The 141096-nt window shown below is 47.8% G+C and overlaps 1 protein-coding gene across 1 annotated transcript; it reads left to right on the forward strand.

The window, feature by feature from the left end:
- Positions 1-60820: 60820 nt before the first annotated feature.
- SRP9 (signal recognition particle 9) lies at positions 60821-113514 on the forward strand. The gene is made up of 3 exons (XM_086926162.1): positions 60821-61048; positions 94114-94182; positions 112992-113514. The coding sequence occupies exons 1-3, from the start codon at positions 60974-60976 to the stop codon at positions 113109-113111; spliced, it is 264 nt and encodes an 87-aa protein (XP_086782288.1). The 5' UTR covers positions 60821-60973; the 3' UTR covers positions 113112-113514.
- The last annotated feature ends 27582 nt before the right edge of the window (positions 113515-141096 follow it).

Below are 141096 nucleotides of genomic sequence, written 5' to 3' on the forward strand. Positions count from 1 at the left end.
CATGCCTTCCCTGGACCGGAAACAATCTTCCGAGGACCGGTTTCTGGCATTCCAGCCGTCTTCAGCCCAGCTTGCTTGAATCCAGTGGCAAAGTGAGCAAGGGACTCATGTCTGAGCATACCCTGCCACACTTATGGCGGCCAAAAGCTGTACAAAAGGGGGTGGTGATGGACGGAGCATCTGAACCAATCAAACACTCACACCCAGTCAAAAGATCTGGGTTTGATCCATCACCGTTCTTTAGCCCACTCTGCCACCCCAGTTCAGACATGGCGTCTTCAGCCCGGCTTGCTTGAATCCAGTGGCAAAGTGAGCAAGGGACTCACGTCTGAGCATACCCTGCCACACTTATCGCGGCCAAAAGCGGTACAAAAGGGGGTGGTGATGGACGGAGCATCTGAACCAATGAAACACTCACACCCAGTCAAAAGATCTGGGTTTGATCCATCACCGTTCTTTAGCCCACTCTGCCACCCCAGTTCAGACATGGCTATATGCAAATCAGTCTGATCCTGTGCCTCATGGGAACAGTCCAGCCCGAACTGCCAAGCCATGCCTTCCCTGGACCGGAAACAAGCTTCCGAGGATCGGTTTCTGGCATTCCAGCCGTCTTCAGCCCGGCTTGCTTGAATCCAGTGGCAAAGTGAGCAAGCGACTCACGTCTGAGCATACCCTGCCACACTTATGGCGGCCAAAAGCGGGACAAAAGGGGGTGGTGATGGACGGAGCATCTGAACCAATCAAACACTCACACCCAGTCAAAAGATCTGGGTTTGATCCATCACCGTTCTTTAGCCCACTCTGCCACCCCAGTTCAGACATGGCTATATGCAAATCAGTCTGACCCTGTGCCTCAAGGGAACAGTCCAGCCCGAACTGCCAAACCATGCCTTCCCTGGACCGGAAACAAGCTTCCAAGGACCGGTTTCTGGCATTCCAGCCATCTTCAGCCCGGCTTGCTTGAATCCAGTGGCAAAGTGAGTGTCGCGATTGTCAGCAAGAAGGGAAAACGCTGTGCATTGGTGTCATTCACGTACGTGAGAAAAGGCTGGAAGAACTACGTGTCCCAGAAGGCCATGGGGCGCATGAGTGCAGGGAAAATGGCGTCTCATATTTAAGCGCCTTCCCTGCCTGGGGAAGGTGCTTGACATTCCGGATATCGACGCAAGCCTTAGTCGGATGGTATCTTTCTCGTTGGATCTAGGGAGAAGCCTCTACGCCGATCAAGAGCCTGCTTGGTCAGAGGGATCAATCTTCAAGGATCTACGCCGATCAAGACCCTGCGTGGTCAGAGTGTTCAATCTGAACTCGGCATCGTGGATGTTTCCCGTGTATTCCCTGCTCTGCGGTTTCACCTTTCCTCCTATAGACTACCGGAGTACTGCAAGTATTAAGTAGGAGTGCGGGCTCGCCTCCATTCTGTATGACATCTGCAAGAAACGCACTATTTCAGTTGTGTGAACCCGTAACTTCAGACCATAGTCTCCAATGCAGTAATTGGTAGACGTGTTCTAAAAAACGTCTCCGTACGTTTTGGTGTGTTGCTATACACTTGACTTGGAACTGATTCTCGATTTTGTGTGCCTATTGTTTACCACTTATTCACGACTTCTTGAGTTACGGATTTAATTATAATTTCCATTGGCATTCCCAGAAACTGCTCAATATTTAGAGGCCTTAGTGGTAGAAAGCATCGGCCTTCGCGGTTGGGAGTTCTGGTGAGTTGGGGGTGTGGAGCTGGGCAGGAGGTTTTCCTTTGCGGTGAGTGGTATTAATGGTCGTGTCCTTGTCTCCCTGTTCTGCAGTATTCCAAGTCCCACAACGACCTTGCTGTACACCCGACCAGACCTTGCTAGAAGTACAGAACGTTCCGCTCCCTTCTTTCCTTGTCCTCTCCCTTTTTCCCCTGGGCACAGGTTCAAGCAGTGAATTCCTTCATTGCAGGGATTTGTGTCAAAGGGAGTTGGGGGAATATCAGCTGCCATCGTCTCCGCTGGTCATCTGTTTCAGGTTAGTGGCGTTTGTTTGTTCTTGCGCCGCTTACAATCACGACAGATTGTCAAGCCCAAGAATAACGCCCGGCCCAGACGATGGATACGGATGGGGTATTAACCTCACTGTTAGATGGCTTTTCAGCTCTACAGCATGAGGTCCATACATCGCGCTTGGAGAATCAAGCATTACACAGAGAAATGGTCACCTTACGGAAGGAGGTGGCCGACCTCACACAAAAAAATCCTAAAGGGAAGCAGTACATTAAACCAGCCACATTGCCTCCTCCCTTATCCCAGACCGCTCCTTCTTCTACACAGGAGGGTGGGTTTTTTGTAGCACCACCTGCCACTTCCTCCTCCCTGGATACCATACCCACTGTCCAGATTATTCAAAACACAGGCATACCTTTGGCCCCCCTTGAAAGGTTTTACGGAGACCCCAAAAAATTCGAGACATTTTTAAATCAATGCTGTCTCCATTTTTTGTGTAAACCCGCGGTTTTCCAAGATGAAGCTGCAAAAACGGCCTTTATGATGTCCTATATGGGCTGGAACGCAGCCAGCTGGACCATCCCTTTTTTGGAGAGGAATGACCCTGTGTTGCACCATTTTCCCAACTTCTGCTTGGAATTGAGAAAATGGTTTGACAGAAAAGCCCACATGATGTCACTTGATCGTGAATTACTAACCTTGAGACAAGGGTTACAAGACCTGTTGTCTTACATCACCAATTTCAATCGCTTGATAGTGGAGACAGATTGGCCTGCCGCAAAAAGAATCTCCTTATTCTATCAGGGACTACGTGGGGAGCTGAAAGATGTGCTCGCTCAAGTGGTCCAACTACCTTCTACCTGTGAATAGCTTATAGACTTAACGGTTCAGCTGGACCATCGATTGCTAGAAAGGAGAGGGTATCGAAACAAAGGGGTTCTTCTATCCTAGAGTGCAAACAGGAATGGAAGCGCCTCCTAAAACACCAGAAGGGCCTGACCCGATGCAGATTGGAGGCATACGGGGGCCTCTTACCATGGAGGAGGACAAAAGGCGAAGGCTTAAGCTCTGTTTGTATTGCGGTAAAGGGGGTCATTTCATTAAAGAATGCAGAGCCCGAAATAACGTTCCAGGGAAATCCTCCTTCCCTCGCTTACAAGCCACCATGACAACCGAAGAACCGTCGGAAAACTCGCGGTTCCGAATCAGAAGGAGATCTCTGATTTGGAACACCCCTGTAAATTGGTCTCCCTTGTTCTCGCTAACACACTTCATCCTGCAGTCGCTCACATGAACATTGGTGTGTCTCTCTGGGTCACGTCACGGGATAACATACAGGTCGACGCCCTCTTGGACTCAGGAGCCACAGGGAATTACATCGACCAGGAATTTGCCAGGCGAATGGGTATTCCTTGTGATAAGAAGGAGAAGCCTGAAACCGTAAAGGCAGTGGATGGGTCAGTCCTTTCCTCAGGACCTGTAGTGTACCACACACGTTCATTGTTGATGGAGTATGGTAAGGAACATCATGAATACATTCAATTCGACCTCATCGATGCGCCCCAGTTCCGTCTCATCTTGGGGATGCCGTGGCTTACCTTGCATGATCCCTTGGTAAGTTGGACTTCCCACACTGTTAAAATGAACTCGGAATATTGCAGAGAACATTGTCACAACAAAATGGCCTTGTCAGCGACAATGGAACCTTCGCCCGCTACGTACCTAGCGAATGCGTGCGCTTCCGACCATTACTGCTGCGCCACAGTCTTACCCACAGAGTACCATGAATATCAGGCACTGTTCAGCAAACAAAAGGCCACCCAGCTACCACCCCATAGGGTATATGACTGCTGCATCGACCTGATACCAGGAGCAGATATCCCTTGTAGTAGGGTATATGCATTGACTGAGACGCAATCCATGAAGACCTATATCGAAGACAATTTAGCCTCAGGATTCATCCGACACTCTACTTCCCCGGCATCCTCTCCCCTCTTCTTCATCCCGAAGAAGGACTGCGACGAATTGAGGACATGCATTGACTACAGAGCCATAAACAAAGCAACCATAAAAAATCGCTACCCTCTTCCTTTGATTCCCGTATTGCTGGACCAACTAAAAGGTGCTCGTTACTTCACGAAACTCGATCTACGTGGAGCCTACCATCTTGTGCGAGTACAGAAAGGCAACGAATGGAAGACGGCATTCAGGACCAAATTCGGCCTCTTTGAATATTGGGTGATGCCATTTGGTCTCTGCAACGCCCCCGCCGCTTTCCAGTTCTTCATGGACGAGGTGTTGAGAGTTTGTTTGGAGACATTTTGTGTTGTCTATATCGCCGACATCTTGATATATTCAACAACACTTCCAGAACATATCACCCATGTAAAGACTGTGCTGGGAAAGCTACAACAACACTCTTTGTATGCCAAGTTGGATAAGTGTCTCTTCCATGTCCAGGAAGTTGCCTTTTTGGGTTACGTTATCAACGCCCAGGGCTTTCGAATGGACATGAGCAAGGTGAATGCAATCATCACATGGAAGACCCCGCAGAATGTCAAGTCAGTGCAAAGCTTCCTTGGCTTTGCCAACTATTATCGTCGGTTTATCCAAGACTTTTCGAAAATCATCCTTCCCATCACTGTTCTCTTACGGAAAAACACTCCTTTCCAGTGGGAAGAAGAAGCCAAGATGTCTTTTCAACTCCTGAAGAAGAGGTTTACTCAGGCTCCCATTCTGAGACACCCGAACCCTCAATTACCTTTCATCCTTGAAACCGATGCCTCTCAGTATGCTCTTGGTGGGATATTATCACAACGCCATCCCACCACCGGGCAGCTACATCCTGTAGCCTACTATTCCAGGAAGCTCACGCCTGTGAGGTTAATTATACTATAAATGACAAAGAGCTCCTGGCCATAAAGAGAGCATGTGAGGAGTGGCGACACTGTGTTCTAGGGGCCTTGCACACAGTGGAGATCTATACGGACCACAGGAACTTACTGTTCCTGAAAAAGGCTAAGGCCTTGACTCCGCTGCAATTGAGGTGGGCCCTCTTCTTTTCCGATTTTGACTTTGTGATCAAATATCGACCTGGATCACGCATTGGAAAAGCTGATGACCTCTCCAGGCTGGGAGAAGAAGAATACAGAATCCTACAACCTGAATCACCTCTCATTCTAGCAGAGACGGAGCACCCGGGAAAGTCTGTAGCATTGATCACCTCGCAAGACTTTCTGGAAGATGTGAAAATCGCCTTATCCGACATGGATGTTCAATTCTGGATCCAGGAAGAACCAGAACATCGCTGCGAGAATGACGATCTGGCCTATCATTTCCATGCATTGTACATACCGCAGAAGGACCTACAGCAGCAAGTACTTAGATGGGCTCATGATTCAGTGATGAGTGGGCATATGGGCATCTACAAGACCACTGCTAACGTGGAACGTTCCTTTTGGTGGCCAGGACTACGTGCTGACGTAAAGGAGTATGTGAAGTCCTGTGCGATTTGTGCTCAAGGTAAAACAGTCCATACCAAACCATCAGGTTTACTTCGCATATTGCCCATTCCTCCTCGGCCATGGCATACCTTGTCTATGGATTTCATAGTGGAGATGCCTCCTTGTGCAAATCAGACTGTCATATTGGTGGTGGTCGATCTCCTTACAAAAATGGGACATTTCATATCTTTACCTGGCCTGCCTTCATCCTCCGAGTTGGCTAAGACATTCCTGCAGCATATTGTGAGAGCCCATGGTTCACCGAGCGTTTTGATAACGGATAGAGGAACGCAGTTTACATCACGTTTTTGGAAGGCTCTTTGCACAATCCTGCAAATTGATGCACGACTCTCATCTAGATTTCATCCACAAACGGATGGCAAGACTGAACGCCTAAATCAAACACTCGAACAATACCTCCGTTGTTTCACCTTGCAGAATACCACTGAATGGACTACTCTTTTGTGGTTGGCGGAATTCGCCTACAATAATGCTGTTCATACTACCCTGGGGTGTTCACCTTTTTTTTGCCTCTATGGGTTTCATCCGAATATGCTTCCTTTTGAGTGGCCTGCTGAACCCCTGGTTCCTAGCATACACGAACACCATGCACATCTCAGAGCTATCATGATTGATGCACAGAGTAGCTTAGCTTCTGCACAAGCTTCCCAGAAGCACTTTGCTGATAGGAAAGATCCCCAGAACCTGAGTATAGGGCAGGGGACAAGGTGTGGCTCTCCACTCGTAACCTACATCTGAGAGGGGTTGGCAAACTTATGCCTAAGTATGTGGGTCCTTATGGTATCAGTGAGGTTCTCAACCCTGTCGCAATGAGGCTGTCCCTACCCGTGTCATGGAAGATTCATCCAGTGTTCCATGTATCCCTGCTTCGGCCCTGTCCGCCGGGCATGAGGTTACAGGATAGGCCTCAAGCTATTGAGGAGGACGGGCAGGACGAATTTGAGGTTCAGGCAATATTGAACTCCCGCATGGTGCGAGGCAGAATACAGTACTTGGTGGACTTGAAAGGGTTTCGTCCGGAAGAACGAACTTGGGAACCCGTGGACCATCTCCATTGCCCTGAATTGGTTGCCCGTTTTCATGAGGAGCATCCCCGTAGACCGCGTCGCCCGCCGGGTCGGCGGTCCTCGAGAGGGGGTACTGTCGCGATCGTCGGCAAGAAGGGAAAACGCCGTGCATTGGTGTCATTCACTTACGTGAGAAAAGGCTGGAATAACTACGTGTCCCAGAAGGCCATGGGGCGCATGAGTGCAGGGAAAATGGCGTCTCATATTTAAGCGCCTTCCCTGCCTGGGGAAGGTGCTTGACACTCCGGATATCGACGCAAGCCTTAGTTTGATGGTATCTTTCTCGTTGGATCGAGGGAGAAGCCTCTACGCCGATCAAGAGCCTTCGTGGTCAGAGTATTCAATCTGAATCCGGCTTCGCGGACGTTTCCCGTGTATTCCCTGCTGTGCGGTTTTGCCTTTCCTCCTATAGACTACCGGAGTATTGCAAGTATTAAGTAGGAGTGCGGGCTCGCCTCCATTCTATATGACATCTATTATTTTGTTTTGCTTATTATTTGTATCGCGGAACACTGGGAAGGCATACCTTTGTTTGCAAGAAACGCACTATTTCAGTTGTGTGAACCCGTAACTTCAGACCATAGTCTCCAATGCAGTAATTGGTAGACGTGTTCTAAAAAACGTCTCCGTACGTTTTGGTGTGTTGCTATACACTTGACTTGGAACTGATTCTCGATTTTGTGTGCCTATTGTTTGCCACTTATTCACGACTTCTTGAGTTACAGATTTCATTATAATTTCCATTGGCATTCCCAGAAACTGCTCAATATTTAGAGGCCTTAGTGGTAGAAAGCATCGGCCTTCGCGGTTGGGAGTTCTGGTGAGTTGGGGGTGGGGAGCTGGGCAGTAGGTTTTCCTTTGCGGTGAGTGGTATTAATGGGTGTGTCCTTGTCTCCCTGTTCTGCAGTATTCCAAGTCCCACAACGACCTTGCTGTACACCCGACCAGACCTTGCTGGAAGTACAGAACGTTCCGCTCCCTTCTTTCCTTGTCCTCTCCCTTTTTCCCCTGGGCACAGGTTCAAGCAGTGAATTCCTTCATTGCAGGGATTTGTGTCAAAGGGATTTGGGGGGAATATCAGCTGCCATCGTCTCCGCTGGTCATCTGTTTCAGGTTAGTGGCGTTTGTTTGTTCTTGCGCCGCTTACAATCACGACAGTGAGCAAGGGACTCACGTCTGAGCATACCATGCCACACTTATGGCGGCCAAAAGCGGTACAAAAGGGGGTGGTGATGGACGGAGCATGTGAACAAATGAAACACTCACACCCAGTCAAAAGATCTGGGTTTGATCCATCACTGTTCTTTAGCCCACTCTGCCACCCCAGTTCAGACATGGCTATATGCAAATCAGTCTGACAAGCTTCAGAGGACCGGTTTCTGGTATTCCAGCCGTCTTCAGCCCTGCTTGCTTGAATCCAGTGGCAATGTGAGCAAGGGACTCACGTCTGAGCATACCCTGCCACACTTATGGCGGCCAAAAGCGGTACAAGACCAGTATAGTTAAGGTGCAGCGCCTGCAGGGGAAGGCGGTTCAATAAGTGCAAAGATAAATGTGGCACCTAAACCAGAACATGGTCAACATTGACAGGGGCATCAGCTCTATGGCGGAGGGCATCAAGGAGATGGCAGAGGGCATGCGGGACATGTCCCAGTCTGTCATGGTGCTGTGTGACAGACTGGATGAGGATAGGGCACAAAGGCGCAGGGAGAAGCACAAAATGGAGCAGGACACCAGGGCAGTGAACCGACTGGCAACTGCCACCTCCCCGCTCTGCAGGCGCTCTTTGGCATTGCAGGAGGGGCTTGTGCACTGCTGCACTGATGTCTCCAGGGGGATGGGGAAGGTGACATCCGGACTGGAATTGCTGCTGACCACCCAGTCAGCCAACGCTGGTGCTCTAGGTGTGGGGGAGAGTGATGACACCCCCAGCAGGAGCAGCATTACCCCCCCTGTACCAGACACCCGGAGGAGCAGCAGGCGGCATGCTGCAGGCCCTGGCTCAACAGCCACTGAGGATAGCCAGCTGCAGGCATCCAGCACTGTTGTGAGTGGGCACAGACATTAATGCTGCCCACACCTTATAGGACATATATAGGGTGAAGTAACCCATTACTACCTTTTAAGGTTGTTGCCAATTGGACAGGCATGGTGCGCCATTTGTTAAATGTCGTAGTGCCCAGTTATTAAACTACGTCATGGACATGCAGCGCCTGGCTGTGTCTCCTTACTTACTTAAAAATAGTTGCCTGTGATCTCTGCCCGTCTTAGTCTCCCATCTGCTGCTGCCGCTACTCCTGCTGCGTAGGGCTCTGGCTGTTCAAGTCCATCATCAATGTCCTCATGATAAGTTATTTCAACTTCTGTACCTTTGTTTGTGGCAAGGTAGTGCAGCATAGCAGAGGTTGCAATGATTTTACAGCAGATGATGGGTGTGTACTGACGTGCACCTCCACTTTTATGGAGGCAGCGGAACTTGCTTTTCAAAAGTCCAAAGGTGCGCTCCACAACGTTGTGTGTTGATTTGTGTGCCACATTAAAACGTCTCTCACTCAGGGTTCAGTTAGGGAGTGAGGACAAAGTACCGCACAGCATAAGTGCTATCACCTAGGTGGGAAAGAGAGTGCCATTAGTTACATACAACAAAACACATTCAGCTGCAGTTTCTATCAGAGTGTGTCACAGTGATTTACCTAGAAGGTATCCTTTCTCAAATTCACCAGCAGCAGGTGTGTGTAGATCCCACTGTTCTGAAAGATGTACTAGTCGTGGGTGCTCCCAGGAAATTTGGCAACAATGTCAGTGATTATGTTGCCAGCGTCGCAGATTACCTGCACATTTATTGAGTGGGTGGACTTTCTGTTCCTGTAGATATACTCAGTGGCTGCAGGAGGGCAGATTGGAATGTGTGTCCCATCGATACAGCCTATGACATGCGGGAACTAAGCCATCTGGTAAAAGTCTGTCTTGGTTTTCTGCAGTTCCATCTGTGTGTTTGGGAAGCTGATGTAGTGGTGTATTCTCTGCATCAGGGCATCCAGGAACTTTCTGAAGAAACGGGACAGGCAAATCTGAGACACCCCGCCTACCGCAGCTATCACCCCCTGGTAACTGCCAGATGCAAGGAGATGTAGGGTACAGAGCACCTGCACATGTGGTGGTATGGCGTGGGCCCTTGGGGTTGGGTGCTCCAAGAGTGGGTGCAGGTCCCTTATCAAGTCCAGGATGGTGTGGGGGTGTAGCCTGTACCTCTCATGGATCTCTGCCTCAGTAAGTTGGAAGAGTATGATCCCCTCTCTGTAGACTTGCTCCTCCCGTCTCCAGATCCTCTCTCCTGCTGCCTGTAGCCGTAGCCGCCTTGCAGTCACGTAGAAAGCCGCCATAGTGATCACACAGTTGCATTTTGGGATTGCGTACATAGCATGTGGCTGATTACCACCTGCTTCCAGTTAGTGTTATTTACCGACTCTTAAATACCGAATTTCATGAAATTCGGTATTTCCGATTTTACCTACATATCTTTTCCCATTTTTACCGTTTCTTATTTACCGAATCGGTAAATAAGTATTCGGTAAATACCGATTTAGGATTTTAGAATTCGGTAATGATGAATTGGTATTTACCGATTCATAATCACCGAATCCTCATATTTTGGCCTCCTACATCTCAAAGGGCTAAATACCGGTCGGTAACGGCTAATTTACCGAATTTCGTCCGTTACCGACCGGTATTTAGCTACCTACATATGGCCCTTAGTTTCCTTCCTACTCACGTACTTTAATCCTCATTGTATAACTATGGTAGTAACTTTTATCTTTTTCTATCACAGCCTTGGGTTCTTCTTGGTTCTGACCCCCTTCTCTCGTCCAGAGGCAGTTTCTCAATTGGGGTGGAGGAACGTCGCCCACCCCCGCTGAAAGCGTAGCAAACGTGAAAAAAAAAGTTATTAAAAAAATGATTACCATTTTCATTTTTTTGCTGCCCAGCCCGAACCAAGTGTGAAGGTGCTGCAGGGTCGTTGTTGCTGATTGGCAATCGAAGGGAGTAATGGCACTGATGGCCACTCCAAACATGCATTCAGTTTGGCTGCTGTCTTGCAAGGACCAACCCAAAATGCGCACTTTAAACCTCTCCAAAATGATCTGTTTTAGACAGCCGGGTGGAGAACAGATAAAGGCACACAGTGTGTTAAGGAGTGCTGAGACAGACTGCTCCAATCAATCATGGTGTTTCTCTCACACTGGTTACTATTATTAGGGGTTCAAGTGCTGCGTCTGGATTGGTAGAAGTGAATTGGCTCTGGGACTCGAGCTCGGAGCCACCACAGTCGGGAAAAGAAGAGAACAACACTGAGGATGCGAGAACAAGTAAACATTTTTCCTTCCTTCTTGCAGTATTTCACCATTTTGATCCACTGACAGGCACTGTGAGAAACTTGCTGTCAGGTGCCAAGGTTCTCCACAGGAGCCAAATCGACGTAAGCTCCCAATGCCCTCCTCCAGGTACCACCCGTCTAAAGGGTCAGGACAGGCTATACAAGTAGGGGGGAATGGGTAATTGGATTGAGAAGAGACAACTTCTGATCTGCTCTGGTGTTTTCTCGACTGGTCTATCTGCTACTCTCACTCGTTCTTCCTATCAGTGTTCTAAAAGTAGCAACTTCAAATTGGAGAGAATACCTTATGTGCACATATAGAGACAACATGCACTGTAATGGAATAAACTCTATACAATTACTACTACCGGCAATTGTGTTCTACTTTACTAAATGTAATGCAACACATACCCAACTTTAAGGAGAATTTAGCCTTTGCTACTGATATTTTGTGTAGTAAATACCACCGAGAAAATCCCATGAAAACTCCAGCCTACTTATGTTTAAAAATTCCTGCAACCAGATCCATGATTCGGGAGGCTCCCGGGAGAGCCAGAATCGTGCCAAAACCAGCTCAGCCAGCGCAAAAGAAATGGGGCCTGGCTCATAAGGTCCAGGCAGGGGTCATCAGTACAACTCAAATCTTCTTCCTTAAGACTTAAGATAATAAGTTGCATCTTCAAATATCTATAGAAAAGTGTGTACAGAAGAGGAACCTGTTGCTGTATGTTTCCAAATCTAGAAAAGATATCAGCATCGACTAGTTGGCCTAAAATCATGAGGTTAACCCTTCATCAGGTCGCCATGAAACATACATGAATACAATGAGGACCATTGAGATTGTAACCCAATTAGGTAAGTTGTTTAAACAGGGTGATGCCAGAAATATTCTCTTAAAGGAACACTAGATATGGTGGAAAACTTTTAGCATCTTAAAACGGGTTTACTTAAAGTACACTGTGTCGATGATACCCACACCAGGGACTATCGATTCGTCCAGTAGAAGAAACTCTGTAAACATACAATCCAGTGGCCCACACATCCCCAATCCAATACCAACTGGAGTCGTGAGAATAAAACCTGGGAATCGGGAGTGAGACCCCACAGTCTTTCTTAGGCTGTTGTAAAAACTGGAAGTTACAGTGAGGCTTCCCGATGGCACCAGATTAACTTCTGCCATTATGCCTCATCTTTAGTGAAAAAAGCCACAGGAAAAAAAAGTAGGATAGAACAAAAAAGATAAAGATACAGAGGTAGGATAATCATTTTAAGATTGCAGCGACCAATAAGATCCAAGTGAAAATGGCTCCATTTAAGAAAAACTTGTGCTGAATGTTGATACAACTTTCCATAGGTATTCTCCAGCATCTCAGAGATAATCATAGTTAAGGTGACCCCCAAGATTCACCAAGGCCTGTACCCACCTCTCGTCATGGCCTGGAGGAGCCAGATTGGATAAGATCTGGGTCTTATCCGAATTTGGCTTAAAACTGGCAACTTCTCTGAATGATTGGGTTGCTACAACGACTGCGCATAGATATCTGATCGGAGCAGGGGTCAGGATGGCAATGCCATCGTGTATGTCAAGCTATTTACTTCATTTTTTTTCTATTTATGTATATGTATATTTGTATCCGTCTGCAACGCAACTGGTGCTCATGTAAATCGCTCCGATACCTTCGGGTCAAGTTCGCTCTATATAAAACTTCTATTAAATAAAAAATAGTGGTGTAGTCTCAAAGATTGTATCTCTTCCATCATTTTAAGAGATTGAATAAACGGTTCAATATATAACACAAATAAATGACGGGGAAAAGGGCATCCCTGCCTGGTACCGCAGAGAATAGAAATGGAATCCGATAATAAACCCAAGCTGCGAATCCTTGTGTTAAGGCACCAGTAGAGACAAATGACTATAGGGACAAAGAGTGAGCCTAGGCCAGCAGACTCCATGACCCACCTCAGAGGAAGGGCCGGGTGACCTGATCAAAGGCCCTCTCACTTCCCAAACAGATCATACCGATCTGGACCCCAGCCAGCAGAGGCCACCTTCAAGGCTGTAATTGCTATGTTAACATGTGATATTGTGACCCGGCCAGGGATGAAACCATGCTGATTTGGGTCCCACAATTCCAAGATGTGTAGACAGCCAATTAGCGAGATTGGCATATAAATCTGAGAATCAATTATATGAGAATCAAAATAATGAAGCAATGCTATCCCAAAATACGCGGCATCACATAACATCACTTACATTTTCTTCTCACACATTTTAGTCAAGCCTGTCGCGTAATTTGGTCCTCGCCTGCCTCATAATTCTAGTAGCCCTGCCTACAGGTTTAGAAATTTTTGTCTGGAGGGGGTCTTATGCCTCAAAATGTTGACAGGGGGGTCTCGGCATCCAAAAGTTTGAAGACCTCTGCTCTAAATTGATACCATGTACTTTTAGTACAGACCAGATTGGTTACTGGGTCCCTCTTGTGAGCCCCTGTATAGTGTACCCTAGGTACCCAGGGCATAGGTGCACCCTAGGCCTACCAGGGGCTGCAGCATGTATTGTGCCACCCCTGGTTTGCCATCCAAACTGACACCACAGGTCTGTTCACACAGCCTGGGTAAGGTGGTGTAATCACCCCTTACTTAGATATAGTGTACCTAGATCTATATACCTATATAGACACACTAGCAGCCCGTCCCGACGTTGTCCGGGTATGAATTGCTGCCGGCCAGCACTATATTGTTTTGTAGGATTTCGTTTTGATAGCAAGATCTCAGGCTTGCATGATACTGACCTATGATACTCATCCTCCTATTGTGTTTGCAGTATCCCGTTATTTATTTAGTATGTGGCGTAGAAGACAAACTTTTTTAACCTAACTGTAGCAAATATGACACTGTCTATTTTCCCACTCTTGATAACTTATAGTTTAATTCTCTTCTTAACAATTTGATGATTATTTATTGTTTTAATATTTTGTGCTTGTATGTATTTTATGTGCACTTTTATGGTCTTTGACCGAAATAAAGTTATCAATTGAATTGAATTGATAGCATTTCTTATCTGTGACAGGCCTGTGAAACGCTCTGATTCATAGTGCACTGCTGATGCACTTAAGAGTATGCGTTCAGTAGTGTGTGAACTCGAGTTTCCCTACTTTATTTGTCCTTGCAATATTATATAGCGCCAACTCGACAACATGGCATGAGCACAATTTACATTACAGAAGAACACATTCATTTGTGGTAGGCACGGGGAGACAAAGCGATTTGCCTGGAATCACAGGATGTTGAGCTGATGCCGAGATTCGAACGTAGCTCCCCAGCTCTAAAGTTCACAATTCTAGAACTTGTGGCAGGAGGTGTGTCTAAAAGTGTATGTCGGTGCTGGTCATCAATGAGAGAGACCTGTGCATTTTTCAAATGGGTGGTGAAGAAATATGAGTATGTTGCTGGAGATGTGGGCCGCCGTGCCACTAATGTACTAACCGGGGAAGGGTAAAAAGCCATTATTCCGCAACTTTCTTTCCGCATACCATCACTCCGCATACTTTCATTACGAAAGTATCATGACTCCGCAATGCCATTATAACGCTTGGCATTACATTTTATATGCTTTTACCACGCATACATTTACAACGAAATTCGTTGTAAATGCATGAATGGTAAAAGCATGTTTTTTTTATGTTTGGATAAGGTAAGTATGGGTATAGGGGTATATGTTTTGGGGTACTGAGGTATATGTTTTGGGGTGTTCGCGTATTTTAAGGGTTCAGATATAGTTTGGGGTTATGGGTTACAGGGGTAGTTTTAGGGTTTAGGGATAGGTATGGGTTTTGGGGTACAGGGGTATTTTTAGGGTTCAGGGCTAGGTTTGGGTTTGGGGGCATAGGGGTATTTTTAGGGTTCAGGGCCAGGTTTGGGTTTTGGGGTACAGGGGTATTTTTAGGCTTCAGGGGTAGGTTTGGGTTTTGAGGTACAGGGGTAATTATAGGGTTCGGGCTAGGTCTGGGTTTTGGGGTACAGGGGTATGTTTAGGGTTTAGGGATAGGTTTGTGTTTTGGGGTACAGGGTATATTTATAGGGTTAAGATGGGTTAGTGTTTAAGGGTGTTAGGGTATTTTAAGGAGTAAGGATGGGTTATGATTATGGGGTGCAGGGGTATTTAAAGGTAGCAGGGTGGGATTAGCACACAATATGAGACATGGCATGAAGGGCGGAACGTACCACACGCCCCCAGCGTTTGTCACGCCCCCAGCACACGCCCACAGCACAAGGCAGACACGCCCACAAGGGACTACTTTGCAGGCACGGTTCTTTTACCTTTTAAATGTATACGGTGGGCGTCTGCATAGCCTATGTCCTTCTGCTGCAACTGCACTTTCCAACGCTGAACTGGGTGTTGTGATTGGTGCTGTGGTTCCTGAGATTACCCGCCTCAAAGGTTTGGGCTCCCCCTTTATTATATTAGTATAGAAGATAGTATAGAAGATATAGATATACACCTATAAGCCACTTCTAAGGCAAACCTCGACAATCATGGAGGTAGAGTGCTTGGTTTTATGTGAAAGGGTGCCCTAGCATGAGCTGAGCCCCTCTGCAGCTTTCTGAACCATCTCCTTATAGCTGTTCTGTGATATAGCCATACCATATACTCTTAAGTGCATTATAATCCTACAGGTTAATGCTAGCTTTGGTTTGGCTTTATCAAAAAATGTTGTGTAAGGTGTCAAACACTTGGGAATACTACCCCCCCCCCCCCCCCCCCCCCAGTCCTGGCGGCGGGGGTAGCATTCCACCCTTCTAGAGGGAGAAGACATGTAGTTACTGGTAAACCCGGTTAAAGTTAAACAGAGCCTCAGCATCACAAAATAGATACTGCTGCCACAGACACAAGTCTGCCCTCCTGCTGCTGGATGAAACTCCGGCAGGGGAGGCCTGGACAATAGGTTTCCTGGCCAGGAAGGTGCTGGCACCTCCTCAGATAGGGTTTTGTGTATTGGGGCAGGGAGGGCTGCATTCAGTGAATGCTTTCCAGACACTGCCTGGGGCACACTAGGTGCTCCATGCATTTCCCAGTTCAAACCGCTTGATGGGGCTCTCTGCCCCAGCTCTGGCGCGAAACTGGACCAAGGGAAAGGGGTGTAACAACCCCCTTCTCAGGTCCACCCATAGGAGGGACCTTAAAGGTAGTCCAGCCCCTAAACTTGGTATAGGTATAGGATCCCAGTCCCTAGGACTTTAGATTACCCTGGATGAAACTCTGAAACAGAAATCCTGGACCTTCGACATTCCATTTCGACTGGAAGATGAAAGACATCTCCCTTGTGGTCAAGGAGTGACCACCCTGTTCAAACAGGCACCAACAGCAACTTTGCCAGTCTTCATTTTGGAGGCTCCCGTCGGATCCCGAAGAATCTGCGACACAGGACATGGACTTCCAGACATCAATGACCCCGACTTTCGCTCACAGCAAAGCTGAGACCCGTGGCGGACATGAGAGACGTGGGACCGGAACTCCTGGGCATCCTGCATTTTGCAAGCTGCACTCACTTCACGAGGTAACTCGAAGTTTTGCATTGGGGTGCTTGAATCCCCAGATCCGAGCACCATTTGCACTGAAGCTCAGAGGCGCACACTCCACGAGTGTCCCGTGGGCCCCGCTTTTGCATTTCAGCTCGACGCGTCTTCCCGGTTCCTAGTCCGTTGGCTAGTGAGCCCCCGGAAGGCACCATTTTAAATCTACCTTGCTTTCCTGTTTGCTCCAGGTTTGCTCCAGCTTTCCTGCAAAGGAGAGGAGCCACATACCTTGCTGGTCTGCAACAAAGCCAATCTCAACATCCTGCGTGGGTTGCGTTTGCCAAGGCTTGTTGGGTCCAATCCGGACACCGACACCACAGTCAACTAGATCCTTAGTGGGACAGCTCGAATCCAGCTCCTGGTTGCTGTCAACGCCTCCTGGACCTCGTGGCTGAAGAGACAAACTTCACCTTTTCACCTGAAATCACCCGACATTGGCTGGCAGCTTTCCATTGCCATCCTGGTCACTGGCAAGTGACCCAGACTCTGTCCCTTCTGCTTTCAGGTTCTTCTGATCTTCGATCCACCCTTGGATCTGCCTGGACACTTTTCCTCTGGACGCCTGCAGCACTTCTTTGCAGCTCTCCATTGAAATCGACAACGAAACCCGACATCAAAAGACACCTATGCACCCGGCTTCCGTGGGTGCGGTAACACGAGTACTCTGGTAGTATTGAGGATATTGACCCTCCTAGTGTCTAAGTCTAGTTTGATCGTAGTCCATCCGGAAGTATCCTTAAACTGTAAAATGTTAACTTGTTTGTTTTCCATAGAAAGTCAATGGTAACCCGGGGCTGTGTTTAGACACTGCACACGTCTCCCGTGGGCCTCCTACTTCCTAACCTTTGGTTGTTTAGAGTAGCTCCAGCGATTCACCAGGCCCCTGGCCTGCTTTCTAATTCTCACTTGGTTCTTATCCCACTATTTTAGTATATGGTTTGTGAGGCCCCTAGGGCAAAACATGTCCTGTGCAACTTATTGTATGCTAATTAAGATTCTTGTAATGTACTTTTACCTCTGATCTCATAAAGAGTGCAGAGGGGTTGTGTTTAGAATAAATACATATATATATGATATATACCTTGTGTGGTGTCCTTTCATTTGGTACTCAAGGGATTATAATTGGTAAAACAACTTGCCTGATACGCTCTCTGAAGTCTTAGCCTGATGACTGCTGGTCCATGCTATCACTAGGATATCTTTCTATAAGGTTGACTTTACAACCACCATCAATAGGGGTCGATTAGACTGGTGCAAGGTGCCCACTAGAACTAATGGACATCATATGCCAGGCTAACTTCTCACATTGGTGTGCAGAGGATGGGATAAGAACTTGCATTTTTTTAACAAATAATCTTGAGAATATCATTTAAAAGATCACAGCAAGGTACCTGTAGGTACATATAAGTCAAATCTTATAATATATAAGTTCTACTGAACCTAGCAGTTATAGGTGTTAAGGGCTTAGCACACCCTGACTACAACTTCTAGAGAGGTTCTAGTAGGAAACCAAATAGTGTAGGTAGGTGCACACACCACACTAGCCATGTCTTTAAGAGCAGGATGTAGTGCCTCTCTGCCAGATGTCAGCCATGGGCAGACAACTAAGTATGACACTTTCACTTTTCAAGATTTGAGAAGCTTGTGTGTTGTCAGAAAACTAAGACAAGAACAGAGTCTAACCACCCAGCACCTAGTAAATCTTTTAGTGGCAGATGACTTAGAAAAAGCATCAGACCCAGAGGCACATGGTAGCAGGGAGGGGGGCCATCCTTCATCAGAAGAGGATCCTAGTGGGGGAGCCCCACTGGTCTCTGAAGATGATTAGGATGTAGACCAGGAGGAGGTTGATGAACCTAACCCGGGAAACACAGGATTACCTGAGGATAGAGATGGGCTAGGAAGGCCTGTCTCTATCCCTCCACGTAGGCCTAACAGCGAGCACAGACGACACAGATCTCTTTCAGATGAATCTGGGCATTCTGACTCATCAGTAGGGTCCTCTGCCTCTGCTCAAAGGAGAATGACTTCCCCTCAGAGAAGAGAGCACAAAGCTAGAATGAAAGAAGTCAAGTTTAGGATCAAGAGGTAAGAAATTGCCCTTGCCAAAGAGACCCTGGCTCTTGAGAGAGAGATGGAATTGGGTGGGCTAGAGCCCACTGGTGGCAGCAATATCCCTAGTGGTAGGGATAGGTCTCATGACCATAGAAACCTGAACAAAATTGTCCTTCCCTATCAGATTGGGGATGACATCCACAAGTGGATAATTGCTTTGGAGACGGTCTGCAAAGTACAGCAGGTACCCCAAAGTCAGTGGGCAGCAATTGTGTGGCTCTCCTTTGCAGACAAAGGCAGAGACAAGCTCCTCACTGTTAGAGAAGAGGATGCTGACAACTACAATGTCCTGAAGAGTGCTCTGACAGATGGGTTTGGCTTAACCACTGAGCAGTACAGGTTGCTGTTCAGAGACACCCAGAAGGCACAGACTCAGGACTGGACAGATGTTGTAGATTGTGCTACTAAGGCTCTGGAAGGCTAGTTACTGGGCAGTAAAGTAAGTGACTATACTGGATTGTATAACCTTATAATGAGAGAACAGATTCTTAATAATTGTCAGAACCAGTTATTGCATCAACACCTAGTTGACTCTGATTTGACCTCTCCACAATAATTGGGTAAGAGGCAGACAAATGGGTCAAAACCAGGGTGAAGCAGAAGGTACAGAACCAAGGTGGTGACCAGAAGAAGCAAGACCAAAAGGGTGGGGAGAAAGCAAAAGACCAGAAGTCTTCTCAAGGTCCCCAAAAAGCTTCTAATTGTGGGGGTCACCAGCAATCTAAAACGAAAGAAGGTCCAAGAAAACCATGGTGCAAAGTTTGTAAAGTAAATTCTCACTGGACCAGTGATTGCACCAAGAAGGAGACAGCTCCAGCCACCATTGCCCCTAAGGCAACTGTTCACCCTAGTTCAGCTCCAAGTGGTGGTTCTCAACAGAAGGGTGTAGTAGGGTTAACCCTGGGAACTGAGATGGATTGTGGCCTAGTCAGAATACCAACTCAAGCTGTCTTGATCTGTGATGGGGACATAGACATGTCCCCTACTGTGAGTCCCAATAACTTGGGCAAGTACAGACAAACTCCTTTAATCAATGGTAAAGTGGCTCAGGCCTATGGGGACACATGTGCTAGTGTCACAATGGTGACACCCAGCTTTGTGGACCCTGGACAGATCATACTAGGTGAAAATTACCTAGTGACCAATGCTAGCAATGTCACTACCACACAGTATGACAGTTGTTAATTTCTCCTGGGGAGGGGTAACTGGCAACAAGAAGGTTGTTGTTAGCTCAGACCTCCCTGTAGAATGTTTGCTTGGCAATGACATAGAGACTTCAGCCTGGTCTGAAGTGGAGTTTAGGACACATGCAGAAATGCTAGGCATCTCAGCACATGTGCTTGCTGTGACTAGGTCACAGGTCAAAAATTGCAACACTGAACAGGCACTGGATTCTGGAATAATGGACCAGTTGCCTACCAGGAGGAGAAACAGTAGGGTTAAGGCAGTGCCTTCCCCCCTGCCTCAGGAAGAGGATCAGCCTTCTGATGAAGCTGATTGTGAGCCTGAAGAAGGAACTGTCCTAGAAGAGCTTGAGCCTGATCAGGTTGAGTTTCTTGGGACAGGGGACCTTCCAGGGCAGATCTGAGGCAGGCGCAGTTGGACTGCCCTTCTCTTGAACCCCTCAGACAGCAAGCTGCTGCTGAGGCTGCAGGGAATGCTGGTGGAACCCATAAGGTTTACTGGGATGAAGGGCTCCTACATTCAGAGGCTAGAGACCCCTAGCCTGGAGCTTCCAGGAGGTTGGTCAAACCTTTGGCATTCAGGGGCTTCCTTTTGACACTAGCACATGATATTCCCCTTGCTGGACATCTTGGCCAGAACAAGACTTGGGACAGGATTTTTCCTCACTTTCACTGGCCTCACATGTCAGAAGACACCAAGGAGTTTTGTCGCTCCTGTCTCACCTGCCAAGCCAGTGGCAAAGCAGGTGGCACCACAAAGGCCCCCCTTATACCACTACCTGTGGTGGGGGTTCCCTTTGAACGTGTAGGGATTGACATTGTTGGACCAATGGATCCCCAAACAGCCTCTGGGCACGGGTTTATTCTGGTGGTAGTAGATCATGCCACCAGATACCGAGAAGCTATTCCACTTAGGACCACCACAGCACCTGTTGTGAAAGAGCTCTTTTGGGAGTTTTCTCAAGAGTGGGCTTCCCTAAGGAGGTTGTTTCAGACAGAGGTGCAAACTTCATGTCTAGTTACCTGACTGCAATGTGGAAGGAGTGTGAAGTGAACTATAAGTTCACCAAACCCTATCACCCACAATGCAATGGTCTAGTTGAGAGATTCAGAAAGACCTCAAAGGGCATGATTATGGGTATCCCTGAAAAGCTCAGGCAGAGATGGGACATCCTACTGCCCTGCCTTTTATTTGCCTACAGAGAGGTCCCACAAAAGGGGGTTGGTACAGCCCTTTTGAACTTTTGTTTGGGCATCCTGTAAGAGGACCCCTTTGTCTGGTGAAGGAAGGATGGGAGTTACCTCTCAAACTTCCCAAGCAAGACATTGTGGACTATGTACTTGGTCTCTGCTGCCAGATGTCTGAGAACATGAAAAAGGTATCCAAAAACCTTGAGGCTAGTCAGGTATTGCAAAAAGCCTGGCATGACCAAAAGGCTGTACTGACTGTTTACCAGCCAGGACAGAAAGTGTGGGTGTTGGAGCCTGTAGCTCCAAGAGAGGTGGAGTGGACCCCACACTATTGTTGAACAGAAGGGAGAAGTCACCTATTTGGTTGACCTTGGAACTCCCAGGAGCCCCCAATCAATCAATCAATCAATCAAAGCATTTATAGAGCACACCACTCACCTGTGAGGGTCTCAAGGTGCTGGGGGGGTCGTGCTGCTACTGCTCGAAGAGCCAGGTCTTTAGGTGCTTCCTGAAGCTGAGATGGTTCTGGGTCAGTCGTAGGAGAGTGGGGAGGGAGTTCCAGGTCTACGCTACCAGGTAGGAGAATGATCTTCCTCCGGAGGTGGTTCTGCGAATTCGTGGGACAATGGCAAGGGCCAGGCTGGTGGAGCGAAGCTGGCAGGTGGGGGTGTAGAACGAGAGTCGGCTTTGAGGAAGTCGGGCCCATGTTGTGGAGCGCTTTGTGTGCGTGTGTGAGCAGTCTGAACGTGATCCTTTTGTTGACGGGGAGCCAGTGGAGGTTTCTCAGGTGGGTGGTTATGTGGCTTTGGCGAGGAATGTCGAGGATGAGTCGTGCGGTGGTGTTTTGTATGTGCTGGAGCCTAGTCTGGAGTTTGGTGGTGGTTCCTGCGTATAGGGTGTTTCCGTAGTCCAGTCGGCTGATGACGAGGGCCTGGGTGACTGTTCTTCTGGTTTCTGTGGGGATCCACCGGAAGATCTTTCGAAGCATTCTCAGGGTGTTGAAGCATGAGGATGAGACGGCGTTGTCTTGTTTGGTCATCGTGAGGGAGGAGTCCAGGATGAAACCCAGGTTGCGTGTGTGGTCCGTGGGTGTCGGTGCGGTTCCCAGCGCCGAGGGCCACCAAGAGTTATCCCAGGCAGACGGGGATTGTCCCAGGATGAGGACTTCCGTCTTGTCTGAGTTAAGCTTGAGACGGCGGTGCTTCATCGAGTCTGCTACTTCTTTCATCCCTTCCTGGAGGTTGGTTCTGGCGGTGGCTGGGTCATTGGTGAGGGATAGTGTCGTGTCCCACCCACATATACACGTGGACACTGACTTGTACTTAGGAGCTCTTTATTATTACCTCTTGCTTGGTCCCCGTCCCTACTCTAACTGTCCCCTTGGTTCCTATCCCCGGCTCCTCCTGTTCCTGCTCCTCCCCCTGACTCCACCCTGCAACCACTAGACTGCATCCCACAATACTACATCTCCCCCTTTCTTAACAAAATGAGCTTAATATCCCCAGTGTTCGCAGTTCTTCAATCCGCCACACAGGTTGGCGGACAGCCTGCTCTTCGAGCCTCAGTAGCGTCGAATCCGCGGTGGGCTTGACTTTGGTCGATCTTTCCGTTGTCTTGATCAGGGCATTCTTGATCACGTTGCGTGTGAGCTGTCTGCTCTCACATTCCGCAGTCAGCATGTCTCTTTCCCGTGGTGTAACTACTGTTGATTTAGGTGCTCGATCTCTTTCATGGGTGGATAGTGTTCTGGTCCTCTCCCGAGCACCCTCATCCGCTTTTGCTTCCGTTTGTCTTGTCCGGTTGAAGGCAACACTGTCCTCCAGTTCAGGGTCATGTATGCCAGACGGTATGGTGCTGTCTGATGAGACTGTCTTGGCTTGGTTCAGTAATCCATTCACCGCCTTTATCTTTACTGCCTTTTGCCTCGTCAGGTCAGGAACAACACTGTCTTCCTGTTTCGAGTCTGGGGTGCCGGCCGGTGAGGTATGAACGGTGGAGGTCAGCTTGGTATGACTTGGAGATTGATTTGCTGTCTCGGGTTGTGTCTCCCACGCCTGCTCACGCCTGGAACAGGCAGACTCTGGGGTCGGCTGAATGTTAGTGTGTCTTGTGCTCCTCCGATGATGACTTAGTTCTCCTGACACGTCTGACTTCCTTTGCGGATTGACTGGTTGGTCCGTTTTTATTTGGGTGCTTTTGGCAACGATGCCGGATTCCGTTTTATAGGACCAGGACCAGGGCCTTCGAGTCAACCTTGCTGCCCCTACCCGGGGTGACGGTGTGGTATTAGTGTCACGATGCACATGTGCTCGATGCGACGGGTTATCTGGTGGAGTGATCGAGTGTGCATTGATATTGGTGTGGGACACGTCGCTCTCGACGTGAAGAGTGTCCCTTGGTTCGCTGGTGTGTTCAGGTGCTTGGCGCCATGGCCGGTGTCGGGACCACGACTCTGTCGACCCAAAGGATCGGACCGACATGCTGTCTGAATCAGAGGAGTTCTCCCTCACTTCCCTCTGAGAATGTTTCTTTAAGAATGTTGCACGTGGTCGTTGTCGGGACCATGACTCTGCCGACTCAAAAGATCGGACCGACGTGTTGTCTGAATCGGAGGAAATCTCCCTCACTTCCCTCTGAGAATGTTTCTTTAAAAATGTTGCACGCGGTCGTTGTCGGGACCATGACTCTGCTGAATCAAGAGACCGGACCGACGTGCTTTCTGAATCAGAGGGGTGCTCCGTCAGTTCCCTCTGTGGGTGTTCATTTGGGAATGTCCTACTAGGTGGTCTTCGGAGCCGGGTAGTCCGTGACGAGTTGCTTTCCCCTTCGGAATTGTTTTCGAAAAGCTTCTCCATGTGTCTTTGTTGGAATGTCTTCAGCACTGTCTCATTTGGGAGATTGTTTGAAGATTCCGTGCTTGATCCTTGTGCTTGATCCCAAGCTTTTGCCTCTTCGTCCTTCTCGTCTGATGTTACCCGCCTACGCTCTGTTTCTTCGTTGTCGCGGGGCCCATGGATGCTTCGGGGCCCATGAAGGCATGAATCATGGCGTGGACCAGTCCGTCTTGTGTGATCTGGTTCTCCTTCCCAATTGCTTGATGTTCCAACACCTCTGACTTGGGGTTTGTGTGTTCTCCGGCCAGATGTTTCCTTGGACTCGTCTTCACTGCTTGTCGACTGATGTCCCTGCGCCGACTGTCGGTGTTGACCAGTGCGACCCCTTCCTCTCTGGTTAGTCTTTCTCTCCCACTTGCTGTGTGGGGTGTCTTCTTGACCAGGAGTGCGATCTGTCTCACTTGATGCTCTTTCTTCCTCCTTTGAATGACTCTTTGAGGAACTCCTGGGGGTTGAATAGCTTTTTGGAATTGTCTTTTGGATGGTTGACTCTGGGTCATCTGACTCCGAGTAGTCCTTGGTTGACCTTGAGTAGTCGGATGTTGAGAAATCTGACTCTGAGTAAGCCGTGTTATTTTCTTTGTCACTGTGTCTTCCCCGTTGTCTTTTTGCTGGTCTGTCTTCCCTCTCTCTCCTGTCAGTTCTGTTTGTTTTCTGAGGGTTATCTGTCCGGGCGTCTTGATAATTTGCTTTCAGGTTCGGGGCCTTTGATTTGCCTCTAACCTTAACGTGCAGTCCAACTTCAGCCTTCCTGATGATTTCTTCCAGTGACCACTTTCCTCGCAAGATCTTGAGTTTCGTGTCGGGGTTTGCGCAGCCTTCAATTATCCGGAGTCGGACGGCGTCCTCATTCGTAAAGGTGTTGAAGTGACAGCCTTGTACCAGGTTTTTTAACCGAGTGATGAAGGTTGGCAGTGATTCCTCTGGTTCCTGCCGAGCTGTGTTGAAAGCGATGCGCTCTCGATCCACTTCCGTTTGTGCGGAGAGACGGGCACAGAGCTTCTCTTGGAGTCTTTTGTAGATGTCTGTGTCTTCTTCAGAAAATGTTTCGATTGGGCACCGGCCTTCTGGACCCACCAAATGGAGGAGCAGCATTAGGCACTTCCTCTCTCTTTGTTCTCCATTGGCATCCAGGAAGTCACTCAAGGTGGCCAGCCATTGGTTCCTTTTGAGACACAGACTCCAAGTATCCGTATGCATCCCTGGGGGTGGTGCTTCAAAACAGGGATTGAACTGTTGTGCGGTTTCTTCCCCCGCCATAAGAGTAGGATTTTGATGAATCATGCTCGCAGAGCACGGGCTGTTCACTTGTCTTCTCGTCTTCGTAATTGATCTATATTTGGTCAAAGCCGGTGGTCTAGTCATGCACTGGGACGTTAGCAATGCTTGTTTGGCCTTCGCCAATGCTCGCTTGGTTTTTTGCTGATGCTTGATTCTGTTATGTTCACCAGTGCTTGTTTGGTTTTCAGCAATACTTGTTTTCTTTCTTGGCTGTGATTTATCCAAAGCTTGTTGGTTTGCGTGTATCGATGCTTGTGTCTCTCTGCAGGGATCAATGCTCGTTCCTTTGTACGCACCAGTGCTTGTTGATTTGCACGTATCGATGTTTGTCTAGTTGCATGTATCACTGCTTGTTTATTCTTAGTCAGTACTTTGTCTTTGCATGTACCAATGTTTGTTGATTCACTTCCGCCACTGTTTGCTTGCATGCAATTGCCAATGCTTGTTTGTGTGTCTCTTGTCTTTGCCAATGATCGTTTGGTCTGTTTGTTAATTTGCATGTACCAGTGTTTGTTGATTCACTTCCGCCACTGTTTGCTTGCATGCAATTGCCAATGCTTGTTTGTGTGTCTCTTGTCTTTGCCAATGATCGTTTGGTCTGTTTGTTGATTTGCTTGTATCAGTGTTCGTTGATTCACTTCCGCCAATGTTTGATTGCATGTAATTGCCAATGCTTGTTTGTATGTCCCTTGCCTTTGCCAATGATTGTTTGGTCTTGGCCAATGCTTGTTTGTTTGTCCTTTACCAATGCTTATTCCTAGACACTGCTCGCCTGACCTAAAGATGGCCGCCTACAGTTTGCACAGGGAGGATGTCCCGAAAGTTGCCTGACTCAAAGATGGCCGCCGTGGTTATCTGCAGGCACTACTTTCTTTCTCTTCATTCAGCCCTCCTCTTCACTCGGGACTCACCGGCAGTCATATCCAGGAGCAGGATCCTTCCAATTCGACTCCCTCTGGTCACCACTGCATTCAGGTGAGGTTGGGGTGGGCTCCCGCCTTCCCTTGCAGAGTCCTCGGCGGCGACGGGTTAATCCTCACGCATCCGGCGTGAGATTCTCCGACATCGGAGTCCAGGCTCCAGTCCTTGCGCGCTCAGCAGCGCGCGACAGCAGGCCTTCGTGGGGCGATCCACCCCTTGATTTATGTGTCTCTTGGCCACCACAGCCACCAGATCGGGTTGGGGTGGGCTCCCAACTCGATTCTTGAATTCCCGCTCTCTCTTTCGCCAGTGACCTGCCGGACCTCACGCATTAGGCGTGAGGTTTTCTAACGTCCGATGGCGCCCGGTCTCGAACTGCAGCGCTCTCAGCAGCGCTTGCTGTCGGCACGTTAAGGACGCCTTCCACAACTCTGGGGCAGTTCTTTTATCTCTCTGGGCACTCCACAGGGTCGGAGTGGGCTCCCGATTCCTGCACACGGGCTCTTCACCCGGGACACACGCTTCCAGCGTGAGGCGCTTTTTGGCGCGAAGGGGTCTCTTCTTCTTCGAGCGTTTTAACGCTCAGTGTCTCGGCTCCCTCTTAGATCCCTCTCACCTGTTGGGGGAAACAGGGTCACCTGCTGCTGGTTTCTTGCCTCAGGCAGCAACTTCGTTTCTTTTAGGCAGCGTTTCTTCTCCTCGAGGCTGCCTGGGGACAGGGCTCTCTTGGGGGGTTCCGTGGGCTATGGTCATGCCCGATCCCACCCTCGTCGCCAGCTGTCGTGTCCCACCCACATATACACGTGGACACTGACTTGTACTTAGGAGCTCTTTATTATTACCTCTTGCTTGGTCCCCGTCCCTACTCTAACTGTCCCCTTGGTTCCTATCCCCGGCTCCTCCTGTTCCTGCTCCTCCCCCTGACTCCACCCTGCAACCACTAGACTGAAACCCACAATACTACAGATAGTATCAGCTGGGTGTCGTCGGCGAAGGAGATGAAGTTGATGTTGTGTTTTCGTGCGATGGTGGCGAGGGAGCTAATGTAGATATTGACGAGTGTTGGGCTGAGTGAGAATGATTGAGGAACACCGCAGATGATCTCGGTGGCCCCATAGAGTGCTTCATGTCAACAGATTGAAACCATATGTTGACATGGCAGACATGGGCTTGCTCATGGCTACTGATGAAGGACAGGAGGAAGAGAGTGACCCTCCCCCAGACCTGCTCTCTCAGAACCCTGACAATGGGTCAGTTGATGGTGTAGCCTTGGCAGGCAGCCTCTCTGACCAACAGCAGAAAGACTGCAGACAAGTTCTGCAGGCCTACAGACATATGTTTTCACTGACTCCAAGTCAGACTACCTGGTGCACTCATGAAGTGGACACTGGGGACAGTCTGCCTGTTAAAAGTAAGATTTACAGGCAACCTGATTGTTAGACGGACCGGGAGGGTCGGCCGAGACTACGGGGAGAGGTCTCCGGGGAGAGCCGTCTCCAACGACTGTACAGACAAGTAACTTCCCCCCCACAGACGGACACCACACAAGATTGAAGGTTAACGAGACTTTATATGCAATTCTTGGGTTACGATGATATGATACAAGGAGGTCTGGACTCAGGGGTCCCCTCGGTTCTAGTCTCTGGCTTAGGAAAGGGGTAGCGGGACAGTCTTTGTTACCAATGAGTGGGAATTAGCTCTCAATCCTCGAGCTCGGCGTTCTAGATGATCGGGCCTCGGCGGAGCCAGGCAGGTCCCGAGATGGACGAATGAAAGACGACGGTCCGCGGCGGAGCCTGCAGGTCCCGGTGAAGATGATGGTTACAACGGTCCGCGGCCACGCCAGCAGGTCCCGACGACGATGAAGGATTTGAAGGTTGCGAAGGCTGTGGCAGCGCCAACAGGCAGGATGATGGTGCACAAGACAGAGCTACGGCAGCGCCAGCAGTCCGTCAAGGATGAGTTCCTCTTTACGTCTCTCGACTCCAAGATACAACTGCCTTCCTGCTCTGGAGCGGCCCCAGTTATAGGGCTGGCGTGCTTTGATGTCCGGACCCTCGCACTTGGAGGTCGGGAGGTCCGGGATGAGGGGGTCCAGACACCCAGCAGGGGGGTGGAGCCAGCGCCCGGGGAGGCGATGGGTGAGCGGCACTTGGCGGGGGAGAGCCATCGGCACCTCTTTCTCCCATTGACTTGCCAAGTAGCCCGCTCACCTCCTGGGTGGAGGGTGGTGCCGGAATGTCTGAGGCCGGGCCAGGCCCAGGGTTGAGGTCGATCGGGGGCCAGGCGGCCTCGTGGCGGAGTGTCCAAGATGGCGCCCCAGGCTGGGCGCGTGGGCCGGCAGTGGATCGGACCCACGAGGTCAACGTGCTCGAGGGCAGGGGTCCCTGAGGGGACGGAGGACGTGCAATGGTGGTGTGTGGTACTTGCGTGACTGGACTCAGGCCTGGTTGGGCCGGGGGAGAGCGGCCCTTCATGTGGCCTGTCCAACATGCGTCCCCCCCAGCTGAAGGCGGGGAGAGTTACCCATCCTCTTGGGGACTCTCCTCGTCGAGGCGGAAAAACCGGGACAGGCCATCCGCGTTGGCGTGATCTGGCCCAGGCCGGTGTTCGACTGTGAAGTCCATACCTTGTAAGGAGATGGACCAGCGTAGCAACTTTGGGTTTTCCCCCCGCATATGCATCAGCCACTGCAGGGGTCGGTGGTCGGTCTGCACCCGAAAGTGGGTGCCAAAAAGGTAGGGCCGGAGCTTCTTGAGGGCCCATACCACAGCGAAGGCTTCCCTCTCTATGGTGCTCCAGCGTTGCTCCCGTGGTAGGAGTCTCCGGCTGATGAAGGCCACCGGTTGATCAAGGCCTTCGGTGTTCACTTGAGACAGGACTGCCCCAATGCCCTGGTCGGAGGCGTCCGTCTGGACGACGAACTCCCGGCTGTAGTCTGGGGCCTGGAGCACAGGAGCGGAACACATGGCGGCCTTCAATTGTTCAAATGCAGTTTGGCACTCTGGGGTCCAGTTGACTTTCTTGGGCTGATTCTTTGACGTGAGTTCTGTGAGGGGCCCCACTATGGTACCATAGTCTTTCACGAACCTTCGGTAATAGCCCGTGAGGCCCAGGAAGGCTCGTACCTCAGTTTGGGTGATGGGGGGCTGCCAGTCCTGGATGGCGGCAATTTTCAGCTGTAGAGGGGCCACTAGGCCGCTTCCCACCTGGTGTCCGAGGTAGGTTACAGACCCTTGCCCAATTTGACACTTGCTGGCCTTGATCGTGAGGCCAGCTCGCTGAAGGGCTTGCAGCACTGCTCGGAGGTGGTGGAGGTGCTCGGTCCACTGGTGGCTGTATACGGCGATGTCGTCTAGGTAGGTGGCGCTGAATCCTTCGAGCCCCGCCAGGACCTGATTGACGAGCCGTTGGAATGTTGCTGGGGCATTCTTCATGCCGAAGGGCATGACCGTGAAATGGTAATGGCCATCGGGAGTGGAGAAGGCAGAACGTTCTTGCGCTCGGGGTGTGAGGCCGATCTGCCAATAGCCTGCTGTCAGGTCGAAGATGCTGAGGTAGCGGGCAGCTCCCATTCGGTCGACTAGTTCATCTGCCCGGGGGATGGGATGTGCGTCTGTTCGGGTGACCGCATTCAAGCCCCGGTAGTCGACGCAGAACCGGAGTTCTGGTGTGGTGCCGGGGGCAGCTGCTTTGGGGACCAGTACGACAGGGCTGGCCCAGGGACTGTCTGAGGGCTCGATGACCCCGAGCGTGAGCATCTTGGCTACTTCTTCCTGGATGCAGGCCCGTACCCGATCTGGCACGCGGTAGGCCCGGTGGCGGATAGGGGGGCTGTCCCCGGTGTCCACATCGTGCACACACCAGGAAGTGACACCTGGGGTGAGGGAGAACAGGCTGGCGAACTGTGACAGGAGGGCTTGACACTCTTGGCGTTGTTCTCTGGTGAGGGTCTCCGAGAGCCGGACCCCATCCACGGAGCCGTCTTGCTCCTGAGTCCGTAGGAGGTCAGGGAGAGGCTCGGAGTCTTCTTCAACCCCATTGTCTGTGGCCATCAGGAGGCTGAGCTCTGTTCGCACAAAGTGGGGCTTTAGTCTGTTAGCGTGGAGGACCCGGAGAGGGTTCCGGGAGGATTCCATGTCGATGAGATAGGTGGCAGGACCCTTGCGCTCGATTACTTTGAAGGGCCCCGTCCATTTGTCTTGTAGGGCGCATGGCTCAGTGGGGGACATCACCCATACCTGTTGGCCAGGTTCGAATTCAATGGATGAGGCATTCTGGTCATACCATTTTTTCATGTCCTCTTGACTGGCCTCTAGGTTGGCTTTCGCTAGTTCTCTGAACCGCCGGGTCTGGTTGCGGAGGGTGAGGAGGTACCGGAAGACATCTGGAGGGTTCTTTAACGGAGGCATCTCCCAGCCCTCTTTGACTAGGCTGAGCGGCCCCCGCACTGGGTGTCCATATAGCAGTTCAAATGGGCTGAAGCCTAGGGATTTCTGAGGGACCTCTCGGTAGGCGAAGAGGAGGCACGGCAGCAGCACATCCCACTGGCGACGGAGGGGCTCTTCCAACCCCCCGATCATCCCCTTTAGCGTGCGGTTGAACCGCTCAACAAGTCCGTTCCCTTGGGGGTGATAGGGGGTCGTGAATCGGTAGGTGACCCCGCACTGTTGCCAGAGGGATTTCATGTATTTAGAGATAAAGTTCGTGCCTCTGTCGCTGACGACTTCTCGGGGGAAGCCCACACGGGAGAAGATCCCCATCAGAGCCCGACCGACTACCGGGGCTGTCACAGTCCGCAGCGGGACAGCCTCAGGGTAGCGGGTGGCGTGGTCCACTAGCACCAAGATGAATCGATGGCCTTGTTTTGTGCGCGGGTCCAGGGGCCCCACAATGTCTATTCCGACCCTCTCAAATGGGGTAGTGACCACAGGGAAAGGTTGCAGGGGGGCCTTTAGTTTGCGGCCGCTCTTTCCACTGGCTTGGCACGTGGGGCAAGATCGGCAATGCTGGTGCACATCGTTCCTCATTTTGGGCCAGAAGAAGTGGGTCACTAGGCGACTGTAGGTTTTATCCTGTCCCAGGTGCCCTGCCAGGGGGACATCGTGGGCCAGGTTTAGCAGAAAGTCTCTAAAACGGAGGGGCACCACTAATACTCTGTTGGCCCCCAGCTCGGCGATTCTTTGCTCGCTGTACAGCAGATCATTGTCCCAGTAGACCCAATGAGTTCCGGAGGTATCCCCTGCGCTTTGGGCGAGCGCTTGCTGGCGGAGTCCCTCGAGGGAGGGACAGGTCTTCTGTTCTTGGCGAAATTGTTCTTGCGTGGGCCCTCCCTCTTGAGGCCACTGGTCGAGGTTAGCGAGGTCGGAGGGTTGAGCTGGTTCGGGGGGGATGTCATGGTCGGTGGTTTCGGCTGGGGCGACCGGAGGCGGTGGCGCCGGCCATTCGGGTTCTTCTGGGCGGTGGTTGGCACGGGCGGCCCTGGACCGGGTGGTGACGCACGCCCAGTCTGGGACGCCTAACATCCCCAGGTGTTCTCTTCGCTCCACGGCTGCCCACGGAGAGCTTTCAAGGTCATTTCCAAGGAGGCAGTCTACGGGGGCGTCGTCTCGGACCGTTACTTTCAACATGCCGGAGACCCCTCCCCATTCGAAAGGGACGCAGGCCATCCGACACAAACTTTCCGAGTTATCGGCTGATCGTACAGGGCAAAGAATGTTCGGTAGATACTGTTCTGGGGCCACCAGGTGACAGCGGACGGCTGTTACACTGGCCCCGGTGTCACGAAGGGCTTCGGCCCGGCGTCCATTGATGCTCACCCATTGGCTGTACTTCTGGGTGTTAGCGGGTAGGGGGACCCGCGGGACCATGTCTTTTCCCCCTAAGCATGCTAGAGCCATGGCGGCTGGCTCCCACTCCTGATGCTCTTGTTCGTATTCTTCCTGCTCCTCGGAGATCTGTTCTTCTCCTAGGGCCGCGGCGGCCACTTGGCGGGGCCTTGGGCTCTGGTACTGCGGGCAGTTTGGGTCGTTTGCGTAGTGGCCGACTCGTTGGCATCGGTGACACGTGACATTGGCTCTGTACCCCGGTCGCGCCGGGGGGCTGCCCCGGTTGGCCGGGGGGGTGGTGCTGGTTGTGGGGGCGGCCGGAGCGTTGTCTCTTCCTCGTCCTTGGCCCCCTCCTCCTCCTCTGGGTCGGTGCTGACCATTGTTGTTCCGGTTCTGTTCGTAGAACCCATTCCGGCCCACTCTGGTGATCTCCCACCGGTCAGCTTCCGCTGCGAGCTGCCGGGGATCTGTTAACTTGCTGTCGAGGAGGTGCTGGCGGAGTTCAATGAAGCAATTGTTCGACAGATGCTCCCATACCATCAGATTGAACAGTTGTTCGTAGGTTGTGACGTTGCTTCCTCTGATCCAGCCCTCGAAGGCTCGGCTAAAGTAGGTTACGTAGTCCACCCAAGTTGTACCCGGGATGCGGGTGCAGTCTCGGAACCTCTGACGGTACATCTCGGGTGTGAGGCCATAGCGGGTGAGGAGGGCCGCTTTCATATGGTCATATGAGGTCATCTGGTGGTCCGGGAGTTGTAGCAGGGTATCGCGGCCCTCATTGAGGAATCTCCCCCATAGACCGGCTCCCCAATCGCTTCTATCGATCCGGTGTGCAGTCATAGCGATTTCATAGGCCTTAAACCATTGCTGGATGTCGTCCTCTCGGAAATATTCTCGGACAACATCCTTGGGGATGTGTACCTTTTTCTCTGTGGTCCCTGAGGTGTGGGGTCGCTCGGGCACCCCTGCTTCTTTATTCTGCTTGCGCAGGTTGATCTCGGCTAGGTTTCGTTCGTGTTCGTACGCCAGTTTCTTTTCCTCGAGCTCCCTTTGTCTCTGTTTCTCCTCTCTTTCTTCTCGGAGACGCAGGTGCTCTAAGTTGATTTTTTGTTCGGCCAGCTTGAGTTCAATGTCCATCTTGAGTCGGGCCATTTCCAGCTCGTGTAGTCGGGTTCTTTCTCTTTCCTGGATCTCGTCTTGCGAGAGACCCGTTCTTTGCCCTTCAGGGGCCGTGGTGGTTTTTTCTGCGGTGCTTTGATCGGGGGTTCCGGCAGCCCCGGTCTCTGCCCAAGATTCTAGGGCATGCTTAAAATCGTCTTTGGTGCTTAGTCCGGTGGTAGCGATACCCAGTTCGATGCAGAATTGTTTTAGTTCACGATGGCTGTACTCCTCTAGTTTCTCCATTTGGAATTTCTCGGTTGATCCGCTTTCTTTAGTTGTCATTGTGATTTCGTCGTGGGGTGAGCTACTCTCTGTACGTTATGCGGTGATTCGAATCCCACCGCTGCCACCAATGTTAGACGGACCGGGAGGGTCGGCCGAGACTACGGGGAGAGGTCTCCGGGGAGAGCCGTCTCCAACGACTGTACAGACAAGTAACTTCCCCCCCACAGACGGACACCACACAAGATTGAAGGTTAACGAGACTTTATATGCAATTCTTGGGTTACGATGATATGATACAAGGAGGTCTGGACTCAGGGGTCCCCTCGGTTCTAGTCTCTGGCTTAGGAAAGGGGTAGCGGGACAGTCTTTGTTACCAATGAGTGGGAATTAGCTCTCAATCCTCGAGCTCGGCGTTCTAGATGATCGGGCCGCGGCGGAGCCAGGCAGGTCCCGAGATGGACGAATGAAAGACGACGGTCCGCGGCGGAGCCTGCAGGTCCCGGTGAAGATGATGGTTACAACGGTCCGCGGCCACGCCAGCAGGTCCCGACGACGATGAAGGATTTGAAGGTTGCGAAGGCTGTGGCAGCGCCAACAGGCAGGATGATGGTGCACAAGACAGAGCTACGGCAGCGCCAGCAGTCCGTCAAGGATGAGTTCCTCTTTACGTCTCTCGACTCCAAGATACAACTGCCTTCCTGCTCTGGAGCGGCCCCAGTTATAGGGCTGGCGTGCTTTGATGTCCGGATCCTCGCACTTGGAGGTCGGGAGGTCCGGGATGAGGGAGTCCAGACACCCAGCAGGGGGGTGGAGCCAGCGCCCGGGGAGGCGATGGGTGAGCGGCACTTGGCGGGGGAGAGCCATCGGCACCTCTTTCTCCCATTGACTTGCCAAGTAGCCCGCTCACCTCCTGGGTGGAGGGTGGTGCCGGAATGTCTGAGGCCGGGCCAGGCCCAGGGTTGAGGTCGATCGGGGGCCAGGCGGCCTCGTGGCGGAGTGTCCAAGATGGCGCCCCAGGCTGGGCGCGTGGGCCGGCAGTGGATCGGACCCACGAGGTCAACGTGCTCGAGGGCAGGGGTCCCTGAGGGGACGGAGGACGTGCAATGGTGGTGTGTGGTACTTGCGTGACTGGACTCAGGCCTGGTTGGGCCGGGGGAGAGCGGCCCTTCATGTGGCCTGTCCAACACTGATCATGTCAGGGACTGTATCAGGACAGAAGTCCAGAAGATGCTGGAATAGGGAGTCATTGAACCCTCAGAGAGCCCTTGTGCCAGTCCTGTAGTCCTGGTGCCAAAACCTCACACCCAAGATGGTAAGAGAGAGGTGAGGTTTTGTGTGGACTAGAGAGGTCTCAATGCTGTCACTAGGACAGATGCCCATCCAATACCCAGGGCAGATGAGCTCATAGACAGATTGGCATCTGCCAAGTTTCTGAGTACATTTGACCTGACAGCTGGCTACTGGCAGATCAGACTAGCTGATGATGCAAAGCCAAAGACAGCATTTTCAACCCCTGGTGGACATTATCAATTTGTGGTAATGCCCTTTGGTCGGAAAAATGCACCTGACACATTTCAAAGGTTGGTGAACCACGTCCTCTCAGGCCTGGATGACTTCTGTGCAGCTTGTCTAGATGATATTGCTGTCTTTAGCTCCACCTGGGAAGATCAACTGATTCACCTGAAAAAAGTTTTGGAGGCCCTGCAAAAAGCAGGCCTAACTATCAAGGCTACCAAGTGCCAGATAGGGCAGAGTCAGGTTGTATACCTGGACCACCTTGTAGGTGGAGGCCAGGTTCAACACTTGCAGCGCAAAATCCAGACCATAATGGACTGGACTGCTCCAACCACCCAGATTTAGGTCAGAGCTTTCTTGGGCCTGACTGGGTATTACAGGAAATTTGTCAAGGGGTATGGTTCCACTGTGACACCCCTTAATGACTTAACGTTAAAGAAAATGCCAAAGAAAGTTCAGTGGACAGCTGTCAAAGGGCATTTGATGACCCGAAGCAGAACCATGTGCACTGCACCAATTCTGCAAAGTCCAGACTACACCAAAGAATTCATTGTTCAAACAGATGCTTCTGAGTTGGGGGTAGGGGCTGTGCTATCACAATTGAATAAAGATGGTCAAGACCAGCCAGTAGCTTTTATTAGCAGAAGGCTGACCCCTAGAGAGAAACGTTGGTCAGATATTGAGAGGGAAGCCTTTGCTGTGGTTTGGGCCCTGAAGAAGCTGAGGCCATACCTGTTTGGTACTCACTTCAAAGTTCAGACAGACCATAAGCCCCTCTTGTGGCTAAAATAAATGAAGGGTGAAAACCCCAAACTGCTCAGGTGGTCCATTTCCCTACAGGGGATGGACTTTACAGTTGAACATAGACCTGGGAGAAACCATGCCAATGAAGATGGACTCTCCAGATATTTCCACTTAGAACATGAAGACTCAACTGGTCAAGGTTAGTTTTTTGTCCCTGTGTTGGGGGGGGGGGGGGTGTAGGAGAGTAGGATCTGCTTCCTAAGGTCACCCCCACTTTTTGCTGTGATTCTCTGTTTTTTCGACTTTAGTATGGCTGTGACCCTGCTAATTAGGCCCATAGCCCAGCTGTTCTCTCTATAAATTGATATCATGTACTTTAGGTACAGACCAAATTGGTTACTGAGTCACCCTTGTGAGCCCCTGTATAGTGTACCCTAGGTACCCAGGGCATAGGTGCACCCTAGGCCTACCAGGGGCTGCAGCATGTATTGTGCCACCCCTGGTTTGCCTTCCAAACTGACACTACAGGTCTGTTCACAAAGCCTGTGGGGGTGGTGTAATCACCCCTTACTTAGATATAGTATCCCTATATCTATATACCCATATAGACACATATACACCTATAAGCTACTCCTAAGGCAGACCTCAACAATCCTGGAGGTAGAGTGCTTGGTTTTATGTGAGAGGGTGCCCTAGCATGAGCTGAGCCCCTCTGCAGCTTTTGGAACCATCTCCTTATAGCTGGTCTATGATATAGCCATACCATATATACTCTTAAGTGCATTATAATCCTAGCGGTTAATGCTAACTTTGGTTTGGCTTTATCAAAACATGTCTGTCGTGTAAGATGTCAAACACTTTGGAATACTATCCCCCCCCCCCCGCCAGTCCTGGAGTCGGGGTAGCATTCCACCCTTCTAGAGGGAGAAGACATGTAGTTACTGGTAAACCCGGTTAAAGTTAAACAGAGCCTCAGCATCACAAAATGGATACTGCTGCCACAGACACAAGTCTGCCCTCCTGCTGCTGGACAAAACTCCGGCAGGTGAGGCCCGGACAATAGGTTTCCTGTCCATGGAGGTGCTGGCACCTCCTCAGACAGGGTTTTATGTATTGGGACAGGGAGGGCAGCATTCAGTGAATGCATTCCAGACACTGCCTGGGGCACACTAGGTGCTCCATGCATTTCCCAGTTCAAACCGGTTGCTGGGGCACTCTGCCCCAGCTCTGGCGCAAAATTGGACAAAGGGAAAGGGGTGTAACCACCCCCTTCTCAGGTCCACCCATAGGAGGGACATTAAAGGTAGTTCAGCCCCTAAACTTGGTATAAGTATAGGATTCTAGTCCCTAGGATTTTAGATTACCCTGGACGAAACTCTGAAACAGAAATCCTGGACCTTCGACATTCCATTTCGACTGGAAGATGGAAGACATCTCCCTTGTGGTCAAGGAGTGACCACCCTGTTCAAACAGGCACCAACAGCAACTTTGCTGGTCTGCATTTTAGAGGCTCCCACCGGATCCCGAAGAATCTGCGACACAGGACACAGACTTCCAGACATCTCTGACCCCGACCTTCGCTCACAGCAAAGCTGAGACACGTGGCGGACATGAGAGACGTGGGACTGGAACTCCTGGATATCCTGCATTTTGCAAGCTGCACTCACTTCTCGAGGTAACTTGAAGTTGTGCATTGGGGTGCTTGAATCCCCAGATCCGAGCACCATTTGCACTGAAGCTCATAGGCCCACACTCCACGAGTGTCCCGTGGGCCCCGCTTTTGCATTTCAGCTCGACGCATCTTCCCGGTTCCTATTCCGTTGGCTAGGGAGCACCCGGAAGACTCCCTTTTGAATATAACTTGCTTTCCTGGTTGCTCCAGGCTTGCTCCAGCTTCCCTGCAAAGGAGAAGCGCCACAGACCTTGCTGGTCTGCAACAAAGCCAATCTCAACATCCTGTGTGGGTTGCGTTTGCCACGGCTTGTTAGGTCCAATTCGGATACCGACACCCCAGTCAACTAGATCCTTTGTGGGACAGCTCAAATCCAGCTTCTGGCAGTCGTCAACGCCTCCTGGACCTCGTGGCTGAAGAGACAAACTTCACCTTTTCACCTGAAATCACCCGACATTGGCTGGCAGATTTCCATTGCCATCCTGGTCACTGGAAAGTGACCCAGACTCTGTCCCTTCTGCTTTCAGGTTCTTCAGATCTTCGATCCACCCTTGGATCCACCCGGACACTTTTCCTCTGGACGCCTGCAGTACTTCTTCTCAGCTCTCCATTGAAATCGACGATGAACCCGACATCAAAAGACACCTATGCACCCGGCTTCTGTGGGTGAGGTAACACGAGTACTCTGGTAGTCTCGAGGGTATTGGCCCAAGCCTAAAAGGGTTTCATCATGGTCCATCCGGAAGTATCCTTAAACTGTAAAATTGTAACTTCTTCGTTTCCCATAAAAAGTCAATGGTAACCCGCGGCTGTGTTTAGACACTGCACGCGTCTCCCGTGGGCCTCCTACTTCCTAACCTTTGGTTGTTTAGAGTAGCCCTAGCGATTCCACAGGCCCCAGGCCTGATTTCTAATTCTCACGTTGTTCTTATACCACTATTTTAGTATATGGTTTGTGAGGCCTCTAGGGCAAAACGTATACTGTGCAACTTATTGTATGCTAATTAAGATTCTTGTAATGTACTTTTACATCTGACCTCATAAAAAGTGTAGAGGGGTTGTGTTTTGAATAAATATATATTTGATATATACCTTGTGTGATGTCCTTTCATTTGGTACTCAAGGAATTATAATTGGTAAAACAACTTGTTTAATACGCTCTCTGAAGTCTTAGCCTGATAACTGCTGGTCCATGCTACCACTAGGATAGCTTTCTATAAGGCTGACTTTACAACCACCATCAATAGGGGTCGATTAGACTGGTGCAAGGTGCCCACTAGAACTAGTGGACATCATATGCCAGGCTAACTTCTCACACTCTCCTCCTCAGTTAGCTGGTGGCATTCATAGAACGTCGAAGTAAATGATGTAGATCATTCAGGCATTTCTAAACTACGTAACATGGATCACAGTGCTCCGTTGTATGCTGGGATCAGTACACAGTTTCTTTAGAAAAGTTTTGCCTTTGATCTATGTCTGATAATCTGTTGCATAGTCTCTTCTTGTGACAGTTGTGGATGACTGTCATAGTCTGTTGATCTCTGTCATTTCATTCAAGCCATGAGCCGCAGTATTGAATTTCATTATTAGATAGGCTTCTCTCCTGGTTAATAAAATTTCAAGATCACCACCTCTGGGGTTTTGCTTGATGACACTGAGGACTGTCCAATTAAACTCTTTATGCTGTGATTCAATTATTGGAAATGGCTCACTAAGGGTGCACTCATAACTTTGTTCTTTATTCTGGAGCAGTGTTGCACAATTCTTTGTCTGACCTCCTGGGTGGTTTTGCCTATGTAAATTTTGGAGCATGGGCAGATGATGGCGTAAACTACATTCCTGATTTTACAGTTTGAAAAATCTTTGTTTCCATTGTTCAGGGCCCTTTGTGTAACCTGATCCCTCAATGGTGGAACAGCAAGCTAAACAATTTTCACATCTGTGATGTCCTTGGATGGGTTTTAGATTCAGAAATTAACGCAAGTTGTCTGGTCTTTTCTGCTGTTCATCTGTAGCTCTGATTATGCGATACTGGTGTTCTTTTTTAAGGCAAAGAGAGGTATATCAAAGCCATCATCCATTCCTCTAATGAAATGCCAGTTCTGGCAAATTATCTTTTTGAGAGCATTTGAGTAAAGGCCAAATGTTGACCTGCATACCAATCTGTCCATACGACTTTTGAACTTTTGGTATAGCAGCTCTTCTCTGGGTGTGAACCAGGCCCTTTTCCTTGAATGCTTAAGTAGTTTGTGAGGATAACCCTTCTCTTTCAATTTGTCCATTAATGTCTATTAATGTAAATCATAGTCCTCTCTTCGTATGCAGTTGTGTCTCACTCTCAAAAACTGACCATACAGTAAGTTGTCTTTCAAACTTTTGGGGTTGAAACTTTTGAAGTGCAGGGCAATGTTCTTGTCTGTAGGTTTAGTGTACAGAGTGATTATTAATCCCATACCTGTGGGTCTAACTAAATCAAGGAATGTGAGACTTGGAAGGAAGGTAGCTGAATTTGATGCCTTGATTTCTATCGTTCAACCAATTATTCATTCATGATAACTTTATTGTGACTATTACAGTCATAAAAGCAAGGAGATACATGACAGTCAACTGTAGATTTTCATAAAAACTGAAACCTAAAACCGAATACAACATAAACCGTAATATGGTACACAGACTACCAGTGGTTTTGAAATGGTAAGACAGTTTTAAATTTGTATCAAATTTTAAAAGTATAAATTAGAATAAAAAGTTTAAGAACATTATTAGACATTGTAGAAGTTGATTAAGAAACGCTCCAAGTGTTCACAGATAAATAATACAATCAAAGCTCACTAAATATCAATTTCCAAAAGGTGCCTTCTTTTCAGCCACATTGCCTGAAGAAATTTAGAAATTGCAACCACATACACTGGGTCCATATCAGATTTTAGAATTCTAAAAAAAACATGATAATCCCTGATACCCAAGTTCCTACACAATTGTGTTGTCCATTTAGACCTAGCCTGCTTATAGGCCGGGCAGAAAATAAATACATGAATTACCGTTTCCTCTGCCACTCGGCATCCAGGGCAGAGGTAGCAGGCCTCATCTGACCACTTATTAGTAGTGGCAGGGTCCTGTATCTAAATTGGAGGAATAGCCTCCTCGTGAACAAGGGGTTTATAGAGTCTAAAACCTGTTCAAATTGAAAATGAGCTTTAAAATTCATGAACCCGTGCGTCAAACTCGTAGCACTGTTTGCTTGAGTTAGGCTATCCAGTTTGTATTGTCTAATTTCTTTAGATAAAGTTTTTTTTGGAGTGGCTGGGCATGACTCCTCTGGAGAGGCCCAGAGATCCTCCCTGCCAATAGCACAGAACGAGTCCCTCACAAAAGACAGGCAAGGAATGCTACCCACGGCCCCATATGACACTAGTATAGCCTTGAGTTCCTCTCGATAGTGTCTCAACTCAGCTGTACTACAAAGCCGACACCAGTATAACAGGGGTCGGCTCGAGATTAAGGCCTAGATGTAGGTAATAGCAATTTACCGAATGGTAAATACCGAATTTTACAGATTCGGTATTCACTATTCGGTAATTGCTATGTAGGTAAAATAATCGGTAAAAATACCGAATCTGTATGATTCGGTAATTACCGATTCTGTAATTACAGAATCGGTATTTGCCATTGATTCCTATGGGCCTTGAAGCCCATAGGAATCAATGGCAAATACCGATTCTGTAATTACAGAATCGGTAACATTACCGATTTTGCAAGGGGGACAGGGTGTCACTTTGACACCCTGTTGCACCCCTGTTTCTGGCTTGTGTGCCATTTGACACACAGACATGCCCTTAGGGCATGTCTGTGTGCACATGGCACAGGTGTACATGCACAGATGTGCATGTACACTGGAATTCGTTATTTACCATGGAATAGTATTCCATGGTAAATAACGATTCGGTAAGGGCCTGTGGCACTGATTACAGTGCCACCTACATCTTGATTTACAGAATCGGTAAATTTACCGATTCGGTATTTTACCGATTCTGTATATTTACCGAATCGGTAAATATACCGATTCTGTAAATAAAATGCCCCGTACATCTCAAAAGCCAAATACCGGTCGGAAACGGCCGAAATCGGCCGTTTCGACCGGTATTAAGGCTCCTACGTCTGGCCCTAGGTCCGCTACCGGTAGGATACCCAGGTCCATCCTAAGGGGAACCAGTGGGGTATTTATTGGGAGGGCCGTAATACTTCTAATAAACGTATTTTCAGTGAGGGTCAGTTTAGTTGATTTACTAGGTCCCAAAAGTTCCGCGCCATACATGGAACCCGAGCATGCTTGAACCTTATAAATTTCCAGGGGGGGGCTAATTACTTTCAAAACACAGCCTTTCTGAACTTTCCATAGTCCCCCTATTGCCTGTGTAAGCTTTAGGTTCGCCCATTCAATTTGTGGGCCCGAAGCCATTTTATCATTCAGGGTTAAACCAAGATATTAAAAAAGGGGCACTCTCTCTAACGGAACACCGTCCATTAGTGGGTGCGGGTAGGGAGTTGGTTTAGCATTGAAAACAATATATTTGGTTTTACTGATATTGACTAAAAGTTTTCTCCTTTTACAAAACTGTGTGAATTCCCTCAGAACTCGCTGCATCCCCATAGGTGACTTAGAGAGGAGCAGAGTATCATCCACAAACATCAATGCAGGAAATTTGCGCGATGATATTTTCGGGGAGTCCAGGTCCTTCGCAAGGAGTAAGTCATCTATTAGTCCATTGAGGAAGAGTGAAAAGAGGGTCGGCGCGAGCACACAGCACTGCCTAACCCCCTTATCAACTGGGAAAGGAGTTGTTAGTTGAGCATCTTTGCCATATCTCTCTCTGGCATAAGTACCCTTGGGAGGCGTTGAAGTTGGAAACAGAAATAGGGTGGTACCCCCATGGTCAATAGGATGCTCCATAACTGGTCCCTATCAACCATATCAAACGCAGATTTCAAATCCACGAATGTGAGATAAAGGCTCCCCTGTTCTAAAACCACATGCTTCCAATATATCATCTGCAACATAAACAACTGATTAACAGTTGACATCTTGGCTCTAAAACCAGCCTGGAGTGGAGTAAGTATATCACAATCTTCCATCCAGTCCTGCAATCTCCCTAATAATAGCCTCCCATAAAGTCTCTGGGAGACGTCAATAAGGCTAATAGGCCTATAGTTTGAAGGTTCCAGTGGGGATCACTTTTTAGGTCTCGCCTGTCGATGCGCATGCGCATCGAGCTTGCGAGACTATGGGGGCTTAACCACTCTTTAACTAACTTGCAAGGAATCGTGGCGATTCCTTGCAGTGCCCGTGACTTTTAAGCTCAATGCGCATGCGCATTGAGCTTAAAAGCGCGTGCACATCAGTTCCCTCATCCGCACGTCGTATTTCTCCTCCCCCCTCGCCCCCTCCCCTGCCCGCCGTGTCGCATTTCTCCTCCCCCCTCCCCTTATCTGCCTTCCCTCCGTCTTGTTTGTGTGGCATTTCTCCTCCCCCCTCGCCCCCTCCCCTGCCCGCCGTGTCGCATTTCTCCTCCCCCCTCCCCTTATCTTCCTTCCCTCCGTCTTGTTAACAGTTTGATACCATAACACGGATTCATTTCGCCACGCAGCTTGCATGATTGCAAACGGCCATTCTTTCAATGTGGTAAAAAAATGTAAACATATTTTTTCTCTTTTCTGTTGCTGGTTAAAGGTTTAAAACAAATCGTATGACGTGTTCCCAAAATGAAATAAAAAATAAAAAAACACCCGCACTAAAAGCCTCTCTTATTTGTGCACTAGTGAATGCTAGAATCCCCCCTTGTTCCTGCATACATGTGGCAATCTGATCCCCCTCCCCTCCCCCAGACGATCTGCTCTCTCCAAGCATTGACAGCCTACAGACGGGTCAGGCCAGACGATCACTAAGAGGGTGGAGAATCCCGGACCGAACTAGTTTCAATTTACAGAGCAAACAACTTTTTTTTTTACGGCAATTGCTTTGCCAGAGGCTGTTGCCCATTATTTAATAAATCCATTAGATTTTTCCAACACTCTTAGCAATATCTAGGTGAACTTGCACGTTATCGCTTCAGCAAATTGCTCATGAAAATCAATAAAACGACTTGTAAATAAATATACATTAGTGCATGTTTTTTTGGGGCAAATAAAACCGCGCCATGTCGACAGCAGCGTCTGTCTTCAGCACTGAGGGCCATGCTGTTAGTACACGTACTGAGTATCCCCTGAGAATAAACCTCACTTCCTGTAATGGACAATGTTATTTTGCACTGAGACTGCAGATGGCTTGTTGGTGAGGGAAAGAGGGTTTGCTTTCACTTTACATGAACCTGTGTGTGTAAAGCCGGCCTAGGCATTATTAAACCATCACGTGCCCCATCTATACCCAACACCACTGGAATTATGCGATTTTGAAGCCGTGGCAGTTCCCGCGTTACTTTGGGCTTGCCGTATTTACCACATAATCGGTCATCTGCTATCTAATGCGGCGATTTCAGACAAAAAGTGTGGATCAAAAGTCACAAAAAAAAGTTGCAACACCCTCACTCACCCTCACCCTCACTCACCCTCACCCTCACTCACCCACCCTCAACCCCTCATCCTCATTCACCCTCACTCACCCTCAACCCCTCACCCTCACTCACCCTCAACCCCTCACCCTCACTCACCCTCACCCTCACTCACCCTCAACCCCTCACCCTCACTCACCCTCAACCCCTCACCCTCACTCACCCTCACCCTCACTCACCCTCACCCTCACTCACCCTTACCCTCACTCGCCCTCACTCGCCCTCACTCGCCCTCACTCACCCTCACCCTCACTCACCCTCACTCACCCTCACCCTCACTCACCCTCAACCCCTCACTCACCCTCACCCTCACTCACCCTCAACCCCTCACCCTCAACCCCTCACCCTCACTCACCCTCAACCCCTCACCCTCACTCACCCTCAACCCCTCACCCTCAACCCCTCACTCACCCTCACTCTCACTCACCCTCACTCACCCTCAACCCCTCAGCCTCACCCTCACTCACCCTCACTCACCCTCAACCCCTCACCCTCACTCACCCTCAACCCCTCACCCTCACTCACCCTCAACCCCTCACCCTCACTCACCCTCAACCCCTCACCCTCAACCCCTCACCCTCGACCTCAACCCCTCACCCTCACTCACCCTCACTCACCCTCAACCCCTCACCCTCAACCCCTCACCCTCAACCCCTCACCCTCACTCACCCTCAACCCCTCACTCACCCTCACCCTCACTCACCCTCACTCACCCTCAACCCCTCACCCTCAACCCCTCACCCTCACTCACCCTCACCCTCAACCCCTCACCCTCACTCACCCTCACCCTCACTCACCCTCACTCGCCCTCACTCACCCTCACTCACCCTCACTCACCCTCAACCCCTCACTCACCCTCAACCCCTCACCCTCACTCACCCTCAACCCCTCACCCTCACCCTAACTCACCCTCAACCCCTCAACCCCTCACTCACCCTCACTCTCACTCACCCTCACTCACCCTCACTCTCACTCACCCTCACTCACCCTCAACCCCTCAGCCTCACCCTCACTCACCCTCACCCTCACTCACCCTCACCCTCACTCACCCTCAACCCCTCACCCACCCTCAACCCCTCACCCTCACTCACCCTCAACCCCTCACCCTCACTCACCCTCAACCCCTCACCCTCACTCACCCTCAACCCCTCACCCTCACTCACCCTCACTCACCCTCAACCCCTCACCCTCACTCACCCTCACTCTCACTCACCCTCACTCACCCTCAACCCCTCAGCCTCACCCTCCCTCACCCTCACCCTCACTCACCCTCAACCCCTCACCCTCACTCACCCTCAACCCCTCACCCTCACTCACCCTCAACCCCTCACCCTCGACCCCTCACCCTCAACCCCTCACCCTCACTCACCGTCACCCTCACTCACCCTCAACTTCTCACCCTCACTCACCCTCAACCCCTCACCCTCACTCACCCTCAACCCCTCACCCTCACTCACCCTCAACACCTCACCCTCAACCCCTCACTCACCCTCACTCTCACTCACCCTCACTCTCACTCACCCTCACTCACCCTCAACCCCTCACCCTCACCCTCACTCACCCTCAACCCCTCAGCCTCACTCACCCTCACCCTCACTCACCCTCAACCCCTCACTCACCCTCAACCCCTCACCCTCACTCACCCTCAACCCCTCACCCTCACTCACCCTCACTCTCACTCACCCTCAACCCCTCAGCCTCACCCTCACTAACCCTCACCCTCACTCACCCTCAACCCCTCACCCTCACTCACCCTCAACCCCTCACCCTCACTCACCCTCAACCCCTCACCCTCACTCACCCTCAACCCCTCACCCTCGACCCCTCCCCCTCAACCCCTCACCCTCACTCACCCTCACTCACCCTCAACCCCTCACCCTCACTCACCCTCAACCCCTCACCCTCACTCACCCTCAACCCCTCACCCTCGACCCCTCCCCCTCAACCCCTCACCCTCACTCACCCTCACTCACCCTCAACCCCTCACCCTCACTCACCCTCACTCTCACTCACCCTCACTCACCCTCACTCACCCTCACTCAACCTCACTCACCCTCAACCCCTCACCCTCACTCACCCTCAACCCCTCACCCTCACTCACCCTCAACCCCTCACCCTCGACCCCTCCCCCTCAACCCCTCACCCACACTCACCCTCACTCACCCTCAACCCCTCACCCTCACTCACCCTCACTCACCCTCACTCAACCTCACTCACCCTCAACCCCTCACCCTCACTCATCCTCACTCACCCTCAACCCCTCACCCTCACTCACCCTCAACCCCTCACCCTCGACCCCTCCCCCTCAACCCCTCACCCTCACTCACCCTCACTCACCCTCAACCCCTCACCCTCACTCACCCTCACTCTCACTCACCCTCACTCACCCTCAACCCCTCAGCCTCACCCTCACTCACCCTCACCCTCACTCACCCTCACCCTCACTCACCCTCGACCCCTCCCCCTCAACCCCTCACCCTCACTCACCCTCACTCACCCTCACTCAACCTCACTCACCCTCAACCCCTCAACCCCTCACCCTCACTCACCCTCAACCCCTCACCCTCACTCACCCTCAACCCCTCACCCTCGACCCCTCCCCCTCAACCCCTCACCCTCACTCACCCTCACTCACCCTCAACCCCTCACCCTCACTCACCCTCACTCTCACTCACCCTCACTCAACCTCACTCACCCTCAACCCCTCACCCTCACTCACCCTCAACCCCTCACCCTCACTCACCCTCAACCCCTCACCCTCGACCCCTCCCCCTCAACCCCTCACCCTCACTCACCCTCAACCCCTCACCCTCACTCACCCTCACTCAACCTCACTCACCCTCAACCCCTCACCCTCACTCACCCTCACTCACCCTCAACCCCTCACCCTCACTCACCCTCAACCCCTCACCCTCGACCCCTCCCCCTCAACCCCGCACCCTCACTCACCCTCACTCACCCTCAACCCCTCACCCTCACTCACCCTCACTCTCACTCACCCTCACTCACCCTCAACCCCTCAGCCTCACCCTCACTCACCCTCACCCTCACTCACCCTCAACCTCACTCACCCTCACTCACCCTCAACCCCTCACCCTCACTCACCCTCACTCACCCTCAACCCCTCACCCTCAACCCCTCACTCACCCTCACTCTCACTCACCCTCACTCTCACTCACCCTCAACCCCTCACCCTCACCCTCACTCACCCTCAACCCCTCAGCCTCACTCACCCTCACCCTCACTCACCCTCACCCTCACTCACCCTCAACCCCTCACTCACCCTCAACCCCTCACCCTCACTCACCCTCACTCACCCTCAACCCCTCACCCTCACTCACCCTCACTCTCACTCACCCTCACTCACCCTCAACCCCTCAGCCTCACCCTCACTCACCCTCACCCTCACTCACCCTCAACCCCTCACCCTCACTCACCCTCACTCACCCTCAACCCCTCACCCTCACTCACCCTCAACCCCTCACCCTCACTCACCCTCAACCCCTCACCCTCGACCCCTCCCCCTCAACCCCTCACCCTCACTCACCCTCACTCACCCTCACTCAACCTCACTCACCCTCAACCCCTCACCCTCACTCACCCTCACTCACCCTCAACCCCTCACCCTCACTCACCCTCAACCCCTCCCCCTCGACCCCTCCCCCTCAACCCCTCACCCTCACTCACCCTCACTCACCCTCAACCCCTCACCCTCACTCACCCTCACTCTCACTCACCCTCACTAACCCTCACTCACCCTCACTCAACCTCACTCACCCTCAACCCCTCACCCTCACTCACCCTCAACCCCTCACCCTCACTCACCCTCAACCCCTCACCCTCGACCCCTCCCCCTAAACCCCTCACCCACACTCACCCTCACTCACCCTCAACCCCTCACCCTCACTCACCCTCACTCACCCTCACTCAACCTCACTCACCCTCAACCCCTCACCCTCACTCACCCTCACTCACCCTCAACCCCTCACCCTCACTCACCCTCAACCCCTCACCCTCGACCCCTCCCCCTCAACCCCTCACCCTCACTCACCCTCACTCACCCTCAACCCCTCACCCTCACTCACCCTCACTCTCACTCACCCTCACTCACTCTCAACCCCTCAGCCTCACCCTCACTCACCCTCACCCTCACTCACCCTCACCCTCACTCACCCTCGACCCCTCCCCCTCAACCCCTCACCCTCACTCACCCTCACTCACCCTCACTCAACCTCACTCACCCTCAACCCCTCACCCTCACTCACCCTCACTCACCCTCAACCCCTCACCCTCACTCACCCTCAACCCCTCACCCTCGACCCCTCCCCCTCAACCCCTCACCCTCACTCACCCTCACTCACCCTCAACCCCTCACCCTCACTCACCCTCACTCTCACTCACCCTCACTCACCCTCACTCAACCTCACTCACCCTCAACCCCTCACCCTCACTCACCCTCAACCCCTCACCCTCACTCACCCTCAACCCCTCACCCTCGACCCCTCCCCCTCACTCACCCTCACTCACCCTCAACCCCTCACCCTCACTCACCCTCACTCACCCTCACTCAACCTCACTCACCCTCAACCCCTCACCCTCACTCACCCTCACTCACCCTCAACCCCTCACCCTCACTCACCCTCAACCCCTCACCCTCGACCCCTCCCCCTCAACCCCTCACCCTCACTCACCCTCAACCCCTCACCCTCACTCACCCTCACTCTCACTCACCCTCACTCACCCTCAACCCCTCAGCCTCACCCTCACCCTCACTCACCCTCAACCCCTCACCCTCACTCACCCTCACTCACCCTCAACCCCTCACCCTCACTCACCCTCAACCCCTCACCCTCACTCACCCTCAACCCCTCACCCTCGACCCCTCCCCCTCAACCCCTCACCCTCACTCACCCTCACTCAACCTCACTCACCCTCAACCCCTCACCCTCACTCACCCTCACTCACCCTCAACCCCTCACCCTCGCTCACCCTCAACCCCTCACCCTCGACCCCTCTCCCTCAACCCCTCACCCTCACTCACCCTCACTCACCCTCACTCAACCTCACTCACCCTCACTCACCCTCACTCACCCTCAACCCCTCACCCTCACTCACCCTCAACCCCTCACCCTCACTCACCCTCAACCCCTCACCCTCACTCACCCTCAACCCCTCACCCTCAACCCCTCACCCTCACAACACATATTGTGTTACAATAGGTGTCACATTTGCGAAATATAAAACTATTGGCATTGCAAATAACAAAGCTATTAATTCGCTATTTTCAAAACAAGCACATAAATAAAAAATGTGTCCTTTACAATACCAATAGCTCAAACTTTCCTAATGCGAGACCTATTGCATTGCTGTGCTTCTCTACCCTGCTGCACTCTCCTGCTCTCTAGAGATGTGGCCAGACCAGAGCTGCCATCTAAGTCACGTAAATACAAAACATGTTGCATTCCAAATGCTATAGGTGTCACATTCGCGAAAGTTATAACTATTGGCATTGTAAATGACAAAGCCATCAATTTAGCAATTTTAAAAACCAACAAATAAATAAAATATGTCATTTACAAGACCAATAACTCCAACTTTTCTAATGCGAGACCTATTGCATTGCTGTGCTTCTCTACCCTGCTGCACTCTCCTGCTCTCTAGAGATGTGGCCTAACGACCAGAGCTGCCATCTAAGTCACGTAAATACAAAACATGTTGCATTCCAAATGCTATAGGTGTCACATTCGCGAAAGTTATAACTATTGGCATTGTAAATGACAAAGCCATCAATTTAGCAATTTTAAAAACCAACAAATAAATAAAATATGTCATTTACAAGACCAATAACTCCAACTTTTCTAATGCGAGACCTATTGCATTTCCAATGCTTGTTGTATATTGGGACAATCTCTGTGCCTGCCCACGTCGGCGGTGCAGGGAGGCCATATTGGATTGCATTAAATAGTGATAGAAGATATGGGGCCCAAATTGCCTGTTCACTTTTATACAGGTCGCCCGGAATTCTGTCCAGTCCTGGGGCTTTATTGGGCTGGAGTTTATTTAGAGCAGATGTCAGTTCGGCCATAGAAAATGGGGGGCTTCACAAAGAATTTGGAGGTTAAAATTACACAATGGAGCATGTTTAAAACATAAATATGGGTGGGAACTAGAGTATAATTCCTTAAAATGTGAGAACCAAGCATCCTCATCAATGTTGGGGTCAAGTGAAGTTCTACCTTCCGCTTCCCCAAAATGGACCAAATTCCAGAAACGTTTAATATCTTTTTGGTCCAAGGCCTTCTTGATCTCCAACCATCTTTATGTCTCCCACTTAGTCTTCGCATCTACAATTGTTTTCTTGTAGGCCGCCCTCGCCTCCTTAATATGGGCGCATCTTTATGTCTCCCACTTAGTCTTCACATCTACAATTGTTTTCTTGTAGGCCGCCCTCGCCTCCTTAATATGGGCGCAATCAGCCCATTTTAGAGCAGCCAACAAGATTAGTTTCGCTGTCTTACAACTTTTCGAATACCACGATTTCCTAGTGCCACCAGATTTGTGTTTAAAAGTACCGCCCTTAAAAAAGAAGCCAGCCAGAACCAAGGCCAATTCTTGATGTAAAACACCTATTTCACTATCAAAACTGGGGTATATTGTATTTGCCGCAACGGCACTAGTTCTCTCCAGAACAGGTAGAATACTGGCGAACATTTTTGCCATTGATTCCTCTGAACGATTTAACTTGGACCATCTGATCCGTCTTCCTCCTTCTACAATAACCAGATTATTTTGGTGTGGCTCAATAATATCTCCTCTCGAGCTGCACCACTGATAGTGCAGCTCAATGACTAGGGGATTATGGGCACTCTCACATCGTTCACTTACCCTAAAATCTCCGACAACATGCCATAGCTCTGCGCTAATCAGAAAATAATCGATAACCATGGCCTGACCAGCCCTTTTGAAGGTAGGGCGACCAGGATTGTCACCAGAAAACCGACCATTACAGGCCCTTAACGAAAAACGCAACGTTAAGGAAGTTAACTGCATGATTAAAGGGGTCCATCGATTAATATGATACAAATTTGGGGGGGGATTGGCCAGATGGAGTCCTCCTCGCTGGTGACTGGATGCATGATTCCGTTCAGTGGTTCAAAATGGCAAAAAAATCTCCACAAATTATGAGATTTGAATTTCCTACCAGTTTGTTCAAAAGGATTTCCAAACTATCTATAGTTGGTGATGTCCCACCGTACTAAACCGGTGGGGAGTAGATATTAATAATGACCAATTTTGATGAATTCTTGTGTGACAGAAGAATACAGGTTAGGTCTGGGGAATTTGTCTCAATTCTTTTAACCTTGCTTCCTATATGTGAAGCCACCCATAAACATAGCCCCCCAGAAGGTCTACCCTTGGCTCCCTTCACAGCCCCCTCGCAGTATGTTACAAAGCCTGCCCTGTGTTTTGGCTCTACCGCCCAAGTTTCCTGGAACAAGCATATCTCATGGGAATCAATATATTCCCCCCAATCTACTTGTTCCAGTTTAGAGGTGAGAGCTGCAATGTTCCATGATAGAATTCTAAGGCCACCAGTAGTTGCTTGTACAGGCAGGATCCCCGTTCCCTGTACCCGGGATCTATCAATGATCCCAGAGTTGGTACAGACGGGAGCAGTCCCGGGGTCACTAAACTCTGGAGTAGTCCCACAGTTACTGTGTTCTGAGTCGGGCGGCCCAATTTCTAAATTATAACAGGCAGCTTCTCCACTGTCATGGACGCTCATCTTCAAACAAGTATCGTCCAGAGCATCACCCCCATTTTCCTCCGACCTCAGTATTCCCAGTTTGTTGCGGTCCCCTACACCCAGTGATCTAGGGGGTTGACCTAAGTCTCTGCGCAATACTAACCCTCTAGTGGTCTGTTCAGCCAAAGTTACAGATTGATCAGCATCGACCAGAGTCAGTCAGTCCACTGAGTCCAGTCGAGCAAATCTATTATGCAGAGGTACTGCGAATAGTTGGCCACCATTCTCTCCATTTGGATACGTTTTCATCCTAGATGGGTGACCCCTCCTACCCCTCAAAAGCTCAAAGTTCCCTAAATTATACATAAGGTCTGGAGGGGTGTAAAAGTAGCTCAGATCCCTGGCCTGTATAAGTGTTAGTGAATTTGCCTGTACACCCCAGCAGACATGTTCAGCAACCCTTGGATCATTAAAATTGACGACAATACGATCCCCTAGGGTGTTTTTCTGGTTTTGACCTACCCAACCCACCCGTCTTACAAATAAAATTTTAGACTGTACATCACGGGGGAGTGGTCTATTAACATTTAACCAGGGGATTGTCTTATTCTTTAATTGCTCATAGGTTTCAGGTTGCCCTTGCTTGAGTGCTGGGACGCCAGTCAAAACAGAGACATAGGGCGAGCACTCAGGGGGGAGATCTAAATGATGGTGCAAATTTTCTACCTCCTTATCGCTCTGGTTCCCACTTTGAATAAAACCCGTTGGCTGGGGCTGTCTCTGGGGTTCTCCATTGGCAATGCTAGGGCCACCCTGAGGCTCCGTGGCCACAGATATTACTGTGGTGGGTATTTCCAGGCTCGTATTGTTTTTGGCATTTGGTCGAGGACCCAAACCCACAGTTGTTGCTACATTAGGACCCACCAATGCCACATACTCACCTCCCCCCATCCCTCAGGGGGTCTCTACCTAGTCCATTACACGCTGTATGACTTTCCGGGGCACTCAAAACAGAGGTCAATGAGGACTCAAGTTCCACAAACCTTATCTCCATGGACGATAGTCTCCTTAATATCGGTTCTAAAGCCGTTTTCATTACAGTACCCATTTTTAGCCAATATTCATCATTAAACTTTGGCAGTCCAGTAGCACTTTCATCTGAGTTCCCCTCATTTGCTACTTCGAGAGTTTGAGATGACGCCTCGACAGATACGAGGCCCATCTTTTGATTTTTATCCGGTTTACTCAGCTTGGGTACTTTCGGGTTCTTCCCCTTCTGTTGGGTTCCTCCTCGCTTCCTCTTAGGAATTGCCCCCAGTAGATAGTCCTTTGGCTTAGTGGGCTGATTGTGGCCTAGGGCAGCACATGATACAGTATTGTTAAGGGAGTTTTGCAGTACATCATCTCCAGACACTATACGGTGCGGTGGGTGGTCCTCCTTGGTACTTGCTGAGCTATTATTCTGCTGCAAACCTGAGTTCAACATACAGGGGATAAGAGGGGGGAGAGGACAGAGAGTTCCCTTGGGGTGAACGAACATTCATTATCTCTCCCAAAGACAACCTTTTAGCAAATAAAGGATCCATGGATAGTCTTTGCTTAGTAATTGCTATCTCGTGAACCAAGACAGATGAAGCCCTTGCAATAAATTGGTCTAGTGTTCCTGCCACATAACCTACTCCGGCAGCTTTCCTGCCTCGCCCCTCGCGTGTTGCCATTTCTTGACTCAATTTAGTGATGCATGCAGTTAGCCCATACAACAAAACAAGTGATCACTTACTGAGGAGACGAGTTGACCAGTGAATTTTGGGAGCTAAGAGAGAGGGCCCAGCCTCTCGCAGTCTCGAACGGGCTCAAACGGGCCCGCCCTTGGCCCATGCTTTGCCAGGCACGCGTCCCGCAACGCAGGTGCCGCCAAGAATGATATAGCACTAGTGGGCGGAGCCAGGCAAGTGGACACAGGTGCGTGCTCTCCCCGAGGCTCCTGGACTTTGCAGTCCACCCCTCCCCCCGATTCCAACAGCAACCAACAGCGTCTACAGAGTCTTCCTCTGCGAGCGGCTCCCGCGAAGCGGGGGCTGAGAGAGGTAATGAGGCTTGTGGGCAAGTGGACACAGGTGTCTGCTCTCCCCAAGGCTGCTGGACCTTGCAGTCCTCGCGCTTCCAACAGCAACCAACAGTGTCTACAGAGTCTTCCTCTGCGAGCGGCACCTGGTGTGTACCATGCCCTTTTCCTTGAATGCTGAAGTAGTTTGTGAGGATAACCCTTCTCTTTCAATTTGTCCATTAATGTGTATTAATGTAAGTCATAGTCCTCTCTTCGTATGCAGTTGTGTCTCACTCTCAAAAACTCACCATACAGTAAGTTGTCTTTCAAACTTTTAGGGTGGAAACTTTTGAAGTGCAGGGCAGTGTTCTTGTGTGTAGGTTTAGTGTACAGAGTGATTATTAATCCCATACCTGTGGGTCTAACCTCTACATCAAGGAATGTGAGACTTGTTTGAGTCAAGCTGAATTTGATGTCTTGATTTCTATCGTTCAACCAATTATGGAACTTCAAGAGATCCCCTTCATTCCTTTTCCAGATTCACCAAATGTCGTTGATATATCGATGCCACTGTAATATGTGATTGACGAATGGGTGTGTGTTATATACATGTTTATCCTTGTATCTCGCCATATACAGCACCCAGGCTTAACCATCATTACAGCAGGCAAAATCGATCCTCCCCCGACCAAACACCAAGGCTGATTTCTCCCAACCCAGGTTGAAGTCCATTGTCCACTAAAAAATAGGAGACCTCTTTACCCGGAGCACACACACAGATCAGTAACTACAGAAACATCAGCCTCCCAGTTGCCAGTTATTTGGCAGTTCTTGGACTTTTTGACCATCATAGCAATAGAGAGTCTAGATGTCCTTTCGAATCCGCAGGGTTACAGCTCCATGAGAGAAACACAGGCACCTAGCTTCTAGCTGCCAGCGTCTCACCACCGTTTGATAGCAGAAATCTGAGCTCACAAAGAGCTCAATACCACATGCTTTAACCGCCAATTTAGCAGTTGCAGCCCAAAAGATCTCTTGTCAAAGAATAAAGTTTCCCAATATAAATCAATATAGCCCGGGGATACAGGAAAGGCTTACTGGAAAACAAAGTGCATGCTGGATCATACATGAATGGGGAGACAAATCAAGATGGCACAGAGCTCCGGCATACTGATATGCTGGCCTAACCCTTTTTGGGCCTCGGTGGACTCGAGACCCCCCACTTCTGCGTACTAAGTTTGCCTCACCGGAACATCTGTGTTGGGGGTAAAGGGAGACAAAGGAGATGTGGCTGTTGTGGTGGCAGTAACGTCTGTTTACCAGCCCTCGGTCTGGTTGACAACCTCTGGGATTGTGTGAGGTAGTAACAGGATCGGTGCCTGGTTAAAGCTTTAGTTCGGCCAGCGGAGCTCAGAAGAGTGCTATAGTTTTTCGGCTGGCCGAAATTGCTGTGGCTGACAGCGCTGCCACCAAGGGAGCCCGGAATGCCAGACTCACAGTATATGAGAAGTCGGCTGCAGGCTGCCCAACATAAATTGTTCTTCTTGCTTCAAAGTGAGGAGGAAAGCGTCCATTAGTCACTGTTGTTACTCTGATGCAGGACTCTCTGTTCAGCCATCATATTATAAGTTCAGCTGCAGGGCAGGTGCCCTGTTGGATACTTTGTTGCCGGGTGTGAGACATGCTTCTAGTTTTCAGGTGGACAAGGGAGAGACTGCACTGAATGTGAATGCTCCGGAGTTATGGTGGGGTGCTTCTTGAGCTGTAATCCTGATCAGGATGTAATACCTGTTAAGGCTTTATGCATTGATGGCAGGAATTATCGCACCGGCCAGAAAAAATGCTGCGTTGGACGTGAACGCACCGAATCTCAGTAAGACCCTCAATAAGGGGATGAATGGATAGAGTCTTAACAGGTATTACGGAGTCTTCAAAGAGTATGGAAATTGGAGCCCTGATGATGTCCAATGTGGATGAAACACGTTGGCTGGATTGTTCATTGTAATGGCTTCTAGATGCAATAACTGGAAGATTTTGAAATACAACTCAAATTGGTTGTTTATTAAAGACTGCCTATGGACTTTTGTTGAAGGATACGAACATTGAAGCAATTAACTCGTGAACACTATGAATAAGCGCTCATTTCTGTATAAATGTTTTTTTCATATCAAAGCACTGCTGCTTTGAAAAACACGACCTCGCTAAAATGTATGTATATTCAGTGCTTCAAATGATCACAAAGATAAGTAATCCAGCAATATCCATACAAAAGTAGTAATCAAAGCTTGTTGAGCTTTAAACAACAGCCCTTCAAATATACTTATAAATGTCAAATTTTATTTTGGGGTTAGCAAAAAAATAGGGAACTTCGTGCTAAAGTGAATGTTTGAACTAGGATAAGAGTACATCCTGAAAATTCAACCACTAAGCTGGTGGAAAAAATGGGGGAAGTATGTTCGGCACCCTATAAAGAAAGTTATAATTTACCGCTCACCAGAGACAGAGAGACAACCTGCGAGAAGCCAGAGATAAACAACCAGATTCATCATTGTAAAATCGGCTCGCAAAGGGCCAGATTCTGAGAATCTGGCTTTTGCAAGCGCAATTTTTGCATTTGGGATTCATCATCCCAAATGCAAAAATTGCAAATTGCGAAATTGCGAGGAATTGCATTTAAGGAATCTCTATTTCAGATTCCTTAAATGCAATTCATGAACCATTTTTGAATTGCGAAATCGCTATTTTTGGCCGCTATTTACCACGAAGTCTGACTTCGTGGTAAATAGCGAAAACTTTGAAAAATGCACTTTAGTGCATTTTTCAAATTTGTATGTTACACACACACACATGTCCTTTGGACATGTGTGCGCGCAACATCAGTCTAAATTTACATTTCAGGGGTGCTACAGGGTGTCCTTTGGACACCCCCGGGACCCTTGAAATCGCATCCTTATTTGCGATTAGCAAATTGCTAATCGCAAATAAGGAATGACTCCCCATGCATTCCTATGGGCTTCTAGGTGGTTCTAGAGCGACCGCTGTGCCTCTAACCGGGTGAGGTCGCCCCCACGCACCGCTGCTTTCTACCTCGTTTTTGCCTTTGTTTTGCCTTCAGACGCCGGACGACCCAGCCGCCGCTGAGCCGCCCTCTTTTCCCGCCGCTGCCTCCCTGCGGCCCCGCCCCCCTCCAGCCCATTCGCCGCCCCGCTCCCGCCACCCAGCTGACCCTCCCTCCCGGCTCCGTACTTAAGGGGACCGCGTAGAGGTGCAGGGAGCGAGAGCTGAGCCTCTACCCGGGCGAGGTCGCCCCCACGCACCGCTGCTTTCTGCCTCGTTTTTGCCTTCGTTTTGCCTTCAGACGCCGGACGACCCAGCCGCCGCTGAGCCGCCCTCCGACCACTTTTCCCGCCGCTGCCTCCATGCGGCCCCGCCCCCCTCCAGCCCATTCGCCGCCCCGCTCCCCCCACCCAGCTGACCCTCCCTCCCGGCTCCTTACTTATGAGGCCCCACGCACGCGCAGCGGGCGCGCCGATTGTGCGCGGAAGGCGCGCCAAAGGCAAGCCCGTCTGCGCTCATCCGCGCCTGGACAGCGCCCGGACCCCTGGCCCCCGCCGTTGCAAGACCAACCGACGGACCTACGACGCCGCCACCCTCAACGCACTCAATGCCGGCCGGAAACCTTCCTGCTACCGAGCCACCCCGAAACGCACCCACGGACCCTTCACCTGCAAAGCTTGCCGCTTCACCTGCCTCCGAACCTGCACCGCACCCGCCAAGCCGAACACCAGCAAGAACCACCTCAAGTGCATCTTGCTCAACACCCGCTCCGTCCACAGACACGCCGTCGAACACTGGAACCTCCTCGACACAACATCACCAGACGTCGCCTTCCTCACGGAAACCTGGATGAACGCCTCCTCAGCCCCCGACATCGCCATCGCCATCCCGGACGGGTACAAGATCACCAGGAGGGACCGCGTCAACCAGACCGGAGGAGGCATCGCCATCATACACAAGAACACCATCCGCATCACGACCAACTCCAACGACACCCTCACCGCCGCTGAACACCTCCACTTCCAGATGCACACCGACCCCAAGACGACCCTCAGAGGCACCCTCATCTACAGACCCCCGGGACCACGCACACAATTCAGCGAAGACATTGCAGACTTCATCAGCCCGCACGCCCTCCCCTCCGCCGATTACATCCTCCTAGGGGACTTCAACTTCCACCTGGAGAACAACAACGACACCACCACCCTGCTGGACAACCTCAACAACCTCGGACTCAAGCAACTGGTGAACACCCCCACCCACTACGCCGGCCACACGCTTGACCCCGTCTTCTCCTCCAGCAAGCACATCTCCTTCAGCCACTCCACCGGACTTCATTGGACGGACCACAGCTGCGTCCACTTCAGCTTCAGAAGAACCACAACCCACCACCACCCGCAACAGGCTCCTCGCAGGAGCTGGAACAAGATCACTGACGACCAGCTCACCACCTGCCTCAGCCAGAACCCTCCCGCCAGCACAACGGACCCCAACGAAGCAGCCAGCAACCTCACATAGTGGATCACCATCTGCGCAGACCACCTCGCACCACTGAAGACCCCTCCCAGCAGACCCGGCAGCAAGAAAGCCTCCTGGTTCACCGATGAACTCAAGAACTCCAAAAAGAACTGCCGCACCCTCGAGAAAGCCTGGAGCAACAACCAGACCACAGACAACATGACTGCCCTCAAGCACGCCACCCGCAAACACCACCAGCTGATCCGCACCACCACGAAGACAACATTCAAGGAACGACTGGACAACAACGCCCACAACAGCAAGGAACTCTTCAACATGGTCAAAGAGCTCCCCAACCATAGCGCCGGAAACAACGACATCACTCCTTCGCAAGACCTTTGCGACTCCCTCGCCTCGTTCTTCCACAGCAAGATCGCCGACATACACAACAGCTTTGACGCACAGATAACGCACCGTACCACCGAGCCAACGCCCCCCACCACCACCCTCTGCGCCTGGACTCCGGTCAGCACCGAAGACACCACCCGCGTGATGAACACCATCCACTCCGGATCACCTACCGACCCCTGCCCCCATCATGTCTTCAACAAAGCCGACTCCATCATCGCACCCCAACTCCGGGACATCATCAACACCTCCTTCAACACCGCCACCTTCCTGGTGAGCTGGAAGCCCGCCGAGCTCAGCGCCCTCCTGAAGAAACCAACAGCGGACCCCACCGACCTCAAGAACTACCGTCCCATCTCGCTCCTCCCTTTTCCTGCCAAGGTCATCGAGAAGACCGTCAACAGTCAGCTGGCCGCCTTCCTCGAGACGAACGGATCCCTCGACCACTCGCAGTCCGGCTTCCGTGCCAACCACAGCACCGAGACCGCCCTCATCGCAGCCACAGACAACATCAGATCCCTGCTCGACAACGGGGAAACAGCGGCCCTCATCCTCCTGGAGCTCTCCGCAGCATTCAACACGGTCTGCCACCGCACCCTAGTGCAGCGCCTCAACAACATTGGAATCCAAGAGAGGGCACTGGAATGGATCATCTCGTTCCTCACCGGAAGAACCCAGAGGGTCCGCCTGCCCCCGTTCAGATCCGAGGCCACCGAAGTCATCTGCGGCGTACCACAAGGATCATCACTCAGCCCTACCCTCTTCACTGTCTACATGAGCCCCCTCGCAGCCATGGCACGCCAACACAACCTCAACATCATCTCCTACGCCGACGACACCCAGCTGATCCTCTCCCTCAGAAACGACCTTGCCACCGCCAGAACCAACCTACACGAAGGGATGAAAGACGTCGCCGAATGGATGAAGAACAGCCGCCTGAAACTGAACTCAGACAAGACGGAAGCCCTCATCCTGGGATCATCACCCTCCGCCTGGGATGACTCCTGGTGGCCCCCAGCCCTGGGCACCGCTCCCAAGTCAACGGACCACGCACGCAACCTGGGCTTCATCCTCGACTCCTCCCTCTCGATGACCAGACAAGTCAATGCCATCTCGTCATCAAGCTTCAACACCCTGCGTATGCTCCGAAAGATCTTCCGGTGGATCCCCACCGAAACCAGGAAGACGGTCACCCAGGCACTCGTCACCAGCCGACTGGACTACGGGAACACCCTCTACGCCGGAACCACAGCCAAACTTCAGAAAAGACTCCAACGCATCCAGAATGCCTCTGCACGACTCATCCTGGACATCCCCCGACACAGCCACATCTCCGGACACCTGAGAGACCTGCACTGGCTCCCCGTCAGCAAGAGGATCACGTTCAGACTCCTCACCCACGCACACAAGGCTCTCCACGACCTGGGCCCCAGGTACCTCAACAACCGCCTGACCTTCTACACTCCCACCCGCCAGCTACGTTCCACCAGCCTCGCCCTCGCCGCCGTTCCACGCATCCGCAGAGCCACCACCGGAGGAAGATCCTTCTCCTACCTGGCAGCCAAGACATGGAACTCCCTCCCCATCCACCTCCAACTGACCCAGGACCACTTTTCCTTCAGGAGGCAACTCAAGACCTGGCTCTTTGAGCAGTAGCAGACCCACGCCCCCCTAGCGCCTTGAGACCCCTCCGGGTGAGTAGCGCGCTATACAAATGCTATGATTGATTGAAGCTGTAGAAATCGCAAATAATATTGCGATTTCTACATGAATCCCGTTTTGCGAGTCATTAATAGCGATTCCTTAATAATGGCTATTAAGGACTCGCAAATCGGGACATTGATGAATCTGGCTGAAAGTATCCGAGCACAGCAGAAAACAGCAAGCCGCTGCGTGGATCAAGGATATCTTAAGGTGCTACAAAAAGGTTGCAAGTGAAGATAAAAATTGAATGCCTGTACTATAAGTCTTTCCTAGCAGGCTTCGAGTAGAATCTACTGCCCAATCTTCTCAAATATTCCCGAATAAAAGCAAAGACCGTAAACAGAACTCTCAAAAGCGAACGCAAATCACGTCTAACCTCTTCCTCAATCATAACAATTACAAGAAAACTACAAGGAGATAGAGCGTCTCAAGAGACGTTCTAGCTGTTTTCTACTCTATTGTTTTCTTTCGCTCCACCCATTCTCTCCTGCCAAGACCAATGAGAGACGAACACACCTCCTGCCCACTGCCAGCTGTCTTTCAGCGTCGGAAGTTAAAGCGGAAAGTTTGCGCATGCGTGACCCTTATATGCTACGTACGGGTCACGTCACGTGACGTCCTCCTCACTCGCTGGTTTCCTGTGATGGGAGCGGGTCACTACCGGCTGTGATTACAGCGCCTGCCAGCCATGCCTTACTACCACCAGACCTGGGAGGAGTTTTCCAGGGCCGCCGAGAAGCTCTACCAGACCGACCCCATGAAGGTAAGTGTACCACACCGCACGGCAACCGTGAAACTGTACGTGATCGTATAAAGACCTATCTAGAACACAGATGCGAGCCTACATACATAAGGCAACTGATGGAATGGAGATTAAGTAAAATAGGGGCAATGACTACCTCCCCCTCCAGTCACTTGCATAAAAGTGCTGAACGTGGCGAGAGACGGGTCAAGTAGTTGATTTTTTGTTAGAAAAAATCGTTAACTTTATCTGCCTAAACCGAAAGGTTGGCATTTGTGAACATATTGGAATACGCCCGACATCACCTTTACAACTGGAGTCTGTGCTGCAGTCCAAGCAAGCATTGATTGAATTGTACAAAGTATAACGAGTACACTTATGTTAAAAGCCGGCTTCTCCACATAATGTGTTAATATGTAATGTTGATAAAAATTATAGATCGCATGGCTGCCCCAGTAATGTGGCTTCCCACAGAAGACGAATATCTTAAACCGAAGAGAGAACTAACTCTTTTCTTGAAGCATATATGACTCTTAAACAAATTGTATGAATCTACGAACTGAGACCACCATGTAAGGTTTCAGTTCAGCATCCGTGCACAGCCTTATAAATATATTGTGCACGTGGCAGACCGACAATTCTTGCCAGAGCATTGGAGAAAGTTTAAAGTTCATGTTTAAAAAATGTACTTTCACCACCTGTGAATGTAGTGATATAATCGAATACACTACTATAACAACACTTGCATTAAAGAAAAAAATATTTGTAATCTGAAATCATTTTAATACTATTTTTCTGTTTGCTGTATCATTTACATACCAAATATTTTCTAGGTAGAGTACTTTTACTTACTCGAAACCTATTACATCTGAACCAAAGTCTCTTGAACCAGCCGGATTTTCTACAATGCATGTTAACTTTTCAACCGTGACTCTTCTTCAGCGCGCGCTTGGCCCGTTTCCTCCCACTCGCTCGCATCCTGCCCCCCCAACCAGGCTTTGACTCTGTGATGCATGCAACCGTGATGCGTCTCCAGTGCGCGCTTGGCCCGTTCCCACTCGCTCGCACCCCCCCCCCCCCCCCCCCCCCCCCCCCCCTCCGGGTTTCGACTCTGTGATGCCATCAACCGTGACGCTTCTCCCTCCCACTTGCTCGCATCGCGCCCCCCCACCAGGCTTCGTCTCTGTAAATGACAGCGCTCACCCCCTTACTCAAAGTTTCTTTATTTACATTCGCTCTGTCTATTCTTAACTCTCATTGCGCACTAACTACCACCTACTTGTTCGCAGTGGCTCTTTTTCCCTCTGCCATTTCTCACTTACACTTACTTCTTACCACATCAAAGGCTACTGCTGCTCCCCCCCCCCCCCCCCCCCACCCAGCAATGCCGAAAGCTTGTTTTGGTACTTCCCCCATAGTCATTCCTAGTTTCCTGCTGTGCCCATCCTGAATGCCAAGCCTGTATGGAGTTTGCCTTTAGTAACGCTACGTTACCCTATTTTAAGCCAGCAGTGTCCCTACTTCAATGTTAAATGTTTGGACTGGTGAAAGGCTTATGTTAAAATTGTTTACATTTATTTATGTGGGGACGGTGTGGGAATATACACTGCCAATGGTAAAGTGTACATTCACCACGTTTGCCATGGAAAACACAACAAATAAGAGACCTGTGTGTAAATATTTGTGGCGACCTCCAGGGCAGGTTTAAACCGGAGACCGCAGCTCTTCCAGCCTCTGGTAATCTGACTCCAAACATATTTTAAACCATCTCAGAATGCAAATGTGTTTGGATACAGTGTGTAAATGTATGTATGCATGTGTGTATATATATATATATATATATATATATATATATAATTTTTAAACACTATCGGCCGCAGAGAGCCACTCTGGCTGTACTGGAGTCTCAGAAACGTCATCAACAGTTGCCCTCTTACTCCAGGTGTATGATTTGTGGATGTATTGTATACAGACAGCAATCTTTTTTTCAGAAGGATTTAAAAATATTCTAGCTGGGACAATAAATTTAACCTGGACTTCTAGGTGATGCGTTTGTTTTACTATTATTTTGTGCAAGACTTGAACGTTTTTTCAGCATGCCAGCGCTACATCTTTGGCCTGACCTTTTGATTCTGCTACTATTCGCTGCTGACATGATTCCAAACCTAACTATACTATGCTGTTAGCTTCCTATGCCTCTCACTCCAGCATGTATATTGTTAATGTATCCTCCTCTGACCAGACCCTCCAACTTAACCACGTCACTCGGGGACACCACCACATCACTTGGGGACACCACCACGTCACTCTAATACACCACCACATCATCACTCAGCACCACAACAGCACTGTCCTTGCTTGCTACCAACAAGCATTGCCATAGCCAATAGGACTCGCATTAGGAAAGTGTAAGCTATTGGCTTTGTGAATAACAATGCTATTAATTTATATATTTTCAAAGCCAACACATATTAAAAAAATGTCATTTACAATACCAATAGCTCACACTTTCCTAATGCGAGACCTATTGCAAATGCTTGTCTAGCTTGTTAGGCTTTTCAGCTTAGCTCTGAAAGCCAATCTCAACGCTAACTGTGAGTGTGCAACTTTTCCAACATTCTTGCACACCTACATACTTTATTTCGCTTTGTGAGTTATGAAGTTGCCTGCCTGTTTTAGATGCCGGAAACTCACACCATACACTCTGTAGAGACAGGCTGGAGACTGACTCCTCATCGCAACATATCAGTGATTCCTAGTTTGTATACAGAAGAAATAGGACCCCCTGCTGACGGTCCTTCTTTTGAACCTTCACTTCATAACCTTCTTTCATCCTTAAAGCCATCCCTCCCTGCTGCCTCACACAGACCACACCATTGCAGCGTTTAAATACTCCTTTCTGCTGCATCTTTTGTCGAACCCATTGCAAGTTGAAAGGAAACGTCTAATCCCATTAAGTTTGCCATTCGTGTCCAGTGCCTTGATGAAATTGTGATACATAACTTTGGGTTTCATTTTTAAAAGAAATGTAACCTTCCACCTTTGAATTTTAGAATGTGGACCGATAGTGGCAAAACTTTTAATTCCAATCAGTTATGTGCTCTATTCCTCCCACTGTCCGCAAGATTATCAGCATTTGCTACACCCTTTTTAGGTCTAGCCTGCGCTGCATAGGAGACCTTTAGCCGTCATGCAGCTCTTTTTTCAAGCACATACTCGTGGCGGCATACAGCTTGCGGGAGCGCGCAACGGCGCGCCACAAGCACAAGTGTGTGCTTTGAAAAAGAGCAAACAGCTGCTGCCTAGCGTGCGCTCACTCCCCCCACCCCTCCCACTTGTTTCCTTTTGGTTAAGCAGTCCATGAGTGCTTGTGTTGCAGCAGTCTCCCATGTCTCTTCCTAGCTGTGCTTTTGCACTCACCTTTGCTTGTCACTTCTTCCTGTGGTGTGCTTGCTTGCTTTCTCTCCCCTGCACTGCTTTCTCGCACACGTGCTTTTCCCTAGAGTCCTTTTCCCTCCGTAATCCTAACTAATTTGTGCAACAAGGTAGCCGTGTCAAATTATAGCTCTGGACATAAAGCTGTTCAATTCCTAGCAATGCACACTGCCTCTGAGCAGGCCTACACATCCAGGCTAAAACTGCTAGTTTTAGCTGCCTCCAAATGAATCTTTGCCCAGACTGCTGCAGCTTCCAGTAATCTCTAGCTGTTCAATGGAGATGGGTCCGGGTCCTCAATTGTTCTCATTTTTTTTGTTTTAATATGTTATTATTATTTCCTTTCGTGTATGAGGTTACATGAGAACAACAAAGAAAACAGCAATCGTGTTAATTGGTACACTTTTTGTTTTTTCCTATATCCATCTCTTGTACCCAACAAGAGGAAGAAAAAAGGCAAATATATCAAGCATAGCTGTGCAAGGATATCCATAAACAACAGTCTGCTGTAATAATCACCACTGCCACATGCAACCTGTAAGGCAAACAAGCGGGTTAAGGCACCTTTTTCTTTAAACCAGCAATACAGGCGCAATTTAGAACCCTTATAGTCGATCAGGTGCACCTCCAGCAATCTAGATCGGGTGTACTCCGGCCAAGAGGCGCCATCTCAGGCAGAGGGGAGGGTGTGTAATGGCAAATGAGGTCCAGACATTCTGAGTGTCTCAGTGTGTCAGGTCATGTCCATCGTGCTGCAATGTCCCCGTCCCCAATGGTGTCTCCCGTTCATTGCCCAAGTAAAGCACTCTCGCCCCTGGGTACTGCAATGTGTCAGCCCATCACAATCCGCGGAAGCGGTCACTGCGTGGGGCCCAGTAGGACAGTAGGATCTATCAATCAAGAGTATTTGTAAAGCGCGCTACTCACCCCTAGGGTCTCAAGGAGCTGGGGGTTGGGGGGGCTGCTACTGCTCGAAAAGCCAGGTCTTGAGTTGCTTCCTGAAGGAGAGATGGTCCTGGGTGAGTCGTAGGTGGGTGGGGAGGGTGTTCCAGGTCTTGGCCGCCAGGCAGGTGAAGGATCTTCCTCTGGTAGTGGTTCTGCGGATCCGTGGGACGGTGGCAAGGGCGAGGCTGGCGGAGCCGAGCTGGCGGGTTGGCGTGTAGAACGTGAGGCGGTTGTTGAGGTAGTCGGGGCCCAAGTCGCAGAGAGCCTTGTGTGCGTGGGTGAGGAGTCTGAACGTGATCATTTTGCTGACGGGGAGCCAGTGCAGGTCCCTCAGGTGGGCGGAGATGTGGCTGTGTTGGGGGATGTCCAAGACGAGTCGTGCTGAGGCGTTCTGGATGCGCTGGAGTCTTTTCTGTAGTTTGGCGGTGGTCCCAGCGTAGAGAGCGTTCCTGTAGTCCAGACTGCTGGTGACGAGGGCCTGGGTGACCGTTTTCCTGGTTCCAGTGGGGATCCAGCTGAAGATCTTACGGAGTATGCGGAGAGTGTTGAAGCAGGAGGAGGTAACGGCGTTAACTTGCTTGGCAATCGTGAGGTAGAAGTCAAGGATGAAGCCCAAGTTGCGTGCGTGGGCTTGGGTGGGGGGCCCAGAGCAGGGGGCCACCAGGAGTCGACCTAGGCGGAGATGGATGGGCCGAGGATGAGGACTTCCGTCTTGTCTGAGTTCAGTTTCAGGCGGCTGAGCTTCATACAGTCTGCGATGTCTTTCATTCAGTCCTGGAAGCTGGCTCTGGTGGAGGTGGGGTCGTTGGTGAGGGAGAGGATCAGTTGGGTATCGTCGGCGTAGGAGATGATGTTGAGGTTGTGCTTGCGTGCGATGGCTGCGAGGGGGCTCATGTAGACGTTGAAGAGGGTGGGGCTGAGCGAGGAGCCTTGAGGTACGCCGCAGATGATCTTGGTGGCTTCTGCGAGGAAGGGCGGGAGACAGACTCTTTGGCTTCTGTCAGAGAGGAAGGAGGTGATCCATTCCAGGGCCTTTCCTTGGATCCCGGCGTGGCGGAGGCGGGTTGTCTGGGTGCGGTGGCAGACAGTGTCGAACGCAGCTGAAAGGTCGCGCAGGATGAGGGCGGCGGTTTCTCCGTTGTCCAGCAGGGTCCGGATGTCGTTGGTGGTCGCGATGAGGGCGGTCTCGGTGCTGTGGTTCGCTCTGAATCCGGACTGCGATGGATCGAGGGAGCCGTTCGTCTCCAGGAAGGCTGTCAGCTGCTTGTTGATGTTTTTCTCGATGACTTTTGCAGGGAAGGGGAGGAGCGAGATGGGGCGGAAGGGAGTTCCATAACGTTACTTGCGCTGTAAGCTAAGTAATCGTCCGCATCAGATTGCCTTCCAATAGACAGCTGGGTCCCGATATCACCAGGTATCGAAACGTGGTAGGGTACCACGCGAGGCGCTCACCTTGGACTGTGATATCACATTCCGGCTTATCAGCGTCAAAGGAATACACGCCAGACTTTGCCCAGTTGACTTTAAGCCCCGACATCTCTCCGAATATGCGGAATATATCGGAAAGCGCCGGTGGTAAGTGGGTCAGGTCTCTGATGTAGAGTAATAAATCCAGGGATGTGGAATTCCTCTATCCCGACTCCCAGGACATATTGTTTGGGGTCAAGGGCAACAAGTTTTCATGTGTATTTTGTCCTTGGGACAAGCAGGCCCAACCCCATGCAGCACAAACACTTTTGCTGCCAGTTTGCAGTACCACATTATGGATCGGGCGTGGTTGCAGTTAAGGTAATATTTCTGTCCATATGTTAATGCTGTTCAAACTTGTATTTATGGTTCATTAATTAATATGATTAAGGTGGGCACTCCAAGTAAATGTTGTAAGCTCTGACTGCACTACTGACAGTGGTTCCAGTATAAAAAGTGTACACATGTTTTCATAGTTTAGCAATGTGAGGCTATGTTTAATGCTCCCAGAATGCTCTCTGATTTGAAGCAAACATTTGCAGAACTTGAAAGCAAGATTAATGATACTTGGCTTTCAAAATAAAATGTTCCTAAAAAATGAAAGCATGAAAAAAACATTTAGCTAAACTACTTTAAAATTGCAGGTACAACTGTTTGCAGCATCATTTAGTAACATGTGTTGATGCATGCTAGTATAATGGAAAATCAGTGTAACCACTTTCAATAAGATTATGGGAAACAAAGATAAACAAGCATTGGCAAAGCCAGTAGGTATGAAATTGGTAGTTAGCTTTTTACTTTTGTCAATGTGTGCATTGTTTTGGCATGGTTTTTGTAAAACCATATTTGTGTGGGAGCTGCCGGGCCCTCACCATCATAACAAACATTGGCAAAAGCAAAAATATTTTTTGGTCTTTCAAAGCACACACTGCCAAAGTAGTTACTAGCACTGAATAAAACTACTTTGTGTGCCAATATGCTCCTTGGGGAAGAGCAGAATGTGGTTACTGTGAAACCAGCCGATGCAGAGAGACAGGATTTTAATAAATGCAAAGGGTCATGGTCAACACCAGATAAAAACTATGGGCCCAATTTTTAAACAAAGTCTCAAAAGTGCACCAATGGTATATGTCCTTGAATTAAGTGCAGCTATACGGCTTTCGTGAATTCCAAAGAATTTACAAAAGTAGGACAAGATATAGTACTCGTAGAAAATATTTGAACTGCATTTTAGCATGAGCAAAATTGGATGTGTAGATTTGCTCAAGCAAAAATCTGATTGTTTGCAAGTTCACTTTCCTTCCGACCACTTTTTTCCCCAACCCTGGAAGAAGGTCTACATCTGCCATTTTCGGGAGTAAATTTCCAACATTTCTCAGTATGGGAAAAGATTAGAGAAGAGTTGTTGAAAACCCTTAAAACATGCAAGTTAGTAGGTTTGCACAGTCTCAAAAGGGCATTCTAACCCTGGAACTATTGCTTACCACTACTTTCAGCCCCAGTATTTAGATCTGCAGAAACGTGACAACATAAGGGGATTGCAAATATTTAAACACTACTATGGTATGAGCCCTGAAATAATCAGAGAGGCTATATCAGAACGCTTATACAATGAGATTGCTACCATAATTTGTTAATACTACATGGCATCAAAGGGACAAGTGGATTTTGTTACAGGACAAGTAGATTCATGAGGCAACCTGCCCCATGGACAAGTAGATATTTTATTAAATTCAACACCCCTGATGTAAATGTAATTCATTCCACGAACGAGGCGCTTGAACCTGGAATGACCTTCCTCCTATCCTAATCTCGCTGGCGAACTTCCACCGCTCACAGCTGACTGCTCTGCCCTGACACAACATTATGAATTCACAGATTTAGGCATATTGGTCACAAGGACAGTCAAGGAATTCCGAAGTCTAAACATATATTCCAAACTGGTGAGGCTGCGCGACCACATAATGCACTGGCAACGTCTACCTATCTCCCTCCTGGGCAGAGCAGTACTGTTTAAAAGGATGGCCGTACCGCACATACTCTACGCAGATCACCCCATACAAGATCCCAGACACCTTCTTCAGTGCCATGGAGCGGAAACAACTCAACCTTCTGTGGGAAGCTGGCAAACCATGCATAGCACTATGCAAACTTCAGTACAGGTTGTATGAGGGCAGGGTGATGGTCCCAGACACCCGATACTATTACCTAGCAGCCCAATTTATCAATGCCAACAGCAGGGTCTTTGGGCCCCACACTGAGCCGGCATATAAGGTCGACCGGCACGTGATGGGTAACGGAGGACACCTAACGGCTCTGTACCGTAGGCAAAGGGGGAAACTGCTACCTGCCCCCACACAACTCTCACGAGCGTTGCAAGTAACTACTAGGCTGCTGGGATGGGACTCTAGGCTGACTCAACTCACACCAATGTGGGAAAGTGATGCACTGTGGGGCGCCTACAGGGCTTTCATAGATGGAGCCTAATTGGCTTGGACACCCTTCGAAACATATGGCGGGTGGGAGAATGCATTAATTTAAGGCACTCCTGACAGAATACCAAATGGCTGACGGAGAACTGCTCCATTACCTATAACTGAGACATGCCTTACGACACTACAAACCACCAGGGGAAACGCTGCCTGAATACTCACCACTGGAGGATCGATTGCTGCTTGACCCCAAGATGGACAAAGCAACATCCCCACATCCGAAGGATAATAAACAACCTCCCCGAACCCCTAGGCCCGTTGAGAGCAGTGTGGGAATCGGACTTGTGACTCCTGGAAGATGACGACTAGCAGGAAGCAATCCAGAGCCACAGGAAGGTTGCCATACGGGCAAGATTTATATTGAATCTAGTGGTCTAAGCGAAAAGAACATGTGCAATTCCTGGTTACATAGCCCACAACCTGTGTATGACAACAAATATCACCTCACCCATTAGGTCGGTTACTATATAAAAAAGTGACTATTATGAGCATAGTCAGATTTCCATCAACTGCCCTTCATGGCCAGTGTCCTCATCTGAATCTCCTTGTTTCCTACCACAACACCTCTTGATCAAAGAGGTAAATTATGTGGATCGGATTTCATAGTAGTCACTGAAATCTCTTAAAAAATGAGCAAGTAGGACCAAATGACCTACTTGGTCCATCTTTTGCAAACTATGAATCTCAGATATATGGTAGGACATCTGATGGAACGTGTTAGTGCAGTGAATGTGAAAAATTAAAAAGGATATGGAAGAGAATCTTGTTTATTTCAATATCTCATCCAAACCTATTAAAGGTGCAATAGCGGCTTGTACCAAATACGCTGCTGATCTTATTGGTCAACTAGTTTCAGCCAAACTGGGCCTTTAGCCCTGGCTTTCTTCAGGACCCATACTTTATAAAGCTACTGCATACGTGAAATAAACTCTTGTGCAAGTACAAAAATCAATTTAATACCTACATACAGGAAGGGTGATCTTCACACCTGTAAAAATGGTGACATAAACACATTTTGTGAGCACAGAACCAGTTCTGACATCTTGTTCCTTACTATGTACTATACAAATTGCCATATCTTGGTGTAATGGACAGATGCACTCACCTGTCCTGTGCGAGGTATAGGCCTCACCTCACCTGGTACCCACTCAGGGTTCTGAGACCCCGCCCTGTAAAAAAAATCAATTTACTTATATGGCGGGCGCCTACAGTGTTAATGCTGGGTAAATTACACTGAAAATCCCCAGTCCATAGTTAAAAACTAATCATAAGAAAACTCAGAAGTAACGCCTCGAAGACTTCATTCTCTGTCAAGCCGATCTCAGTGTCATAGATGTATTAACCCATACTGTTTTTCAATGTACTTAGAATCTACCATAACAAGTTATCTGTACCTCGTTCCCAGACTGCTTGAGAAAAAGGCATAACAGATGTGTACTAGATGTGTACTCTCGAACCTACACAACTTCCCTGAGAGTGCAAAACTACATGCCTTGCATAGAAAGTGCATCCACAACCTAGAGTCTGCTGGAGTATTACAAACACGTCTGTGCTCCTTATTCTATCTTAAAATAGCCAGGATAGATAAACTAACATGTTCATGTTCCACTCGCACTTATAATGGTTTTGTCTTGGTACATGACAAAGCTGATAATAGCGAGCTCGTTAATATCAGCTTTGTCATGTACCAAGACAAAACCATTATAAGTGCGAGTGGAACATGAACATATTAATGTATCTATCCTGCTCAAGCAGTCTGGGAACTGGGCACAGATAACGTGTTATGGTAGATTCTATGTACATTGAAAAACAGTATGGGTTAATACATCTATGACCCTGAGATGGGCTTGAGAGAGAATGAAGTCTTAGAGGCGTTACTTCTGAGAGAAAAGTTTTGTTATGATTGCTTTTTAACTATGGACTGGGGATTTGAGTGTAATTTACCCAGCATTAACACTGTAGGCGCCCGCCATATAAGTAAATTGATTTTCTTACAGGGCGGGGTCTCAGAAACCTGAGTGGGTACTAGGTGAGGTGAGGCCTATACCTCGCACAGGACAGGTGAGTGTATCTGTCCATTACACAAAGAGATGGCAATTTGTATAGTACATAGTAAAGGACAAGATGTCAGAACTGGTTCTGTGCTCCAAAAATTTGTTTGTCACCATTTTTAAAGGTGTAAAGATCACCCTTCCTGTATGTAGGTATTAATTTGATTTTTGTACTTGCACAAGAGTTTATTTCACGTATGCAGTAGCTTTTTAAAGTTAGGGTCATGAAGAAAGCCAGGGCTTAAGGCTCAGTTTGGCTGAAACTAGTTGACCAATAAGATCAGCGGCATATTTGGTACAAGGCGCTATTGCACCCTTTTTTTAACCGGTTTGGATGAGATATTGAAATAAACAAGGTTTTCTCTTCCATATCCTTTTTAATTGTTCACATTCACTGCACTAACACGTTCCATCAGTTGTCCTACCATATATCTGAGATTCATAGTTTGCAAAAGATGGACCAAGTAGGTCATTGGTCTTACTTGCTTATTTTTGAAGAGATTTCAGTGAATACTATGAAATCCGATCCACATAATTTCCCTCTTTGATCAAGAGGTGTTGTGGTAGGAAGCCAGGAGATCCAGATGATGACACTGGCCACGAAGGGCAGTTGATGGAAATCAGACTATGCCCATAATAGTCACTTTTTTATATAGTAGACCATCCTAATGGGTGAGGTGATATTTGTCGTCATACACAGGTTGTGGGCTATGTAACCAGGTATTGCACATGTTCTTTTCGCTTAGACCACCAGATTCTGTTTATATATTCTAATGCGTTTGGGGATTGAATCTGTAGCAGGGATTCTGCTCCTACACAGAACTGTGCATAGAGACTTGGAACCTCAGTGAATTAGGGTGTGCTAAAACTCACCTTAGTAGCCAAAATCCCCCACCAGACTAGCAATCTGTGTCTCATTGGTTCTTCCTTAACACCAATGATTAGACAACCAAGAACATGGAACTTAAAATACCTCCGGCAATGTGGAACACATGAACACCCCCTTCGTTATACTCTCATATCAGTCCAGAACAGGGAGTAAAAGGAGACACTAGCAAATTTGAAATATTTATTTCTAATGCCGTGTTCTCATGCGCAGTATCTTAGCTAATACAAGCAGACACATTATAGGCAACAAGATTATCAGCATAGTTACTATTCCATAAAATACAAAGGGAGAAAGCATATTACAATGCTAAATGGAAACTGGTTAGATTACACCTATATCTCACCCTCCCTTGCTAGTAGGTTATTTTATATCTACAGAAGGTCTCTTGAGATTACAAGGGCGGCCCCATACCTCTGGTCCTAGCAGAAATGGATCACATCAGTTTCTGCCACAGCTGTCTGCATGCGAATGTTCTCCAAATGTGTGTGTTCATGCCTACGCAGTGCATTATTAAACGCGCCAAAATCAGAGGTGGCCGCAGCTGCATATATGTTATGTCTAGAACGTGCGCTGATCAGTCCGAACAACAATCACTGTGTTGAAATAACCTTGACGGCCTCGGCACTCACTGTACAGACAAAGACCAAGCAAGGCTGCTAATATAGAAAAACATATTATTCTCGTGTGAAGCAAAACACTCTGCTAAATTCTACAAATTTATAATAATTTGTGCTGTGTGCAAAGGCAGCAGAAAGGAAAAATGGCGTTTAATCTTCTAATAAGCTCATGCCAACGTAACACAGTGTAAATGCAAGGCTCGTCCCCATGACAAATCTGTAGTTGGTCGTAAAGCAATCCCTTGGACCCTTTTTCCCTAGTGGTATTGTGTGTTGTAAGATTTAGATTGATCCAGCTCAGAGTCCTACAGTGATCATACCTACTCCCCTTCCCCTTACCCCCCTAAGCCCCACCACGCTCCACCTCAAACTAAACAGGTCAGACTCTGATCACTCCGTTGGGGTGTGAGGAAGGGCAAGCAACTTCTCCCATATTATCTGGGAGTGCCCTAAAATTCAACACTACTGGACTAGGGTGCCTGGAGTAATGTCTTAAGTGCTGGGCACACAGATACCCCCGGATGCTCGCTGGCATTTATTGGCCGTCATGGGTGAGTCCAGGTGACCTTCACACATGAAAACCTGGCTCACACTGGCATCCGGGGTGGTAAAGCGCATCATAGCGAGGTTGTGGAGGGCATAGGAACCACTAAAGCTCTCTCGTTGGAAACGACCCGGACTGGTGCTGTTTGGCAGAAAAATCTGTATATCGAAGCAGAGGATGCCCCAAAAATTGGGATCCAATATGAAATCCACTGGAAAAGTACAGATCCTAGACGACTGTGTATCCTTGTATATAAGTGCGTTGATTTACTAATTCTTGATTGTAATCATGGGCTGCTTATTTGTACAATAATTTTTAAAATTTTTAAATACCACCTTGAATTCCCTATTTTGATTTGCAGATATGACCAATTTAACTAATTTAGCATGCCTTTATATGGCTGTACCCTGCTCCTTATCAATAAGCAGTACACTTTATAAAGGTGCCAGACTGTTTAATGGTGGAGAAAGAGTTGAGTAATGGATAGTGAAGGCATTTGTTAATACCGAAGCTGTTGTATAGAATCTCTGTTGGTGGTTTTACTATTTGATTGTTGTGCTTCTGATTGTGTAATCAAAGTTATTTTTCTCGCACATACGTGCTGAATTGAGTTTGTGTTCAATGTGTCATTTCAGCACCAGCTTTATCCCTGCCAAAACTACTCCTCCTAAAATACATTAATGTTGCTTTGTTCCCAGAGCTGTTATCACAGGGTTGCAGTCTGTTTTCTTTCTAATGTAAAACCAAAAATAGCACAGCTAACCACAGAATATATTTTTTTGTTCCCCATTGCCATTGTGTTTAGGTTGGAACTGAAACGATGGAAAATGTACTAAGTGTAGTTGGAATAGATACAATAGCTTCCCTGTTCACTTTGTAGCCCGATGATACGCTTTAAGAGAGACTGGGATTAAAGCGTATGCTTTACACTGAACAGTGGCATTGTGATCTGGGTTTCTTGCAACTCTTCTCCAAAACTGCCTTCTCCCATTTATTTGATATCGACTCTGTAATAGATATTGTGTTAACTGGCAAGATTGCTGTTTAGGTAAATAAAGATTTTTTTTTCTTTGCAGAACAGTATGACCCATCTGGTTACATTTTTTTTGTGTGGTTGACCATGGTTTCTAAGCTGTACAACCGTTGTTACTGTGCAGGAGTTTAACTATTGGCATTCATTAAGACAACTTTCAGACATAATCACTCAATATGATGGCTTTCTACAGACCCACAAAATGAGACCTACACTACAGTAATTATACCTACTCTCTTGTGTCTAATAAAGGTTTCATACACGTGTTGTCCTTGTAGCCTGCAGATGGTAACTTTCATTCATAAAGAGTGGCTTTCTTCTTGCAGCTGAAGCTTTGGCCAAAGTAATAACCAATTGCTAGTAATGTGGCTCTGCCACACAGCATTTCTTGGTTGCATCAGACCTTTTTTTAAATCCGGCTTCTGCACATACGTACTGTACTTGCACTTTGTTTTAAAACCGTTTTAGTCTGTAAAACGACTTTAGAGGTGTGGGGGGTTAAATTAGGAGGCTTAGCTGGTCGGCAGTGGTGTGATAGGCCATGTAACCAGGAAGGGGGAAGACCATTTCAGGGTTAGCGATCAAGCTGGGATGTGACTTGGTTATTTAAGCGAGGATGCAGCTCCGTGACAGCTGGGCTCTGCTGCACTGTATATTTCGGTTGCACCAGTTTTTAAATCCAGCTGGTGCTAAAACGTACTGTACCTGCACTTTAAAAAAAACTGTTTTATTCTCTAAAACGACTGGGGGCATTTAAATTTAGGAAGCCTTGCTGTTTGGACTGGAATTACCAGATGATCTGACCAAGTCAGTGAATTAGGGGTGGGGGGGTGGGGGGGGGGGCAGGGTTTTGGCACACACCATATTATATTCAATTTAGACTTTCTGCTCGATGATAAACAAGGAAACTGTGCTCTGCCTAAATAAGCGAGTCCCATCCCAGCTAGATCGATAATCCTGAAACGGTCTTCCCCCTTCCAGGCCACGTGGTCTCACACCATGTGGTCTAACACACCACGTGTGTTACAGGTATGGACACATTATTCACTGTCTGGTTCTCAGTCTAGTGAGACTCTCCCCGCCGATCATCACTCAGGCTGTGTTTACATGTTATTCAATGAAAGAATGGTGCGATCTGAAAGTTAAGTTTGACATGGTCCTTTTTGATCATAGTTGGACCGATTTGCACATCATTTCTATCTCTTGCATCCATCTTTTAGTAATTGGTAGTCTAAAATCTGTACTTAAATTGATGTCGATCAGCTGCACACAGACCGCTTTTAAAACAAACATTGATGGCCTTCACTCCCCTTTTTGCTCCATCCGCCACTGCACCTAATCAGTGTCCTATTTACTTCCCTTTGAAGCGCTCGAGTATCTCCACAAAACAGAAAATGTTTAAAAACTAGTTAGTTTCAAAACAAAGGAACCCAAAAAGACACTCTGACAACACATATTCATCATTTGCAATCCAGAGTACAATCCGGTCTTCACCATTTTAAACCTCTCGGGGGAAATAAGTGCAAGAAACCAGGTTTTCCTAGACTACTGTAATGTACTGTTTCTGATCTAAAGATCGGAGCTCTTTTTCCTTCTCTGTACAAAAATTATACTAGGGACTCCTTTACCTAAGGATCTCTTCTGCAAGTGGGTGTGATTACTAATTATTCACAACATTCCAAGACTCATTTCATCCATAGACCCTTCTGGTTTTGGAGAATGGTTGGCATTTGATTGAAATCTACCTAATTGTCACATGAAATGTTTGTTTCTGCATTAGTCCATGCCAAAAGCAGCACAAAGAAATTTTGAATTATAGACTTTTAAAGGAGGATGTTCTGGGTTAGGCATGTTTCAAGCATTTTCCGGAAGGGAATATCTGATTTACCGAACGTACGGGCCATATGTATCAAGATTCCGTTTTGCGAATCCTAAATATCGATTTTTTTGCGAATCGCTATTTAGAATTCGCAAAATGGAATGTATGTACAAAATCGCTATTTTTTAGCGATTCCTTATTATTCTTTATTTGCGAATTCGCATTTTGCGAATTCGCAAATAAAGAATAATTTCCAATGCAATCCTATGGGCCAGGAGGCCCATAGGAATGATAGTGCAATAATGCTCAAATTGCGAATTCGCAATTTGCTAATCGCAATTTGAGAATTATTTCAAGGGTGCAGGGGTGTCTCAAAGACACCCTGCTGCACCCCTGAAATGTACATGTGTGTGCATGTGGCACGTATGTGTGTCACATGCCACCCTCACAAATGCCAAATAGGGCATTTTTAAAAGAGATCGCAAATTACCACCAACTACAAGTTGGTGGTAATTTGCGATTTCTTAACACAAAGTCGCAATTTCGAAATGATTCATACATATCATTTAAGGAATCGCAAAATTTGCGATTCCTTAAATGCTATGGCAAAATAAGGAATCTCAAATTATTGCGATTCCTTAAATTGCGATTCTTTAGTCGCAAAAGCCTTGATACATCTGGCCCGTAGAGAAAGAGGAAGGACATCCCACAGCCTGGCCACTTGCATGAAAAGGGGCACCCTCAAAATATTTCCCTTCTAACTTGGGGAACTTTGGCCAAATAGGCATTAGTAGAATACAAGGTTCTTCGGGATGGTAAGAGGAGAGCACGGGGCAGGAAATCAGAGGGCCATTGCAGAAAGTGCTCCGTGGGTGATACACATGGATTTGAATTTGATCCTCTCGCCACAGGGAGATGCTCAAATTCAAATCCCCTGTGTAGAGTATTTGCATAGAGCATTTTCACCTCTTACACCCCATAGATTGTGTTGCTTTACCAGGTACTCCTAGTGGCTGTGCCATCTGTTTAAACAAGCTAGTAGATTGATTGCATTTGGTCCTGCAGGAAGGAGGCTGCCATCTTAAGGCCCCAAGCAAGACCTCATTTTAGGCCTCCTTATTTAGAACAACTTTGTATTTGCTATCCATTTTCATGTAGTTCAAATGCCTCCGATGTCCATCAGTATTTTATAATTATCAGAAACGGGGTTTGAAAACATCTGAACACTCCAGCTGCCCATGTCTGCCAGCCAAATAGTTGTCAAAGCTTGAAAATCAAATTTTCTTTGGTCAAAGTACAGTAATGTTGATCAACAACATAAACTGGATGAATCCCCACCATGGAGATTACAGCTATTATTCAACAGGTTAGAAGTCTTGTGACCCAGGTCCCTTCTGCCTTCTAGCTCACTCTTCAAAATGCAAAACCCTTGCTTCTGGTCAACTGTTTGCCCAGCTCATCAATGTATGATATACTAGCAGCCCGTCCCGACGTTGTCCGGGTATGAATTGCTGCCGGCCAGTTATATATTGTTTTGTAGGATTTTGTTTTGATAGCATTTCTTATCTGTGAAACGCTCCGATTCACAGTGCACTACTGATACACGTAAGAGTGCGCGTTCAGTAGTTTTTTTTTTAAAATATATTTTTATTGCAGAGTTATAAACCACAGGATACAATTTATCAGCCAGTACACTTGTGAGATCCCCCCGTCCAATAAGAATTCCCAGTCGTACACAGCCATTCAGCCCGCATCCCGGAGGCCGGGCGGCATATTATATCGCTCAAGAGGAACACATCACAGTGTACGTCCCATAGGGACCCTGGTTGAAAGATCGTTTTACGTATCTGCTTTTACACCCCCACCCACAACAACATTCCCGTCAGCCATCCCAGTGATAGTCAGTGATGTCGCCTTGCCGGGTCCTGCCCTAGGCGCCATGGGTCGTCATACCTGGCCGCTCTACCCAGCCCTTCTACCCTCCACATAGTAACCACCGTCCCAGTAGATCCAAGGCCCTAACAAGCGACCATCCAATGGCTTCCGGCCCTCCCCAAACACCCAACAACCAACCCCCCAAAGCCCCCCTCCCCTGGCAACTGCTAAGGTGTGTGCCTCGTCCCGTCTAATTGGATGGGTCCACTACAGTGCGTGGTGCTATACTTCTGTGTTCGGCCCGCGGTGTCCAGCGGCTCAGTCCTCACCATCCTCATCCTCTACCAAAGAATCACGCAGAGCCTGTACCACTAACTCCCATGCACGCGCCGCATCCAATGCCTTCTCATTCCCCAGCTTCACAGCTTGCTTCATCCGGAGCACACTCTCGCAGTCAGACCACCGCAGCAGCTCATTCTTCCATCTACGCAGTGAGGGTCCCCCCCTGGACTTCCAATGCCACGATATTTCCCTCTGTGCCAATATCAGGCCCAGGTCTATGAATTTGCTTGTCATCCTGGTGTGCTTAGTATGCGGGAACCAGAGCAATAGGCACGCCGCCATGTCGAATTCCACCTCCCTGTCAGTCACTTCATTCAGAAGTTCCCCTACCTCCGCCCAATAGGTCCCCAGTTGTGGGCACCCCCAAAACAAGTGGTCCATGTCCGCTCCCTGGGTCAAGCACCGCGGGCAACAGGCATCCGGCACCTGAAAGTACCGCTGTAATTTCTCAGGAGTTAAATAGGCCCTATGGAGCACATAGAAATGCACCTGCTGAAAACGCGCGTTTCTAGTGCCCTTCCACGTTCGTCGCAGGATGTGACCCCATGCCGTATCCGGTATGGGCCGGCCGACGCTCACCTCCCATTTAGCCTTGAGTCCTTGGAGAGGTTCCAACCCCTCGTTCAGCATCCTATTATGGAGGCACGTCACAGCTTTGAACGTACCAGCCGCCATCACCACATATTGGCACGCCATAGTCGTCGTGGGTTCCAGGAGCCCCTCTCTCCAGTGCTTCTGTATGGCAGCCACTACTGCCGCGTGTAGGAGAAAGCCCCCAGCAGGCAGCCCGAACTGGTCCCGGAGCACTTCGAACGGCGCCAAAGCCCCATCTATGTACAAGTCGCCCACCACCTGCAGTCCCACCTCCTCCCAATCCAGCAATGGGGACCAATCTCCTCCGTGCGGCAATGCCGTCAACATCCCGATCGGGATCTCCGGGGCATAAGGCCGCGATGCCCTCGCTCTCCGAAGGCTCCGTTGCCAGCACAGCCGGAGCGTCCGCTCTTCCATGGAGATGGCCCGTAACTCGAGCCGCTGCTGCATGATGATGTAGGACAGCACGTGGCGTTGCATTCCCCGATCCCGGTCCTCCTCCGGGCCCCGGAACACCCTAGCTACGTTCTGTGTAAGGACCTGCAACTGCGCTGCGAGGTAATACAGCTCGAGGTCGGGCACAGCCATGCCCCCTTCCAGCTTGGGGCGAAGTAGCGTGCTCAGGGCTACTGTACGGCGGCCATGCCCCCAGAGAAAGCCAATTATCATCGACCGCAGTTCTCTAAACACCCCCTGGGGAATCCATACAGGCAGCGTTCGGAAATAATAGAGGAAGCGGGGGAGCGCCACCATTTTCAACAGCGCTATCCTGCCCAGGACCGACAGCGGGAGGGTCGACCAGAAAGACAAGCTGCCCCGCAGTGCCCGGACACAGCGGCCAATGTTGCCCTCAAATAGGTCCGCAGCCGCGTGGTAAATGCGGACACCCAAATAGGTGATGCAGGAGGGTTCCCATACTACACCCAAATCGCTGCTAGGGGCTGGCGATCCCGCTCGCAGCGGAAACACACAGGTCTTCGCCCAATTGACCTTAAGGCCCGACAGCCGGCCGAACTCAGACAGCAGGTCCATCGCTCCAACCAATGACTCCGAGGTGTCAGCCAGATACAGGAGCAAGTCATCCGCGTATAGCGATATATAATGTCACTGCCCGCCACTAACTATTGCCGCGTATCGGTCACCTGATCTCGCATGGACCGCCAAGGGTTCCATTGCCAGGGCAAACAATAGGGGGGAGAGAGAACATCCCTGCCGTGTTCCCCTGCCCACTGGGTACGCCGCAGACACCAGGCCGCCCAATCGTACTCTCGCCGTCGCCGAGGTATATAAGACCCTCGTCCACCTCCGAAACCCCTCGCCCATGCCAAACCTCTCTAGCACTCCATCCAGGAAAGGCCATTCCAAGCTATCAAAGGCCTTCTCGATGTCCACGGACAGAACCGCCGGTGCTCCCTCCCTGTCCAAGATGGCGTCCATTATTCCCACCAGGCGGCGGATATTCAGCGCCGTGCTCCTCGTGGGAATAAACCCGGCCTGATCCCTGTGTACCAGACCCGTCATGTGCGGGGCCAGCCTGGTGGCCAGGATTCGGCTCAGGATCTTATAATCCACCGTCAGCATGGACAGCGGGCGATAAGACCTCACATCCGCGGCATCCCGGCCAGGCTTGAGGAGCGGTACAATCAAGGCCTCCCGCATGGACCCAGGCAATGCCCCTGTCTCGAAGGCTTCCGTATACACCACCAGCAGCCTGGGCGCCAAGCTATCCACATATTGTTGATAGAATTCAATTGGCAGTCCGTCCACCCCGGGCGTCTTGTTGCGGGCCGTATGTTTGATGGCCACCCGTATTTCCGTGAGCGTGATCGGGCTACCCAGCTCCCTCACGTCGTCCTCGTCCAGGACCGGGAGCTGCCTCTCCCCCAGGTATTCCGCGATGTCCTGAACCCCCACTCCTAGCTGACTCCGGTATAGTTCCTCATAATACCCCCTAAATCGTTCCAATACCGCTGCCTGGGAGTACACCATCTCTCCCTGCGCATTATTAATGCCGAGAATCGGGCAGCCCCTAAGTTCCGGGTTAGCTAATCTGGCCAAGAGGGTACCCACCTTGTCCCGTTCTGCATGTGCCCTGGTGATGTACTGCCTATAGTCATAGCATCTCAAACGTTCCATCTCGGTGGCAACCACTTCCTTCGCCTCCAACAACTGGGCCTGTAAACCTGGCCTAGCCGGCCTGCGGCGCTCCAAGTCTCTCAAAGTTTCTTCCGCTTTCATTAGATCATTCAGCACAGTCGTACGAGCATTCGAGAACCTACCCAAACACACCCCTCTCACCACCACTTTCATTGCATCCCATTCAATAGACCTACTCGCAGCCGTACCCTCATTCACCCCGAAAGAACTATCAATGCCTTGCCGAACCGCATCGCTGAACACAGAGTCCTCTAGCGTCTCCGGCCGAAGCCGCCATGTTGGTATCACTGAGCGCTCTCTCTGCCACTGAATGTGCACCAATAGGGGGTTATGATCGGACATAGTCCTAGCCAGGTACTCCGCATGGGTAATCAATGGGGCCAGGGATCCCCCGCAAAGCACCGAATCGATCCTAACATGGAGATCATGGAGAGCGGAATAAAAGGAATAATCCCTGGTTCCCCTGTGCCGCTCCCTCCAGACATCCAGCAACCCCCATCGTTCCTGCCAGTCCTTCCTGTGCGCGGCCAGCCTGCGCACCGGAGAGTCTACTAGGGGGGGATGGGACCTGTCCAGAGCAACATCCGTAATCGAGTTGAAGTCCCCCCCTAACACTATCAGACCCGCCAGGAAAGAGGCCAAGGACCCCGAGAGGCTATCAAAGTATCGGCCTTGGTCAGTGTTCGGTGCATAGACACAGCAGAAAACCACATCCCGTCCATATAACCTCCCCTCCACCGCCACAAACCTGCCATCCGGATCTACTACTTGATTCAGCACTTGAAAGGGTATCCCCGCCCTCACCCAGATCAACACCCCCCTGGCATACGCTGAGTAAGTGGTGCCAAACACCTGGCCCCGCCATCTTTTCTGCAAGGCAGCGCACTCTTTTTTGGTGAGATGAGTCTCCTGGAGCATAGCAATCTGAACCCCCCTGCGTACCAGATATGCATGTACTTTGTGACGTTTCACCATGGTCCGCAGCCCCCGGACATTCCACGTCAGGCATATCAAGTTAGGTAATGTCCCCATTCCAACTTCGTACAGTCTGAATCAAATGACAAAGGTCCATGGCCCCCCCATTGCAGTTGCCCCCCCCCCCCGAACATTCCCAAAACTGAAACACTTCCCAAACCCCACTCCCCAGGACAGAGCACACGAACCCAATGGCCGCCCCCATCCAAACCTTGAACCAACTTCTCACTCTTACCCTGTGGTCTCCACCACAGTCGACCTTAAGGGCCCAAGGGGGGTGAGTCGCCGCCGACCCCAGCTAGCGGAGCCCGCGCCCCGCGCCTTCATCCCCTCCAAAGCACACAGCTCCCCCTCCCGGCAACCCGCCCTCCATCAACAGGATATCACCCTACCATGAAGTCCCGATCTAGTCCCAGTTCTATCTCAGCCGCAGAAAATACCATCCGATGTCTGTGGGGTCACTATCGGCCCCTTCAAACTTTCCGCCTCTGAGAGTTCCTCTCCTGTTCTGCTGCCTTCCCCTCCCGAGTCTGTTCCTGCCCGTTCACTGTCCTGTTGCGACCCTGTAATGGCCGCCGTCGCTGCGAGCGCATCCCTCTTCTCCGCCGCCATTTGAGCCTCCCCTTTCTCCCGCTGGCGCCTGTTGCGGGATCTGATGCGTTGTGACTGCCTCACCCGGGGCTGCTTGGGTTGGTCTCGCCTACTTTGGTGTGATCTGTCCGTCCCCGCTCTATATGACTCGAGCCATTGCCAAACTTCGTCCGGAGTCTGGAAGAAGTGCGTAGTGCCGTCCATAATGATCCGCAGCTTGGCTGGGTAGAGCAAGGAGTACTGAATGCCTTCCTCCCTGAGCTCCTTCTTCACAGCGAGGAACGATGCCCTGTTCTTTTGGACCGCTTGAGTGTAATCCGGGAAGATCGTTACCTTACTGTTCTCCACCTCATACGGGCCCGACATCCTGGCCCGCTGGATGAGAAGATCCCGGTCCTTGTAGTGGAGGAGCCGCACCACCATCGGTCGGGGGGGGGCGGCCAAGCCCCGGCGGGCGAGCAGGCACCCGGTGAGCTCGCTCCAGAGTGAAAAAAGGAGTAAGCCCCTCCGGTGCCACCACAGTGCGGAACCAGTTCTCCATGTAGGCCACCGCATCCTCCCCCCTCAATCCGTTCCGGCAGGCCTACGACCCGCACGTTGTTCCGTCTATTGCGGCCTTCGGCATCCTCCGCCCTCCGTTCCAGTGAGTCCAGTCGGGCCAAAATGTCCGTGATCCTGTGCTCCGCAGTCACCACCGATGGCTTCAGGTCCAGCAACAGCTGGTCATGGTCCTTGACCCTGTCCGCCAGCTTCGCGTGATCCGCGTGTAGCAGCCCCAGGCCCGTGGCCACTTGGGCAATGTCATTGTGCAATGCTTCCTTAGTGGAGGTGATCGCATCAAGGATGGCATCCAAACGCCGGTTCAGCCGCTGTTCCTGATCAGGCTCCGGGGAGGGACTCTCACTCAGCCGAGTTGATGTCGCTGGGTCCCCCTTGCGACTCCCGGGCATCGGCCCTCCGATCGCCGCCATGCCAGGGTGCTGCGTCACAAGTCCTGTCTCCCGTTTTGCGATTACGCCCGTGGTTCCGTGCCGGACTCCGGGCACCAGGCAGCGCAATGTCCCCGCCGACGTTCTCAGGAACAATGGCCAGGTGGACGGGCTCCGTTCCGTCACCCCCCTCCGGCCTGAGGGGGGAAGGATAAGTCTCAGGGCGGTGGCCAACGAGGGTCCCCGAGCTCCTGGGTGAATCGGGTCAGCGTCCCCTGGTCTCAGTACACAGCACCGCCAATCCTAGTGCCTCGGGCAGCAAGTGCAGGATCTCTTGCCACTCGGCGACAACTTGGTTCAGGGCTGAAGTTCGGAACCGTCCGACCTCCTCGCCGCCATTTTCTTCCCACCCTCGGCAACACCTCGGCCGCCTCTTCTCTCGATCTTCTCGGGGCCAGCAGTCCCCCAGCGACTCGCCGATTGCGCCCAGCTGTCCCCTTACACTTCAGAGGGCAGGAACGTCGTCTTCGGGTCGCCTAGGGTCCCGAAAACAGGAGAATTAGCGGGATTCCGCGCGGAGCTACGAGCTCACGCCGCCATCCCGATCGGCGTTCAAGCCACGCCCCCGAGTGCGCGTTCAGTAGTGTGTGAACTCTAGTTTCCCTACTTTATTTTTCCTTGCAATATTATATAGCGCCAACTCGACAACATGGCGTGAGCACAATTTACATTACAGAAGAACACATTCATTTGTGGTAGGCACAGGGAGACAAAGCGATTTGCCTGGAATCACAGGATGTTGAGCTGATGCTGAGATTCGAACGTAGCTCCCCAGCTCAAGTTCGCAATTCTATAACTTGTGGCGGGAGGTGTCTAAAAGTGTATGTCGGTGCTGGCCATCAATGAGAGAGACCTGTGCATTTTTCAAATCGGTGGTGAAAAAGTATGAGTATGTTGCTGGAGATGTGGGCCACCTTGCCACCAATGTACTTACCTGGGGAGGGTAAACACCCATTATTCCGCAACTTTCTTTCCCCATACCATCACTCCGCATAATTTCATTACGAAAATACCATGACTCCGCAATGCCATTATAACACATGGCATTACATTTTATATGTTTTTACCACGCATACATTTACGAAATTAGTTGTAAATGCATGAATGGCAAAAGCATGTTTTTTTTTTAAATGTTTGGATAAGGTAAGTATGGGTTTAGGGGTATATGTTTTGGGGTGTTTGGGTACTTTAAGGGTTCAGATATAGTTTTGGGTTATGGGGTACAGTGGTAGTTTTAGGGTTTAGGGATAGGTATGGGTTTTGGGGTACAGTACAGGGGTATTAGGGTTCAGGGCTAGGTTTGGGTTTTGGGGTACAGGGGTATTTTAGGGTTCAGGGGTAGGTTTGGGTTTTGGGGTACAGGGGTATTTTTAGGGTTCAGGGCTAGGTTTGGGTTTTGGGGTACAGGGGTTTTTATAGGGTTCAGGGGTAGGTTTGGGTTTTGAGGTACAGGGGTATTTATAGGGTTCAGGGTTAGGTTTGGGTTTTGGCGTACAGGGATATTTTTATGGTTCAGGAGTAGGTTTGGGTTTTGGGGTACAGGGGTATTTTTAGGGTTCAGGGCTAGGTTTGAGTTTTGGGGTACAGGGTGTTTTTAGGGTTCAGGGGTAGGTTTGGGTTTTGGGGTACAGTGGTATTTTTAGGGTTCAGGGGTACAGTGGTATTTTTAGGGTTTAGGGATGGGTTTGTGTTTTGGGATACAGGGTATATTTATAGGGTTAAGATGGGTTAGTGTTTAAGGGTGTTGGGGTATTTTAAGGAGTAAGGGTGGGTTATGATTATGGGGTGCAGGGGTATTTAAAGGGAGTAGGGTGGGATTAGCACACAATATGAGACATGGCATGGAGGGCGGAACGTACCACACGCCTCCAGTGTTTGTCACGCCCCCAGCACACGACCACAAGAGACTACTTTGCTGGCACGGTTCTTTTACCTTATAAATGTATATGGTGGGCATCTGCATAGCCTATGTCCTTCTGCTGCAACTGCCCTTTCCAACGCTGTATTGGGTGTTGTGATTAGTGCTGTGGTTCCTGAGATTAGCCGCCTCAAAGGTTTGGGCTCTCTTTATTATATTAGTATAGATAGATTTGCAAACCAATCCTGATTCCTCGCATGATTCAATTCTGCAGCCAATCTATTAAAATAGTGTTGCCACCAAACCCTCAAACTACAGACTAATAGCCCTAATGTGTACAGAAGCTAAACGTTTTACAAACTGCACTATACAAGATCTAGAAGAAGGGATGTAAGATCGGGAGCTAATTTCTCTAACGTAAACTTGCTTCTGATGTGGAATGGAGACTGATCAAAATATTACCACCTTTTGTAGTCTTAATCACAAAATCCCTACAAAAAAAAATGTTATACACCACCTTCATTGACCGTAAGGCTTTATTTGACAAAGTATTGAGACCGTTCCTGTGGGTGACTTTCTCAAAATGGTCAATCCCTCCCCGATTGAAGGCCGCACAACTCCTATGTATTAAGACCTGGATCAGAATAAAAATTGGGAGCAAGGGCGTCATGTTCCGTTAAACTTATACCTCAAACAGGCGTAAATAAGGTTGATGCTTGCTTGGCTCCTGTCTTTTAAAAAATAAATGTACGGTAGTTCCTTAAGATACCCTAGGAAAAAGTGAAAACCGATCCAACAAAGCTAAACCAAAGCATCTATCCATCCTAAAATACGTGTACAACACCCTGAATGGCTTTGGGCAACTATTGGACGAACTGGAAATTTCCTGCAACAACAACTTGGAGATTAACATAGAGAAAGCTAAAATCATGATGGTAGGATTGAAAAAAAATCAAGTTGCTGTGCTATTCGATAAGTGGAAAGTCTAAATTGAATCTTCATATGAATACCGAGGCATAATGCTCCAGTATTGAGGCTCCTTCTCTAGAGCACAATACTTTTTTAAAGACTAAAGTAAAGTCCTGCATTTAAACTGCGAGATTCCAAACTGCAAGGACCTTCCTTCGAACCGCTTCTGAAAACCATCAAAAGCAAGCTGGATCCAGTGCTAATCGATCAGGCATTACTTTTCTAAATTAATTTTTTTAACACTACAATATTAACATTTTATCGGAATATTTTATGCCTTACACCAAATTCGTCTCCAGTCCGATCCGGCTGGAATTTGGGCTCCGAGATCAGCAGATATTAATACCACTCCTATTCATCAAACTAATGTGCACATTAAGTTATTATATCTGGCTGGAAATATCCAACAATACCAGCCCAAGGATAAATCCGTGGTTTCATTAAACCGTAACCTATTCAAAAAGGTTGGCAATAGAATGGCTAAAAAGTTTGTCTTCATTGAGATAAAACATCTCCTCCATAAACGATCCCACGCAATATCTTCAGGAACTACATACATTTAGAGTTAAAAAATAATAATTTTGTAATACAGATTTGCCATGAAAGGATAGATTTCCGCTGTGGATATCGTAAGCCTCAATCAAAGCTGCGTATTCTGCCGATACCTTCTTGACTTATCACTGCATATTCTATGTACCTGCCTGGAATTCAAACACTATATAATTGACTCTTTAACCAGTTTTCAGATCTTTGAAAAGAAGTCCTTGCCTCAAAACTGATTGTTAGCTTGGAAGGCTCCCACTGTTCTACACATAGGGAGTTGTAGGTTTACCAAATATTTCACTGCAGTAGAAAATAAAATAGTTTGAAAAGACATTTAATTGGAATATTGGAAAGTCTCTAAAATCTAGAAACCCAGCTTTTTTCAGCACAGATATTCTTCTTTTCATCTAAATTTCAGAAAGCATTGTAGACCTTTTCACAATTCCATCCTAATCATTGAGTCTTACTTCCAGTACTTTATAGATAAAACACAAACTTGGAATCGATTGTTGATGTTTTTTTTAAAAGCTCCTTCAACTCTGACTTAAAGTTCATGTTTTACTGATGCACGTCCTCTATTAACCACTGTGATTGTTTTAATGTATTGTAAAGATTTGAATTATTCTAACAAATATTTTCAATGCTTTACCTCGGTTTTGTAGCAGTATTATTTTAGGTGTACGGGAGAATTGGATTCTTAGTGACCAAAGGATATTGCAGATAATTGGTGTAGACCCCCTGATCCCCTCGACCACGATGTACTGGCTCATGTTTAGCGTCTCACAAAAGAGACTGTAAATAAGGCAAGGAGTGCCTCACCAAACACACTGGGATCTAAGGGGAGCCTCACCAAACACACTGGGATGTGGGGTACTTGGATCCAGTATCACGCATTGACTACTTCAGCGCCCTCCCCTCCTGAACCCTGAACCTGTACATATTTGTGGGGGTTGCTTGTCCTGTCATTCCTGGTACTCGCTGAGCCCCTCATTGGTCATTTACTGTACTTCTTACATCACATGGGTCAAGTTCAGTGAGGTGTGTAGAGGGTACATTGAAAAAGTAGGAGGTTTCAAGAGTTGGTATGGTAGATAAAGATCTAGAGATGAATAAGAGAAATGGGGTAGCGAGCAAATTGTGTGGAACTTGGAGGTATATGGTAGTGAAAAGTGGGTAGAGAGATATACAGTACAGAGAATTAAGATAGATAGTGGTGTGATAGAGGGCTGAAAAGTAAGAAATTGAGAGTTGGCGAGGTTCGAGATGAGATAGTAGATGGTTGAGAGATGCAGGAAGGCAAGATGGGAACAGCAGTGAGTTTAAAGAGGAGATGTAGAGGTAAGCACAGTTTTTCAAAGAGGTGGGGTTGTGACAGGTGGTAATAGGTCTATTGAGTGTGAGGTGAGGTAGACGCTTGAAGCAATAAGTTAAAATAGAGACCGAATGGATGGGCAAATAAAGATGTAGTTATGTGGGGAGAGGAAAAGAGAGGGGAGATGTAGAAGATGAGATGAAAAAAATGAGAGCGACTTGAGACCTAAATATTGTTTTTAAATTTAACAGTTAACTGCTTGAGAGAAGAAGGCTTGTGGTTATGCATGTGGTGCACACATTGCACACGAAGCTGTGAAGATTACATCTGTATAAAACGAAAATATTTGTATCTTTGGGCTTTCTAATTGTAATGAGCACCTACCAGGGGCCCGGGCAACTTCCTGCGCTTTAAAAAACAACTCTGCTGGTAGAGCTATGGGAATTCAAAAAGGGTGGCTCCTGGGATATTTCATATTTTTGAGGTGAACTTTTAACTTCACTCTTGATGTCCTAGCTCTGGAGGTGTTCGCAGCCTAAGAAAGCCAAGTAACCAACAAGTGGTCCCTGGGGATGCTTTACTTATCAGCCTGTGACGATCTGAATATCTGCTCCCCTTTCACTAACCAAGATAGTCGTCCAAGTCATTGGACTGAACTATTCTCAACCTGAGAGCAATGTATTTATCCTGAGAGAGAGAGTTTCTAGTTCAAACTGGTATCTTTCTGCGTGCATTACCCTTCTCCTGCCTTGTAGGTTTCTGATTTTTTTTGCCCAGTGAAATGGCTTTGAGAACATACATAGCAATTTGTCTCTTGTTACATATTTATATTTTAATTTTGAGAAGTGGGATTATTCTATGCTATGAAGCTAAGCAATTGACAGTATCCAGTTTCCTGCCATAAACACACTTCATCCGTGAGGCTTGTGAGGAAAAGAACTCCTGTTAATGCGGGTTGGTGTTAAGTAACCTATCTAATCTTTAGAAATTGCTGAGGCTCCCTCAATTTCACCAATAAACAAGGGCCCCCCTGGGGGTACTGATATTAGGCAGAAGGGCAGGGGAATTCTAAACCACAAAGTGAGCGAAAAATCTGCCTAAATCTAATAGATCAATGGGCTCAGAATCCCAAATATACACAGTTAGTAATAAGCCCACGTGACTAGTTCTAATCACAACATCAGAGTAGACATATTAGAAAAATAGTTTCATGCTTATTTTTTTATATATATATATATATATATATATATATATATATATATATATATATATAGTACAAATATCAAATCAATATAAACAGTTCTGGTACATACATAATAAATGGTTTGCTCATTCAACCCAAGTCCCACACATCCCTTCAATCATATTCAACCACACATACTCATACATTCTTCATTCATCCTTCTCACATCACAGCCAGTTGTTATAGATGAATACAGGTCCTGAAACGTCTCAGGGCTGAATAGGGACTAGATGAAGAAATAGCGTGACAATCTTCAAGCGCCAACGCTCATTTTGGTATTGGGCCTAGACTAGGGCCACACCTTCATCAGGGCACACAGTGGAAGGGAGGGGGACAGCAGCACAAATCTAGTGAATCACGTCGATGGCTCCTATCAGGTAGTCAAGCAGGATAGGTCTGAATGGGCACCCCGGATCATTCAGTGCATCTTTATGAAGAACAGCAAGTTTGAACAGCTTAGGGAATAAATTGCATACACAAGGGTTTAGAAATGGCGTGTATGTATGTATGTGTATATGTATGTGTGTGTATATATATATATATATATATATATATATATATATATATATATATATATAAAACTATTTTTCTAATATGTCTACTCTGATGTTGTGATTAGAACTAGTCACGTGGGCTTATGACTAACTGTGTATATTTGGGACTCTATCTGAGCCCATTGATCTATTCGATTTAGGCAGATTTTTCGCTCACTTTGTTGCTCCCCAATGTCAGTCTGTGCTGATGCTCCATGCAGACGGAGCACTACATGCCATTAACATGAAAACAAGCATTTTAATCGAAATAACTTGGACATATGCCATTAAAGTGACCCAACGTAGGCACTTAGAGATGGTATTTATTGCAGACACTGCTTTTAATAAAGGTAACACGTTCAAGAACCATGTTGATGGACCCAAAGACAACTATTGGTAACTTAGTTTTCCTCTGCCCCATAATTCCAGTGGCCCTGGCAATAGTGTACATGTTGGAGAAGGTTTGGTTGCTCTTTTCAAACCCAGACGTTTTGACTACTACCGTGAATAGCCTTTTGGAAAGAAACTCTTCTTCCCCTTCACTCTCTGTCCTTGTTTCACACTGCTCTTCTCCTTACTCTCCTTCCTTCTGCATCACACTGCTCTTCTCACTTTACTTCCTTGTTCCCGACTCAGATCTTCACCTCCTCACTCCCCTTCCTTATGCTTCATTCTGCTACACAAATAGCAATTCTAATTCAACCCACATAATTCCATTACACACTATGTACATACACTCCATAAAACATGGGTAAACCACATTGCCATTTACAACGCCAAAAGCTCGAAATCAAACCAGTGCGAGACCTATTGGATTTCCAATGCTTGTTTTTTGTCCTTGTTTCATGTTAATGATTTTAAATGTGCGATTTACGAAGTTTCTGAAAAACCGCTTATTTGGCAAATACACAATTAACAAGGTTTCCTTAGCCTGAGTACTGTGTTGCTATTTGTAATTGTCATGCCTGTAGTTCAGCGATTGTGTCCGATGAACTAATATGGGAAAAAAGAAAATTAAAGTTCCATGAAATGACTAACTGTAGGTCAGCAAATGTGATTTACCTCATCTTATACCCGTGTGCCAAGGGTTATGTGGGCGAAACTAGTCGGGAGTTCAGAGTGAGACTCACAGAACATAAATCGGCTTTAAGAAACAACAAGAGGAGCCCCCCTGGTATCTCATTGGCAGGAGATGAGGCATGAACTTACTGACTTAAAATGGATTATACTAGAAAAAGTGCACAACCCAAAGGATAACATCAATGGCCTGAGGGGGAAACGTGAGGTTTTCTGGATATATACCCTTCAAAATATATACCTGGCAGAATGCTTTACTATAAATCCCCTGATCTAGCTTTGACCTTCATTATCCATCCCTGATAGCGCCTCTTATATCCGTCTCTACCATTGTTAATATAAATTCTTGAGGGACGTGGTTACCTCCTACAGGATTAACTACATCACCGGTTATCTGGCTCTTTCTAATGCCTCATTTGTATTGTTTAGTGTTTTACAAATTATTGCTACGCTGCTCCAAATATATATCGGTGATTTATATTATCAGCTTTTGGTCCTATCCTTCTTTTTTTATTGTCTATCTCTGACGGTCGAGTCTCGATTTGTCCACCGGAATGGGTATTCAATCTCATTCTTGCTGCATTTTAGGCACCTTTAAATTCACCATTCTAACATGGCGGGTAGTCCGCTTTCTATGTCCTTGACTACTGTTCCAAATTCAGGTGATATCGTTTAGCGCGCCAGCATTTATAAGGACCCAAGCATTATTTAGATAGTTCTTGATCGTCTGGTATCGGTGGAGGATGCCCCTTCTATCTTCATGTAGAGCGACTTATGGTAAGGAATCGGTGCGTTTGGACATGTGAGGGCGACTACTTTCTGTCGAGTTTATCTATCGATGGATTGCCCGTTTTTCTTCCGTAGTTATCTAGCTGTAGGGATAATAGGTCCTTGTTTTGTTTGGTGTGCATTTAGTACTCCGTACACCTACGCTTATTCCTGCATGTTCTACGTTTCAGCTCGTACTGACGGGGACGTGACACCTGCATGTATCCACATGTTTGTATCGGTTTACGGAGCCCCTCGCAATCCCGTTCATTCTTGAATGCCTGAAATCCCACAGGACATTGAATTAGAGACCAGTCAGTACCCATTTAGGTAGGTATCCTATACATAGGGTTCATTCTAGTCACTTTAGCACTTAGCGTATTCAGTATGTCCTGTGAGATACCCTCTGACTTATGTACATCGATGTGTATCTGTAATGTTTGAGAGGTCCGGTTCTATTTTAAGCGATATGTATCTGTCCCATTTGGGCCTTTTTCCATTCCAGTGGCATTTGGAGTTAGCATACGGGCAGAGTGGATGTCGCTTTGTTTCACTCTTTTTGTCCTCTTAAGGGCTCTGAACCTAATGGAATGGGAGTAGGTTCACGCTTTTTAGTGACTCTTATCCATTACCCATAGTGTCTTATTTTAATGTGAAAGGTTACACCTTCCCTTATCTATAGGGTCTTATGTGTGCGATATGTACCATTAGTTACGCTTTGTACTCATCCAACCCCTTCTATATCTAAATAGGACTCTTCCTGGAAGAGAATATTGCTTTAGTTGGACCTATCTCTACAGTGTTCTGATTCTAGGAATACGCCTTCGTGACCTGTGGGATAGGAGTACTACTAATAGGTATATTTCTCTTAACTTGGTTTCTACATCCCTATGCATGCTTCACTACTCGGGCATTTTATGGAGTTTGTACCCCTGATAGACTTAGTGGCACCCAGGACATACATCTATTCCTTTTCTGTACTTCACAAAATTTCTGTCTCTTGGGAATGGAGCTTTCTATTTTTTTGTCGGTGCACCTTTTCATGAGAGTATTTATCTGAAAATATACCTCTTCTTTCATATATTTTTCCCTACTCCTTTTTTCCTTCTTTTTTTATTCATCTCAGTAAATTTCTGATCTTGGTGATGGAGTATCCAACCAGCTATTAGTTGAAGAAAAACCGTTTGTAAATGTATCATTGAATTGTATTTTATTGTCCCATTGTCCCAAACCGATGACATTTTGAATTCAGATGTTACCACTTGTCTTAAGCCCCATTGTGCAAGTTCTGGTACCTATGGATATCTATTTTGAAGAAGATAAATAAGAAATATTTTCCACATATGAAAAATCTTTGCTAAATTATAAATGATTCCGTCTGCTCCCTGACGAAGGATCTGCGGACTTTTGGTCCTTTTCCGAAACGCGCGTTGGTGCTTTTTGTTCTTTCTTTTTGTATAAATTGTATATCTGTTTTTTAGACTTATTTCCTGAAATTCATTGAGTATGATAGTGGAGTGTTTTGGGTATTAAAGTGGAAGGATTGGTGTGTGTATACTTGATGAGAGGTATGTATGTATTCTTGGTGTGTGCGTACATGTTTTCCTTTGGGGCTTATATAAGTTAATGAATTGAATATATATTTGCCTATGTACTGTATGACTCATGACATGAAAAAGATATAATAAATGAAAAAAATATTTTTCTGAATTTGGGACAATGATGATTTGCAGAATATACTAAAGTTATTGAATACTTGTAGACACCGGTGAGAGGTCAGTTTTTCTGTAACCCTGTTTTCCTCTCCCGGTATATCTTTTCTCCTCAAGGGACTCTCTTTTGTTGTTGAATTCGCTATTTGTATCTAGCATTATCCCTATATACACAGACGGTTAATATTATGCATAAGATTTGTGTATTTATTGTGGCTACTTGTACCTTATTATTTCGTTTTTTCTCCCTTTTTAGGTCAGAGTGGTTCTAAAATACAGACACTGTGATGGTAATCTTTGTATAAAAGTAACTGATGATTTAGTGGTAAGTTGAAGTAATGTGTTTGACCCTTAAAACACAATTTGTTTTATTCATTTATTCCGTGTTTTATATAGCACAGACCTGACCCAATTAGGGTATCCGAGTGCTTCACAATTCCATAGCCTAGAACTTTCGATGACTGGTTTGACTCAAACCTTTAAGCAACAGTAACAAGTGTAAATAATCAGTTTGGGAGATTGAGACATTTGTGCTTACTACAACATACATACATGTCCTAACGAGAACTAGTGACCAATTTGTGTTAACGTAGTCCGTGATCTAGAGTATCCTAACTGTGCCAGGTCTTATGTTATTTATAGGAGAACTTGGCTCAGTCATATGTGCACACGAGGCTCATTGTATATATTTCCTGTACTGAACATACAGAACATTATAACCACAACATGGCTGCTGCTAATTGTGGGGGCAGGCCAAATTCATCCATATAAAAAGTTAGAAAGAAAAATCAAAAGGGCACACACACCTAAACTTTAAAAAAAAAAAAAAAAAAAAAAAAGTTTTTCCCCATAGCAAGTCAGTGGAAAAATGCACAATACAACATAGCCATAGCCCATTACAACAAAGCCATATATTCAGAGGAATATATTTGAGGAATATCGTTTTAAGTGGCTTCCTAGGCAAGTCTTTTTATTGTCTGAATGTGGATTTCAAATATACATTCTTTGGTGAGTCATCTGAATTGGTAGTAGAACCTCCATCTATCCCCAAAATTTATGATAATTACTTAGTTTAGGATAAGTTTGGATGAAAGACGTCTGAATTTCCTTGGCCCCATACCATTCTTTGCACAATAGGTCCTATGCAGAGCCTTTAACTTGCATCCGTTGTATTGATATTTGTCTCTTAGCCATGAGTAGCTCCATGGCTGTCATTTGTACCTATTTACCTTAGATGAAATCTTCTAACAGTTTGATATTCTTTGTAATCCTACTGCTTATCACTTTTCTTTGACTCGCCACCTCTCGCTTTCAGTTATTACTCAACCCCGCATGTTCAGTTAATATGTACCAAGTATTCCCCTTGTGCACAAAAAAATTGCCATTTTTAATAAATAGTCAGTATTTCTCCCTTCATGCTAACTTAGCAAGCAGTCTCCATGATTTGTCACTTCCCTTTTCTAGCCTCACTCTATAAGACTGACCTGTTCTCGTTTAAAGAACTCATGTGTTTCCCTGCATTCTGATTATAGTTGTACACTTTTTGGCAGCATTTTTCGTGACGCACTCCAGTGAAAGCTCTGTCTGCTTTGTATTTTTCTTCAGGACTGCTCTGAGCAAAGTAATATCTAAAAATACACTGTCCATTGTTTGAGCGCAGATCGCAAATCTGCAATTGCCTTCAGTGGTCAGCAGCCATTGGCTGGTTTGCTTTTCGGGCTGGTTTGCTTTTCTTTGATTGACCATTGGAGTCTGCAGCCAGTAAAAGTTTATTTATGCTGTATCTGACGTATAACGTATTATCTTGTTGACCTGTACTGGCCTTCCATGTCTCCTAGTCATTTAATTGAAGAGCCACAGTCCATTGAGGGCAGATACAACACTGGTAGTTTAGAAATACACTTCTCCAGTATTAGGGGTGTCTTTCATAGATTCACATGCTTGAATAATTCCCCGTCGTCGGAAGTGGGAGTCCAACGGTACATAACCTAGTAGTAAGAATCATATATACATAAATATATACATAATATATACATAAAATAAAATTCCATAATATGTATATTCCTTTCAAAAAATAAAGTCTTGAAGTACCATAGAACAAAATAGGCCCATAGAAAGCATAAAGGGAGAGCTCACTTTAGTAACATATCCAAGTCATTATAATAGTCCAGTTTCCAGCCAATAAGGCTGTAGGACCCTCTAGAACCTTCTCAGAAGCTCAAGCCCTCAGATTTTCTACCGCACGTCGTGTGAAGGGAGTCTCCCTGAGCTCTGCTCCAGTTTTTTCTTCATCTTCAAGCTTTCAAATATGTCTACAACAAAGAAGTCTTTACTCAGACCCTGTTCATCATGTGGAAAACTGCATCTTTTCTCTGAGGACCCTCATAAAAAGTGCATTTATTGCTTGTACCCACCCGGACCATGAGGTGAGGAGTTGTAAATTTTGCAGGACATTTTCAAATAAGACTTTAAAGGATAGAGAGGCCCGTCTCCCTCTGTGGCTACAGAAGTTGAAGACTTCGGACAGCACTTTGTCTGATTAGTGTTTCTTCTCGCCAAACTGCAATCTCTCTGAAGCGTGGGTCTGAGTCTGACAGTCCTTCGCCATTTCTTAAGAAAAAGAAGCTCGTGGACGCTTCTAAGTCAGTCTCCCCACAGGATCTGCCGCCCTCTACGCCTGCGGGACCTAGTTCTCTGGCGTTTCAGATCACCTCTGTGTCCTCGTCCTCTAAAACGAGAGCCAGGTCGACGCGATCCGCCGACGTCATGACAACGACGAGGACTACCTCCCTGTCGACGACTACCACTTCATCGACTCTGATTCAGGAGGTCAGGCCTATTTCTTCTATTATCAAGATCTCGTTGACGACTAAGAAACCAGTCTCCTCGACGGCCCAGACCAAACGCCATTCGTGGACGAAGGCTTTGTCGACATGTCTCTCATCGTCGACGCCTTCCTCTTCGTTGACTACGGCCTCGTAGACCGCCACTGCCCCCTCGACTACCTGCTCTTCGTCGGCGGCAACTTCGTCGGCGGCAACTTCGTCGGCGGCAACTTCGTCGGCGGCAACTTCGTCGGCGGCAACTTCGTCGGCGGCAACTTCGTCGGCGGCAACTTCGTCGGCGGCAACTTCGACGGCGGCAACTTCGACGGCGGCAACTTCGACGGCGGCAACTTCGACGGCGGCAACTTCGACGGCGGCAACTTCGACGGCGGCAACTTCGACGACGGCAACTTCGTCAATGTTACAAACTTCGTCGACGACAGCAAAGTCAACGTCGGCGAAAAAGTCCTCGGCAACAGTTTCTTCGCCGTCTGTAACCTTGCCATCATCGTCGACGCCAGGAAAGACTTCAGCAAAGCTCTCGACGACGACGCCCTTGTCGACGGGACCATCAACTGCTCAATTTTCTCTGGCCACTGCAACCAGTTTCACAGTGGTTAAGGCTACTACTGTCAAACACCCAGCTCCTTTGGTTTTGAGCCCTTTCCGCCATCGCTCCAGTCCTCCACCTCAGCTGTTTGCCTCTGAGGAAGAGGGTGATTCAGATTGTTTCCTATGTGGACGATAACTTTCGGGCTGCCAGTAGCCCGTTGGAGTTACACATTAAATACCAGGACTAGTATGATGATGAAGAGCAAGAGTTGCATGTCTCTGCTCCGGAAACCTCGCATGCTGGTGAACATGATCCTATGGCACAGTTGCCTATGTCCTTGATCTCCAATTTGCAATACATCCTCTGACTACAATCGTCGTTTTCCACCATCCTCGCCGGCTTCTCCGTTGCCTCCATCTACACCGCCATCTCTTCCACTTCCACAAGCCGGCACACCTACTCCACAACATCCTGTTCATGTGGATACTGGCAATAATACGGATACAGACCCAGATGAGGACGCTGCAATGGCAGATTGGGATGCTTACCAGGCACAAACTCCGTCTCCTCCTCCAACTTCTCCTTTGGCGTCGCTTCCAGTTGAAATTGGGGGTTTCCATCTTTTGATGTCGAGAGCTGCTAAACGCTTTCACTTGCATATGGTTGTCAGGCAAGAAGACTGCTTTCTATAAGATTTTAAAGATCAGTCTTTGAGGCAGGTGCATTCTATCCCGATCATAGACTTCATATGGAAAGAAGGCCTCAAACTTATGGAACGGCCTAATTCCGTTCCTGCCGTGCTTCCACGTATTGACAAGAAGTATAGGGCACCTGAGGATTCGCCTTCCTGCTTAGTCTCTCAGCCAAAACCTGACTCTGTCATTACACAGGCTGCACAATAGAGGTCTCGTAATCCATCTTCTGCTTTGACATCACCGCCGGATCAGGATGGCTGCTGACTGGACACCATCAGCAAAAAAAATTCTGCGATGGCTGCAACCACTGTATGGGCTGCAAATTCTTTAGCCATCCTCGGCCGTTATGACTGACAGATGTTGTATGAAATTGCTGCCTTGGTCGACCTCATACCTGAATTGTCTAGAGCTGAAGCACAAAAGATCGTGCAAGAGGGTGAGAATTTCCTCTGACATCATTGACTGTTCTGTTTATTTCCTCAACTGACTTCCGACAGATAGCTGGCGCTGCAGTTTTACGGAGACAAGGCTGGCTCAAGTTTACGTCCTTTCGGCCGGAGGTACAAGCTAAAATACTTTATTTGCCCTTCGATGGTGAGAGCCTCTTCGGTAAACATGTGGATGACTCCTTGGAATCTATTAAAAAGGACACGGATACTGCTCGCGCCCTCTGTTCTCTGCAATACCAGAAGAGGCCTTTTCGTGGAGCACGTGGTCGAGGCACTTCCTCTTAATTTTCGTGGCTCCTCCCAATACCGCTCCTATGGTGACAACAGGCAGCGTTATTCCAACCAATCTGTCTCTACAGACCGACTCCAGGCCATACAGGCGAAAAACTACTTACAGAGGTGGTAACTCCTCTAATAAACAAGCATTTACAATGCAATGGTTTTGCCTTTGTTAAAGTTAGAGCTATTGGCATTGCTCTTGACATTATTTTTATTTATGTTTTTTTTAACATAAATAAATGGCATTGTCATTTACAATAGCAGGGCACAGGGAAGGGGGGGCGAGGAGAGACTAAGGAGAGCTGCGGGCTCAGGGAAGGGGGGGGGCGAGGAGAGACGAAGGAGAGCTGCGGGCTCAGGAAAGAGGGGCGAGGAGAGACGAAGGAGAGCTGCGGGCTGTTGTTGTAATGCTTGCATGGATGAGTTGGTGGATGCATGGATGGGTGCATGCATGGATGGGTGTATGGATGGATGGGTGGGTGTATGGATAGATGCGTGGATGGATAGATGCATATATACAGCCAATCCCTCAACAATTTATGCAATCCACCAACCAACAACCCATCCATGCATCATGCATCCATCCATCATGCATCCATCCACCCACTGCGTCCCACTCCGACCCCTCTAAATATAACTAATTTTTTCTGTATATAGAGATGACTGTATTCACTAGTATATGCAGTAGACCTTTCTACTCTAACATTCCTATGTGACTCTTGCAGTACATCTATTCATATCCCTTCCATATGTATATAGAAATATAACGAGAATCAACAGTCTCTTCTTTGTGTGACTACATCTAGTACATTTCAATTGTTTTCCTGTTTGTATCTTTTACTTAACGCATGTAAATCAAAGTCCTTAGGTTTGGCAACTGGTTCTTATGTAAAGCGCTCAGACACCTTCGGGTAAAGTTCGCGCTACATAAAATCACATTACATAAAACTTTACTCCACAAATCCAACCATCCATTTGTGCCTAGGCTTACATTTTACGCCCTCGAAGCACACCGAGAAGGGACAGTTTACTAAGTCGAGGCTTTGTAGGGTGCATGGCAGGGGACAGTTTTAGGCGCCAAGGGAGAGTAGGGAGCAGAGTCAGAGTACTTCACGGAGGTAGGGGGCAGTTTTTTATGGTTCAGGGCAGGGGGCTGCGGTACTTTTTGGAGCATGGCCTTATTTTAAAGAGCCCAGTTCAGGTGGAGGAATGGCACAAAATACCAGGCAGACAGAGGGCAGAAGGACACAAAAACGAGGGGAAATAGTTCCCTGGACTACAAGTCCATGAAATCAAAGCAAATACCAAGAATGTATAAGGCCATTCCTGCTTGTAAACAGAGAAACTAAAAGCACTGGGGGTGCGGGGTGCCCAAAACTGAAATATCATGCAGAAGAAAGAAAACGCAAAACTAAGAACGCAAACAAATAAGGCCGGTAGGTTCTTTTGCGATTAAACACTCCTCAAATTCAAGGTTTACAACGATACATAAATTCAAATAAACACGGTACTCTGTGGGTAAAATCTTTCACAAAATGATACTTTAAAAACTCAATGCCCTGCTCACTTGAAATTCCAAAACTGAAATAATTGCAGTCTCCTAAAACCAATCACTTTGTAATACATCGACAGTAGTGCTATAAACCTACCATGATTCAGCAAACAGCACGATTTTAAACCAGAAAAAGCTAGCTTCCCTTTGAGTGAACCCTGCGCCCTGGCACTCCTATAAATACCACTTTCCTATTCCACCACCTCACCTGTGGAGGAGGGCGGGCTTCGAATTTTAAAGCCGCAGGACATTGCAAAAGGCGTCTTTCACAAGAAATCATCAATTTCTTTACTTATTTATCTGTATGATCGTATACATTTGTATGAAACTCGTATTCAGTTTCTATTTCATAAACAGTGACATGTCGCTCATATCAGGCGTGATCACTTTCCCCAGCCCTGCCCTTTTACGTGCATTCTGATAAGTGCAGTCCTGCAGCTACATTTACAGGAAAATTACAAGTACCAGAATGCAAAGGAAAATAAAACTACTAGTAAGTGACCCACCTTAGCTTGAGATTACATGAGATCTCTAGAGTAATTGGTTCGGGAAGTACAGGTGAACGCCAAGACTCCTCACTGGTATCATGATGTCCTACTAACGTGCACGTGGCATCTGTCAGCAAGATTGCGCACCCTAGACATAAAGCGGCACTCTGTAGTTCTTAACTTTATTACACTAATTCACATATCTGCCTAGAAGTTACACTAGGTGTGACATAGCAAGCCAGTCCTGGATGCTAGCCAACATCAGGTTGCATTCTGGGACTTGAAGTTTCTTTGGTACCGTTGTAAACGTGGATTTAACAATCCCATAATGCAAAGTGTCAGAAGCAAAACATCACCTCTTACTGCAAGTGTATATGATGGTATACTTCGACTTTATAGCTACAACTAATGCAGCTGCGGCGTTGCACGGAGGCTACTTGGTTTGAGGTTTTGAAGTTACATGACTTCAAACACGGCACAGTCCCGTGAGCGAAGGGGGGCGCCGCGCTGAAGGGGGGCAACGCGCTGAAGGGGGGTTTGCGACTCGAGATGCGGCATCTGGGGTTGGGCTGAAGGAGGTATGCGAGATAAGGCCGTAAGATGTCCCCAGCTGCAATGGCCAAAGGAAGGGGGCCTCAATGAAGAGGTGTCCATGGTCCAATGGTGAATTTGGGCCAGACACGCCGGCAGCTGCACTTAGGGCCTCCGTGCCCTTCAGGTTGGGAGTATGCAGACGGCCCTCATCTTTGTAGGAGTGGCACCTTATCTATGGTGTCTGTGTGCGAAGGGGGGAGTTCTGAAGGGGGGTTGGCGAGATGCGGATGTGAGATGCCCAAGCTGTGATGGCCTTCCGTGTCCGGGAGGGGGGGGAGGGGGGGAAGAGTATGTGTGCGTGTCTAAATGTTGCAGGGGAGGCACCTCATTTATATATGCGGGCGGCCATAATCTTTGCGAGGAAGCACCTTATCCATGGTGTGCTGAGCCCAACTGACGAGCCTTCTGATGTAGGAAAACGCTGCGTTTGTGCTCAGAGGATGGGGGTCACGAGGAAGCAGAACGGGGAAGCAAAACATGCTGGGAAAGCAACATTTACACAAGCAGCAATGACGGAAAGCAATATTTAAACCTACGGACAGCGGGTGGGGGGCGGGAAGGCACACAGACAGCGGGAGGGGGGCGGGCAGGCACACACAGCGGGAGGGGGGGGGGCGGTGGCAACGGCCAGCACTCACCTGGACCTGGACTTCCGGCGGCGGTCGGCCGCGGAATGGCCAAAACAAACCTGGAGGACAAAAAAAAAAAAACCCCGCCCACGGCCGCATGCCGATTTCGAAAGGGGCGGAAAGCCTAAAATTTGCAGGAACGTCCCCGAATCTGCTCTCAGGATGACGAGCAGATGTCTGTTCCAATGGCTAGCCTCCATTTATGGAGCTAGCCAATGGAAACAGAGGCGGGACCAAAGCCACTCTACTCTCCTCATGAGGTTTTCCCTGCAGCTGCGCAGTGCGCAGCTCGCCAGGCAAAACCTAAAAATGACTTTCGCAACTTCAAGTCTTTTCCCACTCTGCAAATTAGAGGTCGAATCTCCCAGAGATTTTTCAATTGGTCACAAATAACTTCGGATCGTTTGGTTTTGGAGGTCATCCAAAAAGGCCATGCTCTGGAATTCATCAAGTTCCCACCCAACTGCCCACCATCTGGTCCTCCTCCAAAACATCTGAAGGAACTGTTTGTACCAGTTGCAGTTATGATTCAAAAAGGTGCAGTCTGAGTGGTTCCTCAAACAACAAGGGACGAGCTTTTATTCCCACTTTTTTCTTATCAGGAAGAAGTCGGGAGAGTGGCGCCCGATTTTAGATCTCAGAGCCCTCAACAAATTCATCAAGTCCAAAACATTTTGAATGCTGAGCTTGCTGGAAATCTTAGTTCCTGAATCCAGAAGAGTTCCTCTCCACAATCGACCTCCAGGATGCATACTTTCATGTGCCAATCCATCAAAGACACAAAGTACCTCAGTTTCAAAGTGGGATCAAAGCACTACCAATTCAAGGTTCTACCTTTTGGCCTTCATTCCGCGCTGAGGGTTGCAGCTTATCTACGCCTGCAAGGCATGCAAATCTACCCTTATTTGGACGACTGCTTAATTAAGGCACCAACCTTTCACGCAGCAAACCACCACACTCAGACTTGCCTTTCCCTCTTCCGCAAACTGGGTCTTTCCATCAACCACAAAGTCACATGTCCGTCCCTCACAACAGTGGATTTCTGGGAGCGTTAATAGATACACGTCTCGCAAAGGTGTTTGTTTCGCAAGAGCGCCTAGATCGTATCATCAAACTGGTAGCTCAAAGAGGTCTGTCTCTGTCTGGATGTTAAAATCCTTCCTGGGCATGCCATCATCCTGCATACCACTGATCCCCAATTGCAGGTTGCATATGCGATTCCTTCAAGAAGAATTGGACAAGCAATGGCGGCAAGTCTCAGGGTCGTTCAACGACAAGGTCTTCCTGCCCCCTCGCATTCTGGGCGCATTGGAATGGTGGGCTCACCTTCCAAACATCACAACAGGGCGTCTGTTTCAAGAGCCGGCCACCACGCTTACCCTTACGACGGACGCTTCCTTGGAGGGTTGGGGTGCACACCTCGAGGAGATGTCAATAGGCAAATGGACAGTCGACCAGCACAAGTGGCACATCAATCGGCTGGAGCTTCTGGCTATCTTTCTCGCCCTGAAATAGTTTTGACTACTGGTCAAAGGGGAGTCTTTGTTGGTGCGTACAGACAACACCACCAGTATGCACTACCTCAACAAGCAAGGGGGTACGAGATCTCTCCCACTCTCCCGACAGGCACAACAGATCTGGAAGTGGGCAATAAAACATTGTGTTCAGTTGACTGCAGTTCATGTCCCCGGCATTTCCAACGCCCTTGCAGACTCTCTCAGCAGATCGGCCACAGACAACCACGAGTGGGAACTCCATCAGTCTACTCTGGAGTATGTTTTTCGCAGGTGGGGCCAACCGGATCTGGATCTGTTTGCGACTCCACTCAATCGCAAATGCCTACGCTATGCAATTTGGCATCCCCACAAAGAATCGAGCGGGAATGCATTTTCGATCAACCTGCCGAACGAGTTCATGTACGCTTTTCCGCCGATCCCACTTATACCTCGCCTTCTGTGCAGAATGAAGGGTCAACTGTGTCACATCCTGTTGATTGCACCCAGGTGGCCACGTCGGCCGTGGTTCACGGATCTACTTCTCCTTTCTCAGTGCGATCCAATACTTCTTCATCCACTGCCTCACCTTCTTACCATGAATCAGGGGCAGATATGCCATCCAGACCCGGCATCTCCCCAGCTTTATGCTTAGAACCTGAATACAATGAGTTTGCAAATCTGAATCTTGATCCGGTATGCAGAGGTCCTTGCTCGTGCACGTGCTCCTTCAACCATTAAAACCTATCAATTAAAATGGAAACTGTTTTGTTTGGTACCATTCGGAAAACATTGATCCTCTGCTTGCTACCCCTGAGCAGATCTTGCCTTTCTTCCTCCTGTTGGCAAACTCTGGACTTTCACATTCCTCCCTCAAAGTTTTCCTGGCGGCACTTTCCTGTTTTCGACATGATGGTTCCACGTCTCTCTACTCCTCTCGGATCATTCGCCAGTTCTTTAGGGGTCTTTACGGATGTTTCCACCCGTCTGGCGTCCTCCACCGGCTTGGCGTCTGAATCTGGTCCTCACCCAACTTCTCAAACCTCCTTTTTGAACCTATTCACTCAGCAGAATTGAAATTCCTTACTTGGAAGGTTTCCCTCCTCCTCGCACTTACGTCATCTAGGAGGGTGAATGATATCCACGCTTTTACCATACAGACGCCTTTTCTCCAATTCTCAAAGGATGCTGTTGTACTTCGTACAAACCCTAAGTTTATTCTTAAGGTTCCATCGGACTTCCACCTTAATGAACCAATCATTCTCAGGATTTTCTTCCTTAATCCTCAGTCTCCCGCTGAGCGCACTCTTCCTTCCTCTTGACCTGAAACGATGCCTCAAATTCTACATCCGCAAAAACCACAGTTGATGGACAGAATGATGAACAATGTCATACATTCACCCCAGTACAGAGATCTGGGCCTAAATCCATCGTTTTTTTACACTCCACGCCACCCCAGTTCAGAAATCAGCCTTGACCCTGTGCCTCATGGGAACAGTCCAGCCCGAACTGCCAAACCATGTCTTTCCTGGACTGGAATTAAGCATCCTAGGACCGGTTTCTGGCTATTGGCCGTCTTCAGCCAGCCGGGCTGAAGACAGCTGGAATGCCAGAAACCGGTCCTCGGAAGCTTGTTTCCGGTCCAGCGAAGACATGGATTGGCAGTTCGGGCTGGACTGTTTCCATGAGGCACAGGGTCAGACTGATTTACATATAGTCATGTCTGAACTGGGGTGGCAGAGTGGGCTAAAGAACGTGATGGATTAAACCCAGTTCTTTTGACTGGGTGTGAGTGTTTGATTGATTCAGATGCTCCGTCCATCACCACCCCCTTTTGTATCAAATTCTACATCCAGCACATTGTTGCATTTCGAAAGTCTGACCAACTCTTCGTGGCCTACGGACAGCTGCGTAAGGGTCATCCGGACGCTAAGCAGACAATCGCTCGTTTGATTTCTTCTGCCATCTCCTTCTGCCATCAACGAGCTGGCAAGCCTCTTTCTGGTCCGGTGCGAGCACACTCGACGAGAGCAGTTGCTTCCTCTACTGCCCTGTTTGCAGGAGTGCCTCTGCCTCTGCATCAGATCTGCAGAGCTACAACGTGGTCTAGCAGGCACAGATTTACGAGGCACTACAGTCTGGAGACAGTCAACGCTGCGGACACTGCTGTGGGTCAAGCGGTGCTTCGAAATCTCTTCCCGCCTCCTTTCATAAAAGGTTTTTTCTTGTGTATATGCAATGTTGCCTGTATATATCTATGCGATGCAACTTTCTTCATTGCCTTTTATGATTATTATTGTGGCGTACTGCTTTCTACTCTTATTCAAGCATGTTAATCTATAAAAAAACACCCCTAATACTGGATAAGAACAGAAGTTACTTATGTGTAAACTGTGGTTCTCCAGTATTGGTGTCATTCTTAGATTTACATGCGACCCACCCTTTCCTCCCCTCAGAGGCTCTCTTCTCCTCATGCACTCTTGGTCACTCCTGTGCTACGAAAACCTGAGGGCTTGAGCTTCTGAGGAGAAGGTTCTAGAGGGTGCTACAGCTGATTGGCTGGAAAGTGGACTATTATAATGACTTGGATATGTTACTAAAGTGAGCTCTCCCTCTATGCTTTCTATGGGCCTATTTTGTTCTATGGTACTTTAAGACTTTATTTTTTGAAAGGAATAGACATATTATGGAATTTTATTTTATGTATTTATATGTATATATTTATGTATATATGATTCTTACTACTATGTTATGTACTGTGGGACTCCTACTTCGACGACGGGGAATTATTCAAGCATGTGAATCTATGAAAGCACCAATATTGGAGAACAACAGTTTACTAATGCAATGTACTACTAATGGTAAATGATCATGCACCAGTTCTAAAGTAGCATCATATGCGGTCTAAATGTGGTTCTTAAGCAAGCCTTGGGTTGTGATGGCAGTTTACTTCAGAATGTTTTTATCCAAGTCCTTTTTGTGCAAGTTTTACAGGCCATTTAGTAGATATTTGGTATCAAAAGAACAGGCTGCCCAGTTAGGTTAGAGAATAATTATAAATGGTTTCCACAAAAGGATAACAGCAACCTGCCCTCATTCTTCCCCCAGATGCACTGTGGTACGTGTAGCACGGTATCAGCCTCCTGCTACATGTTGGTCTTCTGCTCCAGACTTCAGCATCAGTCATACAGCTTGCAGCGGGCCCTCTGTCTATCTGGGCCTGACTTTCTCATGTGTCAGGCTTCACAATGTACTCCTAAGGACCCTCTGCCTACTCCTTATGCCCTTCCAGCTGGTGTTATCTTTGCAAATGAGAGGGCAGGGTGCTCCCCCCCCCCCTCCCCTACTCACGGACACCTTCTCCACAACCCCTGACCTTAGTTGCACAGTGCACCAGTAGGCCACATTCTCTTGCCTTGTTTTAGCTTCTGGCGTAAAAGCAAATTGGTAATAGGGGGCGACTTCAATGCCACAGTGGATGCTGCCATAGATCAACGGCCCCCCATGGATCAAAGTGGGATCAACTGCCGGTTTTCAGAATTCCTTGACGCCTTTGGTCTCGTGGATGCTTGGCGTTCATGATTTCCACAGGAGCGACAATACTCCTTCCGCTAGGGGTGCACGACAGTGTATGAAGAATAGATTATATTTTCGCATTAGCGACGGGCCTAGAGAGGATACTGGAAGTATATAGTTTGCCCAGGGGTATTTCCGATTACTCCCCTGTCCTACTCAAATTCACATCTCCTATCCTGGGGCGAGGACGCATCTTTCCGGTCTACCCAGGGTTCATAAAAAAAACTAAGATATGGAAGGGTCTACTCACAACCATGAAACAGTACTTTGAGAAAAACGAACACTCAAGTCACATCCCCAACGCCTCTGTGGGAGGCTTACAAGATGGTACTGCGGGGTCAAGCAATCTCACTGATCACCTGCCATAAACCGGAACAATTAAATCACTAAGACTCTTGAGAGGGAGGTGGGCCACGCGGAAGTGGATCACGCATCAGGCAGCAATTACACCACGACACATAAACTGGACTTGGCCAAGAAGAAATACAGGGACTACCTGTGGGAAGAGGCGAAGATTAGGCACACAGTTTACGAGGTTTGAGTTGAGGCGGGCAACCTCATAGCCTGGTTAGATAAATGGGAGAATGCTAATCGTTGGGTGACACCATTGAGACTAGACAAATGAGCTAGCGCAACAGATCCACAGCAGATAGTAGATGCGTTAGCGCTCCAGATAGTTGATGCGTTAGCGCTCCACTATGAGACAGTGTACACACTTACCGTCACAGTCACGATAGACGACAATCTCTCATTTCTCAAAGACATTCAGATGCCTACACTTGACCCTAGTGAACAGCAGGAAATAGAAGTGGATTTGACGGCAGAGGAACTGACACTAGCAATCGGCGCAGTGCACACTGGGACGGCTGTGGGTCCCAATGGGATACCTTTAGAAATGTATTAAAGCTGGAAGTCACCTAGCGCCACACCTGCTAGGAATGTATACAGACCGTTTAGGAAAGGAGGAGGGGTGGGGGGGGACGTCCCAGGGATCAACGTTTAGCAAGAATAGTGGCAATACATAAACATGGGAAACCAGCGCAGGACTGTACATCTTACTGGCCGATTTCATTGCTAAACGCAGAAGCCAAAATATTGGCTAAGACGCTGGCCACTAGACTACTACCATATCTCACAAAATTGGTGCACCCGGATCAATCAACGTTCATGCCAGGTCTTAACACTGCACTTGCCATGGCGCCATGCAGCCGCCTAATGTTAAGTATACCACTCATAGAGGAAGACGTCATCCTCTCTCTGGGTGCACGCATGGCATTAGATTTAGTCGAATGGCCTTTTCTTTTTGCAGTCCTCGATACCTGGGGTTTGGTCACCGGTTTTGTGCGTGGATCCAACTACTCTACACGAAACCCTTGGCGCATGTAGTGGTGAATGACCACATCTCGGCGGGCTTCCCCTTGGGCAGGGAGACTAGACAAGGCTGCCCCTTGTCACCACTCTTGTTTACGCTGGTGCTCGAGCCATTGGAGGCTTTGATAAGACCGGATCCAGTCATTCGAGGGCTCAAGTAGGCGGAGGGATGGGAAGACCGCATTTCCTTCTATGCGGTTGATGTGTTATTGTACATGGTATCCCCGCACACTCCATTAATTGCCTTCTAGACATTTGCGCTGGGCGTGATACAGTTTCAGGATATACTATTAACTGGGCGAAATCACTGCTGTATGTGCTTAAGGGTCCTCCTCTGCAACTACCTAGAAACTGTGAGATACAGATTGCAGAAAGTGGGTTTAAATATCTATGGTTATATATAACCTTACACCCTGAGCAGTTTACTGAAAAACCTCCTGGAACCCTTGGGTAGGTTCCGACAGGATGTGAAGCACTGGCGTTCCCTGCCACTGACGCTGCAGGGAAGAGTGGCCCTCTTCAAAATGAAGGCGCTCCCTAGGTTCCTATATGCCCTGCACAATACCCCTTTTACGGTTCCACCCCAACTATTTTAAAGCCATTGAAACCGAAGTTAGCAATCTACTTTGGGATGGGAAGCCCTCCCGTATAGCAATGAATACATTAGTAAAGAGCTGGTACGATGGGTGAATCGCCCTTCCAGACATAAAAGTATACTATCGGGCATCACAGCGCACTGTGATAAACCAATGACTCCATGCTCCACAAGAGGAACCGGCATTCCGTATGGACAGGTATGTTCTTGGTGGAGGGGGGGCGTCATGGGGGCGCTTTATAATAAACATCGGGGACCTAACCTTATAGGGTCAGTGGCACACACCATACGAATATGGTTCACTACACTCCGCATGCTTGGCTGGGAAGGGGGTAATTACACAAGCTACACTGCTGTGGGAAACCCGACACTTAGGCAAATTACGCAACACCAAGGGATTTAAACAATGGGACCTAATTGGTATCTCCCGGGATAGGGATTTGTCGGAGGGGTAAGATCATTCAACTCACCCAGCTCCAGGAAACATATGGGATGGCATAGACGGATACTTTCCGTTACATGCAGATTAGCCACGCGCTCACGAAACTCATCCCGCCGGGAACTGAGCTCCCAGAGGCCTCACCAGTAGAGGATGGGTTATTAACGGACCACCTGAGGGAAGAAAAGCGGTTTCTCAAACATACCACAAAATTATAAATAACCAACCGGACCCCACAAAAACCCTCTGGGACAGATGGCAGACCGACATAGGGGAACTGGACGAGACCGACTGGCAGGAAGCACCTTCGTTTAGAGAGAGGTAGCAATTCCCTCTAAATTGAAGTTAGTGCAACTTATAACTCTCCATTCAATCTACTATACGTGAATGACTGCACCGCATGGGACGCGCTGACACACCATTCTGTCTGCAGCAGTGTGGGGGGCTGAGTACCTTTTACCACATACTGTGGGATTGCCCGGAGATCAAACCATATTGGGAAGCAGTCATGCGCACCATTTCGCAGGTGGGCGGAGCTACTGTTGAACCGGAACCCAAGCGATGTCTTCTAAGTATCTGGGAGCCGACAGACCTCAATCAAATGACCCAAAATTGGGCGACGTTGGGCATGACGATAGCAAAACGGAACATAGCCCAACACCGGGGAGCGAGACTAATTCCCACATAACCATCAGTGGTGCTGTGGTATGGACGGTGAAATGATAGCAGAGAAAGTGGTATATATGCACAGGGGGTACCGCAAGAAATGGACACGGGTATGGGAAAAGTGAATGCCTTCAGAAGCAACATTTGTGATCCGCCTATGGTTGAGTCAGTGTCTGATGTCGGTTGAATAGTTGTACAGACCGGGGGTCTCCGCCAATTCACATCGCAGTGTCACTATGAATGTGGGGGGGGAAACTGTGCTGAAGAACATGTAGATGTATTCAATGTGTATAAGAATAATCGTTATCACATGCGTTATTTCTATACCACAGTATGCAGTGATATGTACCAATTAATGGAGAATGTTAATGAAAACGTTTAAAGCAAAGAAAATTCCCTCCAATTCGGAAACTCTGACCTTCCTGGTGAAGTGATTTTTATTAAAATTGGTGTTGCCACATTCCTTTTGCATCTGTACATAAAGCTTCCTTCCATCATTTTTCATTTAAGACCGCTTTTCTGGTCATCATTGCTGCTGTGCGTGGGGTTAGTTAGATACAAGCCCTTTCAATACAGCAGCCTCACACGGTATTTCATCCTGTCAAAATTAGGAACGTTTGAAATACCCTTCAGTTGTCAAATATGGCCATATAATGGTGGAAGTGGTAGTAACCACAAAGGGTACAATTTCCCAATACATAGTATCTTGCGTAGTTTTGTTACCAGTTGGCTAACCTGTCATTGCCAAGTAAACCTAAAGCACATTCACCATGAGGTGAGGCAGTTTCAACTGCCTACTTAATGTCCCCGTTTCAGAAATTTGCAAGGCTGCAACATGAAAGTCTGTTCATACTTTCACAAGTCCCTAATGCCTACACTTAGGTTCCAGAAAAGATTAGATAGTTGGCTAGGCTACCCTGAACAAAAACTGTGTAATATAGAGAAAACATGCAGGTTTTCACTGGATCAGTTATTATAAGCATTTTCTATTTTTTCTTCATTGAGTTCAGAACTCTTCTCCTCCCTGGCTTGAAGCTACCATGAAGAAAGCCCTAAGAATTTGGATGAAACCCTAGGATCCTCCGTAAGATCCCATCAAAAGAACAGGTGCTCTAAAGTAACTCCCACTAGAAAGCAAGATAGTAGTGGAAGGTACCTACTACCTAAATGAGTAGCATCCACTGTCCGCCTATCTGGCTGGTTTTCCCTTTATTTCGTACATGTTTTTTCAGGTTATGGTAGAAGAATGATTGTACTGCAGCAAGGCTATTTTATGTCCCATGTTTGCTAAATTATTCCTTATTGTAAAGTAATGAATAATCTGAAATTTGGTAACCCCCGCCTTAAGATATTGAATGTTTAATCTACTAGCAACAAGTGAACATTTCAACTAATGTTAAGTAAATCGATTGGATGCTATCCGAACATGGAAAACAATCGAGAAGTAGAGAGAGGTTCCGGCTGGGCACCTTACAAAATGTACTTTCTAACAAATACGTAACTTTGTTATATTTCAATGAATTGAACTTGTGTTCACGTTACGCAGTAATGATGATGCTTAGGTCGCCGAAGTGCTTGCGCTGCAGCAAGGAACCTTCACCACGTTTCAGACCAGGAACTTACATTTATGGATAGATAGTTTTCTAGATAGAATTTCTGCTCGATAGTTGAATGGAAGTCACCTCTTGGCTGTACGCAACATGAGTGCTTTACACGAAAAGATGGTAGTTATGAGAACGCAGTCGTTTTTTGTTTTTATTTTTTTTAAATCAAGTAGTATATGATTGTCATTCATTCATTTAGTTTCAAATACCCCTGAACTATGTGGTCACTTTAAAGGCTAGATGTAAGAAGAGTGTTTAGATTACTATCTAGAAAGGACAGTGTCAGCAAAACAGAACCACTTTTATTCGCCATTAACATTGGTTTAGCTGCTTTAAAACAATTGACATTCAATTGTTTCATGTATCCACACTCGGGGGTGGGGGGAGGAGGGGCTACTGAGAGCAACCAGCAGCCCAAGGCATTGTGGGCAAAGGAGGGACTTCTTCATTTAAAGCGACGGTGTTAACGTTTTAGCTTCACTGGGTTGCTGCTCATATCCACTCCATTTCCTTCAAGCTATTTTAAATAGCTTTGTCCTAGTGACTTTTTACGTTTGAACTGACTTGTTGTTTTACTGAGAAACGCTTTTTTGGTGTCCATATATAAATCCTGGAGATAGGTCGGTAACATTCATTTACTTTTTTTAATGTTTCTATTTTTTTATTCAGAATACCAGTATTGCATGATGTGAAATGTTTGGGTTTCGGATATTGTAGTTTGATTTCAATTAATAGTTCCTTGAGGGAGAAAAAGATTACCCGTATGTAACAGTATTTTATGGATGGAGTTTATTTTCAGGTTGAATGGTTGATTGATTGAATAGCAGAAGGAAAAACGAGGTGAGGTAGCACAAAATTGCCAGCTTCAAAAATTGGACTAAGATTATTTGATCTCACTTACGTTGTCTGTCAGGCTCACAAACGTCTTGGGCTCAGTTATCATATACAGGGTATTCTCATCGTAGCTCTCGCTTGATTTAAAGTCTTTTTATGTTTCTCTTTAATAACAGTCGTTGGAGTGTACATACTCCTGTCTTTATTGACAAAATTCCCGAGGTCCAGACAAGGCAGTTCTGAGGAACTTAACTGACGGGTAGCTGTGTAAACTGTTGCATGCTGGTATTTATTATCTATAAATTACACAAGACTGATCTTCATGTACACTGGTACATGCTTATATTTATACCAAGCAGTAAACAGAAACTTGCTTTATTAAAGTTTGCCACGGTTTTGGATTATATGTAGCGAAACTTACCACAAATGCATTATTAATCTTAATATTATGGTATAAATCGCAATTGTAAATTTGTTTACTCTTTTTTCCAGTGTTTACAGTATAAAACCGACCAAGCGCAGGACGTCAAGAAGATTGAGAAGTTTCACAGTCAGCTGATGCGGCTTATGGTAGCCAAGGAGTCCCGCAATGTTGCCATGGAAACAGACTGACTTTAAACTAATAAATATGCCAATTATTTGAAGTTTCCTCAGAGGAAAATAACGTTTGGAATTTAAAAAAGTAATGGGACAGAAGATGGTGTATATAACTAAGTGGACTACGGAAGCTGATGAGTACCAATAGTTTCCTCAGACGCCACTTCTAAAAGCTGTGCTTCATTTGAAAGCTTCTATTTATTTTCTGAAATGTCATTTAAAATTAGGAAAGAGACCTCTATGAAAAGATGTCGGATTCCTTCACGGTAAACATTTTTTTAACTGATTGAATGGATTTTTCTTATGGAGTAATTACGAAGTAAGAAGCGAAGAGTCTGAATTATTTGTAACATTTTCCCTTGGATTTCAGGGTTCATTTTCGTGTTTTTGTTTCAATTAAATGACCTAAATTCCTAAAGTGAGTCTCCTTTGCTCATTTCCAGTGCTTGTCCACCGCCAGGACTGCTTCAGGTCATGCAGTGGCACTGGAGAGTAACTGGTGTTTTTTTTAAATTTAAATATACATAAGCAAGCAGATCAATCCATTTTCTTAAATGTGTATTCAATAGATGTGACAGTGCAGTCTCGCCAAAGGTTTTACTTTTTAAGAATAGACTTTCATGGCATGGTGTGCCCATTTTGAACATTTATTTGCTGGTTTTAAGGACTCTTAAACAGTACCACAACAAATATAGTTCAATTTGTAATCCTGATAATAGGATTTTGCAAGTGTAGATTCAGTTGAAGTTTAGATGCACCAAGAGGCGGCCCACTAAAGCAAATATGCAACACTGGAGAATGCACATTCATACACATACACGACTCAACCCTCTTTAAATGGTTAGGATAATATTGTGCATTGTTTTCATTCATCTCAAGACCAATAGATGCCAAAACATTGTCTGAAAGAAGCATTTTTATGCTCGCACTCTTTTTAAACTGGATTTTTAAAAATAAAGTAATATGAGCATTTCATTGTTTTAATTACCGTGACCAGCAAAAGGATGAGTGACTTTGGTTCAAATTGGTCTGAACGTTGGTGAGCTCGCCATTTTAAGCTGTGAATCCTTAGTGAGCCATTATGCAAGCAAAAGAAAGAAGCATTGGCAAGCCAATAAGTCTTTCTAGAGAAAGAATCCAGCAGCACCTAGCTGAGGTTTAATCCTCTAAAGTACAAAAAAAGTGTGTTGTGTGTAAAAGGTGGCCGAATCGAGGAGAGTACGTTGGAAGAAAAAAAAACAGTAAAAATACCCTTGGGAAAGGTAGCAGTCGTTCAGCTAGAAGAAAGAACGAGCATGGGAGTGTCTTGAGGCCGATGACCAAGAAGTGATGTAAGCACATGGAGGGGAAAGGAAGAAAACGCACGCACTCCCTAGGAGTGATGAAAGAACAAAAAGTAGTTCTTCGAAATGTAAGCAGTGGAAGGTTTCAAATATTCCGATAAAAGCATGGTGAGGAATCTATGCTCCACAGGACAAAGCAGAGGAGGATGAAAAGCTGTCAAAACAAGTAAATGAGATCTACAAGAAGGTCAATCAATTGCTTGAGCACCTTAAATTCAGAAAAGATCTCTCCAAATGCACATTTCCGTCATCCAACAACTTTTTTTTTTTTAAAGCCTCCTCTTAAATCTGTGTCAGTGGATGCTCTGATATTGTTGGTGTGACCTTAGAGGAAATGGCATGAAATCCAGTGCTTGATTTTGCCAATGGATGAATCGTACAATCAACAGCAAAGACAATGGATCCATTGCACAAAGAAGTTGCTCTTACTTACTCTTGCAGTACTTCTGGCTTGGAAGTCGGGTGTAAGCTAGGAGTACTCAAAGAGTGAGTCTCGCATACAGCAACAATGTTTGGAATTGGGTTGAATGTATCTGAATTTTGTAACTGTGACTGCGAAAGCCAAAATACATTGCGTCACATACTGAATGATTTTGCAAGTACTGAAAGGTCACGGATTTACCCAACCCATAAATGTACAGGGTAATGGTCAATGGAAGCAGGCACTTGGGTGGTGAAGAAGGGGCTCAACTGTCAAATAATGAAAGGGGCATGGTACTCCAGTAGCAAAACTGCATTGCACAGTGCTCTGGGTGACGCACAGTAATTATTCCTGCTAGGAAAAATAAAATAACACTAAGGAAACGTGAAGGTGCTGTGGTGGGTAAGGTGGAGCGCGCACAGCACTAGTTGTAACGGAGAGGGAGGTATAGTACTGCAGTAGCAAACATTGAAGAGAATCCAGTACTCTGCTAGGAAGGTGAAACAGGCACTGGTGAAACAGGCACTGAAGAGGGTAATGCGTGAGCCCATCCTTTGCTAGCAAAAATGAGGAGGTAGAGTAGTCGGAAACAGGTGAAGCTATTGGAGCAAAAGTGAAAATGGCAGAGAACGTTGGTGGCAAAGATGGTATAATCGTGATTATGAACATCACTGTATAAGCACAGGTGGTGAGGCAAGGTCCACTGGGAGTAAAGGTGAATAAGGGACAATACTGTGTAAACAAGGTGATGGGCAGAAGATTCTAGAAGCAAAGACAGTGGTGTCACTGTCAGCGGTGAAGGTGACTGTTTTTGGAAGAAGTGATGAACAGGTCACAGCGCTATGGTATCTAGTTAAACGGTGTACAATACTAGAGTAAAGAAGGGGGGTGATGCACAGTGCTTGCCTTCATTCAGAAGACACTACACAGTACCTGATGGAACATGCAAAAGCAGTTCAGCTTGACTGAGATGTGATTATATTAGCTCCTTTCCTTAAGTGCTTCAAAATTGGAAATCTTTGTTAATGGCTATAAATGCTGTTTTACTATTAGGATTCCTAATTTTCGTGAACGCTTTAGAAGCAAGTAACTATAGTTTACAATGTGGCCTTTCATACACCTAACTCTAAACAGTTGGGGCTCCCTGTGACTCTCTTGTCAAACATTGGGATGGGATGGGATGATCTATCCTGATTCTTCAGCACTCTGGTAAGCTGAACACTAAATACTCGACCTGTACACATTGCAATGTTCTGTTCTGAAGACCGCAGGGACTCCATGCACTTTGACAAGGCCCTCCGCTTGTGGTGAACACCACAAGTGTAGACATAAGTCTGGGATGTCAGATCAACCTAATCCCAAATCGTATCTGATATCGTATGTTTAAGGAACTGTAGCGTCTAGAAGGGAAAAAGTCTCTCGGGCGGAGGCTACCCTATACTGGTTGTGAGTGCGTGTATATGTGTCTACGTGTCGGCATGCGGGGTGAGGGGGCATGGGCCTACCATGGCAACGGAGTCTATGAATTACTTGCACGGAGACAGAAAGACCGGGCCCAATGCTCCTGCAGCTGGGAGGATGTTTATTTGAACTACGAGACAGGAATGTATTTTCGAGGAGTGGAGCAGATTATTCGAAGGTCGAATACAGTCTTGGCAGACAGTTGGCTGAGCTATGCGCGGGAGCCGCGCAAGGAGTAAGGCAGGGATCACTGGTACAGAGGCAGCCTGGGTTGAGGCCCTCAGAGTCGGAAGGCAGGAAGAGGCTCGATGGCAGAATCAGGGCCTACTTCGTCTGAGCTGAAAAACGTGTAAAGTGTACCACAAAAAGACGGTGGCACGGCATATATAGGAACTGAATATTCAATCCGTTCATGGCGGATCTGAAAGAGGACATGTTAAAGATGGACGCAAATGTATTTGCGTCTTCATAGCTGGCACAGGAGGGAAATCACATGCACTGCAAGCCAGTACATGGAGACGGTGGGGTACGCGCTGGGGAACACTACTCGATCAAAAATTATATTTCCTCATTCCCTCCTTGTTCCCCACGGACCCTTCATGATACATCGATTCTCATTAATTGATCAATCTGTTCACTTAACATCATTTGCTCTTCTTTCTTTTCGCGTTTTGAATGGGAACTTGGATGTGGAATGCATGAAGTGGCACACAGGCCGCAAATCGCCGGTCCACATTGGAGACACAGGCAACAACTGAGTACTATGAGAAGGCCAATACCTAGGAGGGATAGGATCTTCCACCCCCAGGCAGATAACGTTGTCCAGAACCAACCGGACCAAGTCCAGGTGCCTGGAGTCTGATGTATTAAACTTGCAATTTTATGGAGACGTGTAATAGCTTTGTACACGGTTGGCGCGTTATTTGGAATGAAAACACAGCAACTTGACCCGATGACCTTACAAGCTCCACCCCTATCTGCCAAGATGACGTCAATAACGAGACGATTTTGAAGAACAACAACCCGCATGGCGGACTGCTCCTCCGTCAAGTTACCTAGAGCTGAAGTGGTCTCAAGCACCACTGCTTCGAGAGTTCTGGTTAATCTACGGATCAGTTTACTATTAGAAACAGTACCTAGGTAGGGGAAGAAACCTTTATTAAAATCTGTATATTGTTCCCATGTTGTTTCAGTATAATCGACAAGCGGGAGATCTCTTCGGAGTCTATGCTTAACCAGATTAGTGTTTCTATGGTAATCAGGAGGGGCTAGGAAAACAGGCGGCAGAAGGAATGCAATGTAACAAGTACCATCCCAATCTAGAGGTAAACGGACATATGCAGTATGGCCGCAAACAAAATAGGAATGACGTAAAGCCCTAAACGTGGATCTACCATAATCACTGAAATCGACCACAGTAGTACATTTACTATGACCTAAGTGTACGGAACCATTCTTGCGAACACAGAGTTCACCAGTAACTGGCAATACTGCCATAGCAGGTAGAACAGGAGCAGCTTCGGATTCGACAGATAAAATCATGAATGTAACTGTGTAATTACCTAATCCATATACTTCATTTTCTAGATCAGTTCCAGTATCTACGGGGAGTCCCTCCTTGTCAGGGTAGCATACTTTGAGCAAAACTAAGTTCAGGTTTCCCCAAACCCAGACTTAAAAAAAACATAATAAGTAGTGTCACTATACAGCGACTGCGAAGTGATTTACAATATGCATTCTTCTTATGTTGTCTTTGTCTATCTCTCTCTCTATCTCGATCTAGGGGATACATGTCAGAAACTAATTTAACCGATTCACCTAGGGGAGGACTTAAACAATTAAACTGTCTGACTTGCTAGATCGTAATTTCAATCTGTATTCCTCAGAAGCGGATTTCTCAACCAAAGGGAGTTTTGAGTCAGTTTGTGTAGGAGGGCAGGGCTTAGAGTCCAAGTCCGAAGGAAGTCCGTAGAACTTCTTAACGTGGCTGGAATGCAGCCATCCCTTCCTGCCCTCTATCTTCACGGCTGTCCTCGTTGTGAGCAGAACCAATTTCGGGGTTTGCCAGCGGGGCTCCAATGGGCTTCTCCGATCAAAGTTGCGGATGAATACGTAGTCACCCGGGACCACCTCTTGGGGCTTCACCTCGGTGTTGTCGGGAAAGGCTGCAGCCACCTGTGAACGACAAGATTGTAGTGCAGACATCAAGGAGGCAAGGTAATCTGTCAGCATAAGACAATCAACATCAGTTATTTTTCGTGGAATAGGCGTCCCCCACATATTCGGTGGTCTACCAAAAACCACTTCGTACGGGGATAGCCCAGATCGGGAATGGGCCACCATCCTCATATAGAAGAGGGCGACCGGCAAGGCAACTATCAAGTCCACACCCTTCTCTCTACAGATCTTGGAAAGTCGGATTTTTAAAGTCTGATTATGGCGCTCCACGAGACCTGCTGCCTCAGGATGTCGGACACAATGGAACTTCCACTGATAGCCTAACAAAAGTGTAATGTGTTTCACGAGCTCGGATGAGAATGGCTGGCCATTATCTGAGTACACAATACGGGGCAAACCATACCGGGGGAAGTATTCACGAACCAGCTGCTTGGCAGTGGTCGGAGCAGTGTAATCGGGAACTGGGTATGCTTCTATCCATCGGGAAAGAGCACATACGACTACGAGGACATACTTGAATCCTCGACAGCGTTCCATCTGGATATAATCCATCTGGAGTATTTCAAAAGGGTGTTCGGGAGGCTGAAATCCACCTTGTTCTACGGGGATGCTTTTACCTGGATTGAACTGACCACAAATCATACAAGTACGCACTTTCTGTTTGGCTGCTGCCCGTAAGTTTTTATTGGACCATATGTGTTGAATACTGTCTAGCATTGCTTTCTCTCCTAGGTGTGCGGGACTATGTATCGTGTTAATGATGACTTGTACCATAGAGTCGGGGAGAAACCATGTAGATTGTCCCTTCGTCATCCAACCCTGGTCTGTTTGGATCCCTCCTAGTTTAGTCCATTCCTTAATTTCATCTGGTGTTGCATGTGTCTGTATGTCAATCACATCATGTGCGGGATCCCTGACTGTCATGCAGTGTGATGGTACAACTATTTGTGTCTGGTCAGTTACATGAGTTCGGTTCTGAGCAGTTTGCTTTGCTGTTCGGTCTGCCAGGTCGTTACCCTGAGAGATGATATCAGTAACCTTTGTATGTGCCTTACATTTCATGATAGAGATTGCAGTGGGTAGATGTATTGCATCTAACAGAGCTTGAATGAGGGGACCGTGTTGGATGTTGGCACCGTGAGAAGTTAAGTAACCTCTCTCTCGCCAGAGGACTCCAAAATCGTGAACGACTCCGAATGCATAACGTGAATCAGTATATATGTTGACTTTCTTATTTCTGGCTTGAATACATGCTTGTGTCAGAGCAATAAGCTCTGCTGCTTGAGCTGACAAAGTGTCAATACAATTGGTTTCAACGATTTCCGTGTCTGTCGTGACAGCGTAGGCTGCCACTAATTCACCTGTCCTTGTTCTCATACAGGAACCATCCACATAAAGCGTCAGGTCTGGATCTGGTAACGGAACATCTGTCAAGTCTTGTCTGGGTTTTGTTGTGATAGTAATAACTTCAATACAATCATGTGCCAATGGATCTACTCCATTTAGTGGCAATAACGTGGCAGGATTTAATGTGCTGCAGCGTCTGATTTCGATGTGTGGTTGAAACAACGTCAGTTCGTAACCTGTCAATCTTGCTATGGTCAGATGTTGGGTCTGAGTTCGATTCAAAAGGACTTCCACGGCATGTGGAACCTGTACTGTCAATGGATGACCTAACACAATGGAATCACTCTGTCTGATTGCTAAAGCTGTTGCTGCAACTGATTTCAAACACGCCGGAAGGGCCTGGGCTACTGGATCTAATGTGCTAGAAAAGTAAGCACAAGGCTGGCGTGAACCTGCTTGTTCCTGAGTGAGGACTGACAAGGCAGTACCCTCACGTTCTGTGACAAAAAGTGTAAAAGGCTTACTGTAACATGGTGTTGCTAAAACAGGTGCTTGACATAAGGCTTTCTTCAAGTCTTCAAAAGCTTGTGTATGTTCCTGAGTCCAAGGGAGGACAGTCGAAGTCGCTGCCTCCTGTGTCGTTAACTGAATGAGTGGTTTCGCTAGAAATGCATATTGGGGAATCCATTGTCTGCAGTATGAAGTTAGGCCTATGAAAGCCCGTACTTCCTTTTGTGTTCTGGGTGGTGCCATATTTATAATCAACTGAATGCGATCAGGTGTGAGCTGCCTCCCCACTTTGGACAGCAAGTGACCTAGGTACACAACTTGCTGAACACAGAATTGTAGCTTCGAAGGAGACACCTTGTGTCCCTTGTCGGCCAGGAAGTTCAAAACAGTCTGAAGCATTTTCACATTCGGGTTCGCTTCGAGCGGTGATCAGCAGATCATCGACATATTGAAGCAGGGCAGTGTGAACTGGCATGTGGATACTGTCGAGTTGCTTTTTCAATGCTTGACTATAGATGCTGGGGCTTTCTGTGAATCCTTGAGGTGCGCGGGCAAATTTGAAAGATCGTCCATTTAAACTGAATCCGAACAAATATTGGCTTTCCGGATCAATAGGGACACTGAAGAAAGCGTTCTTGAGGTCAATAACAGTGAAGAACGTCGCTTCTGAATCAATAGCAGTTAGTAATGAAGAGATATCTGGGACCACGGGGTACTGTGGTACAATACATTTATTCAATTCGCGCAGATCAATAACCAATCGATAAACAGGTGGAGCATTTGGGTCAGTACGTTTAAGAACAGGAATGATAGGAGAATTACACACATTGGAGTCAGTTTCCACAACCACTCCTTGTGCAATCAGTTCGTCAATGATTCTCAGTAAAGCCACTACAGCATCTGGGGGTAACTTGTATTGTCGAATTCGTGGTAATACCACTCCTGCCTTGAGTGTGACTCGATATGGGGTAATGTGCATGCAACCTACATCAGTGGGGCCCTGCGCCCACAAGTGTGCAGGGACGTTCTGTAGCCGGGGATCCATATCTCTCAATACATAATGGCCTTTGAAATCTCGCAAAAACAATCGTACTCCCTCCGGGGAACAGCATATAATAGCTCCTAGAGCTTTCTGGACATGATTTCGTGAGCAATAAATCTGTAGTCCGTGTCAAAGGACCTACTGCAAGAGGGAGGGGTTGTGATACTTCATTAATAATGGGTTTTCCTGAAAATCCAAGGGACACGTTCTGTGAGCCTGAGAGGGGTGCCCCTGGTACTTCGTTGTGGCTTATCGTAGTTCTGCTTGCCCCTGTATCAATGAGAAACTTTCTGTCTTTTCCTAATACTTGACTATGTACATAAGGACCATTTTGATCTACAGGAACCTCAATAAGAGGCAAGCGGAATTCCCTCTCCAGGCTATTTCATGTGTATCGCTGGTAATCAGGGTAATCGTTCTGTGCATACTGGTACATCTGCTGTGTTGTGTTTTGTGTTGCGGTAATGGGCTGTTGTTGTGGTATCGCTACGGTCTGTGTGGAGGCTGGCATGGGTGCAATATGTTGTATGTTCTGGGGCACTTGTTGTAAAGTCTGATCTTGTCTAGGAGGACGGGGTCTCTCTTTAGTCTTACCCGTGGCGATATTATGTTTCAGAACTGCACAATCATTTATATAATGACCTGGCGGTTTACAATAATTACATACACCCTTTACAGGGACTGTCGAATTACTGTGTTGGGTCACACCCTTTTTCTGACCATCGGCGGGAACCGACTGAGCAACTAACATTTTCATTTTTGTGTCTTTCATACGTCTCTGTTCATGTTCTTGTTCTTCTCTAAGTCTATTCTGGTGGTACTGTAACATTTGTATCATTTGTGAAGGAGTATTAGCTTGCCAAGTGCTTTCTACTTTCAGTACTCTATTCTTAACCTGGGGCAAAGAATTCTCAACTAATTTCGTTACAAAAAGATGTGGATATGACTCGCTACTTGCTTTCAGACCGCTGTTAATACCAAAACATTTCTCAAATTGTGTATAAAAATCACTAGTGTCTTCATCAGGTTTCTGTTTGCATGCTGAGATGGCACCCCAGTCTTCCTTTTTCGTACTCAATAAACGTGGCAACACTTGTACTAATAAACCTGGTAACGCTTTAACTTTATCTCCAAGCCCTAGGCCTGGCACTCGGGTATCTTCTTCATTTTGTAATCCAGCCCAATCAATCTTTGCCTCTCCCACCTCCCACTCTTTTTCTTTGAGTTTCTCGTATATGCCTGGAGGTAGTAATACCTTCAGTATTTTCATAAGATCGGGATAAGTGTAATCGCCCATTAATAACATATCTTTTATTTCGCGGTGAAACCCTGCGGGATCTTTATCGTGACTGGGTACTAGTTTCTTCATTTCCAATAATTCCATTTTAGTTACAGGTGTATACACAAACACACGTCTAAGCGTGCTGTCTGCGTTCTGTACGGGGTGCACTTCTCGCAACGGATTCTGTCTATCCATATAATACATTGTTTTTCGTTCCATAACGGGTGCTGAATTGATCTGCGGACATAAGAATGTACTATACTTGTGGCGATGTTCTAGAATTACTCTAATTAGATCGGTACCTAGACCTTTCCATCTGTTCGTGACCAGTTCTATTAATATGTCAGGCAGAGGGCCTGGATCAGAATGTTGGCTTTTATACAATAAGAGCAGATGTTGTATCATGTACATACCAGCTAAACGCTGTTCACTCTGTGTCAAGTTCAAGAACGTATGTGCTAACGCATCATCACCATATTTCTCAGAGCTGTCAGCCCATTGCACGGCTGACCTGGCTAGTTCCTGTTCATCCATAGAATAGAGTACATGGTACCCCATTCGTTCTTGAAGTATTCTATCAGTGGCTTGGAATAAGTGTTCGGGGCTTCTCGTATTACACATGGCTTCCTGATATATCCTTTTACTTTCCGGGCGCACTGGGCGCATCGAATTATTATATGGTCTTCCTTTACCTACATAAGCTATCATTTCTCTGGCCGGCAACTGTGTGTGTTCCGGTGTCTCGGCTTCCTCCTCTGCCTCCTCCTCCGTGGATTCATGTTTGTCTGAATCTACTTCCGGTGTGGGCTGTCTTTTCTCATGCATCTTATTTATTGCAGTTCTGATTCTTCGGTACATATTATCTCACACAGGCCTCTTTGTCATGCTGTCCATCTGCTATATTCTGACCCCATCGGTGGAGTGCTTTTACGTCTTCCGGGTTCATACCCGGCCTATCCACTTCTCTAATTAAGCAGTTTATAAGAAACCGCAATATCTTGGCTTTAGTATCCACTTTCTGATAGGTCATGGCCTCCTTAATACTTTCAGGCCCTACTCCTGTCTGGACAAACCTATATATTCGATCTAGGTGATCTGTCATTCCAGGTAGTGTCATTAGGAAGTTCGTGACTCGCCGTAAACGTACCGATGCGAGTAACATTCTCTCGTCATTCTTTTTACCAGGTACTGGATCATATCTACAGTCTGCAAGGCGATCTCCATAAATTGTAATATCTGTTCTAGGTGTACGCTGTTGCGCTATTTCTCTAAAGGTTATGCGGTGGGTGGGTGGCGGGGTCTGGAAACCTATCGCTCCTCCGGACGCGCCTCCTGAGGCGCCGGCTCCGAAGGGGTTTGTCGGGTTTGTATCGAGGGATGTAGGGGGTGCAGGGATCGGGGGAGGAGTAGCTTGTCGGAGGAAGTGCATAATCGTCCTGACCGTTGGGCGCAGGCACTCGTGGCAATGCGGTATTAACATATGCGGGAGCTACATCGTCTAGATAGGAGGAAAGAAAAATGTCCTTTGCTGTCCTCTGGTGTTTTTTAGTCGGAAGCAATGGGGGTGGTAGGTCGTTTGGTACTTCCGGAGAGGCCTCAGGCAAGCCCTCAGACAAGATGGGGAACATGCCATTCACGAGTGTATTTCGCTGTCTGTCTACTTGTTCTAATTTTACTCTGATACCTTCCTCAACTAATGCGTTTTCTCGGGTCTTGTCAGATTCCTCCTTACTCTTTTCTTCTAGTCTGTGTGCTTTTTCTGTGCGCCTATGCGATTCTTTACGCCATAACTCGATGGCATCCTTCTGTGACTGCCTGGCTTTCTTTTTCCATAAAGCTTCTTCTACTCTCATGATGCAATCTGCATCCCATGTCCCAGCAGCGGGCCATCTCTGATTCTCTGACAGTTCTTTAGTGTAGTCCACCCATAAGTCGAGAAATAAAACGGCATCTAGGCCGTGCTTATGGTACATAAAGTACCCTGGAGTGTCCCTAGGCGGAATGGGAACAGCTTCTTCTAGAACCCCTTTACGGGTTTTTATTTGTCTTAGTTTGGAGAACAACGGCATTCTTTAATCTGGCTACTTGGTTCTTACTCAGATATGAACACACTGAACATGAACGCGTTTAAGCACAATAGATGATCGAACATTCACTCATACCACGACATTTGAATGGCACATCAAAAACATTTCAAGAACGAACCACATTAATTACAATGAAAACCTACCAACTACGGGAAACAGGATGTACCGCTAAACAGTACAGATACACCTTACAGATGCAAACTAGATATACTGCTAAACAGTACAGATACACTGCTAAACAGTGCAGACCAGGCTCGTGTACCCGAACCCGTCTTGACCGGCACAAGTTAATGCGCACGTCAGGATGCGTCCCTAGCAACGGTACTCACCAGGAAGCACGGAAACAGAAGGCCTCGGAAACCCTGGACTGGGCTCGGACTGGATTCGGACTCGACTCGTGACGCAGATACTTCGGAACTTCGGAACCTGGTGGGCCTCCGTATACCTCGGATCTTGCTCTCTCAGCTAGGCTCAGGTCGGGATCCTCCGCACTCCTCACCGCCTCGTCTGGGTGTCGATCGCAGCCTCAGTCACCTCCGTTGGCCTGAGGGAGATACAGGAAATCCTGCGGGTACGCGTAGTTGTCCTTCCGGCTGTGGCAGGGGGCTAGGCCTGCAACGCACCTCCGGCGCGTGGGGTGGAGGAGGGGTCCCTGTTCGGGCGCCAGAACTGTGGTAAAATTAATTACCTATGCATAATTTATACGGTAAAATCAATAAGAATAACTCAGGTAAATAAGAGGCAAAATCCGGGATATTGAGGTATACTCAAAAGGGTTTTATTCCTTAAAAAGGAATTGGGTTATTGGCTCGAGCCAAGGTGGCATACCATTCCGTCACCACATAGGTTCGGGAAGGGACAGAGAGACAACATATTATTTACAGAAGTTCATATATATAGTCAATGCATTACAATAAACGAATAGGCAGTAGGCGTAACAGCTGGAAAAAGGAGAGATAACATATGAATACGTCATAGAAAAGGCGTTGCAATAGGCGTGCATAAAGGCGTGTACTAGAGACGTCATTCATCATGAGGTCACAAATGGGTGGATTCATAGGAGAATCTTGCAATGTCAGCAGAAATTCATGGCAGAGATGCGCGCGCAGCAGCTTGACGTGTGTCTGACGTGTAACTGGAGGGTGAAGGAGACTTGACATTTGAACACCACAAGTGTAGACATAAGTCTGGGATGTCAGATCAACCTAATCCCAAATCGTATCTGATATCGTATGTTTAAGGAACTGTAGCGTCTAGGAGGGAAAAAGTCTCTCGGGCGGAGGCTACCCTATACTGGTTGTGAGTGCGTGTATATGTGTCTACGTGTCGGCATGCGGGGTGAGGGGGCATGGGCCTACCATGGCAACGGAGTCTATGAATTACTTGCACGGAGACAGAAAGACCGGGCCCAATGCTCCTGCAGCTGGGAGGATGTTTATTTGAACTACGAGACAGGAATGTATTTTCGAGGAGTGGAGCAGATTATTCGAAGGTCGAATACAGTCTTGGCAGACAGTTGGCTGAGCTATGCGCCGGAGCCGCGCAAGGAGTAAGGCAGGGATCACTGGTACAGAGGCAGCCTGGGTTGAGGCCCTCAGAGTCGGAAGGCAGGAAGAGGCTCGATGGCAGAATCAGGGCCTACTTCGTCTGAGCTGAAAAACGTGTAAAGTGTACCACAAAAAGACGGTGGCACGGCATATATAGGAACTGAATATTCAATCCGTTCATGGCGGATCTGAAAGAGGACATGTTAAAGATGGACGCAAATGTATTTGCGTCTTCATAGCTGGCACAGGAGGGAAATCACATGCACTGCAAGCCAGTACATGGAGACGGTGGGGTACGCGCTGGGGAACACTACTCGATCAAAAATTATATTTCCTCACGCTGATACACCCAGCAGGGCAGGGCTGCGGAGGGGAAACGAAGACCAACCTTGCGACTTCCTTTCCTTTGTGAGTTTCACCAGCTTGTCCCCTGCTGACGCCTGCTGCCTCTCCAGGCTGTGGATCGGTTTCTTGGGTCCGGTTTACAGCCCCCACATTCCTCTCTTGGCGACCCTCTCTTTGTCTCCTCCTGATCAGCTTGCCTTTAATTTCTCATCGAAACCTTTCCTAGTGAAGTAGTGTGGCTCACTGGTTAGAGGCGGCAGACCCGAGAGCAGAGGACGGCCCGGGACCAGGGTTCGATTCCCGGCGCGGCAGGTTTCTGGACCAGGGTCAGCGGACACGATAATTCTCTCGCCTCGGTGCCCACTCTGATCAGCGATCACACTCGGCAACTCTGGGCATTAGCTTGCCTCATCTTCACTAACGGCCCCACCAGACCGCCGGGGATGCCTGGTCTCACCCTGGAGATACCCATTAAGGGACCATCTCTCAGGGAAGCCAGGAAGGGTTTCGCAGCGGTCGAAGCGCCTTGGGACCCTACGGGTAAGTAGTGCGCTATATAAATGCCTATACATTTACATTTACATCCTCAACAAGTTTGTTTACAATTTAGCTAAAATGCCTATGTTTTATGTATCCCCAATGACGCCTACGGGAAAATGAGAAACAAAAGAACATTTGCATTGCCTTTTTGCAAGTATTAAGTTTTGTTGTTGTTTTGCATGGTGACCTGAAACAAAGTCGGTCCTCTCCCAGCCAAATCTCCTTTCCTAAAGGAAGAAACGTTGTCTGCTTCTCTGTGATACTGCAGCAGCAACGGTATCAATGTGTGTACACGTCTCAGTAAAAGGGACAGGAACACTGCTTTGGCGCAAAATGTAATGTACATTTCTAGTCATTTAAAAAAACAAGCATTTGCAATGCTATAGGTCTCGCATTAGGAAAGTTTGAGCTATTGGTATTGTAAATGACACATTTTTTATTTGTGTTGGTTTTGAAAATAGCGAAATTAATAGCTTTGTCATTTACAATGACAATAGTTTTAACTTTCGCAAATGTGACACCTATAGCATTTGTAATGCAATATGTGTATTATTTACGTGACTTAGAGGTATTAATATTACAAATAACAATGGCTTTTTTTATTTTTTATAATTAATACTTGAATAAAAGCTATTGTAATTTATAATGGTAATAGCTTAAACTTTTGTAAATAACTTTTGTGAAGATTATGTTCAGTTTATTTTATTGTGACGAAAATCCAAGTACAGAAGTGAAATATTAACATCTTTTTGTGACATTTGTAATAAAGCTGAAACATTGAGAGACCATATTTGAACCAGTTGTTGAATGGTTGCACAGATTGATGCTGTGGTGGGGACGAGTGATGCTGTGGCTTTCAGTGATGCAATGGTAGCTCATAGTGATGCTGTGGTGCCGCTGAGTGATGCTGTGGTGCCGCTGAGTGATGCTGTGGTGGTGCTGAGTGATGCTGTGGTGATGCGATAGAGGGAGGGCGATAGCTAGAGGGAGGGCGATAGCTAGAGGGAGGGCGATAGCTAGAGGGAGGGCGATAGCTAGCGGGAGGGCGATAGCTAGAGGGAGGGCGATAGCTAGAGGGAGGGCGATAGCTAGATAGTGAGGTGGCCTTGATGTGGTTGTGGACGTGGGGGTGGATGTGGTGGGTTTGGTGGTGGTGGACTTGGTGGTGGAGGATGTAGTGGTGGACTTGGTGGTGGAGGATGTAGTGGTGGACTTGGTGGTGGTGGTGGACATGGTGGTGGAGGATGTAGTGGTGGACTTGGTGGTGGTGGTGGAGGATGTAGTGGTGGACTTGGTGGTGGTGGACATGGTGGTGGAGGATGTAGTGGTGGAGGATGTAGTGGTGGACTCGGTGGTGGACATGGTGGTGGAGGATGTAGTGGCGGACTTGGTGGTGGACATGGTGGTGGTGGTGGACATGGTGGTGGTGGTGAACATGGTGGTGGTGGTGGACATGGTGGTGGTGGTGGTGGACATGGTGGTGGTGGTGGACGTGGTGGTGGTGGTGGTGGACATGGTGGTGGTGGACATGGTGGTGGTGGACGTGGTGGTGGTGGACGTGGTGGTGGTGGTGGTGGACGTGGTGGTGGACGTGGTGGCGGTGGTGGACGTGGTGGTGGACGTGGTGGTGGTGGACGTGGTGGTGGTGGACGTGGTGGTGGTGGACGTGGTGGACGTGGTGGTGGTGGACGTGGTGGACGTGGTGGCGGACGTGGTGGCGGCGGACGTGGGCATGGTGGTGGCGGCGGACGTGGGCATGGTGGTGGATGTGGTGGTGGTGGTGGATTATTGTGGTGGTGGTGGACATGGTGGTGGATGTGGTAGTGGACGTGGTGGTGGTGGACATGGTGGTGGATGTGGTGGACGTGTTGGTGGTGGACGTAGTAGTGGTGGTGGACGTAGTAGTGGTGGTGGACGTAGTAGTGGTGGTGGATGTGGTGGTGGTGGTGGTGGACATGGTGGTGGTGGACATGGTGGTGGTGGACATGGTGGTGGTGGACTTGGTGGTGGACTCTAGTTGCTTAACTTACTTACAAGTGGCAGTACGTCGGCAAATTGCTGTAAAAAAAATGAATTAGTAAGAACAATGTGACTCTGGAATCTTGGTCGTTATAAAAGGCCCTGCATTATCATGCACTCATATAAAACACTTCTCGTCTCAACAACGGTGCCTACAGAAACAGCATCGAAAGCAGAGCACAGCTACACCTCCACTACAGATGAAAAACATATGCATATTAAGCCAATTGTTATTACCTTCTTGAAATGGTCTCACTCGTAATGAAGGGAGAAGCGCAAAGCACATTTTGGACACAAGGAATGTAGCTTTAGTTTTCTGTAAGTGACTGCAAACCGAGGGTGAAAAAAAAAAGCAGGCGTTGTTTGCTCTGACCTCATGGGTAATGTGTACAGTGTGCGTGTAATGTTTCCCGAGCTGGGAATGTTACAACATTTCACGAGTACAGCAAGTCTCAGGATGCCTGCCGCTTGTGCAAGAAGTGGCTGAATTTAAGGATACCTTAGCTTAATACACCGGCTCACTTGACCCGAATAATGGTTTATCTCAGAATTCCACCTCCGCTTCACTGCTGTTGCTAAACTTTCCCGATATAAACACGAAGTAGATTACAATTGAGAGAATTACCATTTGGTGACAGGGGAGTGAACTTTTCATTTGAGACTTCTGATGAGACTTCGTTTTTAAAATAATAATACTTTGCAGTACTATATACGCTGTGCCCAACAAATGGAGTTTTTTAATTTAAAAAGAAGGCGTATCAGCATTCTGAAACAAAGCGCGCATAGTCTCGGAACTTGCCAATATTAAGGCACATGAGGTCTGCACTCACGACTCTCTAAGGATTCGATGGAAAGTCCATTGGCAGAGTACCCTTTATGAACAAGCGAGAATGGAGTGAGAGGAAAAATACATTGAGTGGAAAAGACGACAGAAAGCGAGGGCTGGGCGAGAAGGGAGGGGGGAATGCCAGTAGGAAGGGAGGGGGTGACAGATGGTCAGCATTTGGCTGCTGCTTCGATGTTCTCAGAGGCCATGCGGCTCGCGGAGAAGATCAAAGCGGCAGAGAGGAGGAGCTGGGGAGAGAACGGGCACAGTGAGGTGAGAGGATGGAGGGAGCCAGAGATTGGGAGGAAGGATGCCGAGGGAGGCAGGGCTGGCAGAGTGAAGCCAGAGTGGGTGCACACACATCTATGCATCTTCCAGGGGTGTGCCTGGAAGTATGTAGTCATGCGTCCACCTTGTATGAATGGATGGATAAGGGCGAAGGTTGAATATGTGCTGTGAATACCTTGAGGGGTGAGCATGCAGCTGGTGTACGTGTACAGCTGTGTGCAGTCTGTGGGCGAGTGTGCGCCTTTGTACGCATGTGTGCTGAGATTCTGATGGTGTTGGGTACTGCTTGCAATTTCTGCATTTCTTACGCCGTCATCCAACAGTATATACATATTCGTAATGTTGTGTTTAAAGGATTTAGAAACAGGAATTAAGACTCAAAAAAGCCCCCGTGGTTCTATGCCTACATACTGTTTTGAATCTAACTGTGATCACTGTGCCTAACCGACTCCTGGGCCCCACTGTATAACAGTTTAATTGCCTTTTTAGGTCGAGCCTGGGAACACGCATCCGAAGGATGCGGTCCAGGTGGAGAACTATAGCTAGCTGACTCGGGGGAATGACGGACAAGAAACTGCCACGAGCTTCTCCCCGGATGGATTCAGCTGCGTGCACGCGCACCCACACTCACGCATGCGCACATCACAGCCACACACATACACAGCCACACACCCCCCCGCACCTACACACACACACTAGCGCACCTACACGCACACAGAGACCCCCCACACACACCAGCGCACCTACACACACGCACGCACACATACAAAGACCCCCCTCCGCCGCTGCCGCAATCGCACACATACACACACACACCAGCACCGGACCCCACTCACTGGCTACGCAGGATTTCTCTTCTCTGGGGCGGCCCCAGGGCTCTCCGTAACTCACGGGAGCCCCGGGCCGTGGGAGGACTCTGCTTCTTTGCTTCATCCCGGCGGGCAGCCAATCATAGCCCAGCAGCAGGCGGGACTTCCTTCTTTCTTCTGGCCCGGCCTACGTCTTCTCTCCTGTTGCCTGGCTTCCTGCCTCAGGGGTCCGCCAATGGCAGCGCGGCCCCGAGCAGGGAGGCCGGCACAGCGTTTCCTCTGGTTTTTTTGGAAACTTAAGTCGTCTCTTTTTTCAGTTAAAAGCGGCAGACTTGAGAGCCACAGTAAACATTTTAATGGCATTTTTATCAAAGTACACTGAATGAATGAAAAACACCTTAACACGCTGCATGGACATCACTGTTACTAATGATTTTCAAAGAGAGCATAGCGCCAATACCGTGGAAACGGAATGATGACCGGGTTACTACTATAAGAACTAACTATATAAACCCAAAAGCATTACAGCACGGGTGATGCGAGTTAATGGATGAAGCTGTTCTTCTGATACAAAGTCATTCAAAAGGGCTGATTTTAAAAGGCTACGTTGTGCCTTCTGGACTTGTTTTAATTTGGCACAAGGTTGCTTGTTGTAGGACCTGACTGGGAAAACATAACAATTAAGTACCGTGCTAAGCACTGGAGTTCAGTTGACTGGCAGCGGATGGAAAACCATAGTGTTTCGTTTATTTTTGTAAATAGCGTGTTTTTGAGTCCAGTTTTGTTAATGTCCCCAGAATACATGTCGGTGTTGCATGCTAATACTTTCAGGTTTGCTCTTGAAAAGTGCGTGTGGGGCGAATACGTAGAAAGGGGCAGGTGTGAAAAGGTGCACACCACGACCAGAGAAAGCATTTGTAGTTTCGTTGGTATTTTTTAAGAAGTTTCCTCCCCATCAACATCCCGAATCCCCGTATGGCAGCGGAGCTTTAACAGGGTGGAGGAGTAAATGAAAAAGCCACTGGATCCGTAATAGCTCTTCACTTGACTGCACCCGGCAATAACAGCGGGAGCAGCCGCATATAAGAGCGCCTCTGGTGTGTGCCTGAGAGGAGCCGAGAGCGTCCCCCCCCGACAGAGATCTGACACTTTTTTCTTCTCTCCAGGCTCCTTTACCCCCCATTGGTTTACCTCACTATCCACTCACCACTATATCTCCCCCCTCTCCATCATTCATTGCACACATCTCCCCACTACTCCCCACCTCTGTTATGTTACCTCCAATAACCCCTAATCCCCGCCCCAATGAGTCACCCCTTTCTTCTGCTGCCCATTACACTTAACCGGGAGTAGAGGTGGGTCACCGTTCTCTCCCAGGAGCCCTCCCCCTAGGCACCCCGCGACCCCCCTCCCCCCCCACCCCCCCCCCCTCCCTCACTGTCTTGGAGGTGACCATTTTGAAAAGCGGAGCTCCAGCGCCTGAGGCCTGGGGTTGGGGGAGGGGAGAAGAGAAGAGGAGGCCTGCAACACAATACAGCAATGCTTTACTAGAAGAACTCGCGCGGATGCATTATCAAAGCCCGAGTTATGTATGTACTCCAGAGACATGAGAAGGAGCGGCACATGGCCTCCTCGCATGAGACCCAGGCATGTATCATCAGCACATGTCACAGCACAGGTCCAAGAGCAACTGTTACACTGGCTCGGGCCACAGGCAGCTGGGCTTTCCTGCTTTCTCTACAGTTACACATTCTCAAACACTCAGGCCTCAGACAGCAGAGCTGTCCCTGATGTTACACAGATCTCATTTTCTCTCGTCTCATAGAGCGGAGCTATCTCTCTGGTTACACGGATCTCACGATCTGTGGCTCTGGAGTACAGCCATCCCTCAGGTAACACAGAGCTGTGTGGCCGAAGGCAGCAGAGCTGTCCCTCACAGTAGCAGGCATCAGGAGAGCAGAGGTTACACAGATTTTGTAAACTCCGGTTTTAAAGAGCATTGCTATCCCTCAGATTACAATCTACACAGTAGCGGTATCGGATGTCAAAGCTACCCCTTAGATAATGCATATTTAATAGACGCAGGCTTCTGACAGCAGAGCTATCCTGCTCAGAAACATTCCCAGGGCTCAGACAGCAGGGGTATCCCCTAGGTTGCAAAGACCTTGGAGTTTCATGACTCAGAGTGGAGCTCTCTTGCCCCCCATGCAGCTCTGCCCCCTCCCCTCCCACCCCCCGCACTGCGGGGGCCTAGATTACGCCCCGGCGGCCACTTCAAACGGAGAGCTGAGCGAGCCCCTGCCCGAGTCCACCATCCCGGATGACGGCCAGGAGGTCCCCGGCAAGCTCCTATGATTCCGCTTAAGTCTTTAAATGTTTTGCATCACAGGGCTGTGGTGTCCCGGATTGCGGCCCCTCCTTTTACTCCTGCCAGGGTCATTTATTGTGTCCTGACAGCACGCTAGTTTACAGCACAATAGAACCATTCAATGCCATGCTACAAAGGTAAATATGGAAACATAAAATGGGACGGAAATACACTTTTCAGCTCCTCCTTTCAACATGGGTTTAGCGTTTGGATTCTGTTAGTGTGAAAAAAAATCCCATAATATATTTCAGCCGGACACGGGCACATTAAATAAAAAAAAAAAACTACGTTTTATTGACCGTTCTAATGTTTTATGTTTGGACGTGCACTAGCAGTGTTGTCGAACAACGCTCGTTTCTGATCTTTGTAATCAGAAGGTGTCGATTAAAAAATTCTAAGAAAACAAATTTACCATTCCGCATCAGTATGTAACTAACCGTGACAGGTGCAGGCAAAGCCCTCAGTTTAAATGGTGGAAGGACAAAGATGACCGATGTTTACACGCACAAAGTTTGTATCAAAAGAAAAGAGCAAACTTTTAATGTTGTGTTGGGCCTCTAGAACATAGATTAATACACAATGAGGATATTTCATTGAACAAACACAACAAAAATACCTTGTTAGAACATTTCAACATCCCACCCAACTGAGGTAACTTTTCAACATCCCACCCAACTGAGGTAACTGTATATCTGCCTTTTACTGTCCCCTCCATCCTAGTTCGCTCAGCTGCTATTGTGCTGACTCCACATATCCTCCAAATATCCTTGAAAATAAAAAAAACTGAATAGAACTTTATTTAAAAGTGAAGTTATTCGAGGGCCATTTTTACATTAAAAGTAATTTAACGAAAGAAGACGATGCAGTCTTTACTGTGCATGAACTCGCACATTGTGACCACAGAAACATCAGCGCTGACACAATGGGGTGAAGGATGTTAAATTAGAAGCAACACATAACAGGTCGGGCTGGGGCATTTATATAGATATATATCTAAATGCATAAAAATATACTAAATTATATGCATCTACATATATATCAAACCATTTGTATATAAATGCATTAGCACAACCATATATACATACACACACATATATATATAGATTTTTTTTGTTGCTATGTGCAACATTTTTGAACATATATATACACACACACACACACACACACACACATATATATATATATATATATATATATATATATATATATGTGTGTGTGTATATATGTTCAAAAATGTTGCACATGGCAACAAAAAAAATATATATATATATTTGTAACAAAAAAAACACCAATCACAAACCAAATTGCTTTAACTTAAAAAAAGGCGAGAAAAGAGTTGGACTAACTCGATTATCTTTAGTTTTTGGGAAAAAAGAAAAAATGAGCTGTACATTTGGAATTTACCTATTCTTCTTGAGCCATCAGGTCAGTGGTTACTGGGTTATTATCACCCTACCCCCTCCTCCCCCCCCCATCCCCCCCGCCGTCCACCAGGGATTCTCTCCTGGGATAGGAGGTTTGCGCGCCTCCTGGTGACTTCATGCGCTCATTACTTCTCCCTCTCTCCCTGGGGTGGCATATTTTTGCAGTTGGATCCGAGTCGGCTATTTAATTCTCGGCTGGTTCTCGTTTACGTGTATACCCATTGTGGTATTATATTTATTGTTTGCTGTATTTCAAACATGAATTTTCCTTACACGTTTCCCACAACTTGTATTTATTCATTTTGACATTCCGTTGCTTTATCACCTTGCGATGTGTATTTGTTTGGTGGGTGGAACATTTGATTCTATGTTACTGCACAGATTCCTCGGACACACTGTTATGTACTGTTGATTTACCATTCCAACATGTCTGCCGTTATTTTGGTCCCGTGTCCACTTTCTATGTCCATCCCTTATGTTGTACTCTATTTATTTTGTATGCACGATTACCTACACTTACGTGAGCAAGGCCTTTGCTAGGCCGAAACATGTAGTTTGTGTTAATAAACACCCTTGGACTTGGTATACAGTGTTTCTGTGTTGAATTCTGAGAGCGTGCTGGACGTTGTTTGCTTTTGGAGAATATATATATATATATATATATATATATATATATATATATATATATATATAACAACAAAAAAAAACCAATCACAAACCAAATTGCTTTAACTTAAAAAAAGGCGAGAAAAGAGTTGGACTAACTCTATTATCTTTAGTTTTTGGGAAAAAAGAAAAAATGAGCTGTACATTTGGAATTGACCTATTCTTCTTGACTTCTTGAGCCATCAGGTCAGTGGTGTCCTTATTTTTAATCCTTTAGTTCGAGACCGGCTTTTTCAAAGTTATAATTTGCCAGTAGACTAGAAAAGCCACTGGTGAAATCCAGGGGGGGGGGGGGGTTGGACTGGATCCAGCCAGGCAGAGGCATGGCATAAGCGAAGTATCGCCATGCCAATAAACACAAATTCTTCTCCTGGCTTCCCTTGCAGTTCCTGGTCCACCCCAAGTCCAATCAAGGACTGGGAAAGAAGACCGTCAACCTCTAGCACCTCCTCCCAAAAAGTTGGAGATCTCTTGTTTTAATTTACTTGAAGCATCACAGGATGCAAAGATGTGATTTAGAACTGCCAGAAATAATGCACACCGGGGACATAGAGTTCCTCTCCCAGTCCCCATTTACTGATCTTTTTTTGGGGTGTAGTAAAGCGAAAAACAAGATTTATATTAATGAGCCTGGAGCCGGGATTAACATTTTCTGTCTCTGCTTTCCATTCCACCACAGCACCACTCAGCACCACAACAGCACCACTCAGCGCCACCACAGCATCACTCAGCACCACTCAGCACCACCACAGCATCACCACATTATCACTCAGCACCACCACATTATCACTCAGCACCACCACAGCATCACACAGCACCACTCAGCACCACTCCAGCATCACTCAGCACCATCCCATTATCACTCTGCACCACCACAGCACCACACAGCATCACCACAGCACCACTCAGCATCACCACAACACCACTCAGCGCCACCCCAGCATCAATCTGTGCAACCATTCAACAACAACTGGTTCAAATATGTTCTCTCAATGTTTCAAACTTTATTACAAATGTCACAAAAAGATGTTAATATTTCACTTCTGTTCTTGGATTTTCGTCACAATAAAATACACTGAACATAATCTTCACAAAAGTTATTTACATAAGTTTAAGCTATTGCCATTATAAATTAAAATCACTTTTATTTAAGTATTAATTATTTAAAAAAATTAAAAGCCATTGTAATTTGTAATATCAATACATCTAAGTCACGTAAATACAAAACATGTTGCATTACAAATGCTATAGGTGTCACATTTGCAAAAGTTATAACTATTGGCATCGTAAATGACAAAGCTATTAATTTAGCTATTTTCAAAACCAACACATAAATAAAAAAAATTGTCATTTACAAGACCAATAGCTCAAACTTTCCTAATGCGAGACCTATTGCATTGCAAATGCTTGTTCTCTTAGCGCTAGTTCTGGCGCCTCTTTCTGTACTTGTTTCTCTTTCATAAAAAATATAAAAAATTGAAAATTTTAACCTTGACACGTTCTGGTACCTTGCTTCTTGCACTATGACCCAGTATCCTTTGAGTTGCTGCCTAGCCTCCGGGATGTAAGGCTGAATAGCTGTGTGCACTATTTAAAAATAAAGGTTTTAAAAAAGTTTTTAAAAAAAAGTCAAAAAAGCATAAAAAATGCTAAAGATAAGAACGATAATGCTCGACAAGTAACTAATCTCGGAGATCTGCTGCTTCTAGCTGGTCAGGCGAGGGAGGAGTTTATTTTCCGGAGACGACGACTCGAAGTTTAATGAGGCTGTGGATTCCCCTATAGGCCAGTCCGACCCTGGGGGACGGGTCACAAAAGGAGAATTTGCTCGCAAAAGTGTTTATGTGCGCGCAGTGCTTAATTTGTGCTGGCAGTTGCAAGTGAGGAAAGGCTTGCAGACGCCTCTGTTTCTACACGAGGCATGTAGATGCTTTCACTGCAGCCCGAATCACAGCATTACATCAGCTGCACGCCTCGGGGTTGAATAACAGCCCGAATACAATAACCTGCTGCCAGGACAGGAAACAATGCTCGACTCGTGCTGTGAGCGTACAGCACGGAGACTGGTGTGTTTTTGCGTAACGTCTGATTAGATCTCGATGGAAACTATGCCGGGGTCACTCTGTTCCCGATAGAGAACAGAAGTACGTGTGGTCATGACATCATAAATCACACAATGGCGGCATTGTCACATACCCTGTACAGCTTGTTTCGATTTCACGGGCATTGCACCAGTTAAGTAAGCCAACCACAGAAAGCAGACTGTCTAATGGAAGCCGTTAGCCGTATTACACAAACTTTTACAAAATAGACCACACCTTTGCACTTTTCAACATCGAATGCCTGGATATTACCCATGGAACCTTACTAACAGTTCAAAGTTACATTCGACGTTTTAAGTGGGCCGTCGGGTGAGTGATGTTACAATACACCTCACATCCGGATGACGTCACCAAACGAGCCAGCATTCTAAAATGCCAAATATTGGTGATTCTTAAAGGAGCATTACTGGTAGAAGAAACCTGCTTTTTTCTTTACACCGAATGGCCCCTCTGCATGTAGAAGCTTTTAATCACTGAATCGTTTTGATCTACATTAGCGTCGTTGGCCTTTGCTATTAAAAAAAAAACGTCTCAAAGTTTAATGAGGCTGTGGATTGCCCTTTAGGCCAGTCCGACCCTGGGGGACGGGTCACAAAAGGAGAATTTGCTCGCAAAAGTGTTTGTGCACGCCCAATGCTTACTTTGTGCTGGCAGTTGCATGTGATGGGCACTGGCACTCTTAAATGAGGAGAATGTTTTTATATTCATCATTAGACTCCGAGCAAGAGAGAGATGCAAACAAAGGAGAAACACGCATATGGTGGTGGGGTGTGAGGCCGGCGGAGCGCACGCTGGGGGAGCCTTTGAAGTCTGCTCGCAGGGGGAGGAAGGGTGACGAGACGCAGGCCCTGCAGTGAATGAATAATTATGGGAGGAGAGATGCTGGCCTGAGGCAGAGCGCACCATATGGAGAGGGAGGGGGTTGGGCCGAGTGCAGAAGAAATGCTGCTGGCAGGGGGAAGGCTCGGGCAAGCTCGTGCATGAGGAGCTTGTCACGTGATTCTATTCACATGAACTGTTGAAAATCCGCCTGTTAGATATTTTTTGGTTTAGCAGTTATAGGTTCGAGTAAACTCGACCTAAAAATCATGGTCGGCAAAGACTGCGGCAGATTGCTGATAAGGGACAGGGAGAACCTCTGTGCTCAGACGTCAGACCAATCACAACACTGCTTTGCAGCGTTGTGATTGGCACAGGAGAGCCTGCTGCGCAGGCGCTTCCTGCTGCTGCCGGAATTGGGACCTGAAGATGAAGACTGAGAGGCAGCTGTCTGTCCTTTTCAGGTAAATCCTTAATTTTATTTCCCCATCCTGCCCCCACCACCCTTGTCTGATAGCCGCTAAGGATGACAAGCAAACAGCAGTCACAAAATAAGTTGTCTAAAAAACTGAAGTCATTCAAAATATAGTCCTACAGTTTGGATGACAGTACTCGCGCTCCAAACTTTTAAGAAACTATAAAATAAAGAATTAGACCAACAATGTATTGTGCTAATCTCATTTTTCGTGGTCCACTTGAGCTTTCATTGTCTAGGAACTTGGCTCCATCTTTCCTGCCTCCAGAGGTATGTAAAAGCTATGTAAAATATTCTGCTGTTAGGATAGATTGAGATCTTTGCTAACGTACCACAGTGGCCTGTTATTGTGAACTTCTCAATTTTGAAAGTAAGCGTACTGCAGTGCCCTCTTTAGTGAAGAAGCCACATCTAAATTCAGGAATCGCCCCGGTTTTACTCCAAAAAGGAGCTATGAGACCTGTCCTACAACATAAGCAAGGACCAGGATTCTATTTCCTGTACTTTAACATCCCCGAGAAAGTCTGGATCTCTGACTGCTTAATCAGTACTTCAAGTCAGAGCACCTTTGGATGACAGCTCTTCAAGAAATCATCCACTGCATCAGATACGACATGGCTGCACGCGATCTCAAGGACATCAATTTTTACTTCCACATCCATGCATCTCATGCGCCAGTACCTCAAATGCACAGTAAGTGGAGTTAATTAACAGTTCAAAGTACTACCTTTTGGGGGTATCAATAGCCCCAACCTGAAAGTGTTTAGCAAATGCCTCGCTTTTTCAGCGCAACTGTATTCACGACTAGACAACTGGTTTGAAAAGAGCAGCTTCCGAGAACAATGCCTGACTCGCACAAGTTGTGTCTCCACACATTGTGGTTCATGTCCATTCAAAAAAAAAAAAAACATCTTTATCCCCAACAGATGTAAGCCAGACTCAACACAGCCACCAGGAAAGCCTACACCAACAACAACTTGTGGTGGTATTTCAAAAGCTGCTTCCCCTTTAGAAGACCTTGCATCCTCCGAGTTTGAAAATGCACTAGTCTCAAAATTCAATATGCATATGTGCCTTTTGTAAGTGCGACTTGCAAGACAATGGTTACAAGTGACTGATATGATATGGTGCTGGTGGAGTCCATTGTTCAGCAGAAACTGCAGTGGTAGAACACAAGCTTTACTGGGCAGGTTGTTCCTTAGAGCCCCCACCTCCCCTAGGCTGCAAGTGACCTTCACCCCAGACCCCGCCCTCATGGAGAAGTGTGGATCAATGGTTAGAGTGGCAGACCCTGATGCAGAGGTCTAGCCCGGGACAGGGTTCAATTCCCCGCCTCGGCGGGTCTTGGGCTCAAAAAAATTCCACGGAACTGATAATTCTCGCCTCGGTGCCTATTCCTATCATGGAGTCCCACTCTGCAACTCTGGGCAATAGCTTGCTTAATCTCCACAACGGCCCCCACAACGCTAAGGATGCCTGGCCTCCACCTTGGGGGTGTCCAGGAGTGGACACCTCACAGGGAAAGCCAGGATGGGTTCCACAGCGGTATTTGTACAAGCGCCTTGAGACCCTTGCGGGTGAGTAGTGCGCTACACAAGTATCAATTTACATTTTTACATTTACATGGAGTGGGGAGTGCACAGCTCAGCTCACTATCCAGGGTCTATGCTTTCTGCAGTAGTGTTGCCAGCATGTCAACGTACTGGAGCTTGTGGCAGTTCAGCTAGCGCTGCAAGCCTTAGACAACCTCATTCTCACTACTTAAAACAACAAACAAACAAGGGGGACATGCACTCACTACAATTGTTCACCCCAGTTCAGACAATTTGGCCTTGGGCCAATCATCACTAGACTTTCCTTCCAGCAAAACATCTCTTGGGCTTGGATGGAAATCTCCCCTGTTTGGTATACAGTTTGTGTGTCTGCCCTGCATGCTCGAACTGCATGTAGCTGTGATTTTGATTTTGGTCATGCCACATGCTAATTCCGTGTGCGCAGTGACCTAGACTTAGTCTTTGGCAATGAAAGGTTTTGGACATGTCCTGATCCAGGAAGGGTACACAAAGCATATGTTCATGGTGACAGGGGACTACAGACCCTG

Source organism: Lissotriton vulgaris, chromosome 6 (assembly GCF_964263255.1).
Source record: "Lissotriton vulgaris chromosome 6, aLisVul1.2, whole genome shotgun sequence".
Lineage (NCBI taxonomy): Eukaryota > Metazoa > Chordata > Amphibia > Caudata > Salamandridae > Lissotriton > Lissotriton vulgaris.

Excerpts from the sequence above, each read along its gene's own strand:
- SRP9 (XM_086926162.1), top strand. The coding sequence starts at position 60,974 with ATGCCTTACTACCACCAGACCTGGGAGGAGTTTTCCAGGGCCGCCGAG. Across the intron at positions 61,049-94,113 it reads ACCAGACCGACCCCATGAAG|GTCAGAGTGGTTCTAAAATA; the intron begins GTAAGTGTACCA and ends CTCCCTTTTTAG. Across the intron at positions 94,183-112,991 it reads AAGTAACTGATGATTTAGTG|TGTTTACAGTATAAAACCGA; the intron begins GTAAGTTGAAGT and ends TCTTTTTTCCAG.